Raw genomic sequence first — 121,906 nt, 5'->3', positions numbered from 1 at the left:
CATCCTGTGAGCTGTTAGGTGAGAGATCCCCCTGATGGATCCACCTGGGGCGCAGCCCTATGGAACACCTATTCTGATGGGGGAGTCTAGGAAACAAATATACTGTATATGCAGTCACAGTATATTTGATACGCATTAAATTGTGATACGCATTAATGGGGAGGTGGTGGTTACTTGGAAAGAGGGCAAACAAATCCTGAATAGCAATCAAGCCTAACCAACAGTCACTACCTGACACCTGTTAGTGTCCGCATTAGTCAGTGAACAAGGATGTCTGTTTATTGCCTGGAACGATCTGAAAACCACGCCCCATTGCACCTGGGCGAAAAGCACGTTTTTATTTCTGTAGTTAGTGGCCACTAATGGGTAATGCAAATTGTGACCCCTGATTAGCCAATTGAATTGTATCTCATTTGCTTTTATGAACATTTGGGCTTGGAAAAATGCCTGCATTCTGTGCCAACGGACCATCATAGTGCCTTGGGGATCCCAATCCTGCAGTATCAGAACCATTTACTTGCACTGCCTGCCTCTCGTTTTTTTAATCCTCACCTGAGGATATGTTTTTACTGAATTCTTAGAGAAGGGAGAGAGACACATTGATGTGAGAAACATTGATCTGTTACTCCCTCCCACCCCTCCCCTGTAGGAGCTCTGACCTAGGGATCCAACCTGCAATCTAGGTATGTACCCTAGCTGGGAATCAAACCCACAACCATTTGGTTACAAGTTGACAATCCAACCAACGGAACACCCAACCAGGGTGCCTGCCTCTCACTTTTGATTGCTCCTCCCATCTCCATCTGGATCTTGAAAGATGGCTTTTGCAATATATCCTCTGCTTAGGATAGAGATGTAAATGCAGGAAAATCCAGAGAACACTAGAATATTTGAGCACTGCTAAATAAATCCTGGTCGGGAAGCATTATTGCACAATGCAGCCCATCCTATATAATGAAAGGCTAATATGCAAATCGGCTGAACCGCAGAATGACCAGTCACTGTAACAGGCACTGACCACCAGGGGCAGATGCTCAACACAGGAGCTGCCTTCTGGTAGTCAGTGCGCCAGAAGCTGGGCTCATGGCTGGCGAGTGCAATGGCGGTGAGGGGAGCCTCTCCTGCCTCCACGGCGCTAAGGATGCCCATGGGGAGCAGGCCTAAGCCATCAGTTGGACATCCCCCAAGGGCTCCCAGACTGGGAGAGGGCACAGGCCAGGCTGAGGGACCCCCCCCCAAGAGTGCACAAATTTTGTGCACCAGGCCTCTAGTTTTTTGTTTTTTTTTTAAATATATTTTATTGATTTTTTACAGAGAGGAAGGAAGAGGGATAGAGCGTTAGAAACATCGATGAGAGAGAAACATCGATCAGCTGCCTCTTGCACACGTCCTACTGGGGATGTGCCCGCAACCAAGTTACGTGCCCTTGGCCGGAATCGAACCTGGGACCTTTCAGTCCGCAGGCTGACGCTCTATCCACTGAGCCAAACCGGTTTTGGCAGGCCTCTAGTTTTCTTATAAGAAACATTCTTCACATAAATTACTTATAACTTTTTCTCCTTATGTGGAGGAATTTGACTTATCTGAATTTCATCTTTGGCATTTATATTTAAATATATAAGCCAGATTTCACCTCTGCAACATCTCAGGAAAAAAAAAATATTGTGGGACCTAGCTGGTTTGGTTCAGTGGATAGAGCATTGGCCTGCAGACTGAAAGGTCCTGGGTTCAATTCCAATCAAGGGCACATGCCCAGGTTGTGGGCTCAATCCCCAGTAGGTGGTGTGTAGGAGGCAGCCAATCAATTATTCCCATCATTGATGTTTCTATCTCTCCCTCTCCCTTCCTCTCTGAAATCAATAAAAATATATTTTTAAAAATATTGTGGTAAATCTGGGTTTCTCAAAACTTGCTGTATATTAGGGTCACTTGGGGAGCTCTGGAAAATCTGACAGAGATCCACCCCAGTATCAGTGGTTTTTAATGTCTAACATTCAGCAGAATTTGAGAGCCACTGTTAAAAACTGTAAGTCATGGCCACCAATAAACCATGTTTCCTGGTGCTCAGGCCTTTGAGTAGTTCCCTCCCAAACTGGGTGACATGACTTTTGTCCAGTGAAGTAGCCTACATGGAGAGAAATCTCGAGGATAAGATGCCACCTTTGACTTTGTGGCTCCAGCCAAGTCAACAGTTATACAAGGGAACTAAACTACACCACATGGAGCAGAAGAACCACCCAGCTGAGCTCAACAAATCAACAGAATCGGGAGAAATCCTGTGGTTTTAAGCCACTCATTTTTGGAGCAGTTTGTTAGGCAGGGAGAATTGGAATGTTTATCTTCCACATACTGACTTTTCACAGCACAACATGCCGACTCCAACCACTGGCTCGTGGATAAAAAAGTATCTGCAAGTGCCTTTCCATCAGGTAATAAGGGAGGCTGCCCAATGGAGCCAGTGGTATGACAGAATGTCACCTCTTTGGTGGGTTGTGAGCCACAGGTGAGAACACATCATCTAATTTTATCCAAATTGAGGGCAAATAGTTATTTGGCAGCACACATCCTGTGTGTGCAACAAATCCAAGACAGAGTTTGTAGTGACAAACAACTTATAATTAAAACACTCAGACTTATATTTAATAACTGGTTTTGCTTTATTCTGCAGTTCACATATGACAGCCCCAAACCCAACACTTAGATTTTTTTCTTCTGAATTTGTTGTTTTTTCAGATGTATATCAACAGAGACCATTTCTTCCAGTAGCATATGCAGTCTGATCCTCATGTGGGGGGAACATGCAGGCCCTCAAAGACTCTGGCTCTGCAGCACTGGAACCTGGGTCCTCCCCTGGGACTGCACCCATGTCTGCCTGTGTGGGTCACTGCCCGGGTCCCATTACCCTGAGGCGTCCTTAGGCCGGGAATGCCAAACAGTTCCATGAATGTGCCAACTCTGAGCAAACATTGGGGGCTGCCTGGAGCTCAGCGGTGAAGGTAGTGAGGTAGGAGGCAGTGTCTGGGTTCCATTACAAAGAACGTGGTACTTGACTGGCAATGTGTGCCATGACAACACCCACCTGACATGTCTGGAATGGGAACAGGCTGCATGCCAGCCACTAGCTCAGCTCAGAAAGGGGCAAGGCGTTCATTCCATCCTTGCCTTGGGCAGTTATTCTCCCTGGCCAGCTGGGCTGAGGAGGCAGTCTGAAGGCTACAGCTGCAAATGGCTTCCCCAGGCCCTGGATGGAAGAGCATAAGCCCCAAGCTAGAGGAAACCGGGAAGGGCAGCACAGGCAGGGCCCCATGAGGGTCTGCACTTGCAGCTTCTCCTCTGGGGGCAGTTTCTTCCAGGCAGAGACAGCTGGTGAACTATCAACATGAGTTAGATGCAACTTGGGTGTAAAAACACTTCCACAAAAATCACCTTAATCTCTGGGTAAACTCTCAATAATTTCCAGTCCGAACTAAAAAGTTTCATCTTCAATGTGCTACTGAGAAACTAAAATAGAGTAAAAGGATAGTCTTACTTTAATCAAGTTCCAGAATGAGGGCACACTGCTTTGAAAAGCACTGTCTCAGCAGAAGATGCAGGGTGTATGTAAGTGTGTTCTAGAAAATACCAAAGGCACCAAACATAACCCCAACCTGGCCTTCTGTTTCCCCTCGGTGCCAACCCATACTCTGGGTGGGGAGGCTACTTCGTCCAGCTGACTTTGGGAATGTCATAGTGCTCTGTGAGTGTATCCAGGTGTCTGTTGAAGTCCTGGGGAAGCGGAGGAAAAAGCCCATGTCATCACAGCACCAAGCAGGGTTACTAGGGACACATGGCACTATCCACCCCCACTTTATCCTGTCTCCCCCAAGTGAGCCCCCTTCTCTTAAAGCCACCGTGCCAGGCCTTAACCCTGGCCTCTTCCTTCAATGACCCCAGGGAGGTTGGGTAAACCCGCTCCCCACTGACACTCCAGTGACTCCTCTGCCTGGCTCCAAGCCTCTGGGCCCAGTTGGGACCTACATGACTCAGCCTCCCCCTACGGACACATGACTTACCTCTACTCTTTGCTTGTGGGTTTTGGAGGCTTTCTTCAGGATCCTTTCCATTTGCTGCAGAGAGGAGAGAATGCAGGTGAGACATAGCCCAGGCTAGCACAGAATGGAAGATTGGAGCCCCAGCTGGCCTGGCTCTCATACTAGAACAGCTGGAGGTCTCAGGTCCCTCAAATCCACTCAGGCTGGTCTGACAGGGACACCTGGCTACAACACATCCCAGTAGAAACTCAGGTTAGCTGCCCTTTGGTCTGAGTGGCAGGAAATATACTAGCACAACTACTACTGGGAGCTGTACAAGTGCTTCCTTGGGCAATTGGCAGAATTCCCATTTTTCAGAAAAAGAAAGTCCCCGATGGGGTTTGAGGAAGGATGAGAAATGAGCAAAGAGCCTGACACATAGTAGGCTTGAGTGACAGTATCCATCTAATGTTCACAGTGCCAGGAGGGCTCCAAGATACAGATCACCTTCATGAGTTATTCTAGCTTATGTATCCAGCACAACCATGGCCTGCTCAGCATTCATTCCCAATACCCAATGGTACCTGGTAAAAGTGTGAGATGCAGAGCCAGAGAGACCTGGGGCTGCACCCTACACTACACTTACCAGCTAGGTGACTGTGGCCAACTCACATTGGTGGCCCATCCCTCCTCATACATCCAGAAACTGCTGCCTGGTATTCCTGGTCTTGTGCAGTTGTCTGACTACGCTGACTCTGGACTGGCCCCATGACTCAGTTTACCTCACAGAACGTAGTGTCAGGACTAGCCAGAAGCCATAAGAAGACCCAACATCATTTGCTTTGTGCCCTTGGGAGCCAGCAATCCTGCAGGAAGTCTGATGACCTCCCTGGAAAGAAAGGATCCGGCAGATGAAATGACATGTGGGGAGAGAGGCCACAGAAGGAGCACTGAGGCTCTGGACATGTGATAGCAAAGCCCTCTTGGATGTTCCAGCCCAGCTGGGCCTCCAGCCCCAGCTGCCGTCTGACTGTACCAAACTCTAAGCAAGGTCAGCAGAACCACCTAGATGAGCCAGTCAATCCACAGACCCAGAAGGTAATACTGTCAGCTCCCACCTGGCTGTTGCTCCCTGTCCCTCCTGTTGTCATTTGCTGCTTCATCTCCCTCTGCATTGTCAGTTCCCAAATGAATGACCCTCCCTCTGAATTGTCTGCCCTGTCCACCCCTGCCTCTCTTCCTACTGCTGTGAGCCCACGTGAGATCCATATGTCCTCACAAGAAGCCGAACTGCCTTGAGCAGCTGTCACCAATGCCAGGCCCTTTGCGAGACTCTGCCTTCTCTCTCCCAACTCCATGCACCAAGTTCACAGGTGTCTTGAGAGCTGTCACCATCTCCATTTCACACAGAGAAAATAAGGATCAGAGTGTACAGTGGGTGACGGGCCTGAAGATATCAAGCCCTGACCCCTTCCAATAGGCAGGGGCCCACCCAGGAGCCAGGAGCTGTCCGGCCTTCTTGCTCCCTGTGCCCAATCAAACACCTTCCACAAAACACAAGGGAATCTGCATTGCCCAACTGTGCCTAGCTTTGCCCACACCTCTTTTCTTTCTCATCCACCTCACCTCTCTCTCTCCTGGGTCAAACAAAACTGACAACAGTACTTCTGGTTTTAAATGCCAACAACAGGCCCATTTTTCTGTTCCCCTTAACAGTAAATCTCCCAAGAGCCATTTCTATTCCTCATCTCCACCTCTGCCTTTCCCACCTTCTCTTGGATCCACTCTGATCTGCCTTTCTTTTTAAACTTATTTTTAATTATAGTTGACATACAATATTTAATTAGTCTTTCTTCCTCCTCATTCTAAATGCCAACTAAGGGCTCTCAATGCTCACCCCACAAGACCTCTTGGCTGCATAAGACACAGCTTATCACTTCCTCCTCGTCAAAACTCTTTCTCCACTCATCTCAAAAATACACTCTCTCCTGTTATTCTTCCTTCCCATGCTCCTTTGCAATTTCTTCTCTGCCACCCTCTAATCACCAGAGGAAAGACCTTACACCTCTTCTCAGGCGCTGTCTCTCTCCAGAGGAGTTCATCCAGTTGCATGGCAATTTCCAATGTCTATCTGGGGCCCACCTTTCCCCAAACTGCAGATTCAGATGTCAAACTGTCCACAATAATTCTCCACTTGGATTTCTAACAGTCACCTCAAATTTGACTTTTCTAAAACCAAGGTCTTAATACCTTTCTTTAGAAACCTATTTTACCTGCAGCCCTTCCTATTTCAGTAACCAGTACCTTCATTTACCCTGCTTCTCCTGCCAAAAATCTTGGTCATCCTTGATTCTCCTTTCCCAGCCCACATCCAATCCATCAGCTGATCCTGTTCTTCATTCAAAATCTACCCCAAACCCGATACCTTCCACTGTTTCTGCCCGACCTTATAGGTTACATTAACTTCTCCCTACCCCACCTCTGCTCTAGGAGTAACATTCCAGCCCTGCCTCTGACTATAACCTTAGGCAGGGACTTACATGCATTCACTTGTTAAAATCCTCACCACAAACCAATGAGGTAGGGACTTCAACCCCACTTTACAGATGAAGAAACTGAGGTGTGGGGGATTAGCCAAATTGTCCAGAGTTACACCACCAACCAACAGTAGAGACAGAGTGGAACCCAGGTCTGTCTTGCCAAAGCCAGTGCATCTCACGTTTTTTTTTTTTTTTTTTTAATGACTGAATTAGGCCTAGGAGCAAAGAGTAAACTTTTCCCTAATGTCACTGGACCAAATCACTCAGACCCCGGTTAGTTTCTCAGCCTGGACACTACTGATATTTTGGGCCAGATCAGTCTTTCCTGTAGGGGGCACTGTCTCAAGCACTGTAGGATGTCAGCAGCATCCCTGGCCTCCACCCCACTAGATGCCAGGAGCACCCAGCCTGAGTTATGACCAACAAAAATGTCTCCAAACATTGCCCATTGACTTCTTGGAGATGTAAGTAGGGGGTGCAAAATGGCCCTCAGTTGAGAACTACTGACCTAGACCTATTTTTCCTTCCTCCCAGCATAAGGGCCAAGCTTATCTATTTAAGGCTGATCCCTCCTATCCCCCGTTGCACACATTTATTAAGTGTTTAATATGAAAATAACAGACATTTGAATCTGCCAACAATGTTGTCATGGAAACAGACTGTGGTGACTGATAGCAGGGAGCATGACCATTTAATATCAACAGCTAACATCAACTGAGCATTGACTTTATACCAGACCTAATGACAAATGCAATATACTTGCATTTCAAAGGTCCCATCCATCTTAAGAAAAGGAGTCTATCCTGACTCCAACAGGTTAGAAAAATGAGGCAAGGTAGAAGATGAGTTACTGGCCCAGTGTCACGGGACCAATAAGAGACAGCACTGGAATTCAAACTCGGGTCTCCGGCTCTAGCTCCTTTCAACGCCACCTGTAGCTCTACCTTCTGCCGTCCACTAGGGCCTGAGCGGCTTCCCAAGTAGTGGGCTCTTCCTCTCACAAAGCATCTTCTCCCCGGAATTAAGGTCCTCCCTGACCGCTCGCCATCCCTCAAGCGTCCGAGTTTCGAGTCTCCCGGCCCGTCCTACGCATCCACTCCGGGAGACCCGTGCCCACGGAGCGGGGCATCCCCAGCCTGCCCCACCCCCACCCCGCCTCACCCGCTTTTCTTGCATCTTCTCGAAGGCCGCCTGGGCCGGGGTCCGCTTGTCCAGGCCGCGCCGCTTCTCCTCCTCGTTCTTTTTGCTCGTTCCCATGGCTTCCAGGAGTTTCGCCTTGTCTTTGTCCTTCTTTTTCTTCTTCCTGAAAGGGGAGACGGGCGGTGATGGTGGGGAATATGGGGTAAGATCAGATCAGAGAGCAAGAGGTCGGAGTGTCGGGAAGTGGCTACGGGCAGAAGACGGGGTTCCCGCAGGCTCTTGGGACTCACCGCTTGGTCACGCCGAGCTCTGCGACGCCTTTCAGCTTCAAGGGCCCCTTTTGGACCTGCTCGTAGGCCGCCATGGCGCCTGCCCGCAGTTCAGTACTAAACTGCCACATTTCCTGTTTAGGAACATCATATCCGGCCGAAATCCCGCCTCACTTAGTTTTCATTGGCCGAGCTAGGCGGTGCTCATGCGCCTTTGGAACACTTCTGGGCTTGTGGGCGGGGCGGAGAGTCAGGCTCTACCGCCTCCTCCGACACATTTCCGGCTTTTGGCACACGCTTCTGGTTTCTCTGCTCTTGCCCCCCTCCCTCGCAGTGAAGCCAATTTGACAAATTCCATTTCTTAAAACCCATTGTCTTTTTGAGTGTTTTGCGTACATTTGGATGTCGTTTTCTTTTATTGCCATATTTTGAGGGTTCAATGGGTAATTTTAGTTTGTACTGCTGTTGCCCAAATTGTTGAGGCTGGGGCGGGGGGCGGGGGGGTGCCTGGAAATAGGGGTCGGGGGAGAAGCATTCCCAAATATAGACGACTTGGGACAGTCTCAGTGCTTGCATTTCCCAGTTCTACCTGCAGGAGGCAGCAAACGACCGCCCAATTCTCTAGCCAAGGCTCACGCTTGGGCATTCCAGAATTGGATGAGTGCCCAAAGAGAAGGATGCGGGCTGCCAGCCTGCGCCAGTTTCCACTTGGGACCATGCGTGACAGAACCGACTCCTCAGAGAGGGACAGGAAAGACTCACCTGGAGAAATGTGTTCTCCCCCAGCCAACCCAGCAGCTGTGGAGCTGGTCTCTGGCGCTCCCAAGGCTTTTGTACCCTAGAGCAAGTGTCTTCATGTCTCTGACCTGCCCTTTCCTCATTAAATGGCGATGATTATAACAACAACTAATACTTTATATGAATCATCTCATTTACTTTCACAGTCACCTTATTACATAAACCATACTCATTTTGTAGGTAGGGAAACGGAGGCACAACTGTAATCCAACCTATGCTGAGTGTTCCATCCTTGCTTTTGTCACTACCCATTGTAAGTGGATGTAAATACCTTTAAGACAATATTTCTCAACCTTTTTCTCATTATCATCCCCTTTGAAAAAAACAACTTTAATGAGAGAAGTTAAATACTGATGAATAAGATTTTGTCAGGGAAGGTGAAGCTTTGGAGGGCCACAAACCATTGAAATATCTTTGGGGTGGGACCAAGACTTTTTGGTCCCACCCCAAACCACCTTTTGTCCTTTTGGGGTTAATATTGCCCCCATTGATAACTTAGAGTCTCTTCTTAAATCCTCCCCCAAGGATATTTTTTCCATTGATTTTTAGAGAAAGTGGAAGGGAGGGAGGAGGGAGAAAGAGAGAGAGAGAGAGAGAGAGAGAGAGAGAGAGAGAGAGAGAGAGAGAAACATTGACCTGAGAGAGACACATCAATTGGTTGCCTCCCCAGTGGGGCCAGGGATTGAACTTGTAATCGAGGTATGTGCCCTTGACTGGGAATCAAGCCTGCTATACTCTAACCACTGAGAAACCTTGCCAGGGCAATAACTTAAATTTTAAGTGGAAAGGACATATGGGTGTTTCCCATTTGGGGCTGTTACAGGTTTTTGTGTGAACATACATTTTCATTTATCTGGGCCTGCCCAAGAGTGCAAGTGCTGGATCACATGATAGTTGCATGTTTTTATTTTTTTTTTTGTGGTAAGAACACGTAACATGAGATCTATCCTCTTAAGAAATTTTTTCATATGTTTTTTAAATTGATTTTTGGAAAGGGAGAGGGAAAAGGGAGAGAGAGATAGAAACATCAATGAGAGAGAAACATCAATCAGCTGCCTCCTGTATGCCCCCTACTGGGGAACAAGCCTGAAACCCGGGCATGTGCCCTGACTGGAACCCAACCAGCGACCTCTTGGTACATGGGACAATGCTCAACCACTGAGCCACACCGGCCGGGCTTAAGACATTTTTAAGTGTACAGTACATTAATGTTGACTATAGGTGCAATTTTGTGCAGCAGATCTTAGAGCTTGCTCATCTTGTCTGGCTGTTTTAGTTGCATTAATGACCACTAGATCTTCAGAATTCTATGGGGTAGGTATTAAAGTAATTTCCACCTTATAAAACAAGGCTCAGAGAGGTCAGGTGACGGGCCTGAGGCTGCACAGCTAGTGGTTGGAGAACTGGTATTTGCATTGGGGTCTGCTTGCAGGCCCTTCCCCCCCCCCCCCCCCCCCCGCCACACACACACACACCACCACGCTGCCTGTCTCTGGAAGGTATCCCCTGCTCGCAGGCTCACCCGGTGGTGGCAGATGTGGTCTGAGGTTCTGTGACCTCCCACAGCCCTTCTCCTTGCCCTGGTGGCCATGGACATACTCAGGCTGTTGTCCAAAGAGCTGGGCTGTAACTTGAGTCTCCCCCAGGCTGGGGGTGATGGGGCGGGTGGGCGGGTGACAGCCAGGGCAGGGAGATTTTTCTCAGACACTGGTGTGTGGCAGCCTGGCAACTGGGTGGCATTGAGGAGACTGGGGGCTTCTGGAGCCTGTTCTTGGCAGTGGCCTTCACCATGGGCAACAAGCAAACAGTCTTCACTCATGAGCAGTTGGAAGAATATCAGGTAGGAGTGATGAGCGGGGTCCTCAGTGGGTTTGTCAGCCTTGGATTCCTGGCCTGAGGAACGGGGACAGCATCCCTTGCTCCTGGGTGTGCAGGCACAAGGGTTCCTGTGTGCGGCATCGGCAGAAATGAGAATGGAGTGGTGGAGGAGGAAGGAGGCCCCCCGGGTAGGGTCTGGGCCAAGCCAACATCTCTCTCCGCAGGACTGCACCTTCTTCACAAGGAAGGAAATCATGAGGTCAGTCTGGGGATGAAGACCTGGAAACAACTTTCTATACGTTGCTGCTGGAGGAGGTTTGCAATTTGACAAGACTCAATGCTTCACGGGAGAGTGATAATTAATGTTCTGAGGGAGGCAGAGATAGGGAGGCTGAGAAGTCACCTCTTGTCACATTGTCACGCCTCTAGGCTGACAAGCTTAGGCTTTCTCCCAAGGGTGGCAGGGAGCCATGGAGAGGGTGTGAGCAGGGGAGAGACAGATCAGCATGTTAGAAGGCCCCCCTGAGGCCAATGCAAAGAGGCTGGGACTGGAGGCTGGGAGCCCAGAGGCAGAGTCCACAGCCAGCTCTGGGCTTTGAAGTTGGCATCAAGGGGAGGGTGCGGGAGGCACCCTGAGGCTGCTGCAAGCCCCTGGTGTGAGCGAGACAGGTATAGATGGGTACCCCACATCACCGCTTGGCCCATGGTGCCATTGTCCAGAGGCTCTGACCCAGGACTTGGAGCTGTGAAACCCAAGCTTCCCAGGGTTTGGCTGCAGAGTGATCGAGGCCAAGGGTCCAATTATGTGGGCATAGGGCATCCATTATTGATGGGCACACCTTTCATGAGTGAGTCCCATTGTCTGGGTGAGGACAATTATCAGGGTCAACCTGGCCATCATTATCGAATTACTGATGGGAAACTGAGGCTGGAACAGGGGCGGCTGACCCTGGATTTGCAGATGGGCCAAGTCCCAAGGAGTTTGAGGGCTGACATGTTGTCTGTCCCCAGCTTCTCATGTGTTAGACAGACTAACTGAAGCTCAGAGGATTAGAGGGACTTGCTCAAGTCCATACAGAAACCCAAACTCAGGTTGTTCCCTGAGGGGACCCAAATAAGGAACTGGGTGGTCATGACTGAATTCCAGATACTCCCTCCTTGAGTGCCTAGTCGTCATTTGACCCAGGGACTCCTGTCCCCTTCTGAGACATTCCTTAGAAGCTTGGGGACCTCTAACTCATCAAGGATGGTCTCTACAAGGCTGCTGCTCAGCATGCTCCTCCAATGAAGGTATGGCATCACCAGGTGAGGTCATCAGCGTGGAGAGCTGGCCTCCCAGGCTAGGCAGTGTGTATGTCATTTGGTGTTTTCCAAAGCGCACTTCAGTCACCCTTTCAAAGACCTGAATTTTAGCCTTTGTCTTTGCTCTGTCCCATTGAGGGAACCCTGCTTCTCATTATGGAGGGAGAAAACCAAAGTGTGAGGATGGGAATCTTTAGAGGCATGAACTTGCCAATAATGTGATGATGTCCAGGGTTTCATAGGTTGGCTTAGATTCTCTAAATGCTTATTGTGCAATGACCTTAAGCACTTTCCCTTCTGCCCACCCAATCTATGTGGTGAGCTCCTATTCATGCTTCAAAGCCCAGCACCAATGCCTCCTCCTTCAGGAAGTCCTTCCTCCTCCATGGCTTGCATTCCCCATTCAGGTCTCCCTGAGCTCTAGGGCCCTCTTTCTTTTTTGTGTGTTGGTGGAGAGGGTTAAACAATTCTTTACTGTTGAAAGTATTACATATGTCTCCTATTTTCCCCCATTGACCACCTCCAGCCCACCCCTGCCCCTCCCCCAGGCCCTCACCATCCCATTGTCTGTGGCCATGGGCCTTGTATATATGCATACAAGGTTCTTGGTTGATTACTTCCCACCCATCCACCTTCCCCGCACCCCATAGGGCCCTCTTTCTACCTTGTCTGTGACCCCAGGGAGATAGAGGTGGCTGTCTCTATCTCTGGGTCTCTATCCCCCCCCGGGTCAAGGGCTGATGGCTCTTAGGAACCCAGCATCTTTCAGCATAGAGTGAGCAGCTGCAAGTGAGAGAGGAGGGTCAAGTCCTCTTCCTCCCATCATCTCCCAACCTTGCCCGGTGTTTCCATCCCTACACCAGGCTCTTCTATCGCTACCAGGACCTGGCCCCCCAGCTTGTCCCCCTCGACTATACCAGCTGCCCTGACGTGAAGGTGCCATACGAGCTCATCGGCACCATGCCCGAGCTGAAGGTATGCTTAGGCAATGGGGCAGGCAGGGAAAAATAGTAGCGATGTCCTTTGCTGCATTCCTGTGAGGTGAGTGCTGCAATTATTCCCATTTTATGGATGAGAAAACCGAAGTTCAGAGAGTTTAAGACACTTGTTCATGGCCACACAGCCAGGAAGTGACATAGATAGGATTCAAACCCTGGGTTGTTGGGAGGATGAGATAGGATAATGCAGGTATAGGGCTTAGTACAAGGCCTGTTGCATGGCGAGTACTCAGGGAACATTAGTTATGTTCATGGTAAGGAACCACTACATGCAAGTTCTTCTCAGCTGGATATTCAACACATGGTTTGTGTCTCTAAAAGGGACTTGTGGAATGAGTGACTGTGCATAGAGGTTATTGTATCATAAGGGAACAGAATGGGTTCCATAACATGAGTAAAAAATCCATCCATACAGCTGGAACCAGGGTCTCTGAGGATGGGCTCAGGAATCTTCTTCTGTCTCTCAGCTCCCCCAAGAAGAGGCTTCAGTCTCAATCAGCCCTTCCTCTTGAGGTAGTGAAGGGAATGCCTAGTGCCCAGATTTCCTCCTGTCAGCTCTGCAACCAGCAGAAAGCAGGTCCTTTCATCCCAACTTTTCAGAAAACATCCCAGGGCAGCTTCTGGTTGGCCAGTTTAAGTCACATGCCTATCCCAGAGTCAATCATGGTTACTAGGTGAATGGAAATCTCTGATAGTCCTTAGCAGGGTCATGTGGCTGCCTCTGTAGCTGGGAGTAGGGGCAGAGAGTGGAAGTGCCTGAAGTCCTTTCCAGGGACCCTGATAGGGAGGGAGTCTTGATGGGGGGTACTTGGAGGTTCCCAAGAAGGTGGGTACCGAGAGGGAGACCACATGGAGCCTGAGAGCCTAATCAGTGATGGCTTCCCCGCTTCCTGTTCCCAGGACAACCCGTTCCGCCAGAGGATTGCCCAGGTCTTCTCCGAGGATGGGGATGGCCACATGACCTTGGATAACTTCCTGGACATGTTTTCTGTGATGAGTGAAATGGCTCCCCGTGACCTCAAAGCCTACTATGCTTTCAAAATCTATGGTGTGTGCAGGGCCGGCGGTAAGGGCTGCACAGTGGGGAGTGGAAACAAGACCAAGCCCACGGCCAGAGGCTGCCCTGCTGTCACAGTGTCTCCCCAAGGGCTTCAAAGGCCAACTTGGTCCTGTCTTCCACCCACCCCATACCTCCTGACCTCACCTCCTTGCTCCCTCAATTCCAGCCACACCAGCCTCGCTCTTTCTCCAACACGCCCAACTCTTTCTGCCTCCAGCCTTTGCCTCTGCTCTATCCTCTGCCCAGAACACCTTTCTCCTGGCTCCTTCTTATCTTAAAGTCTTGGTCAAAAGTAGCCCCCACCCCCCAGTTTTTCTCCAACCCACATTTTTATTTCTCTCCTAGGATGGAATAATGCTGCTTAATTTCTTGTTCATTGATCTGTTCACTTCTTATTGACTTTCTCTCTGAGGAGACCCAGGGCAGCAACAGTATCCATTTAGTTCACCATCTGTTTCCTGTGCCTGGCACATAGTAGGCATTACATAAAGACTTGCTGAGTGAGTGAATGAATGAAAAAACAGTTATCATGGTGCCTGGTACATAAGTGCTCAATAAATACTTGAATGAATGAATGAAAATTTACCACAGTGCCTGCCACAAAATAGGTGCTCAATAAATACTTGCTGAGTGATGAATGAATGAAAAAGGTATCATATTACCTGGCACATCATACGTGCTCAACAAGTATTTGTTGAATGTACGAATGAATGAACTTGTCCCTGCCCAATTCAAAGCAAGACCCAGTTTATCTCTGAGGGCCTGGGGTTCCCTCCAGAGCCTCAGTTTCCTCCTCTGTAATATGGAGATGAGATATGCCCCTGCTGGCCTAGCCTGCCTGCCACCCGCTGTCTGCCTACCCCACGTCTCCATGCATTCTACTCTGCAGACTTTAACAATGATGACTACATCTGTATGTGGGACTTGGAGCAGACGGTGACCAAGCTGACCCGGGGGGAGCTGAGCGCTGAGGAGGTGAGCCTGGTGTGCGAGAAGGTGCTGGATGAGGCCGATGGGGACCATGATGGGCGGCTGTCCCTGGAAGACTTCCAAAACATGATCCTGCGGGCGCCCGACTTCCTCAGGTGACCCTTCTTGTCACCCCACACAATCCACTTCCACATGTGAGAAAGGATCTTATGGAACTAGTTCATAGACTCCATTTGTGAAAGTTCCTTCATTCATTCATTTGTGAACTTTCCCAACCTCCCTGGCCTCAGTCCCTGCACCTTTAAGCCAGGGATAATTAGGAACCCCAGGGCACCTCCTGTGGGTGGTCAGGCCTACTTGCTTGAACACCTTGCAGTGAACAGTCTGTACAACTGTATTTGGCAGCCCTGGGAGAATCAGACCCCCCACTGTAGGGTGGATAGTAAGGGTTGCATGAGTTCGTGCAGGAGGTGACCCACCAGTTTTTTGTATCTCCAATGAGCTAAGAATCATTTTTAAATTGCATTTTTAAATGGTTGGGGGTGGGTGGCAGGAATCAAAAAATAATAAGACTCCATGACACACGAAAGTGACATGAAATTGAAATGTCCAGGTCATTCAATAGTTTTACTGGCACACAGCCATGCCCTTTTGTGTACAGATTGTCTATGGCTGCTTTCAAGTTATAAGGCAGAGTTTAGTCATTGGGCATTTCAACTATTTGGTCCTTTCCAGAAAAAAAGTTGGCTGACCCCTGAGTTAGTCCATGGAACAAATTTAGAGCAGTGCCTGGCACACAGTAGGTGCTCAATAACTGTGCTGTGGTTGCTGGTGTGGCTGTTCTTATTGGTGGTGTCTTTACATGCACAGAGGGCTTCCTTTCTCTGTCATGGATAAGCAAGGGTGGTCTCCTGGCAGATGGAGACACCTACTGTGTGTCACGCTCTCAGCCCTCAATACAACCCTATGAAGGGGAGACAGCTATTATTCTCACTTCACAGGGGAGCAAACTGAGGCCCCTACAGGGGTAGCCATTCACTCAGAGTCCTACAGCAAATCTGAATGTGAACTGATTCAGAGATCTGATCCCAACCCCAGGGGGAAAGGGTCAGGAGAGCCACAGCCTAGGGCTTCTGGAGGAGGAGGTCCATCTTCCCATGTGACTTCTGGCGGCCTGGGGGACTCCCAGTGGGAGTGCTGGGGAGGAAGATGCAGGAGGGCAGCCCTCTGCCTGATGACACTGATCCTTTCCTCTCTGCACACAGCACCTTCCACATCCGCATCTGAGGACCATGGAGGAGCCGGGCCAGAGGAGGGCAGGGTGACCCCTCATCTCACTGTAGAATCTGGACTCTGGGAATAAACACATCACTGAGCCACACCTACCTTAAACCTGGTGGATGGGAAGGAAGAGATCTGGGAGCTCACCTCTGCTCTCCCTGTGTGACCCTGGGTGTGGCTGCACCCTCTCTGGGCTACCAACTCCCTGATTGAAAAAGGAAGAGTCTGACTTCTAGATCTTTCCCCCACTGTGAAGGCTGGGGGTGCTTTGCTGTGCGTTTGGTGAGCAGAGACGAGGTGTGCAGATGAGGCATGCTGTCCCACCCCAGGGCCCCCCAAGGCCAAACCCTAGTCCCCTTTTTCCTCAATCCCTGAATTCTTCAAAGGAACTGAAGGTTTAACTCCTTATTTATTTAATATATTTTTTATTGATTTCAGAGAGGAAGAGAGATAGAGATAGAGATATATATATATATATTAATGATGAGAGAGAATCATTGATTAGCTGTCTCCTGCACACCCCACATTGGGGACTGAGCCCACAACCTGGGCATGTGTCCTGACTGGGAATCGAACCATGACCTCCTGGTTCATAGATCAATGCTCAACCACTGCGCCACGCCCGCCAGGCAAGTCCTTGCTTATTTATTCAAGCTGCCAGGGGAGGCCTCTGCGGGGGTGCCAGGCGTGCCACTCACTGAGACAGGCACAGTACTTCAACGTTTATGAAGCACCCGCCCCTCTGCCATCTCATTGGATCCCAGCAGGGCTGGCCGAGAACCAGTCACACTTCATTCAGAGAGAACAGAATGACTTGCCCAAGACCACACCTCAAGTCTCTACAGAGGAGGACTTGACCCCCTGGCCCAGCTCACTCCAGATCCCAGACCTCTACACTCTGTGGATTTGGGAAGCCCCTCACCCACTCTACCAGCGGCCACCCCAGGGGCCCTAGTCAGTCCAAACAGTGGTCATTTTGAGTGGGGCAACCGAGAGCAGCCCCAGGGACCTTCCAGACACTCCCACTGGGTAGCGTTTCTAGAGAGCCCACTCCCACCCTAAACTCCTCCTGTGCACCAAAAGCACCTACTATGCACCAAAGCCCTAGGATTTACATACATCCTACTGCTTCGTCCTGAACAAGAGGACAGTCCTACTCTTCTCCCCATTTTCCAGGTGAGGAAATAGGCCCCGGGAGACCTAGTGACTCCCCAAAGGCCACCCAGCCATGCAACCCATGATTCCCCCTGCAGAGTCCACCTCAACCACAGTCCCGGGCTGCCTCTCCCTTTTTAAAGCAAAGGACACATTTGCTTCTCCTAAAGCTGACGTTGGTGTGCACCAAGCCCTCCACAAGTCTCATCTCTTTCTTTTGCATGAGAACCCGGGAGGGAGGCGTGTCCAGAAGGGAGAGCTGAGCCTGGGTGCAGGGGATGTGGGGGAAAGGACTCCGAATGGCATGACTTCCAACCCTGGCACTGACACGCAGTAGACTGTGACCATGGTGACTTTGACCATGCCTCGCCTCCTCTCGGAACCTGGCTCTTTGAAATGTGCAGGAGGTGCCTACCCGATGGGTCTGCTCAGAGGCAGGAGTAAAAGAAATCATGGACACGGAGAGTGTCGGTATGGGACTGGCACACAGTAGGTGTCGCAGGTTCTTGCTGTAACTTATTAACTGATCCTTCTTCTTCACATAACCAGGCCACCCTGGCAATTGCAGAACCAGACCTAAGTATCGTCTTTATTACATTTCTCAGGTCCCAGAGGGCTGGTGGGCAGAAGGCAAGGGGTCCAGGTGTGAGCAGCCCCTGGCACCAAGGGTCCCAGAGCCAGGGCGAACCTCTTTGCTAGCAGTACCCAGGGGCAAAGGGTGGCGGTGGGCGGTACTCCTCGGGGACCCAGTCCTCCTGGGGTTCTGCCAAGCCCCTCAGCTCCAATTTGGACACCTGTGAGGACAGGGCCCTCCCTATTGCTTGGTGCCAACCCCTGGTCTTCGGGGTCACCTCGCTCCAGCTGACTGACCTCGAGGCCTTCCTGGAAGAGTTCTCGCTGTCTTTCCGAGCCCGAGGCTGTGAGGGGCTTGCGGGTGACGTGGCCACAAAGGGGTCCGTGTAGATGTTACCGTCCCAGACCGCATCATCCGCTCCTGTCGCTGAGCCGTGAGTCACCTCCGATCGCTCGGGGTCCCGGAGTGATGACAAGCTCACGGTGGCCAGGTGGGATTTCAGCTGCTGATGGACCTTCTTGCCCGTCTGAGGGAGTGTCTTGAGGTTCCTCCAGAGTTTCTGGCAGGCCTCCTCCAGAGGGGCTTTTGGGGGGCAGGAGGAAGCAGCTGCCTCCGCGGGCACTCTGTCCAGCGCTGCGGACGGCGTCCTTTCCTTCTGCCCGTGGAGCACGACTGGCTTTGCGGAGGCCTGAAACCGAGAGCCGGTGAGACCTGGGCCAGCACCCCCCAGCACTCCAACTCTGCCCCAGAAACTGGGATCTGGGCTCCACCCAGATGTCCTAGCTCCGAGAAACGTCCCCGTGTGAACCCCCAAACCTAATCTCGGGCCCCATCCTTTCCATTTCTGTAACCGGCTTCACTCCCTCCCCAGGAGTCAGCAAACCTTTTCTGTAAAGGGCCCGGGAGCAAACAGCTTCCGCTCTGCAGGCCCTCCCGTCTGTCTCACTGCTCAGCTCTCTGTTGTCACGCGAGTGGGCCCGGGTTCCAATAAAACTTTTGGACATGGACATCTGAGTTTCATCTAATTTTCACGAGCCGTGAACTAGTAATTGCCTCAACCATTCAAGAACATAACTGTCCCTCCCATCGCAGCTTCCAACGGCCTGGGCCTCGAAGGCCACACAGAGGCAGGCAGGTGGCCCTCAGGTGGTAGTGTGCTGACCCCTGGGCTCCCCCGTTCAGGCCAAGTGCCTGGCACGTGTGGCAGATGCTGTTGATGGCCCACCCATATCCTCTTTTTATTTTTTAATATGTTTTTATTGATTTCAGAGAGGAAGAGAGAGGGAGAAGAGAGATAGAAACACCAATGATGAGAGAGAATCATGGATCAGCTGCCTCCTGCACGCCCCCTACTGGGGATCAAGCCCGCAACCCAGGCCTGTGCCCCTGACTGGGAATCGAACCGTGACTTCCTGGTTCACAGGTCGGTGCTCATCCACTGAGCCACGCCAGCCGGGCCCTATCCTTTTTTTGTTTGCTTGTTTTGTTTTTGTTAATGCTCACCTGAGGATATTTTGCCCTTGATTTCTTTTAAAAAAAGAGAATGGAAGGAAGAGGGAGAAACAGAAAGAGAGAACCATTGATATGAGAGAGGCACATCGATTGGTTGCCTTCCGTACATGCCCTGACCAGGGCTGGCGATGGAGCCCGCAACCAAGGTACGTGCCCTTGATTGGAATTGAACCTGAGACCCTTCAGTTCGTAGGCCGATGTCCTATCCACTGGGCCAAACTGGCCAGCCCCCACCCATATCCTCTTTGCTCCCAGCTCCACTCCCAAATGCCAACGGCAGGGACTCTGGCCACCAGTGCCCACTGCGTCCACATGGCAGACCAGAAGTGCCAGAGAATCAAATCTCCCAGGAATAGTATTTGACCAATGACTGAGGGAATTTGGAGGATAAATACCCCAGCTCCCTCACCCCTAAGTGGTGATAACGGAGCGGGTAGGCAGATAGGAAACATGAAAACCTGTAAGTAAACAAGACTTCAAATTTCGAGGAGTGCTCTGTTGCAAATAAATAGGGTGATGTGTTGGAGAAGGTGATGGAGGGAGGACCTTAGGTCTGGAGATGGGAGGGAGACACTTGAAGAACTGATGGGAGAAGCCAGTCCTGGGAAATTTGGAGCAGGGCATACAGCACAGCACATGCAAAGGCCCTGACGTTGCTTGAAGCTGGGCTGGTGATGGGCAGAAGGAGGAACTGAGACTGCAGTCAGGATTTTAACCTTGGTGCCTTGGGAAATCACTGGAAGGTTTTAAGCTCGGAGCTACAGGATCTTATCTTCATTCTGAAGGCCCCTGGCAGCTGTTGGCCACCTCTGCTCCTGCTCTTCCCCTGCCCCCGGTTGGAGGTACCAGCTTTCTGTCACATACCTCCTTGGGGGCAGCTACTGGATGGAAAGGTTTCTGATGTTCCCCGGGACCAGGGGCGGGGCTGGCAGCTTCCTCAGCCAGTGCGTTGTAGTGAAGGAAGAGATCCTCGTAATCCACGTTTGCTGGATCCTTCTGCGGACAGAGGGGACCTGCAGCTCAGCTCCAAGGAGGGGGACAGGGACGGGGCTGGGGTCCCCAGACCCTGGGAGTTGGAGCTCAGGAGCTATTCCCACCCACAAATCTGTAACAAAGCATGCTCCACTGAGCGCATTGTGGGCCTAGGCCCTGCCCATAGACCCTTATAAGGAGGTCTGCCCCTCCCACAGCAGCTTCTGAGGGCACAGGTCCACCCACTGAAGATTATGCTAGTCCTACAGATCAGCTAGGGTTACACCTAGCACGTGAAACCTTGTAAAACATCAGACTGAGGGGAAACTAGGACCAGAAGGAGTGGGACCTTGGGGGGCCAGGGACAGAATCACAAGAGAATGAAGGGGACTAAAATGAGTCTGGAGGGCTTAGCCCCTGGAAAGACAACTACTGCCCACCCAGGTCCCAACCCTCACCTGCGGACAGGGCTGCTTCAGCAGCTCCCCATGTGGCCTCATCGGCTGCTGCTGGTGAAAGGTGATCAGGGCGTCCAGCGAGACGTGGGCCTTCTCCTCCCCAGGGATTACCACGCTCCCATCGTCTAGCAGCTTCACCATAAAGTGGCGGCAGCAGTTTTGGGCTCTGCGGAGACACTGCCAGGGTTGGGACATCCTGCTCCCTCATTTCAACCCCCACCCCGCCCCCAAGTCCTTGAACTGGCAGCATCAGGGCTGCAGCCTGACCTCACAGGTTCCTATGTAAGCTTCTCTACTCGTTAGCCATGTGACATTTGGTAGGTGCCTAACAGCACGGTGCCTCAGTTTCCCCATCTATAACATGGGGCTACGAAGACTGACCTCAGCAGTTCTTGTGAAGATGAAACAAGGAACTGCAGGAAAAGCTTAGCTCGGTGCCTGGCTAGGGGTAAATGATCAATAGAAATGATCATGAAAATCTGATCAGGCTTCAGCCGGAGGCTCGGTGCCTGGCACTCTGCTCCGTTAATGAATGGGTGCATTTATGAATGGCCTACTATGCACTTACTATATGTGTTAATCCTCACATCAAGACAATTAATTTTAGCATCCTGTGTTAGAGATGAGGACTCTGAGGGAGGGACAGAAAGGCTGAGGAACTTGTCCAAGGTCACAGTGTGTAAGGAGCAGAACCGAGCCTTGTGCTGTTTGACTCAGGTCCTAAGGTTTTCCCGCTAATGGAACCGTTGGTTTTTTGTTTGTTTCGTTTTTCATTCCTTTGGCCTGGAATTCTTTCAAAAAGTAGTTTGTTCTGCTGAATCCTCTCACTGGGATGCCAGATCAGGCTTTGAAGCCTCAAGTAGCTGGACTGCCCTGAGTTTCCAACACATTCTCCTTAGCGGAGTCAGAGCGCTGCCAAGCAGATGGCAGAAGGGAGGTGGATGGTTAGGGAAAGGGCCGTGGCCAGTCTCAGGCCTCTAGCAGCTCCTGTTCTCAGACACACAGTCTTCGTTACCACAGACCCCAGTCTGCTGGATACAGCCAGGCCTGCAGCTGCTCACTCTTCAGCCAGATCAGTCCAGAACTTCATACCAGTTGCTTTTGAAACCTGTGATATGAAGCTCCCCTTGCCCCTCCAAGGAAGCCCGGAGCCCGCCGTTCCCAAGCCCAGGCCTTACTTGTAGGAGAGTGTGTAGCCCACATGACTGTGACTGACTCTGATGAGAAAGGATCCCAGTGGCTGCGACTCCAGCAAATTCTCTGCGTCCCTGGAAAGGCACACACAGGTGGGAGAGGCTGAGGTCTAGCCGCCCCGTGTACTGCCCAGACCCTTCCAGGACTGAGCAACAACCTAAAACACATTTTTTTCTTGGTTGTTTCAGACTTTGGAATATTCAGGTGGTCCCCCAGAGGTGGTAAAGGCCTCTGATGACCTTGACCCCAGAGCCCACAGCCCCTGCCTGCCTTCCAATGCCTGGAATCCACTCAGGAAGGCACCTTTGCGTGGATCTGAGTATGACAGGTAACAAAGCAAGAGCTGTTTCCAGATGCATTTGAGATAAAAACCCAGCTCTGCTGTTCATTCACGGTGTGACCCCTGGTAAGGACAGTCCCTTTCTGACCTCAGCTTCCTCAAGGGGACAGAAAACCCTCACTCCCAGGGCCAATGTGAGGACAGACAAAATGCGTGCAGCGTGAGAACTTCCGCATGGTGTGTGCTTTCAAAATGTTCACTGTTAGCACACTTGACCCTTGAACTGACCTGCCAGGTCCAAGCAGATTTTTTCCCAATAAATATACAAATTGGCCCTCTGTATAGTATTTTTGGTCCGAGGTTGGGAATCCATGGATGTGGAGGGCTGACTGTATGCCTTAACCTACACCATTTTACGGAGGGGACTTGAGCATCTGCAGATTTTGGTATCCATGGGGGGGAGGGGTCCTGGAACCAATCCCCAGGGATATTGGGGAATGACTGTAGTTGTTTTTGAGGAGTCAAAAGTTATATAAAGGACTCAGAGTTGGCACCCCTAAACTGTATTACTATCATTATTACTATTTCCTGGTGTGCACAGAGAATGGCTTTCTATGGGGAGCCTTTGGACCCGTGTTGTCCAGTACAGGGGCCGTTGTCCACATGTGGCTACTGAGTGCTTAAAATGTAGCTGGTCTTGCCCTAGCCAGGTTTCTCAGTGGTTAGAGCATCAGCCCATGGACTGAGGGGCTCAATCCCTGGTCCCGGTGTGTCTCACGACACATCAATGTTTCTCTTTTCTCTCTCTCTCCCCCTCCCTTTCACTCTCTCTAAAATCAATGGAAAAAATATCCTTGGGTGAGGATTAACAACAACAAAAAAATGTGGCTGGTCTGAATCAAGATGTGCTTTTAGCATACAATACACACCAGATTTTAAAGACTTAGCCCACAGCATAGGAAATACAGTAAAAAATATTGTAATAACTATACAGTATATGGTGTCACATGGTTACTAGACTCATCATAAGTTATATAAATGTCTAATCCCTATGTTGTACACCTGAAACTAATGTAATATGGTATGTCAATTGCAATTTAAACATTTTTTAATTATAAAAAATAAAAAATAAAGGCAGTACAAATAAAGAAATATGTATTCTGTCTCATGAGTGATTTATTTAGTATTAATTACTTGTTGAAATGATAATATCATGGATATACTGGGTCAAACAAAAGATGTGATTAAAATTAACTGCTTCTGCTTCTTTTAATATAGCTACTAGAATTTTTAAAATTACAATGTATGGCTCATATTATATCTTACTGGCACGCCCCAGAACTCAGAAACCATGTCGAGTCCTGTCTCTCTTGGCTTTTGCAATGTTCTCTCAATTTCCTAAATGTCAGGGGTGGCGAGAAATGTTCCTTTCTCCATTTATTTAGAGCGGGGCCCTGGGGTGACCAAGTATGTGACCTTGTTCATCTCCTCAGAGCTCCGTCTAATGTAGAAAGTGCATGTTAGCCATATACCCGATAGACTGAGAGGAGCTCAGTCCTTAAGAAGGATCCTGAGGCTGCGTCCTGCCGTCATTGATCGGTGATTCCTGGCCTAGGGAGGGGTCTAGGGGGGCGGGTAAGGAGGGGGTTCTGTCCTGTGGCCACTTGTATAGAGAAAGCCAAGGTCCAGAGAGGGAAAATAACTTGCCGAAGGGCACACAGCAAGTCCAGAGGAGACAAGATTCAAGCCCGAAACTCTAAAGCCCTTTTCATCCTCTTAACACACACGTAGGTGAGCCGAGCGCAGAATTCCACAGTGAAAGCCTGCCCAGGTGGGGGCAGACAAAGAGGGTGGAAGGCAGGGTGGGAAGTGCGGGTGTGTCCTCACTGTCTGGAGATGGCACCGTGGAACCACAAAGGGACTCCTCCTTGGGCCAGCTGGCCCACCTGTGTCTGCACGAACCAGTCCAGTCGTGGGGGCAGCGGCGGGGGCAGCTTTCTGGCCTCTGTCATGGCTTCCTGAGGGGGAAGGTGGCACCTGGGGGCAGAAAGGAGGAGAGAGAGTCAGGCCTGGTCCACTTCCCATCTTTATCTGATTCTTGCAGCTCATGGTGCCTCCTCTTTGGAGAAGTCCTCTAGGCTGGACAGAGCAACAGGCTTGAAACTGGCTTGTGTTTCTTGAGCACCTACTATGTGCTGGCACTTTATGCATGTTCACTTATCGATTTTCTTCCAAAAATCCTCCAAGGATAACAAGAATAAAAGAACAAAAGGAAAGCCCTGGCCGGCGTTGCTCAGTGAATAAAGCGTAGGCCCACGCACAGAGTGTCTTGAGTTGGATTCCCTGTCTAGGGCACCTACCTGGGTTGCAGGTTCTATTCCAGCCCTGGTCAGGATGCATACAGGAGGCCACCAATTGATATGCCTCTCTCACATCGATGTATTCTCTCTCTCTCCCTCCCTCCCTCCCTCTCCCACACTCCCTCCCTCCTTCTCTCTCTAAAAATCAATGAAAAAAATATCTATAGGTGAGCATTAACTAAACAAAAAAGAATAAAAGGAAATAATAAGAATACAATGAGGTCAGAGTAAAAAAAATGAAATCATGAGAACAGAAGGGACTAATAAGAATATTATTATTTCATTACTGCAAGTGTTGGAAAATTCTCTTTATAGATACATGTATTTAAGTTTAGAACTGAATTTATTTAAATACTAAGTAACTACCAATGTCCCTGGTGGGATGTGGAGATGTCCAAATGAGGAGTGAATGCATAAAATAGCGGTCACTCGGTAGGTGCCATAAAGGGTTGCCATGGTGGCATTAAACACCACAGAGATGTGACCCAAACAGTTGCTTCTGTCACCAGTGTCACCAGGCGTGGTGGCCATAAATGGCACACCCAGAATGTGTCAGGTGCATGGTTAATTCACACCCATTCTCAATAACTGTAAGCTCAGGTACCACTGGACTTGGTCAGCTAACGACACAGAACTGGAAAACAGAGAAAAAACAGCACTCAATTCGCAAAACAGTCTCAAGTTAGTGTAAAGCCAGCAAAAGGGCTGTGCCCTGCTGGGTGAACCCTCACACTCACCCTAACTTTGTCCCCAAACTGGCCCCACCCCCCACACTGACCAAATCTAATTTTTCAACCCCGTGGAAGGTCATTGTTACCAGGCCGTTTCCACAGAGAGGGGCCCTGTTGACCAACCCAGTCAATACTGACTTCCTCCTGCCAGAAGGCCCATGGCAAACACACCCTCGGGGAGCGACCCAAAGGAATTCTGGGGCAAGTGAAATGGAATCTATCAAGCCATGTGTAATAAGGTAGGGTTACAAAGTGGTTAAGAGCCTGCAATCGGAGCCTGGGTTCAAACCCTCGGCCCCCCTCACCCCCCCCCCCCCCCGACTTAGCTGCTGTGTGATCTTGGGCCTTTCTGTGCCTGTATTTTCAACTGCGATTTGGGGATAATGATGACATTTACCTAGTGCTGTGTAAGCCCTGACAGTGTGTGTGGGTTTTTTCTTTCTTTTTTCTTTTTTTGTAACGCGAGTGCCTGACTTAAGCTTTGATTGCTGAGGCATCCATTTCAGCGATGGCAATCTCCGGTAAACATTGCCAGCCACACTCCGGAAGAGCCAGGCTGCCTTCTCTCACGGAGGCTCCTTTGTTCTAGAGATCTTGGTTGATTTCAGTAATTGACCATTTGGGCTGCTTGCCTGTATGCACGCTTGCTCTACCTCTGATCTCGCTGAGTGATCCCAGGTGTGCTGTATAATGTCCAGGTCCTTAAGTAATAAATGAACCTTTTATTTTTTTAAAAAAGTTTCCTGATGACTATTGCTTGAAGGGCATCTTGAAATCATAATAAGAGCCGCAAGGGCTGATCCAATCACAACATTGGTATTGATTGGTAGAGACCAGCACAAAACACCTGTATATATAACAAATGTCCATGAGTCCAGTAGTGACCCAGCACGGGGTAATGTTTATAGGCTAGTTCTTTCTTCTATCTGGGAGACCACCTTCTTACCCCTCAAGACCCAGCAAAAATAACCCCTCCTCCATGCAGCTTTCCTGCCTTTTCCCCTAGACAAAACCCTGGCACCCTTCTATGTCCCCCACCTTCCCCACAATTCTTGCCTCTGGCCTAGCCTTGCCTAAGGGAGCTGTCTGGTTCTGTCTCCCCCATATTAGGGGTGCCCAGGGTCTAGGTCCGGGCTAGATCCTTTTGGATTTTTCTGGGTCCTCAGCTTCAGCACAGTGGAGGGTGCGGATGTGTGCTGATGAATAGATGGTTTAGTGATGAGTGAGGCCACACTAAGTTTCAAATTCCCGGCCCTGGCATTAGAGCCTTCCCACCGCCTCATCCCTAACAGCATCTCTGTTCTACTCCAAAGTGATCAAATTCTCTCTTTTTTTAAAATATATTTTTATTCATTCAGAGAGGAAGGGAGAGGGAGAGATAGAAACAGCAATGATGAGAGAGAATCATTGATTGGCTGCCTCTTGCATGCCCTCTACTGAGGATCCAGCCCCAACCCAGGCATGTGCCCTTGACTGGAATCCAACCCAGGACCCTTCAGTCCACAGGCCAACGCTCTATCCACTGGCCCAAACCAACTAGGCCCGATCAAGTTCTCTTTCCCCTCCACACGGTTGCTATTCTTTGTCAGAAATGCTCTTTCCCCAACTCCAGCTCCATTTTCCAATGGTCACCGCTGGTGCCTCCAGAAAATGCTCTTGCTCCTCTGGTCCTACCAGCCCCATCACTCCCTCTGGCCCAGCCTGGACCCCGTGCTCTGTCTTCTAGGACTGGGTTGGGGCTGAGACTCTCAGGGGCCCAGCCTCACCCAGCATAGGTGGGCATGTGGTTAACTGAGGAGTCCCCACCCAGGGAACATACCTGGGAGACCCCTGGGCGGCCGAGGCCCTCGCTCTGGCTGTGCCCGTGCTGCCTGTAGGTGCCTGAGTTTCAGTTCAGGGTCCACACGTCATCAGGGCAGGGCCCCAGGCGGTTCCTGTTTCCTTAAGCAGGTGAGCCCGGGGCGGGACTAGGACAACCCCTCTGTCCACACTCCAACAAAGCCGCTGAGCTGCAGGTGGAGGGACACCCTTGCTCCACTCAGATCTGGACAAACCTTTATTGAGCATCTGTTGTGTACCAGATCCTGAGGGGACAGAGAGGAGACCCCAAGACAGACACAAGCCCCACCCTCCCAGTATCTACAATCTAGCGAGCAATGAAGAGAGTAAGAAATTGTCAATGTTGTTTCAAAGCAAACAGCAGGCCAGGAAGCAGGAACCGAGGTTGCAAGAACCCCCGGAGGGGGCCTAACTGATCTGGAGGAAGGGGCACCTGGGGGCAGGTAGGAGCCACTTGACTGGGGGGGCGGGGGTGTGCAGAAAGAATGCATTAGGTAGAGGGAGCCGCCCAAAGGGCCTGAGGCAGGATGGAGCCTGAATAGTCTGAGTCTCACTGTGCACACAGGGCCACATTTTGACTTATGTAAAAAAAAAAACCCACAAAAAACTAAACTAAAAAAAAACCCCAGCCCTGAATGATGTGGCTAAATGGTTAGAGTGTCAGCCCATGTACCAGAGGATCATAGGTTCACTTCCTGATTAAAAGCAGGTGCCTGGGTTGCAGGTTCATCTCTGCCTGCCACCCCCCAACCCACAACCCCTTGGGGCACCTGTGGGAGCAATCAATTGATGTGTCTCTGTCACATCAATGTTTCTCCCTCTCTCTCTCTCTCCCTCTCCCTCTCCCTCTCCCTCTACCCTTCTCCCTCTCCCTCTCCCTCTCCCTCTCCCTCTCCCTCTCCCTCTCCCTCTCCCTCTCCCTCCCCCCCCTTCCACTATCTCTAAAAATCAATGGAAAAATATTCTCGAACTCAGCTGGGGTGGAACAGTGGTTGAGAGTCGACCTATGAACCATGAGGTCATGGTTCGATTCCCAGTCAGGGCACAGGTCTGGATTGCAGGCTCAATCCCCAGTGTGGGGCATGTAGGAGGCAGCTGATCAATGATTCTCTCTCATCATTGTTGTTTCCATCTCTCTCTCCTTTTCCCTTCCTCTCTAAAATAAATAAAAATGTATTTTTAAAAAAATCCTTGGGTGAGGATTAACAACTACAACAAAAATCCAAACCATTTGAAATTATATTTTATTACTGCATTGGCATCATTATTATATATTCATTATTATTGTATTTTTTTGTTTTGTTATTTACTGATTTTAGAAAACTAAAACTACGCACATGCACATAGTGGGCCCTGAGTATGAGAACCTGTGCCTAACTAATCAGCCAGCCCCAGATATATGCTGCCCCCCCGCCCCCCGCCCCCTGCCCACTTTCCTGTCCTAGGAAACGGGCTAAACCACTTCCTCCTCTTTCAGGCAGAAATGGCACAGATCTTCATGGCTGAGCTTGGGGGGCGGGGGGGGGGGGTGGGGGGGCGGGGCGGAGGGGGGACCAGAGGCCCTGTGGGCCTATCGCCCTGGCCCAGCTGGTTTAGATAGCCTCGTGGCAGGCTCAAGCTGGGTGCCAGACCACTCCCTGCTCTATGGGGGAGGGGGTTGCCTGCAGTCTGTGGTTCAACAGCCCCAAGCAGAAAACACGAGGAACCCATTTCTCACTCACCCACTGTGTGGCCTTGGGTGAGTTGCTCAACCAGCCTCTCTGGGTCTGCTTCTTCATCTGTGAAGTCACATGACACTAGCCCTCCTCAGATAGAGACAACCTTCAGGTAGGCAGCAGGGGGCTCAGTTAACAGTAATGATACCAGGACTCTTCACTGTGACTTAACCTGATGCCTTTGTGTGTGGCTGGGGGAGATGCAGGCTTAGGCTCCAGACCTCCCAGGCTGGGCAACCTTGGGCAACTCACTTCACCACTCTGATTCTTCATGCCCTGCATAGCCCGGTGAGCCGGTTCCTAGCCTCAATGATGAGGGGAGGGGATCAGAAGTGCCCAGTGAACCTTGTCAGTTAGAAAGCCTGACCACTGGGGTATCATTTGCATGGCGTTCAGCCTACAGGAATGTGGGCCTTATCAGTCCACCTCCAGCCCAGCCCCGAGGCCCCACCACAGAGGACTGCAGCCTGAGTCCCCCAACCTGCTTGGCAGATGTGGTCTCCCACAAACTAACATCCTCCCCTGAGAATGTCACATCAGAATCCCCACCCCCTAGCCCTCAGTGACGACTGGAAACTGAATGGACAAGTGGTCCCCAGAGGACCTTCTGGAAGGGGACCAGCAGGGAGATCTGGGCTGGGACTCCGAAGCCCCTTCCCCTCAACACCAGGTCTGGACTTTTCACTGGCAGCCTCAGCTGGTGATTGGGATTGCCATGGCTCCTGTACGGTGGGTGGCCCTCCAGGGAAGTGACCACAATGCCACTTTGCCACAGATATCAGGGTGGGCAAGTCAGGCTGGTGGAGCTTCCATGATGGGGGGAGACAAGTTGGCCGTGAGCTGTGAATTCCCACAGATGCTCTGATGATGAGGTGGGAGGAGGGAGGCTGTCTTGGATGGTCAGGATGGGCACAAGTGGGCTGTGCAGATGTTAGAGGACTGCCAGGCCAAGGGTGCAGCAGGTGCAAAGGCACCAGGACAGTGGTGAGCACGGGGTGAAGCGGGAGAGTAAGGCACACAGGGGCTGGGGTGAGGTGAGCCAGGGGAGGATGGCAGAGAAAAGGGAAGAGGTGGGCAGGGCCACCGCATGCAGGGGCTCATGGTCCATGGTGCAGTGTGAGTTATATGGGGTCTGGAGCTCAGACTGGTGTCTGGGATGGATGCACAGAGAAGTCACCGGCACGTCTGAAGGCTGGCCATTGGCTGGCATGCAGGAACTTGGCTGGTAGAGTTCCCAATGCTGAAATAAAACCTTCTCACAACCATGCTTAAATGTTTGTACAATGTGGTTTATGCTGAATGCCTTTCTCTCCAGGCTGCTGCAATTTTGGTACATGCCTCGCCGCGGAGGGGCCTCCATGACCAGCCCCAATAAAACCCTGGGTGCTGAGTCTCCAAGGAGTGCCCTGGCAGCTAACACTTCACACTTGTCACAGCTTGGCGATGGAGAAGTGTGACCCCACGCCGAGAGGACGCTTGGAAGCTTGTGCCTCGTTTCCTCTGGATGTGGCTCCACGCGCCTCTTCCTGAGCCCATTTTCCTGTAATGCATTAGCTTTATGCCGAGTCCCAGGGAACCAGTGACCTGGGGGTTTTGGGGACCCCAACAGAGAAGAAACCCACAGGGGCCAGTCTAGAGAATTGGCAAATGGTGGCCATGTGCCAGAAGCCAGGGGAAGCAGGATTGCAGGAATGGGGGAGGATGCTCCCGAGGTGAGAAAGGGGTCTCAGAGCTGAGTGTGCAACTTGGCAGATGGATGCCAAGAGACCAGACGAGAGAATCTGGTGACATTGTGGAGGCTAATGTTGACAAGCAGGTTCAGCATGGGACGTGGAAGCCCAAGTGGTGCAGAGAATAGGGTCTCCTGTTTTCCTATGGGGTGGGGGTAGGAAGCTTTATTTCCCACGTCAGCCTTTGGAGAATGGTGTCATCCCAGGGCCTGGGGCACACACCACCTCCACTTGGATCCAGTCCGGACCTGAGGCCCCTGCTGGCCTGGGCTGTGTTTTACATAACAGGCCTTCTGCGAACCTACCACCCAACGCCTGGCCACATCTGTCTACCCACAGAGAACTGTGGATATAAAATCTGAGAACTTTAAAATGAGCTTTAACTTGTTTTCCTTAAGTGTGTTTATTGATGTAAACAGCATGTTAAGAGATTCCAAAAACAGACTATGGCTGGTACATTGGTTTTAATTAAAAAAAGACATTTCAATGCCAGTGGCTTGGGTGGAGAGCAGCCAGGGTGAAGTGTAAGAAAAATAGAAAGGCTCCCTTGTGACACCCCTCGGACCTGGTGACCTGGTCTCAAATGCACCCTCTATGGGAAGGCAGAGCTGTCAAAACAGAACCAACAACAGCAGTTAAAAACCATCGTCTGGGATGCTTCATGCTCTCGACCACAGATGCATCCGTGTCCCTGGTCACCTGGGTCTGCCGCTGGAAATCAAAGACGGAATCACTTCATGGCACTACAGATCTGGAAAAATAAAAATCTCAGCTAGAAAGAACGTCCGGTTCAGAGACTGTGGGAGTGGGGGCTGTTTGGGGGCCGAGAGGCCAACGCCTTAATTGCGGGTGATCAGTGTGTGGTTGCATTTTTGGGGTCACCCGTAGGATGCATGGTGTCCCCTCGGTGATCAGACAGGGACTGCCGAGGCCCACTGACCATGCCCGAGGCCTGACTGAATTACAGACCAAAACCTGGTTGTGGACAGGCAAGGCCCTCCCCTCCTCCTTCCTTCTGAACACTTTACACAGGATTTCCTTAATTTGTGCTTCCCTTTGGTTTGAGAGTCAAAAAGAAGAGGGAGGGGAGAAAAGAAACATAACGGTTTTTGTCACTTGTCCAAAACAGAGAGAAAAGGTGGAAGTGGGAGTCAGATGTGTCGGCGATGCCTCCTGGGCCGGATGGGGTCACTGCACTGAGGGTGCGAAGCTCAGCACTCCTGGAACCATCACTGGCCTTTGGGAGCCGTGCTTCTGCGCCAGGATGTAGACAGGCTTTGCAGTGGAATTTTCGTTGTCATGTCCCAGAGATGGAGGCCCACCATCTCTGGTCACGGTTGCTGGTCATGTCATGTCCATCTTTCTCTCCAGATACACGATGCATGGGCCAGTTTGGTGGACATCACAGGAAAAATAGCAAATTCTTAACTTATTCCATCTCCAAAGTTGAAAAAGATCAGAGTTACTAAAATAAACAATTTCTCAATTGTGTTCTGGTGGCCCTGGGCCCGGTGGCCGTGGCAGGGGCATTGGAGGGGGGCCCCAGCTGAGTGAGGGGCTCACTCAGGACAGGCACAGTCAGCTCGGCTGAGCAAGGCTCAGAGTAAGGCGGCGTTCCTCACAGAAGAACACATCGGAAAAAGCTGGTCTTCTTCTGCTGGTCCGGTGTGATTTTGACTCCCTGGTTGCTCCCCTGGGGGCTGTTGCCTTCCTGAAGTCACAAGAAGTTTTCTGAGGTTATGACTGAGCATAAGCACTATGTCTCTTAACCAACCAGCCATCTAACCAAGGAACCATCTAATCACCCAACTGCAAGTCAACCCATCCCCTCCCGTCCACCATCATCCATCCATTCACCCCCTTCCACCTAACCATCCAACTGCAAGTCAACCCATCCCCTCCCGTCCACCGTCTTCCATCCATCCATCGCCTTCTATCCAACTGCAAGTCTACCCGTGCCCTCCCGTCCACCATCTTCCATCCATCCATTCATCGCCTTCCATCCAACCTCGTCTACCCGTGCCCTCCCGTCCACCATCTTCCATCCATCCATTCGCCTTCTATCCAACCATCCAACTGCAAGTCTACCCATCCGCCCCCACCCTGGCCCCGTCCATCATCATCCATCCATCCCCTTCCATCCAACCATCGAACCATCCAACTGCAAGGCTATCTATTTCCTCCTATCCATCACCCATCTACCCAATCATCCATCACCTTCAACGATTAATGGATTCATCCCCTTCCAACCATCATCAATCTATCCCCTTCCAACCAACCAAACATCCATCTATCCACCCTCTTTCTTCCTTCCCCTTCAAACTAACCATCCACCTGTCTATTCTCTTCCTTCTATTCATTCATCCCCTTCTTATAAATCATACATCTGTCCATTCCCTTCCATCCATCCAATTATCACTTCCAACTGACAATTCATCTTACACAAACCCAGAGATAATTTTTTCTATTACCCACCAACCCTTCCAACCATCATTCATTCTTTCAATTTATTCACCTATTCATTCACCCCTTTCTCCCCTCAACACCTTTCCATTTATTCTCCCTCTCACTCTTTTCCCTATTTCCTTCTCTCCATTCACCCACCCTTCCCTCTTTCTTTCTACCCCTACTAGTGAGGCAGTCAAGGGGCAGCCAAATGTCCCTTGGAATTTAGGGGTTGGGGGTGCTGAATTCAAGGTCCCAATTCCACTCACACCTGGATGGTCTCCATGTCTCTGTGCTAAGGCTCTGACTTACCACTTCTCCCCTGGTCCACCTTTCATTCTACTGTGGGTGGTATAAACCAGAAACCTTAACCTTGCCCACTCAAGCCTTACTGAAAACACACCAGTGCCCCACACTGCTTTCAGAGGACTACGCCTTCTGTCAAATCTGTCACCCAGTATCTAGAGCCTCTGCCAGTTCTGGGAATGTAAATCTTATTTTCTCCCAGGTCACCCTGTTTGGAAAGGGTCAGCCACCTTTTCTTTGACGAATTCTTTCTCATCTTTCAGCTCTTAGGTAAAAAAACCCTGAATTTACTTAACAATAACTCTTGAATGCCTATGCTGTGTCAGGCACTTTTGTGGGTACTGGGCATGCAGTGGTGAACCCCCTGCCTTGCGAAGCTCACCCTGGGGACGGAAATTATGTGGTAAACAAAAAAGCAGTGATTTCCCACCACGGGAGGAATGAGAGAAAAGGCAGGGCAAGAGGTGGAGGTGTGCTTTAATGGTGATGTCAGAGACCTCATGAAGTAAGTCAGTGAGACCTGGTACAGTCCAGGTGTGTGGTCAGCAAAGTAATGGCCCCCAATGATGTGTGCACCCTAATCCCTGAAACATATGAGTATGGCACCTGCTATGGCAAGAGGGACTTTGCAAATGTGATTAAGGTCAGATGGGGAGAGCATGCTGGATCATCCGGGTGAGCCCTATTGAATCCTGTGAATCCTCAAAGGCAGAGAAACCTTCTCAGCTGTGGTCCAAGAAAGAGAGGTGATGGCAGCAGGGTCCAAGATGGCGGAAGTGGTTCTAAGGCTTGCGATGCAGTGCCCTCTAGAAGCTGACAGGCAAGAAAATGGATTCCCCCCTGGAGCCTCCAGAAATGAATTCAGCCCTGCTGACACTTTGATCTGAGCCTGGTGAGACCCATTTCAGAATCCTGACCGCCAGGACATTAAGATAACGAATGTGTGTGGTGCAAGCTGGAAAGTTTGTTACGGGAATTTGTTAGGGCAGCCCTAGGGAACTAATGGGGAGGGGAGAGGCACCTCAGGTGGAGGGAAAGGAAACCCAAATAAACACGGGGTGCTTCAAGAACAAGAAAAGGCCAGGATGGCTGGAGCACAGGGGGTGACACGGAAACAGTAGCGTGACAAGGTGAAGCAGGTGGCAGCAGCCAGTGCATGAAGCGCAGGTGGCCTGGCACGGTGTGTGGAGTCTGCTCCCAGTGCAGTGGGAAACGCTGGGTTGTGCTGAGAGGGAAAATGCCAGAGGTCTGGGAGTGAGGTGGGCATCAGCAGAGCCCGCCCTTCTGTGACACTTTCAAGAGAGAAGAAAGGGTGGGCAGAGATGGTTGTCAGTGATGATAAAGATAAACATGAACTTGTACTGGTAAGATAAACAAGTCCCAGGGAATCTAATGAAGAGCACTGTAATCAGAGTCAACAATATTATAAACTTCAAAGTTGCTAGGAGACTAGATCTTAACTGTTCTCAAGACAAAAAAGAAATAATAATCATGTGACTGCTATAGAGGTGTCAGCTAATGCTACCATGGTAATCATATTGCAACATATTAATGTATCATGCTAACATTGTACACCTCAAACTTACACAATGTTGTATATCAGATATATTTCAATTTAAAAAAAGACATAAAATAGTAGGGGGCTGCAATGCTAAATACAAACAGAAAGATGGTAGGAAACGGGTGATTTGCAATTCTGTTAAAAAAAAAAAAAAGAGAGAGAGAGAAATCGTAAGGATTAGGGCTGTGTACCAGTGCTTCGTGATCTGAGCCCTAATAAATATGGCACATTCTGGAGGCAATCAACAGGCCAGTATCAAAAATATGGGCCAAGTGTCACTTTGATGTTCAGCGTAAGTGCAGTGGGCAAAAGTGAGTCAGAAGGACCATTAAGAATAAAAAATTTACCATTAAACTCAAGAGAAAAGCAAGTCCGTTGTAAGAAAATTTCTGTAAGAAAAGTACACTGTGCCCGGCTGACATGGCTCAGTGGCTGAATGTCGACCTATGAAGCAGGTTTGATTGCCGGTCAGGGCATACGTCTGGGTTATGGGCTTGATCCCCAGTGGGGGACGTGCAGGAGGCACCCAATCAATGATTCTCTCTCATCATTGATGTTTCTATCTCTCTTCTTCTCTGAAATAAATAAAAACATATATATAAAAAAAAGAATAGAAAAATAAAAGTACACTGGTTTACATGGACTGTTTCCTGTTTTGGCCAAAGAGCTGCTATTAAATCCATCTTGTGCTTCACGATTTAATTCATGGTATCTTAGAATTATAAAAATACATGTATTTTTAAATCAGGTGTGACCTACTTGAACGGCTGTGCTGTGTGTGCACTCTGTGTAATGAGACCTAAATGAGCCACAAGTAGAGCGCTGGAGAGCGTCACTGGCTGGGAAAGAGTGACCACTAAATGAGGCTCCCAGGCAACACTCACAACAGCATTTAGGCGCTGAACATGCCCGAAGTACAGCCGAGATTTCAGACTCGACCAAGTAAGTATAATTATGCTGAGTATTAAGGACCATGAAATGCTTGTGTGGTGAGCAAAAAAGCCAGAAATGAATGAAAGGGTGGATAAGAGGGATTCAAGTAGGACCTCCTGGAGGCCTCAGAGCCCTGGACCTACTATTAAAGGTCACAGAGCCACCACAACCTGCCAAATTTGGGGCTGGTGGGGGAAAAAGGCTATCACCTGCCAGACATGTCAGGACAGGTGCTGCTGGGGGCTGTCATCTGCAGAGTGGATTGGGAAAGGCCATGTGTCCCTTGCTAGCCAGTGCACTCAGCAGGCAGGGCCTTGTCTGCCTGGACACAGCCTGGAGCTGAGCAGCTCTGAGCCACAGAGAGAACAAAGTAGATGAGCATGTCTGGGAGCCGATGCCCCAACCCCAACTGCTACCTCTTCCCCCTTCCTAGCCATCTCAACTGGGTCTGGCTGGGCCCTGATGCAAGATGCCTGGGCTGAATCACACCACTGAGGTGGAAAATGGCAGGCGCCAATAGAGAACCATTCAGGGATGAGGAAGGACACACACTCACCAATTTTTTGTCCATTTTTGCTTTGATGTCTCTGGCGAGAGTGAAAAATGCCTGTGAAATAAGCACGTTGTTAGTACCCCAGCAGCAGGAAGCAGATGGGGGCTTCCTGGTTCCCGGGTGCCAATATGGAATGGGGACGGTGGGACAGCGAGGTGGGGGTCTCAACTGTCCAGCCCCATCTCCTACCCCCACCCGCCAAGACTAGCACTTCCCTGAGCCAATGACTGTGGGAGGTGAATCAGCCTCGACTGGTCAGGGAGAAAACTGAGGCTCAAAAGGACAAAGTGACTTGTCCCAAGGCATCTAAAGGTTAACTGACCAATCTGGAAGGATCCAGGAGGAGAACCCATCCTTGACTCCTGTGCGCTGCCTACCTGCTTTGCCCCTTTTCTAATGGTCAGGGGCAGGGTAGAAAGACAAGCAGCTCTTTGGCCAAACAAGCTTCATTTTGGGTCCTTGCCTGGCAGAGAGGAAGGGCTGGGATGGGGTAAAGGGTTGTCTTCTAGGGATGGCTTGACCAGAGGCTGCTGCCTCTGTTGCGGTCTCCTAACCCTTTTCTCCCTTCCCTCGTCTGCTCTTTCGAAGAACACTACAAACCACACCCCTAGCCCCTGGGCCTCACACAGAGACTTGGCCTCAGCACTTGCACCTAAGGGGCTACTTGTTTGGTGGGAGGAGTGGAGTCTCAGCAAACACCTATGTGATGTGCAGAGTTCTGTCATGGAGCAGGGATGGGGGTGCTGGGGACTCAAAGTGGTAGACTTAAGGGTCTAGGGATGGTGGAGACTTCCTTGGGGAAAGGCCACTTGGGCCAGGCCCTGATGGAAAAGGGGGTGTGAGGGAAGGGACCGTAACCAAAGGCTTGGAGGTGGCCTGGGATGAAAAGCGGTCGGCGAGGCCTGATCTTTGGGCTGCACACACAGCTGGCGCGGGCCTTCTAAGCCAGGTGTAGGGGGCTGAAGTTGGGAGTGACATGGATGGTCCGTTTTGGAAAGATCACTGGGGTGGTGGGGTGAAGAGGAAGGTAGGTCAGCTACAAGGCTGGCGTCACGTGTGGAGAGGAGAGGGTGGCCTGGGCCAAGGCTAGGCCAAGGCTCCCTACTTCGTCTGGGCTTGTGACCATGACGTCTATGTGGGTGGCGTGGCCCAGAGCACCTATCTGGAGACTCTCAGTTTCCCCATCTTTGAAACCCTGCCTATTTCCCAAGGCTCCCTAAGAGCCAGTGAGAAAATATCCTAGGTGCCCAGCTGGGGCCTGCACCTGCTAACATCAGAACATGGGGTGGGGAAGAGGCAGGGTGAGAGGGGGTAATACCCGGGGCCAGCTGGGCAGCTCAAGGAGCCTGGCAAATGGCCCTGCCAAAGAAGTGCCTCTTGGACAGATGGCCAACAGGACAGCCCATAGCCTATGACCAGACCCTGTGGCAGAGCCTTCTCAGAGGGTATAGACCAACCCTCAGCCTGAAGGGGCTAGGACTGTGGGCCTGGGACTCACGTTCTCCACATTGATGTTGGCCTTGGCACTGGTCTCCATGAACTTGATTCCATAGTCCAGGGCCAGCTGTGAGGGAGGGAGACATATATGCACACACGTCAGTTGCCAGGTGCACCTGACCCCCAGGAAGCACCCTAAATTGGAACAGTGATGGGGTGTTCCCAGATGAGCTGGGTCCTGTGGATTTGCTCCCTGGAGTCACCAGTGGACAGCAGGTGACTATTCATGGCAGGACCATGGCTCCAATCTCTGCTCGCGGTGGCCTCGATGGGTTCCCATGAGACACCATGCAGGAATATGCACAGCACAGCTTAGGAGCCTTCACTGCTCACAGTCTTTAGCCTGAAGCCTGGCTGGGCATGTTTTTCCCACTCTCTCTTCCCTTGGCATGTGCCCCACTTGGGCGACCGACTCATCCCTTTTTGCTCAGCAAAGTCCTGCATTTTGGGACCCCGTCTCGGATAAGCTGAGATGGTAGGTCATCCTATGCTCATGCAGATTCTGAGGGGTTTAGCAAGCGATCAAGGAACCTTGGGGGGCATGAAAGGGCTGGCCTCCAAGCAGAGAACCCTAAAACCCTGAAGTCCCTCTGCCCTGAGGTGCCTGGCAATACCAGGCCCAAGCGGGCCACCACGCCCACCTTCTCTCCCCGTTCCTTGGAGACTTGTCTCTTGTCGTTCACGTCACACTTGTTCCCAAGTATCATCTTTTCAACATCTGCAGAGGCATGCTGAGGGAGAGGACAGACAGAGGTGAAAGGTGAGTTAGGCGGGCTCACAGGCCAACTTGTGGCCTGACCCCTGAAATCAGAGTGGTAGGGTCAGGATTGCCAGGCACACCCTTGTGCATATGACAAGCTGAAGTTCAGAGAGGTTGAATAACCTGTCCCATGTCACACAGCCAATGCCAGGGCCAAGTCTAGGGTTCTGGCTGCTTCTCTGACCAAGTGCATGCTTTCTACCTGCTGAGGATGGCTTCTCTATGGGCTGCAATTACCAGGCTCCTGTGTGTGTCCCTGGGAACCCAGTGGGGTCTATGGGAGGTACCCCTGCCAGGCTCCTCTGCGGGGGCGTGGGGGGGAAGGGGGAGGGAAGGCAGCTGCTATCCTGAGAGCTTCTACCCTACTCCAGCTTACTCTCTTTGGGCTCCAGAAATGGGCCATGCCTGGGGTGGTGGCAGCTTCGCCGTCACCTGGAATTCCCTTAACTCTGTCCCACCCGCCCCTCCTCCGTGCAGTGGCCCTGCTTCCTGAAGACCCGAGGCACTGGATAGGACCTTCTTGCTGCAGCTCAGACCTGATCTCACCAAAATGCCCTGCATGGTTCCCCGCCTAACTTCCTGCCAACTGGAAGGCCCTCTCACTTGCTGGCCAGAAACGCAGCTTCCACAAAGACCACTGTGAGTGTGGGCAGTTCCTCCTCCTCAGCCAGGCACAGCCTACTGACAGCAAATGCGAGTTGCTGGGGAGGAGGCCCAGTGCAACTGCTTACGTATAACCGTCGGATCAGCAGTGAGTGACCTTCTGCTGTGGCAGTCCAGGAGGGGAAAGTCCTCTGGCCACACCTCACACCCAATGCCCCACCTAGTGAGTCATCAAAAGCTGCAAGCGCCTCAGTCCAGGAAGGCTTTGGGGTGAGATAAGCTCTTTGGGGAGCAGAAAGGTGAGGACACTGGCTTTGGAATGGGGAGTTGGGGCTGGCCACCTTCTCCTCCCTTCATGGTTCAAGGTCTCTCTTTGAGCCAGCTGTGGTCTGTGTGCTGCTGAACACGGGGAGCTCACACCAACTCAGACCCCACTCTGCTGTGGCTCAAAGTCACCTGATACAGCTTCTCACCACACCCTCCAAAGACAAAGGTCATGCCAATTCTAGGACCTTTCTTTTCTAGAAAGCACCAAATGCTCACGGTGACTGAGAGTTTGGGTATCACTTCTTCTCATTACCAAGACATCACCAAACCCAACAGCCCAGATGGGGAAATGGGCTCTCAGAGTCACTCTGTGACCAGGCTAGGGCAGCATGGTCTCTAGGGTTGACTGCCTGCCTGGGTTCCAACCCCTGCTTGGGCTACATCACTAGCTATGGGTCTCTGGACAAGTTCCTGTGGGTGGCTCTGTGCCTAGTGATCTCACCTGTAAACCAGGGGGCTCCAGGGTGAGAACTGAGGAGAAGCAAGGAAGTTTCCTTTAAGCCTTACCTCCTCAATGTTCCGAATCCAGTTCCGGATGTTGTCAAAGGACTTCTCGTTAGTGATGTCATAGACCAGCATGATGCCCTGAGCAAGGGGAGACAGGGATGCGTTCTAGAAAAGCTGTGAGCTGAGGGGGAGACCCAGCGAGACAGGGCAGCAGGGACTCTGACATGACACCTCTCCCTATAACTCCCTACTCTCCATCACTGGGGCTCTTCCTCTGCTGGGCTCCAGCAACAGCCTATCCCTGGTCTCTCAGGCTCTAGTCCTGCCCCCTCAGCCACCAAGGTGACCCTTCACCCCTAGACCAGATCCCACCATACCCAAGCTCATAAACGGCCTTGCTGGCTCCTCACAGCAGGATAAGTACAGCCCATGTGCCCCGGCAGCCCCTGAGATCCTGCTGACCTCTCAACTTCACATCCTGCAGCTCCCTACCCTCTACAGTGTTCCACAGCCCTGTACCGCCCCCCATGCCAACCTTCACTGTGCTTGGCTTCCTCCAAATCCTCACTCATCCCCCTGCCCTGGCCCAAGTCACCTCCTGGGTTCAGCCAATGCCACTTCCTCTGGGTGCTTCCTATGTGCCAGACACTGCAGTGAGGTCTCCATAAAGCCTCACAGGCCTGGGTCAAGTGGTCCCACTATCCTCCCCACTCTGCAGATGGGAAACCTGAGGCTGTGGGATGACAGGGTTAGGTCCCTGTCTCTGGCCCCACGAGACAGTAAAGGGCACAACTGGGTTCTAAACCCTGGGCAGCCTGATCCTGACATCCCTGTGCCTCCCAGCGAACCCACCAGAGTGGGGGCTGGCTTCAAGCACAGGCCGGCAGCACTGAGGCCCAGTAGTTCCATAACCAATGTGTGAGTGCCTAGGTACAGTCCATGGGTCCCCAAAGAGCCAGAGAGTGACCTTGCCTCCACCTGAGCCTATGATTTCACCATCATGTGAGGGGCAAATATCCCTGTTAGAGGGGAAACTAAAGCACAGAGGGGAGTGACTTTTAAGGTTTAAGCCCAAATGGGGCTAACCCTGAAGGAGCTGACACTGGCTCCTGTGAGGGACCTCTCTGAGCCATCCTCAGCACCAAGCGACACCCAGGCCATCCTTGGTTGTTCCAGACATCTTGAAGGGTATCCACAGCAAACCAGCCTGCAGCGCATTTCAATTCCCCTGTGCAGCCCAGCATCTGGGCTCAAGCTGTCCTGCTCAGGTCCAGCTTGCTCCATTCCCTCACACTACCTGTTCCCAGGGCCCAGCACTGCGTCCACAACCTCTGGTGTGGCTAAGACCTTGTCTCTGAGGAAGCCTGAGTTTGCAGAGTAAGAAAACGAGCCATATGCACTGGGTGGAGAACCTCGGGGGTGAGGGTCACCATGGAGACAGGACAAGAAAGCCACGGCACTTCCAAATCCCCACCGTGACCTTAAGGATACCCACAGTGGCCTTACAGCCTGCCACAGCCATGGTCATGACCTCTCAAAAATACCATCTGGGTCCTCATTCTGGGGTCTCCTGAGGAACTGAACAGACTGCTGATAGGAGGCCTCAGAGATTTTAGAGAACGTGATGTCTGCCTCCCCACAAGGCCAGCATGAGTAGAAGATGCTGGTGGGCAGACTCTGAATCGAGCATAGAAGGGGGTCTCTGCTCAGAAGCTGCACTCCTGCCATCAGGGGCAGTAAGGACTTTTCACCCCTTTATCCCATGGCCTAGGATTCTCACTGCCACCAAGAAGTTGGCACCACAGGCCAAGATTCCAAGGTCCTGGATTTTTACCTATAGTGTGTGTGGGGAGGGGAGGGGGTAGTGAAGAGGGCAGCGGATAGAGCTCTCTATCAGGAAACAGTATCAGTACCTGGAAAACACGATGTCACCCTATTCCAGGTCCTCCCTAAAACTCCCCTTGGGGCTCCTAGTGATCATTTTCCTGGCCCCCATCTGGGCACAGTTCCCCGTAGCTGTTTGCAGGCTCACAACAGGACACCAGACATCCAGTGTTCCCATTTTTAAGACCCCATGGTCTAGTACAGTGGTCGGCAAACTCATTAGTCAACAGAGCCAAATACCAACAGTACAACGATTGAAATTTCTTTTGAGAGCCAAATTTTTAAAACTTAAACTTCTTCTAATGCCACTTCTTCAAAATAGACTCGCCCAGGCCGTGGTATTTTGTGGAAGAGCCACACTCAAGGGGCCAAAGAGCCACATGTGGCTCGCGAGCCGCGGCTTGCCGACCACTGGTCTAGTACCTCATGGACAGAGAGGGTGATGGGGAGCAGTAGTGGCAATGTTCTCTGCACTGTCCTGTGAAGTTTCTGCTTGGCCACATTCGGCTCTGGAGCCCCTGAAATGTGGCCAGTGAGACGGTGGAGCTGGAGTCCTATTTTAACCGATTAAAATTCAAAGAGCCACATGTGGCCAGTGGCTTCTGCATGGTTAGTGCAGGTCTAGGAGGATCACAAGCCACCATTGTCTTGGAGCTGGACAGTGCCTTACAGATGGCTCAGTCCAGCTGGCCAGGGGTGGGCTGAGGGTGTGGGAGCTGAAGAGCCTGCTAGAACCGGCCCAGCCATGTACTCTCTGCATAAACTTAAGTCAGGCATGCAATGGCGCCAAGCCTCAGCGTCCTCATCTGTGTAACGGGGATAACGTGGCACCCACACTCAGGGGAGACAGGGAATTATGGCCACGACCTGGAAGGACAGGGACTACTTGAGACCACACAGGTCCCCCAGAGACCTGAGGGCTCCGCCCCACCAGAACACAGCAAGGTGAGGGGAAAATTAGTAAATTAATTTTAATGAGGAGAGCTAAGGTTGCAATCTTTGTGATTGAGTTTCTATTATGTTTCAGATGTTGTGTGGGACACGCTAAATACTTAATGCCTCCATTCATTTTTGCAGTCCACCACATTTCCTGAGCTCCCAATGCATACTCAGCACAGTCCCAGGCACAGGGCATATGGCAATGACTATGAAAAGGGCAGGGTGTGGCAGGATCTTGAAATGGAGAGATGGCCACCTATCCTCCTGGCTGTCTGGGACATAGTCTTATTCTCTGTTCCACTTTGCAAGTAGGGAGATGAAACTCAGAGGGTGACCCAGGGTGCTGAGCCAGGTCCCGGGGGTCTGTGTCTGCTCCTGTTGGCCCCTGAGTGCCCATCTGTACATACCTCACACATGCATGACCTGCTCAGAGCCCCCATGGGTCTCCCCCTGCATCCAGTTCAAGCCTGGCCTGGAGAAGGCACTCGGTAGAAATATTTGAGGGATGAACCAATCTTCTGATCACGTCACCCTGCCTCAGCTGCAGCCAAGAGCCCAGAACAAGTCAGCTCCTGGACCATCTTCAAGTTTTCAGTAGCAAATTCCATAGAGACTAGCACGGGCTGAGTGAACGCTCCTAAGTGTTGGGACATGCCACCTCCGATTTCACTGACTTCACCTGGAAGAACCGGCTTCCTGTGTCTTCCTTCATTCCCAAAGAATTAGGTTTCCTTAAACCCTGCATTGTCTCTGAAGCCACAAGGGATGTATGTGTACGAGGGAGGGGCACACAGCCTTTTCCTAAAACTAACCCAGGACTAAGGACCCCCGAGGAGCCAGATCATGGGGCCCCTCAGAAACAGCCAGGTTTTGATATCTAAGCAGTGACTTGCACTTTTACTTAAACAAGCAAACAAACAAAAACACCAATCCATACCATTGCGCCCCTATAATAAGCTGTTGTGATCGTCCGAAACCGTTCCTGGCCAGCTGTGTCCCTAAAGACGAGAAGAAGGGATATTAGCGATAGTGAGGATGAGGGGCATTTAACAGGGGTGGATGCCTGGCTTTCTGCGGGCCAACTCTGATTCACTGTCCTGCAGTGGGCAGCACCCCTTATTCTCCCTATTCTTACAGAGAAGGAACTGTGACTCAGACAGGTTAGGAACCTGCTGATGCCTCCCAGCTGGGGACACAACACAGCCACCTCTGCTTCCTGGGAATTCACCCTGTAGTTTCTGGGTCACAGAAGAGCCATGGTTTGATGTTACTATTTGTGCAAATCTGGGACAAGTGTGGAAGGGGCTCCTCATGTGGCATGGGTGACGTCAGTGAGGACTGAGGAGGCACTTTCACACCATCTCCGTGGAGGCCAGGGAGAAAGTCCTTCCTCACTGACAGGCCTGTGCCCAGCCCAGCTCCTGGCATGGACGGTATTCAGTGCTGGGCTTTAACAGATTGGTGCAGAACCAGGGTCATGTTTTTTGTCTCTGGACCCAGGGTTCCTCCTACAACTCTGTACCCCCTCAACCTCCAATCTCAGGAGGGATCTGCATGCCTAGTCATGTGGGGCTAAGCTGACTTTCTGATGCCAATAGGGGTGACATTTGTGCTTAATCATTTTATTCTCAATCATGGCCTGGTCTAGAAGTTTTAAGAAAGTCACCAACCCCACTGGGATTGCTAAGAGCAGAAGCAAGAAGACAAGAGGAAAGGAAAGTGAAACTCTGCTTGCTGATACAGTGTCACTTTGGACTTGGGCACCAAGGCTGCTGGGGAACACAAGTTGGAAGTGGAGGAACTTGTATGGCTTACAAAGTGATAACTTACAAGGTGGCCAGAGCTGAAGGCTAGGAGCTCTGTAGGATGGGCAAGGCTTTAGGCCTCATCCCTCTGGTTCTGAAATCAGATTCAGAGGTGAATACCATTGAAGCTGAGAGGGACTATGAAGCAAGCTGGGGTGATGCTCAGGCTCTGAGATTTGAGGATAGGCAGGATCAAGATGTGGGGGGAGGGGGTCAAGTTGTGGGGGGAAGAGGGCAGCTTTATAGCCTATCTCATGGCACTCCCTCCCACCCAAAGGCGCTCTCATGGACTGAAGGGATGGTGCCACCTTACAAAAAATTACTTTTCTTTATTTTGGTCAGGGCTCATGCTGCCCCCTGCCCCAAGTGATGTGGCTGCAAGACAGGGCTCCCCTACATCTAGCCATATGAGCTCAGACCGAGCTCCCAGGGCTGTGGGCTGCAGACCAGCATCAGTGTCAGGGACTCACACTTCTCTAATTTTATGTGGCATATAAGCCAGCCCCAGGTGAGGCCTGGCCTCAGATTATTTTTGGTTCTGGGGTTTCAGATCTGCCTAATAGGAAATGAGGCTTGGGTTGCCCTGGGAAAGAAAAGAGGAAGCAACGTAGGCCTTGCTCAGTGAGCTGACAGGCTCAGAAGGAAATGCCGGCCGGGGTATTTTGTCCTCCTGGCAGCTTCTACCACTTCCAGGCACAGAGGGCTCTCTCCAAGTTCAATTGGGAGCAGGCCACTCTGAAGCCCAGACCCAGGCTGTGCCCATATGGAAACACTGAGCTAATAGGGGCTTGTAGCTATGTCCCCAGAAGGTGCTGACATAAGATTGTAGCCCCAGCAGCCAACAGAGAACAGTTAATGAAGCTTCTGAAGAAAGTATCTAGGCTGGGCACAAAGAGATGGAGTCCATGGTCCCAAGGAGTGGGAGGGGACACCAGGGGCTTCTGCTTGAAGTGTTCTCTGGGTGAAGACGGTAATGACTCTTACCATATCTGTAGTTTAATTCTCTTGCCATCGAGCTCTATGGTCCTAATTTTAAAGTCAATTCCTGAAAGAAAAGGGGAAAAAAAAAAAAGGCACATCACTGTCAGCCCATTTCCCAAGCTGCATCTGAGGTGTGCACCTCCAACCTGTGCAGGTAACAGCTGCCATGGCTAGTGCAGGGCACACAAGATCTTGGAACACTCAAAACTGCCTGGCAGCTGGCAAAGATGGTAGGCAAACTAGGTAACTCAGGTGCCAAAGCTTTGTTCTCTTCTCTCTGCCATCAGGAAGCTTTAAGGAGTGGGCCCAGCAGAGTCCTTTGCAGGCCAGAGACCCACACTTCCAACCACCCCGCCCCTGGGCCTCCAAGCACCCAGGGCAATAGGCCCCAAGATGCCCCTGATAAAGGTAGGCTCAAGCTTTTGCACATACTGTCCCTTCTCTGTGGTGGTCCCACCTATCAGCTTGGCAAACTTCTCTCTCCTTTAAAAGCCATTTTAATGTCACCTCCCAAGAAGCCTTTCTGACCCTGCCCTCCTCTCTCCCATCTACCTCTCTCCCCAGGACCAGGGCCTCTCAACTTCCTCAGCTGCTCTCCAGGCTCCCACCATTGCTCCCTCAGTCCCTTCCCTAGCTTTTAAAAACACAAACACATCACAAAGCTAACCTCTGCTCCAAACCTTCCAGTGGGTTTACCAATAGATGAATGGATAAACAAAATGTGGTCTATGCATATAATAGAATATTACTCAGCCATGAAAAGGAACAAAGCACTGACACGCTACAACAGAGATAAACCTTGAAAACATCATGCTGAGTGGAAGAAGTTAGACACAAAAGGCCACAAAGTATATGATCACATTTATATGAAACTAGAGACCTGGTGCACGAAATTCATGCTGGAGGAGGGGGGGAGTCCCTCAGCCAGGCCTACACTCTCTCACAATTGGGGACCGCTTGCCTGCCTGCCTGCCTTATTGCCCCTATCCCCTCTGTCTGCCTGATCGCCCCTAACCACTCTGCCTGCCTGCCTCCTTGCCCCTAATCCCTCTGCCTGCCTGCCTCATTGCCCCTAATCCCTCTGCCTGCCTGCCTCATTGCCCCTAACCCCTCTGCCTGCCTGCCTGATCGCCCCTAACCACTCTGCCTGCCTGCCTGATCACCCTTAACTGCCTCTGCCTGGGCTCCCACTGCCATGGCTTCGTCCAGAAGGATGTCTGGAATGACATCGGAAGGTCGTTCAGCTGTCTGGTCTAATTAGCATATTATGCTTTTATTATTATAGATGTTTAGAACAGGCAATTCCATAGAGACAGAAAGGAGATTAGCGGTTACCAGGGGCTGTGAGAGGAATGTGGAGATGGGGTCCCATTGGTAGCGGGTAGGTTGTTATTGTGACCAAGGGGTTTGGAGTCTCTTTTTGGCATAATAGAAGTGTTCTAGAGTCAATGGTGATGGTTCCACAACTCTGTGAAAGCCACTAAATTGTACACTTTAAATGGATAAGGTGTATGGATTGTAAATTATATCTCAATAAAACTGTTACAAAAACCCAAAACACCTTCTCAGCCCCAGAATAAAGGAAAAACAGTTGCCTGTCTAACCTGTGCACCTCTCAGCAGTCACAGTTCATGCGCTCCTCTCCAGCCACCTTGGCCACGCTGCCCACCTGGCTGTTTCCTAACCCTAAGTATACTCTAGCCTCAGGCTTTCACTCTTGCTCTTCCCTCCCTTAGAATGGTCTTTCCTTCCACGGTCACCTGGCTTCCTCCCTCCCCCTCACTCAGGTTCTGTTCAGGTCACCTCCTCTGGGGAGCCTTCCTGACCGTCCTTATTCTCTCTCCCCTACCTGCTTTTTCTTTTTTCATGTGCTTATCCCTGACATTGTCTTATTTGGTTATTTGCTCCATGAAAATTAGCAGCAAAACCTGCTGATTTGAATGGCCTGTGTGAGGGGAAACAGCCAAACCTAGCCTCTGCCTCTGTGAGTTTGTTCTTAATCTCTGCCTGTGAAGCCTTGAGGCTCAGGCCCGACTTGAACCCTCAGAATCCATTAGGACAATGCTAATTCCATCCCTGCTCGCCTCAGGATCTGTCCTGGGGACCACATAGAATATAAGCCTGCGCTTAAAGTGTGTCCAATAGACTATAAGCTCCAGGAGAGCAGAGACTCAAACGTTTTATGACTGCATATCCAGTGACAGTGTGGCAGGGGCTGAATATGTATTTTCTAGAAGCCAACTGCCCAGTCCAGTACACACACCTTAACTATAGACTTTGTTACAGTGCTGCCTCCCTCTGATTCATTCATCTCTCCAGCCCCCACACGGAGGTGGGTGCCTGACATGCAGCAGACATCAGGGAAAGATGACTGAATGAAAGAATTAAGAGCAATGGGATCTATGTGATGCTCCATAGTTTACACAGCACTTTCCCCTATGTCATCTGTCTCCTTGAATACATGGGTGAATAGGGTCTGGAGGAGGTGGTGGGGTGAGCCGGGCTAGGGAGAACCAATTCTGGTAGCCACAGGGCCTAGTTCACACCACAATCGATGGAGCTTATGAGACCAGGCTTTGGCAAAACATAATCTGCAGAAAATGAACAGCCACTTCATCTCTGATATACAAAGAAAACCCAGAGGTACACTCACTGCCAGCAGAGAATCCCCATTATGCATTAGGTTGCATTTCAGGAGTTGCATTTCAGGACTAAGCATCCCAGTGACATCCCTTCCTAACACCCCCACCCCCATCGCAGATGCACTGGGACCTACGAAGTCAAGAATCACCATCCAATTGGCAGAGTACCGTATCACTGTCCTATTCTTCTCCTGGGTTTTATTAACACACCAAACTTAATTAGGAAGTGTAAACTTTACAAGGCCTAAGAATTATGAGGCTATAACTTCCAGGTCAGAATTAAATGAAACTTTCCTAGAAGACACAGACCTGCAGGAAGGCTACATGTGCCATGAGGGAAAAACAGTGGGAGGGAGAGATCCTGGTTCAAGTGCCTCCTCTACTCTCCTAGGTGACCTTGCCCAAATCATGGTCTCTTCTGCAAGTGGAGGCCTGTCTCCTCAGAGCCTTAAGTGCCAGCCTGGATTTTCTGGTCACGAATCGGAAATCAAATAAAAAACACACCCCTAAACTGATCTTACTAGTGCTTGTGCTGAACCGGAGGTTTCTGATACTGGGGAACTGAGATCAGAGTTGAGAGTGACCCACAGCTTGCCAGGTGTTAGCATCACTTCCTGATTGATGGGGGCACAGGGGTTATACCAAAGTTTGACTTTGGAGTGGGAGAGGGGAAGGAATCAGAAACACTTGTTCCCTGGGGAAGAATGCTGTCCACCAGGCAATGGGGACAATCTCCTATTCATGGTATAGTCCTGATCACAAGGCAGAGAGCATCACTCCTACACAGGGCTCAGAAAGGTGAAGTGATGGTTCAAGAATGAACAACAGCTGGAAATCAGGCATGAAGATTTCCGCTACTTTGCACCTGGCACCTAATTTTGCCAAGTGCAGCTCCTGGAGGAGGGCACTCAGCAGCTCACTGTGGGGTTCAAGAGATAACTTGACTGGGTTTAAGTCACACAGAGGTAGGGCAGAGCCTGTTTTCTCCATTCAGAAACAATTCCTGGGCTTGGCAACTGTTCTTCCACTTCCCCACTGCCGAGCAAGGCTGCACAGATCCGTGTTACTCCCAGGTCAAAACTTCTCACGTGGGCAATAGCTGTTTTATGGTGTGGGGAGAAGTCAGCTCCACTTTTGTGGCTATCAGAACTGAAAAGCAACAAGTCAGTTCCGTTCAGCCACAATGTGGGCTGGCCTTGCAGGAAATGCTATTCTGCAAAGTGACAACCGGTGTCCTGGGCCTAGCGATAGGGAGTCAGGCTGTCAGTGGCAATGGCTGATTTTGAGACTTTTATCTAGCATCTCTTTGGGGATGACAGGTCCCAGGGAAGGCAGCTGTCACTTGCCATTGCTGTGACCCGTAAGTGGGATAGAAGGCAGGGCAGAGAAAGGCTCTGAACTCCCTCTCTAGAAGAAATTCACCCATGGGGGGAGAAGGGTCTTAACCCCTGAAGGGGTAAGAGCAGAGGGTAGAGCAGAAGAGATCTGGGTTAGAGTTCTGGCTCCAAGGTGGATCAGCTGTGCCTGTCTCGTGCGCTCACTCTCTGGGATGCTTGAGCTTTGAGTTCTGGGGTCAGACACACATGGATTCAAATCCCATCTCTGCCAGCTGCAGACTATGACCTTGGGCGAGTCCCACACCTCCCTGAGCCTCAAATTCCTCATCTGTGAGAGGGGCTCATAACAGACCTACCACAAGGATTGTAGAATGTGGTAATGAACATATAGCGCCTGGCACACAGTAAATTCTTAATAAGGTTAGATGTCACGGGCCTTTCCCCACGGCAATTCCTTATGCCTCAATTTCACTTCTGCAAGATGGGAACGCTTCTTGCAGAAGAGCTTCTTTAAAGAACAGCTTCAAAGACTGCTGTGAGGACCGAACGAGATGACAGGCGCCAAGACCCTAGCCTAGGACATATATTCCCCGAAAAGCAGGCTGAGGGTTGGGCCTCAGGCTTCGCATCTGCAAAATGGGCACTTGATCCCCTTCATGGCCCAGGAACCCCCGAACGGCGGCGAAGGCGACTGCTCTTCTCCCCTCCGAACCCCTCGACCCTCTCAGATGCCTGTGTCCGTCCGGCCCCGCCGCTCCCTCAGCCAGAGCCTCTCAGGGGCGCGCCCAATCCAGGCCTCTGGCGACCCCGTCCGCTCCCCTGCCCCATTACCTATGGTGGAGATGAAAGTGGAGTTGAAGGCGTCCTCGGAGAAGCGGAACAGGACACAGGTCTTCCCCACCCCCGAGTCCCCGATCAGCAGCAGCTTGAACAGGTAATCGTAGGTCTTCGCCATATTACACTCTCTCCCCGACGGGAAGTGCGGCCAGTGCCTCGCCACTGGCTGCTGTTCCCGTCCATCAATGCCCAGTTCGCCTCCCATTGGCTCCCAGCCTTTGGCGCGTCACCGCAGCCTACGCCCGCCCCTGCGCCCCGCCCGTCGCGGAGAGACTTGGGGAAGGGGCGAGCGGGGCGCGGAGCCGGAAGCGGCCCCAGAGGGCCGCTCATTGGCCAACGCTCGAGACAGGGCGGGTTGCGATTGGCCAGCGGTGAGGAGTCTAGGGGCTTCAAAAGAAGACCAGGACAAGGGGCGTGGTCTCTCGTGTCCCAGCTTTCTTTCCCGGACTCTGTGGAGGCCCCGCCTTGCGCCCCCCTCACCGCCCCGAGCAAGGCGGGGAGCGCGCTGGGATCAACGCCAACGGCTCCGCGCCCCCGCAGCCCGGGGAGGGGCCTGGGGAGCTTGCGCACGCGCGCCAGGGAAGCCGTTAGGTGCCAGCAGAGGGCGCACGCGCATGGGGTCTCTGGCTCCCGCCTTCTCGGCCCGCGCAGGCTCAGTAGGCTCCGGGAAGAGCGCGGGAAGGCTCCTTGACTTAGGTGGTGTCGTCTGGAGGCCTCCGCTTCAGGCAGGCAGTAAGCAGGCTAGGGAAATCCGAAGAGGAAAGGAGAGTAGGGGGGCTCGTCACAGTCTAAACGAGCCTCTCCCCCTTATCCCCGCCCCTTCCCAAGTATACTCCGGGATTTAGGCACTGGCCAGGGGACCGATTTAAAGCTACCCAGGCCATCGCCAGCTGAGCTTGTGGGGACAATTCAGGATGGCCCTTGGATCTAATTAGAGGTTGTCCAGGACATTCTCTGCCTTCAGTTTTACCCTGTGTTAGAGTTGCTGAAGGAGGAACGCATGAGGCCAAAAGGAGTGGAGAATTACAAATTTACTAGAGGCCTGGTGCACGAATTCGTGCATGGGTGGGGTCCAGCAGGCCAGCCCTGATCGTGGTGAGGACAGTTGGCCAATGGCCCTGCCTCCTGGTCAAACTCCTGGTTGAGGGGACAATTTGCATATTAGCCTTTTATTATATAGGATTAGGTCATCTGGATACCCAGATGGGCTGAGCCCCCAAAATGGCACCAGCACCCAAAGACAGGGAGTCAGAGGTTTTTAAAGGGCTCTAGGCTGGCTTTTTCTGGGCGGAGAATTCTCTGTGCAGGTCTGGATTCGGGAAACTCCGCAGGGGAGAGGAGAGATAATGGTCTTAGCAAGTGGAATGTGGCCTAAGCAAGTGGAATGACCACTGTGAAGTGGCCTAAAGGTCAGTTCCCAGAGGAGGGGGTATCGATTTGATTCTTTGATCAGACCTAACACCCTGGCGCTTCCCTGCCCAAACCTAGTCAGCCCTCTGGAGCTCAGAACCCGCCCAGTAGGTTAGGATAGTGAGAATTACAGTTAGTATTTAGGAACGTTGGTTTTGTGCCCGCCAGTGTTTGTGGAAACAGTTATAAAAGAAAACCATATAAAACGTTTAATCCCCACAGCAACCCACTGAGGTAGGTACTACTGTTTAACCACGTTTTGTTTGTTTTTAAATCCTCACTGGAGAATATTTTTACCATTGATTTTTAGAGAGTGGAAGGGAGGGAGAAGGTGAGAAACAGCCACGTGAGAGAGACACACATCAATTGGTAGCCTCCTACAAAAGCCCCCACCAAGCTGGGGATCAAACCTGTGACACTGAGCCCAAACAGCCAGGGCTGATTAACCACATTTTATGGTGAGAAAACAGGCCAGAGGGCCTAAGTGACTTGCCCATGCCCCAAAGTGGGAAGTTGGATTATGAATTCAGACCCAAAAGCTGCAGAGGCCAAAGTCTTGATCACTAGGGTTTCCTGCTTCTCAAAGATGGGCCATATTCCATGTGTGGCCTGTGACTTGGTGTCACTCTTGGGCATCAGAGTGGTTTCCAAGAGATGGTCTCGGGCTCTCCTCCCTTGCACTTCAGCCCATTCTGTTCATCTTGTTTAGGAAAAGCTTCAACCAGAGTCATAGACCACTTTGTAGGTTTCAGTCCCCATGGTATTTGATGCTATTGACCACCTTACTCTGGCAGTTACTTTTCTTGGCACTTTTCCCATTTTGCCTGTTTCTTCACCTGCCACCTACAACTCCCCTTCTCTGGGTGCTGCTTGTCAGATTCCTTTGCAGTCTTTGGGGGTGGGGGTGGAGGGGAGGTCTATACTTGTCCCCTAGATGTCCATGTGCCTCATGCTTCCCTTCCTATCTGTTTGCACTTTCTAGGTGGTCCTCCCCACCCCCGTGGCTTCTAGTATCTCTCCACACTGGTGATTCTCACTTCTTAGAGAATCTAGTGCCCAGCTATCACTCTATGTCCAACTGCTTTCTCAGCATCTGCCTTTGGATTTGTCAAAGATCCTTCAAATTCAGCATGTCCACAACCGACCTCATCATCTACTCACATTAGCTTGTCCTGAATTGCCTTCTATCTGAAACCTAAGTTGTCTTTGAGACTTTTCTTCATCCCTCACATTCTGGTTCTCAGGGACATTCTAAGTAGCTCTTGAATCTTGCTCTTCTGTTTCCATCACCCCTCAGATCATCACATTTCCCACTGGTCTCCCTGATCATTCTCTAATCCAGATTCCATCCTGCAGTGTGTGCTCATTCTATCTATGGGCAAGATAAAGTCCTCACAACCTGGTCCTAACCTCACCTTGTGTTCCACTCACACTGCATGGGACTGGGAATTCCCCAAGAGCTGAGACAGTTCAGTTTAATAAACATTAAACACTTGTGTTAAGTGTTCAGGCATAGGACTAAAACAGTATCCTGAGATTAGATTATAGCCCAAGGAGGTGGGAAGGAGGGAGAAGGAACTTCAATCTAGTAATGGTAGGGCATTTAGAGGAGATACTATTGTATTGACATTCTCTTCTACCATCTAAATGATCTCAGTGTCAGCTAAATGTTGAATAGCAGGAAATGTTATCAATTGTACTGGGTAACAAAACATTGTTTGCATGCTGCATCAGTGTTTTAAAGCCTTTCATTTCTCTTTTTGATTCCCTTCCCCAAGATGAGATCTTGAGGCAAATACCAAAAACAATTCAGGTAGTTAAACTGCAGTCTGCTAAATCTTAACATTACTTCTTCCTTCCTATTCCATGACAAGTACTACCCTGGATTAATTGAAACATTGAATGATAAGTCGAGTTTTCTAATGTCAATGGCTCTCCACTTCTGACCAAATTATGTTCAGGCTCTCATCAAGGTGGACCAGCCTACCTTCCAGTTTTCCTATATTTTTCCTTTATGCAATGTATAGAAAACCTTTTCCAGGCAGGCCTGTGCTTTCTTAGCTAAAGCAACAGGGACCATCTTTCCTACTCCTATTCATCTATTAATATCCTACTCATTCTTCACAGTCCGGCTCATGATTGGGACTAACAAAGGACAGGAGCTTTTGAGTTACTGAGGCAAAGCGCTCTCACTGTAATAAAGAAATCATAATCCTTATATCATGAAGCCATGGTATAAAGCTAATAAATAAAATTTGTTCAATTCATGGCACAATTATCTCTCCATCCCATTTAACATTCGTTGAACCAAAATGCCTTATATGTTACCACACATTCTAAAATTCACACAAATTATAGTTTATGTAAAAATTTATTTGACCAAAATGTAGAAAAAGTGATACTATTACATATGATACAGTTGCAAGAATCTAAATGAAAAGTGTGGGTTTTATTCAATTGCACAATTTGCTAGTGTATCTCCTGGGTAGTGTGATGCATAATAAATAGGAGCGAGGGGCAGAGGAGTCCAAAAAGCTAGAATCAGGGTGATTTTTAGGCAGAACTGTAAACTTGAGTTACCCCCCTCACTGCTGGGGAATATGGAATGTTTCAGCTGAGATGTTAACCAACAAAGCAAAAATATAACAAAGCCAAAATGTGCAGCCCTGTCTACAAAATACTCCATATCCAGTTGAATCAGGAGTTTCCTGGTCTTGTATTAACTTGGTCCTGACGAAGGAATTAAAGCCCTAAATAAGTGAATCTTCAATTTACCATTCCCAAAGTACAGAGGAGATAAGTTAGGCCGATCACATTATCTCTTCGGCCAGGGAGGACCCTTCTGCCCAACAGTTAATAGAAAAATGCTCTTGCTCAATTATTGAAGGCTAGCAGTCTTTTTGATGGCTTCCTGAACAGGACTGAATTCATTCCTGCTGAGTGGATGGCCTCAAATAAGACTAAATGTTATATTTCCCAAGCATTCTCATACTGTTTGCTCAAAGGATGTTCTGCACAGTAGAGTGTGGAAAAGAGCCAGAATGATTAATCTATCTATGGTTTATGACTTCCCACAATAGCCTCTTCCCCAACTTTTGTTTTGCTCTGGATGGAAAATCCCCACCCATTTTAATGTGATGGTCCCTGGCCTCCTATAGTGTGTCCAACGGTGGCCCAGTGGTTTTATTCTTCAACCTTTTAAATTGGCCAGTGACTAGATACTAGAATCTGTGTTCTGGAAGTGTGGGGTTGTTTAATCTCCCAGAAACCATATGCCCTCAGTCTTAAGAGACTAATGTTCAATAGGAAACACCCTGACTAGCTTAGGAATAAATGCAATTTAAGGATAAAAATAGAGCTAAAAAAATCTGGTGCCATTTGGGGAAGAGGAGAAGGAATTAGATTTAACTGATGCTCAAAGCTTCTCTGATACAAAATATTTGGTCACATACTCATAATTTGCGTAGATGCAGTAACAAAAGAAACTTCTTACAAGAGAAGAGAAAGAAACGGAGGTCTGGAGCTTCTGTTGGAACAAGACTCTTCTGTTGTGGTTATATACAGTTAAGTTCATTTAGTGTCTGATCCAGTGTCTGATGTAAGCCCACGTTCTCTTCTTTGGCTTGAGCAAGTTTTTCTGGTGAGGATTAAGAGTGGAAGAAAAATAAATTAATAAGCATCTTTTTAAAGAGGGGTGAGGATGGGGGAGGTTTCCTAAAATCCATACTGCCAGAGTATAAGTCATAACAGAGAAAGTATTTTGCATTTTAATTATAATAGAACACCATGGAATAACAGAAATGAAGTACCAAATTTAGGAGTCAGATCAGATTGCAGGATAAAATACAGGGCGTTCAGTTGAATTTGAATTTCAGGTACACAAACTTTTTAGTATAAGTATATGCCAAATATTGCATGAGATATACATATACCAAAAAATTATTCATTGCCTATCTGAAATTCAAATTTAACTGGGCGTTCTGTACTTTAATCTGCTACATCTGGCAATCCTAAAGTCAGAATACCTGGATTTAAGTCCCAGCTGACGAAGGAATTAAAGTCCTAAATAAGTGAATCTTCAATTTACCATTCCCAAAGTACAGAGGAGATAAGTTAGGCCGTTTACATTATTGTTAGGGGATAACAATACTACTGTGTGGTATGGGGGTTATTATGAGAAAGAATGAAAAATGCTTCAGAAGTTATGAAGTGCTATACAAACATAAGATTTTAATTCCAGGTGACTTAATACATCTCCCCCCTAAATGCCAGTTAATTAGTCCTGTAACCTGTCTTTCTTTTGGAGCTTCTGGGAATGGCTGTTGAAATTCCACCCATAATTGTGTTATTGTGTCTATGTGTCCATAGCAATGTAGTCAAACCCAAGCAAATGCAACATGATTGAAATTTAAGCCAAACTATGGTTATGCTATTAAGTGATTGAGCTGATGACACAAATTTTTTTTTTTTAAGAAAGTAAGATGCCATTTAGAGCTATGCATGACAGAACACGAGGGAGAACTGGTTTGCCGTGAGTGATGGCTGATAAGGGACTAGGCCAAGACTCATTAAAATACTGAAGGGAAGCAAAATGTCTCCTAAAAGGTGATAGGATCAGCTTGGAAATTTTCAGAAAGGAAAAAAGTGCACAAGATGGCAGTCTTTCAAATACAACTGCGAAACTTTTCATTTGACCAGGCACTTAAAAAAAAACCAAGCTACTCTGATCTCAGAAGATTCCATCAGAACAGTGACCCAGACCTATCCAGTCTGGAAGGATACATGTAATTGAGTGCCTACTGTGTGAGCTAATTTCTCCATTATCTCATTTAATTCTCACAGTAACTAAGATACCACCTTTATTTTGCAGAAAAGCTAAATAGCTTGTTCAAGGTCACACAGCTAATGTGGTAGAGCTAGAATCAAAACTCCGACATCCCAACTACAAATCCTGATCTCACTTCACCTTGCCACTGGATTCCTGACCTCTACTTTGTTATTGGGTCTGAGATAAAATAACTTTCCCTGTTAATTGCCCTTGAGAATCATGACAGTCCCATAGACAGGTAGTAGTAGATCACCATAGCCTCAATCCCTGTCAATGAAGTTCCACTTCATTGGCATATACTTATACTAAAAAGTTTGTGCTTAGGAAGAGTAACTGGAGAGGCAGAGCTGCAGCTGTTTCAAAGGGTGGAGGCTACAAATGTCTGGGAAAATCCCAGGAACAAATACACACAGAGAACAAACAGAATACACCCACCTCCACACAGTCTGTAACTTTTCCAGGGGTGGATGTATGACAATATGTGAGGGGTGTGGTTTATACAAAAGTTCCTAGTGGATGGCAGTTAGAAACAGGGAGATGCTGGGGGTGGAAGGGTGTGGGTTGTTTAGGGGAGATGTATTTTGGAGCAATGACTATAAAGAAAAATCAGGACAGAGGTTCTCACTTGAATCAAACAGGATGAGGAATAACAAGTCATAGGAACCCCACATTGATGCTAACTGGAGATTTTCATGCCATTGTCAGGTTCGAGGCGAAGTCTGGAAGATGTGGCTTGGACATCAACATGTCAGAGTTACTGAGACAATCTGAGGTAGTGGTGGTAGAGTGCAGGGGAGGCCTGAATGGACTTGCAAAGGTTCCTGGTTCTACTTAACTCACGTATGAGGGGAAATAGAGATTAGCATCTCAGGCAACTTTATTTGAAACTCAGAAAAGGATCACCTTACTTCCTTTCTTTGGCATTCCAGCAGCTTCCACTCTTTCCCTGCTAATGGGATGCTCTTTAGTTCTTTGTAGGGTAGTTTTTCTACAGACAAGGTATAGAGATGAAGTTCATGGGTGAACTTCTTCCCAGGACCGGGAGCTGGATAGATGTTCCATGAACAATGAAAACATAGGGAACCCCAGGCACTTTATACTCTATTTCTCAGAGTATAAAGAGAAACAAATGCAAAAAGGCGTAGAGACCAAAATGCCGTTGCCACTGTTTGAGTCCGTAGAGCAAACCCCATTCAAGCGTAACCTCTTTTTAGACACAAGCCTGCTGGTTTCTGCAAGTTCTGCTGACTCTATGAAGCTGCTTAAGAGGGTGGATGAATCTCCACTCAAAACAATTTCTGTTTAAGGAAAAACAGTTACTGGTAGATACAGAGTCTGAGAGCTCAGGCCAAATTGGCTTTTGTTTTCATGTCATCAGAAAATAATCACATGGACATAATTTTCTTTCTGAAATGAGCTCTTCATTTGAACCACTCACATCAAGGGCACCACAACTACTACAGCTCAAGAGCGGCAAGTGGAAACAATGAAAATAAGAGGGCATGAAGATGAGGACTGCCTGTCTTTATTTCGGTCACACAGTCACAGTCACAGTCACAGCAGATGGCGGCTTGAAGGATCAAACCAGGAGGCAGGAAATGGGAACGTAGGTACCACAGTGAGAAGGCAGACTTCAGTTTTGCTAGGACAGAGGACAGCACCCTGCTGCCTCTCAGAGAGAGGTCATGTCGTTGAGAGCATGGTCCAGCTCCTCGCTGATAGCCTTGTACTTGAGCTTCTGAGCGTATAGCTCGTCTAGAGGGTGGATGTCCCCAGAGAGAGAGTTCAGAAGAGGTACAGGGGACAGAATGCGAGGGTCGGAATGGCGTGCCACAGATGAGCAATAAAAGGGAGAAAAAAAGTGAGAAAACAAAGCATGAACTAGGAGGAAGTTGTGTCTTATGGAAAACAAACAAGAAAACAAAAGATGGACAGAGTGATTTCTAAGCATTTTGAAGTTCTACTGGGGATTAGTCATAATCTTTAAAAAGAATGGTAACTACAAATGCACAGGTCACTAGTCTCCTGCCCTGGGTTATTTCTGACTTTCAATGATGTCACCTGGTTAAAGGTCATACTTGGGAAGGAGGGCAATTCTCCTTATATGGAAGCCTCACTTCCCAAACCAAACTCGGGACACATGGTCTGAGGAATAAGTTTTGTACTTTTTCTAGGTGAAAGAGGCAGCTTGGGAGATTCTGTCTGAACCCCAAGATCTGGAATTCCAGAATTATTTCATGAAGAACAGGACAGGACAGAATTTTTTAAAAAGTTGGAACTCTACAAGAAATTTGGAATCTGTGGGGGCACCAGGCTTGCAGACTGGAGTCTTTATTTAGTCCCTACGTTCTCTATATTTCTGTTGTCTCATATAGTGATAAGCTCAGCTCTCTGGGAGAGAGCTTCTGTAAAAATGCAAGGCATCTGAAAAATGGAAGGCATCTTTCAGAAATGAGGAAATGGAAGAAAATTCTAAAGACAATTTTAAAAAATCAGCCATATTTGGGTCTTTGTACTCACACGTGGAGCTAATTAACCAAAGATACTTTATTTCTCAAAAAATGGCAACCTGAGTCTGAATTTGATTTGCACTATCTGATTCCAATGCTCCAGACTTCCAGATGTGACATCACTTTGCACTTACTATCCTAAACTGAACATAGCCCAACTTAGTCCCTGCACAGATTTTCCCCAACACTCTATGGATGTGTCAGGTAGGGGGAGACAGAGCAAACAAAATTAGATGGTAATTTCATACCTTCCAGGTCATCAATAGATTTTTCCAGTTTTGCAACTGTTCTCTCTGCAAATTCAGCACGGGTCTCGGCCTAAAGGAAAAGACGAGAGTTACTATGATTGCTTCAAGACCAGTGCCAGGAGAAACTTGACCAGTTGGGTGTGATCACTCACCTCTTTCAGTTTGTCAGACAGAAGTTTAATTTCTTCTTCATATTTATCCTCCTTTTCAGAATACTGTGGGAGAAACCAAAATACTGCTTTTAAAAAAAGGAGAGAAAAAGGCATTCAGAATGCTGGTTCCCTGCTCCTTAGAATAAAGTGTGCTTGAACATGCCTAAGAAGTAAAGTAGAGGCAGGCACCTTTCCAGGCAGAAGAAATGTGTGCAAAACTCAGAGAATCTGTGGGAGACTCCTCTGGGATGGTACTGAGCTGGTAACTTGAGCTAAAAGTGTGATGAAGGTGAGGCCAATGACTGAATGGAAATGCATGCTATTCAAGGCCCTTCACATTTATATTTCCCACCAACTTCCTCAAGGTGCTATATACTTCCTCAACAAATTTTGTGTACTTTCTGGTCTCCCAGCTCTGTCTATCATGGGGACCTGGGGACAGAATGTTCCTTTCCTAATTACCACCTGTTAGAAATCATGTGTCTTTCAAGGCTCAATTCAGATGAATATTAGTTAATATTTACCAACTGCTTGCAACGTTGCTAGATAGCCTCAATCCCATTTTACAGATGAGTAAAGAGGTCATTTGTCTAGGGTCACATGGCTATCAAATGACCAAGCCATGAGACTGGAATCCGACCCTGGAATTTGAGCTCTCGGCCATCATTATTTTCTGCAGCCTTTTTAAAGGTCACCTCCTCATAACACCTTCCCAACTTTCCAAGGTCCCTCAATTTTTGTTGAAATTCCAAAGCACATTGTTATCATGTTAGTCTCTTCCACTCAATTTGACTCTGAGCTCTCACAGAAGCAGAGCCCACATTGAGCTCTCACAGAAGAAGCCAGATTGTCATGTATGCCTGGATTGTATGTATTCCCCAAGTATCCGTATCAAATATATGCCAAGCACAAAACTAGGACTAATGATATAGCTCTAAACAAGTCAGCTATGGGACCCAATCCTTAAAGTTTACAATCTAGAAAGGAAGGCATGTAATTGAGTAATTATGATGGATGAGATCAATCATCATGATAGGAAAAGATATAGGTGGGGCTATGAAGCCAAGAGATGAGCAATCAGGGCAGGCTTCTCAGCAGAAGTGCTGTTTAAGCAAAGGCCTGAAGGATGGATAGGTTATCAAGCAAAGAGAAAAGGAAAGGTTGCTTCCAACAGCAGACTTAAAGAACTGGCAGTGATGAGAGAACATGGAATGTTTGTGAAACTGAAGTTCAGTGCTACTGGAGGATAGTAGGAGGAGGGTGAAAAAGCGACGAGGATGGGGAATTCAGCGGGGTAAGCCAAGGAAGACTACACATTGCTCCTAATGTGATTCTATCCTATAGTGAGCACTCTGGATGCTGTTTCAGCCTAAAAGGCCCTATCCCATTTTTGATATCTGCTGTTCAATCTTCAATAAGGTATTTCTGGAAGAATCAAGGGATCCAAGTGAGAGTGGGGCTAATTTATAGGATTATGCTCAGATCTCCCCAGGAAAAGGCTGACCAGGCATTAATCTCACATTCCATCTCCACCCTCATAAGAATTAGAGATAAAAGATGGTGCTAAGACCCCATGAAAGAGGGAAATCCAGCCACCAGACACCTCTTTCTGTGGGGAGAAAAACCCAGCAGCTGGGCACTAAAGCTGCTGTTAGCAAATACAGATCCATGTTGCCCTGGCATGCTCCTGTGTACCTCTGGGGAAGAAAAAGTCCAGCCAATCACCCTCTAACTAAAGCCAACCAACCTTTTCAGAGGCAGCCTCCAGCGATTTCAGGTTGTTAGTGACATTCTTGAGTTCTTCTTCCAGGTCACCACATTTACTGCACAAAGACAAAGGATTTTTATGTCTTATCTTCCCTTACCGCAGGCAATTCCCCTAACAGCAGTCTTCCAAGGGAGGAATCCACACTGCCTGGAGCCCCCCACAAGGAATGCGGGGAAAAGGTTAATGGCCTTTTCTGAGCTGGAGCACTGTGTACTTATCAAAACCCTATCATGCCAGGCAAAGGCGCGGCAGGCAGGCTGAGGAGTATTTGGAAGGTTTATAGAGTGCTCCTGGGCTCCTGCCAAGGCTGAGGCAACAGGGACTTGTGGAATCTATGATTGATGAGGCTGACTCCGGAAGGTGTAAGAATGAGATGGAGAGCAGGAGGCTGGGAGACAGCAGTCTACACCGGACATTATAGGAAGCAAGCCCAGAATGGATTTGCAAAACCAGACCCCTTTCAGCACTGTGGGATGCTCTGTGGAGCTGGAGGGCCCAGGGGAGGGGAATTTTTATATTTTGGAGCTTTCTGGATTCTGGTCAAGCTTCTTACCCCTTCCCCCGCCTGTTGGGGTTAATGTGTCATGGCCAAATAATGACTTCAGAAGCAAAGTATTTAAACACTGGGTGGGAGGAGGGGAGTGCTGCCTTCTATAGGTCAGCTTTCTGTTAAGAAGGCACGCCTACTGAGATAGTCTCTCTGGAAGAATGAGACTTCTCTGCTACCAGCTGTCTCACTCCTACTTCCTAATACATTTGTGGTTAGAGTCAAGACGTGAACAGCAAGGACAAACAGTTGCCACCTCTGTCAGCCACCGAAGCAAAGAGGAGCTACAGAGCAATGAGTCCAGTTGCCCATTCACTTGACCAGAGGCCCTGGTTGGTGTAAACCAACTCCCTCCAGCTCTGACCCAAAAGTTGAGCTGGGCTCCACTCAGTTCTCTGCCACTCACAGTTCAGACACCTCGGCACGCTCCTCTGCTCTCTCCAGCTCGCCCTCCAGAATGACCAACTTACGAGCTACCTGCAGAGAGAGACGGAAAGGATTGTCGGAGACTGACACCCCCCACCACACACACACACCTGCCCAACAGCCACATCTAATAGGATGCCCTCCCAGTGCAGACAGTGAGGCCTCACCCAGACTATGCCAGGGGCTCACTGCTGCTGCTTTAACTCAGTCTGGAAAACATCCACATTCTCTCCCTTGGGTCCCAAGAGTGAGGCAGACAGGAGGGGAAGGAAGAGCTGAGACCATGGATGCAGGCAGAAGGGGGACTGAAGATCCATGACCAGGGACCATGATTCCCAATTTTAGCCAAACTGTGCTGAAATATCCAGCTGTGGGACAAAGAGTGATCTGGTCAGCTGATTTCCCCACCAAGTCAGACAAGCGTCACAGAATTCCCCAGGACCTTTTGGCATTGTGGAAGATACAGTTCCCAGCCAAGTGGTGTCTCTGAAAAAACAGATGTGGATACAGATAGACAGCTGACCTAACAGAGGGCTTCCTTTGGGCAGCCCCAGGATCTCCCTATCACACATCCATTTCCTCCCTACTTCCTGCTGCTGCCGCCATCTGCCAGCCCCACTCACCTCCTCGTATTTGCGGTCAGCCTCCTCTGCAATGTGCTTGGCCTCTTTGAGCTGCAACTCCTGGATCTCCATCTTCTCCTCATCTTTCATGGCCCGGTTTTCTATCACCTTCATTCCTCTGCAAGGACAACCTTGTCATTACCAACACAAACACAGTACCACCTCACCACACACCTCCACGGACCCGCTCATCTAAGCACTTGTCAGACATCTGCCAAGAACCAGACTCCAAAGAGGAAATTATGGAGCTGCTCACATGTACTTTTCACCCTTACCGAACGCTGGGTACTGCTTTAAATGCCTTAAACTTCAAAACCACCCCATGAAGTGGTAGGTACATTGTCCCCATTTCACAGAAGAAGAAACCAAGGCACAGAGAGGCGAAGTGACTAGTAAGTGCAGAGCTGGAACTCAAACATGGTGGTCTGACTCTGGAGTATATGTTCCCATTCTAAATAACCTCTGATCAGTAACAGGATGTATTTGTACTCTGTTACTACAATGTGATTAGAGATCTGGGCCTGGTTGGCTAAGGAGAGATGAATTCTGTTGCAGTGGGGGAGGTGTCACAGAAGTCGTTCCAGAAGAGAGTCCACAAGTGAACAAGGGAGGGAGTTATTCTTCAGTGAGGGAGCCGCACAAGAAAGCCCCAGAGAAATGTCACAACACAGCAGGAGGTCAGGGTGACTGGACTGTAAGGTGGGTGGCACTCGACAGTTTCAAAAACAAGTGAGTGGAAACCAGAACAATGAATGGATTGTAGTGGGAAGCCCAGGTAAGAGTGGGGTACCAACAAGGTGAGGGGTGAGGAGAGCCTGAAGTGGATACCTCCTGGGGACAGCTGGAAGTCTCCCATGATTCAGTTGGCTGACCATGAAATGAACTCACTCTGGCCTGTACTGCTTGGAGTGATCCAGGTAAGATCAGCACCTCCAAAAAGGCTGACCCAGGATAACAAAGCAATGTGTGCCGTGCCCACCCAGAGCAAAGGAGCACATATTTCTGCTGTCTAATAAATACTTCCATATGGGCTGTCACTACCATTCTCAGCTGACTGTCACAACACCATGCACACCTGTACAAGGCCTCAAGATCAGCAGGTGAGCAAGCTTGAAAAACCCTCTATAGTCCTGGCGAGATCAAAGTGGCCAGCCCTAGGCCATGTAACAAGTGGCAGCAGGACTTGAACCTAGATTCTCCAGCTTCTGAGTGTAAAATTCCTTTCACCAAAAGACGTCAGTCACCAACAACAGCGTCACCAAAAACTTCTGGTGATACAAGTGAGAAGCAATCCTAGGTTTTCCGGGTTTGCCCTGGGGACATCCTAAAAAATGAGACATCCAGCCAGGCTGGTCTGACAGTGTACACAACAGCTAACCCAGGCCCCAGGCTCAGCCATGAGCACCTTGTGACAGGATCCTTCATATTTCCCATGGCATCCCTTTCCTCCCCCACTCTAAGTGGCTAAAGCAGAGCCTGCCCTGGGGTTTACACCCTCATTTCGGCTGTTCCACTGCACGGGAAGAAATTTCCTGCTTGGGCAACTCCCAGAGTCGATCTCCAAGTTCCCCAGCCTCCCACCCACCCATTGGTTTTTAATCTCCAGTTGATGAGAATTCTGGTGGGATCATGGTTGACACACAATGACCACCAGCCTGGCCTACACCGTTGCCACCCAAGGAACCCATTTACACCACAGAGACAGATACTCTGTGAATCCCACAATCTGATGGAATTGTGCCAGAAAACTGTCTCCAGAAGACGGAGCACCCTGCTGGACGCCAATGCAGTGCTCATGCCTCAGAGGTGAGGAGCACTGTCAGCTCCAGTTTGTGCATGTCCCTGACATGTTTTAGCTATCCAGTAGCCCAAAGCCTGACCAACAGCATTGTTAACAATCGTGTATGCATGGCCTGTTCCAAGTTTTTACCTGCCCCCTTCTCACATGACCCCGGAAATTGATGTCTTGAGAACAGATGAGTTGCACAATGGCGTTCAGACTCTGCAAACATCAGCATTACAGTCATACTTGCAGTTACAGCTGCCCTTTTTTTTACCTTTCTCTGCCTGGTGTGAGTTTTTCTCCATCACCACCACCACGACAAACAGCTCTATACACAGTGTGAAGGTTTTCAAGTCGCTGTCGTGCATTGTACATATGTGCGCATGTTCACATCATGTGATTACACTCACTCTCACCCCAGGTCTATGAGGTCAGCCATCCATTCAGATCTCCATTTCCCAGAAGCCGTCACCAATGCCACTGGGTTCAAAGCATCCTTACCTCTCGCTCTCATCAGCAGCCTTTTCTGCTTCTTCTAGCTTCTGCAGGGCCGTGGCCAGTCGTTCTTGAGCCCTGTCTAACTCCTCTTCAACAAGCTGGATGCGTCGATTGAGAGCTGCCACATCTCCTTCAGCCTGGGAGGTCAGAGGTGCAGCCAGGTTAGGAGGTAACAGGTCAGCAGTGGGAAGCCCTCACAGTAGCCTTCCCTCAGCTAACATGATTCCCTCTACCAGAGCCCGTCCAGGAATCCACCCTTTTCTGGAGAATGTGAATTTTCTGTGTGATCTTCCCTGAAAACATGAGGGTGGTAAAGTCAACACAGAAGAGAAATAAGTATACCATATGCTGTGAGAGCACAGTGCTGGCCTCTCCATGCTTGTGATTCCTAGAGAACAAGGCCACCAGGAACCTGGCTCACCCAGTCACAGAATCAGGTCTGCTCCCAGTCACCTCGATGGCAAGATAAATGCAAGAACATGGAGCCCTCAGTTAAATCCTGGCCATACACTGGGGGGAAGAAGGCAGCCAAGATGGCATACCACCCTTAACTAAGTCTGACTGAGAGATGACAGGATAAAATATAGAAGAAATCTTGGTTACAAACATGGAAGAGATGTCTGAATAGAGTCATTGGTTTTTCAAGGTGTTTTCCCCCACAAGGAAGATAACGTGGTGGAGTGTGCATAAAAGCAAGAACTCCAGGATCAAAAAGTGTTGGCTCGCTTTGCCAGTTTGAGCCATGTGGCATTAGGCTGGTTGCTTCACGGCTTTAAGCCTCCCTATCCTCTCCCTCCCTGTCTTGTTTCCTCACACTGGTGTGAAGACTGTCATTGGAGGGCAAGGTGTTGTACCTGGCCTGTGGTTAAGTCCCACCGAAGGGCAACTTTACGGCCAGGATTTCACCTCATTTAATCCTTGAGTATCCCACCCATTTTACAGATGGAAAAACAGGCCAGGCTAGGTGACGTAGTTCTGGTTAATGTCACAGAATTGGGAAGGAATGGCCTCTTGGGCACCAGTCCAGGGTTCTTCCCTTGCTCCCTGAACCTTGAAGTCCTGGTGCAATGGAGGCCAGCCACACTCAGGAAGGGATATTGAGAATGTTTGAAAACAGGGCTGAACCAAGGGGAGACGTGAAGGCCCAGGTAAAAGCCACACTGGCATCTTCATATCAAGAAAAATAAACCTCTGAATTGGGGTAGGCTGTAAAAATGAGTGGGAAACCACTCCCCTTTTCCTTTAAACAGCAAAAATATGGAGTAATAGAACGAGGCCAGAGTTGCTCCAAAACAGAGAACCAGGCATCTTTTCTCAGCTCCAGAGTTCTAGCAGCAAATGGCGGGGAAACTCCCACAAGTGTTTCTGATGGCAGCCTCCTCTGAAACACCAGTTTGGAGAATCTATTAAAAATCACTGATGAATTATTTTAAGAAATGTCACTCACTCCTTCCAATGAGTGCTTTTTATTCTTTTTAAATTAGGTGAATCTTAACTCCTTCAGCAACTGGGGCAGTTGAATTTCCCCCACTGTCATAAAATTGCGCAACCAACACCACTACTTCCAGAATATTTTCGGCACCCCAACAAGAAATCCCATACCAATTAGCAGTTAGGAATTGATGTTTAAGCTCATACAGAGTGCTTGATTTAGAAGCAGTCCTTTTTAAAAAAGCGGCTCCTTATGTTGGGGATTCTGAATCCTGACAACCAGGCTTTGGGCACATTTTCAACTATCTGGAATCAAAAGATTTCTGAGATGCACTCATCTCTATTGACACAAATATATATATATATATATATATTTTTTTTTTTTTTTGGAAAAACTGCTAGTCACTGCTAGTCATTTGGGGCTCCACCCCTTCCTGCAATCAAAGCTTCTACACTCTACAAAGGATTTCCCTTATAAGGTAAAAGAGGCTTGCTCTAGATACATGTGGCCAAGGAACAGGAAGATGTCGGTTAATCACACAAAAATCTAAATGAAACCAGCTGTTGGAGGCAGCCCCAGAAGTCTGCCACACGCCGGTTCTTGGCTTACTCTACAGGCGGCTGAGAAAGTTTTTCCCCGCTCTGGGCCCCATTCCTCTGCCCAAGAACCTTCTTCAGGCTTTCCCGCTCCTGACCAAGAGAAGCATGCTTTGAAAAGCTAACTTTTTAAGATGTCTGCAACTTTCCAAAAACATCTCTCCTCCCAAATGGATATCCCACTCCTGTCTTGGCTCGCCGGCTGAGGGCCATTTCTAAGCAGAAGTAATTGTCCTCCAGTGAGATGACTTGGGATGAGATCAGAGGGAGGATTACGCTGGTTCCGTGTGCGAAAGAGGCCAAACCAGCTACTGTTGGAGGCTTACAGGATTAAAGGCTGCAACTCAGGCCAACCCTGAAGCAGTCTGGGGCACAATACCCATGGCAATTCCACCTGGCCGAGCGTCTTCTCCACTTCTGGGGTCCCCACTCTTGAGTCCCAATATTCCAACTTTTCAGGGTCCCTTGGTTTTCACGCACCCCCCCCCCCAACTTTTGAGTCTTTATACAATCAGGTGTCCTGTCCCAGAAAATTCTGAATTTTCTGCTCAGCCTCCATTTTGAAAATCCACTGGATGGCCTCTTCCCTACTATGCTCCCACAACAGAACTGAGACCCCTGGAATGCAAATCAGTTTTGTGTGTCTGTCCCCCTTACCCACTCCGCATTAGACTGTGAGCTCTTCTGGGGATAGAGGGAGGGGAGAAAAGAAAACAAAAAAGGAACCCAGCACCTACTATGTGCCAGATGCACCCAGGGAGGTTTTACTCCTGGGACCTCCCAACTACCCTAGAGAGTCGCCATTATCATCAACCCTACATTACAGATGGGGAGACTCCTAGGGTTACGTATCTAGGAGTAGGAGATGGAATTAGAATCCAGATCTCTCACCAACCCCAGGGGTTGCCACCATCTGTACCATCCATCCCGAGGGACAGTCAGGGGATGGAGAGAGGGCGGCAACCCCCTCTCATTCAGCCCCATTATCTGCCGCCTCTGGCCGCGTGACATGCAAGAGACCGATCGCCCGTGCTAACATTCCAAGGGTCCTCTGGAGAAGGAGCCCTGGTTACTGCAGGGACCAGCTGGGAAGCGAAAGGCCGACGGCTCAATGCTAACCGGCCCTTGCGGGGAGCAGACTCGTCGCCGCCGCGCCTCTGGGAACAGCTGGGAAAGTTCAGCGGGAGCAGGGAAGCCTCAGAAGAGGCGAGAGAGTGCGACGCAACCTCCCCCCACCCCAGTCCAACCCCAGACAATGGAAGCTCGTTTCCACTCTCACTTCCCGCTCCTAGGTGCAGCCACGGAGCCGGAAGGCTGCACCTCGGAGGTGCAGGAAACCCAAGGCTGCTCCTTGGCCTCCCCCTCGCCCCCACCTCCGGATCCCGGCACCAGCCGGAGTTCTATGGCTGCTCGGTGCCCCTACCCCACACCGGGATCGCATTAGCCCTCGGCCCCATCCCCCCCCATTTCCCGCTCGGCCGGCCCCTCCCAACTCGGCTTCGGCGCTCCCTGCCCAGTCCCAGGCCGGGGAAGGCGGAAGGCTGCGGAGGAAGGGGGGGGTCTCAGCAACCAACCCTGGGCGGGGATGGGGTGGGGGTGGGGGTCGTTTGCGGGTCCCGGATCGGGAGCTGCAGGGCCAGAGGGCGCGAAGGCGGGCTAATGCGAGGGCCAGGGGGGTGGCCAGCAGCTGCGGCGGCGGGCGGGCGGGAACGCGGGAAGGGAGAGGCGCCGGGAGAAGGGAAGAAAAGAGGGCTCGCGGGGCGAGGCCGGGGAGCGCGGGATTCCGGAGTACGCCTTGCCGGGGAAAACCGGAGCGCGGGGCCGGGGCCGGGGCCGGGGCCGGGGCGCGGGCGGGGGGCAGCTCTCACTTTCTCGCGCCGCTCGCGCTCGCCGTCCAGCTCCCGCTGCAGGCCCTGCGCGCGGTCCTCCGCCTCGTCCGCCTGCTGCTGCAGCGCCTGGATCTTGCGTTTCACCGCCTCCAGGGAGTTGAGGCCGGCCATGGCAAGGAGGCGCGGGGGCGCACGCAGCGGGCGCTCGACTTGGCTAGAATCGGCTTTGGTGAAGCTGCAGCAGCCGCGCCCCAGCCCCCGAGCCTCTGCCTGCTCCGGTGCCGCCCCCGCTCCTCCCTGCCCCAGGCCCGGCCGCCGTCGGGGCGATGAGGTCACCCGGCCCGGCCGCCGACGTCAGCACCGCTGGGGGAGGGCCTGACGTCGGCACCGCTGGCTGCAGCTGCTGGAAAGTGCCCCTTTTCGGGACTTATTTGGAGAAAGCGCAGGGAGGCGCCGCCTTCCCTTCCTCCTCCTCCTCTTGCTCCTCTTCCTCCCTGCCCCCGGCTCCTGCCCAGCCCAGCCGCATTCCTGCGAACGTACGTCCGAGGCCTTCTTCTCTGTCAGCTCCAGCTTCTCTTGTGCGTCCTTCAGGTTCTCCGAGTACTTGTCCAGCTCGTCCTCGGTCCCCTTCAATTTCTTCTGGAGATGGGTCAGCTCCTCCTCCACCTGGGGACAGAGTGGGGAACGCGTCATTCTGGGGCCATGTCCCCGTGGCGCGGGATCTCCCCCCACATTCACAAAAGTCCTCTATCTGGGCCTGTTTCCTCCTCTGTAAAACGGGATAGCAATGCCATGCACCACTCCATAAATGATACCTGTGAATTTGATTTTCACATCCTTTCCTTGTCCTGGGACCAGCTGTGCTTGTCTTTTTTAGGGTTCCCCAATACTCTTGGGGAATCGAGGACAGCTTTGGAGAAACTTGAGTCCTGACACAATTTCCCAGAAATACACATTCAGTTTTGCATCCCCATTTCAGGGGTTAAAGTAAAAGGAGAAGTCTTGCCCTAGCCGGTTTGGCTCAGTGGATAGAGCATCACCCAGCAGACTCAAGGGTTCCAGTTTTGATTCCCGTCAAGGGCACATGCCCAGGTTTTGGGCTCAATCTCCAGTAGGGGGCGTGCAGGAGACAGCCCATCAATGGTTCCCTCTCACCATTGATGTTTCTCTCTCTCTCTCCCTCTTCCTTCCTCTCTGAAAGCAATAAAAATAATATATTTAAAAAGGGGGGGGGAGTCTTATGGACCATCCCTACTTCCAGCTGACCCCCCTCTAGTTCTGCACCACCACCTCAAGCCAGAGAACCTTTCTAAGTATATGTTTGTCCTCCCCCTGCCTAGAACCTATCATGGCTCCCCATTGCCCAAGAGAGTGATTTTCACACTATCTCACAAAAATACCATGAAAGTTTGCAGCCTTGGGCAAACTACGGCCCGCGGGCCGGATCCGGCTGTTCTATCCGGTTCTCTTGTTCTCCCCTCCGCTCCTTTACTTTGAATTTATATTAGTTCACACAAACACTCCATCCATGCTTTTGTTCCGGCCCTCTGGTCCAGTTTAAGAACCCATTGTGGCCCTCGAGTCAAAAAGTTTGCCCACCCCTGGTTTAAGGGCCCCATTCCTGGACTTTGGAGGCTTGGCTAGAAGAGAGCTACCCTTCAGAAACCACTTTCTTCTGAGGCTCAGATTAAATATTTTGAATTCTTGCACATGTGGCTTTAATTTTAATAAAAACGTTCCCTACATTTCCCAAATTTTGAGTCATCTTTGTTTATCCTAAGAGTCTTGGCCCCCTCCCTACACCCGGTTTGAGAAGCTCAGGTCTGTGGCAGACAAACCACACACCCTTCACCTCTCCATTCCTATTACCCCCAGCCCATCGGAGAGGGTCAGCTCAGGAACACCCCAGGTTGCCCCTAATTCTGGGCTGAGGTGGTTAGTTCAAGTCATGCTTGGATCAGGCTTGTGACTTGGGTAGTTTGACTTCTGATCCTGTCCATGCTCCCAGCAGCCCTCTGGGGCTCCCTTCATCCTCCTGCTTCCTCTTCACAGCAGGAAGCCCAAAGTCGTAGAGTAACTTTCCCGGGGTCACACAGCACAGGAACTGAATCCCCTCTAAACGGGTCCTTACACCAGGCCTGCTTTCCTGCATCCCTCTCTGACTTCCTTCTCCTCCTTCCGGAAGAGGGTATGTTACAAGCTGCTGTTCCTGCAGCTTTTAGATCAAGCTGGGAATCTGATCTGGGTTACATGTTCACTAGTGAGATATGCAAAGTATGGGAATGTGTGTGTGTGTGTGTGTGTGTGTGTGTGTGTGTGTGTGTGCTCGCGCTCAAGTTCTTAAAAGAGCCGTCCCAAGGTGATATCACCTAGCCTCCCATCCTGGAAACCCCTAAGCTGGAAATGGTGAAGGGGTTAGAGCTGTGGTCGGCAAACTGCAGCTCGCGAGCCACATGCAGCTCTTTGGCCCCTTGAGTGTGGCTCTTCCACAAAATACCACGGCCTGGGCGAGTCTGTTTTGAAGAATTGGCATTAGAAGTTTAAGTTTAAACAATTTGGCTCTCCAAAGAAATTTCAATCGTTGTACTGTTGATATTTGGCTCTGTTGACTAATGAGTTTGCCGACCACTGGGTTAGAGGATTGGAGGAGGGGGAGGGTGGCAGCAGCTCAGGCCTAAATCAGGGTCTATGGGCCTTGATCTTGACCTCCAGGCAAGAAGCCTGACTCCAAGCCCCAGCTGTATCCCCCCTGTCCCCTTTTCTAACCTCAGTTTCTTCTGCAAAATGGAAGCCTTGACATGGTGGTCTCCGAGTGCCCATCCAGCTACAAAGATGATTGGGGTTTGATGACCTTTTCTGGCAAAATGTGTACAACGGGTGGGGACTGGGATAAAGTGGGCAGAGGGCTATGAAGCAATTAGAATGTGCCCATGTAATAGAAGGGTAAACTGAGACCCCAAATGAGGAAGGGACTTGCCCCAGGCCATACAGATGGGGGATTTGAAGCCTTGTCTAACTGACTCCAAGTTGGTTTGATTGACCACTAGGTTATGCTTTGCCCACTGTCCAGCACACCCTTCTCCCACTGACCTTCCATACCCAGCGCCAAAGCCCACTCTGCTGGGGGGTTTGCCTTGCTGTTCTGGACAGAGCCCTTGTCACCCCTTTGGCCCCTCCAGTCCCTGTCCCTCCCTGGTCTAGCCCTACCTTGGAGTCAGGGAACCTCTCTCTGTGTTTGGCTCCATCTCCCCCAGCCTGGGGCTCCTTGGGAGTCAGGCCTGGGGCTAAGGTCACTCTGGGCCCCAGCATCACCCAGCATGGGCTGGGCACTCACCACCGACCCCTGGAGGAAGTTCTCAGAATGAATCAATGACACAACCCCAACGCCTAAATGGTTGGAGTTGGTGTGAAAAATAAGACTGACACTAATCAGTTCCTTTCCCTCTGAATTCCTCACATAAAGCATGTGCAGGTGTGGCACCTTGCTGGTGGGCGGAGCCTTGCCCTGGCTCTGGGAGGTCGCGGGTAAGTCACTTCCTCCTCAGGTTCCCTGTCTGTAAATCAGCTGGGAGGGTCGTGGACTACACACCTTAGTCCCCATAATTGGGGGCTTCGGACAGGGCTGAGGCAGGATGTGGGGTCAAAGGCCAGTTGTGGCGGATGTCACTGCCCTGGGAGAGAAGTGGGCAGGAAGCAGGCGGGCAGGACCTCTTGGTCCCATTCCCACACTTAGCAGTCGGGGTGGGGGTGGGGTTAGAGAGGCCTGGAATCTGGACTTTGCTGCAGGGTCCTCAGGGCTTCCTCTGAAGCATGCGGCACTCTGGGTAAGTTGAGTCCCTTGTCGGCTCCCTGCCTCTGTTCCCAGGCAGGACTGCCCATTGGCCCCATGGGTCTCTGGCTTTCGCTTTGGACCTCTGGGGTCTTAGGTTTCATGCCGGGCCATCGGAAGCATCATTTGCCCCCATTTCTCAGATGAAAACACGGAGGGCTCAGAGGAGGTCAGCAATGTGCCCTGAGTCACAAAGCTAGATGATCTGGTCTGGATTTGAGCACAGGCCACCCGAGTGGGAGGCTTTGTGGGGGTGGGGGTCGGGGAAAACAGAATGAAAATCTAGCTGGAGGCCAGAGAACCTGTCCCTGCCGCCTTGGCCACACAGCTGCCTGGAGACTTTGAGGAGCCTTCCCTTTTGAACTTGTGTCTGCCTTGGTAGAGTATACTATATCAGTCACTCACACCTTAGTGAAAATTAGAGCCATCGAGTTGCTTTTCTTTGCTAAGCTCCTCATGGTGAGGGCTGCATGATCTATGGAAGCAGGCAGCGCAGGGTCAGCACAGGATGGGCGGCTGTGTTTGTCAAGGAGGGGGAGGGGCCCAGGGTGGGAGGAGGGGCGTTGGTGGCAGGGAGGGCTGAGGTGGAGCTGCCCTACACAGATGTGTCACAGCCCCAGGAAGCAGGGAGGGGCAGGAAACAACCTTGCATTTATTGAGCGCTTACTTTGTGCCAGGAGCAGTGCCAGGGACTCTACTTGCATAGTTACCTCTAATCCTCTCACGGCTACGAGGGAGGTGCCACTGTCACTTCCCCATTTCACACTTGAGGCCACTAAGGCACAGAAAAAGGTAAAGGCATTGCTCCAGGTGCTCAGTGACCAAGCTTCCACAGGGCCAGTCTGGCTCAGAGCCCGTGCTTTTACCTGCCAAGCTGGCCTTGCGCCCGGGCTGGGCTGGGCACTTGGTGTCACTGTCCTGGGCAGTTTTGGGGGCTCATTTGAGACCCTGATGCTCCCGAGGACTTGGCCATCGACTCAGGGGTTGTGCATGAGCCCTGTGGGAGGAGGGCAGGGCACTATTGAAGGGGCAGGACCCCCGCCCTCCTCTCACTGGCTGCTCTGGCCACCTAGACCCGACGACTGATTTCTGCTCTGGACTGCCCAGCCCAGCCTCTGCCGTTGCTCCTCTGTTAGCTTCCTGATGTTCCCTCATTGCCGGAGCCCCCTGGGACTCTTGTCCCCGAAGCCCTGCCTTGCCCTGCCAAGTCCACAGCAGGGACAACAGGGCACCCCGATAAGCAGAGCCTCATGGAGAGTCTCAGATCTCCACGCACCCCGGTCTCCAGACCTTCCCCACCTCACATGGGGAAAGTGACTTCTGGGGACTTGGGTTCCTGCCCAGCCATCGGAAGGCACCCTGGGCCTCACCAGCCGCCCCTGCAGCCAGGCACAGCTAACCTCACCACACACCACATGTGGCCACCCTCCCAGGGTAGTCACCAACGTGGACCCACAGGCCCACAGTCACAGGGACACAGGTCACCCCTCCTCCACAGCTTTGCATTGCCCCCCTCACCTCCACAGGCGCATGCGCATGCGTGCGCGCGCGCGCACGCGCGCGCGCACACACACACACACACACACACAGTAGCCCTGGCAAGCACACACAGGTCAGCCCCAATAGAGTCACCTCAACACACACACTCGCTCTGACACTCGCACATTCCATTAGTCGGGCCACCTTTTGCACAAGTGCACGCGCAGCCAGCCTCTCCCCCATACATACCACCCCACACTGATACCAGCATTCACACACATCCACACTCTTTCACACCCACTTTCCAACAGCCACACGCTCATACCTCACTGCACACCCTCATTTTCACAGCTACCATCATCCCTCAACACTCTCTCCAGTGGAAACACACACACACACACACACACACACACACACACAGAAATGCTCAAACACACACAAATACACTTACACACAGCGTCCCCCTATATCTCTTTGTCTCTCTCCTTCTATTTCTTCAGGTTCCTCACTCTCTCTCTCTCTCTCCACCCTATCCAGTACATATACACCCACCTGACACACTCACCCCAACACACCTACACTCACTCACACGTTTGCACACACACATCCAGTACAAACAGACACCCCTGCTTACTTGCTTGGCTCCGGCTGGTCCTGTTTGGGTGGGTCCTGTCACCTCTCTCTCCCTGACCAGGGACCCCCCCCTCCAGGGAAGACAATGATCCCCTCACTCTTCCTTGGCTGGGGCATCACCCCTCATCCCCTTCCTAACCTCCAGGTACCAAGGTTTCTGGGATCCCCACCCTCAGCCCAGAGCTTCGCCAGCTCAGAGAGGGCACTGGGCCGCCTGGTGCAGCCCAGCGGCCGGGCCCTCACCTGCTTGCACTTCTCCTCCGCAGCTTTCTTATCTGACTCGGCCTGCTCAGCTCGGTCGATGGCATTCTCCTTGTCCAGTTTCAGCATCTGCATCTTCTTCTTGATGGCCTCCATGGCTGGGTGGAGAGGGGCGCAGGTGGTGGGTCTGTGGCGGGACCTGTGGCTGGGCTCAGTGAACAGCAGGGTGGAGTGGAAGCCCTTATAGCCTCCCCAGGGTGTGCCGCCCTGCTGGGGCGAGTCTTGGAGGAGGCCCAAGCCCAGGCTGGCCGGGCCAGCCGCCACTCGCTCGCTCAGGAGAACTTGGCCAGCTCACCAGGCACCCGCAGCCCGTGCCTTATTTGGGCCTAGGATTTTCTCAAAGGAAAAAAAAGGCCGAACCCATTTCCATTTTTAACTTGGTGACACTGGTCCCACCTGAACCTGGGGGCACAGTGCTGGCCCAGGAGGATCCCCTGTGGCCTGCTGGTCGGCCTCAATTTCCACATCTGTGGTTGGGAGGGCTGAAGAGAATGTGGGTGGGTACAGAGTGGGCCAGGGAAGCTCCTGTCCTCCCTCCTCCTCCCCTCCTGGTACTGCCTCCAGGAACTGGGGTCAGGCCCCCATCCCATCTCCTGCTACCACCCCAGGGGGTCCTCCCACCTCTTCCTGGAGGGTCTTTGTCTCATCATCTTCTCTCTCTGTCTCTGCTTTGGTGACTGTCTCTGTTTCTCGTCATGTCTCTGTCTCTGTCTCTCCTTTGATCTGTGTCTCTCTCCATCTCTCTGTCTCTGTCTCTCTGTCTCTCTCATGTTGTCACTGTGTCTTTCTCCAGGTCTCTGTGTCTGTCTCCATTTCCCTCCCTCTGTCTCCCTATCTCTGATTCTCTCTGTAACTCTTTGTCTCTCTCCCTCTATTTCTTCAGGCTCCTCTCTCGTCCCCCTCTCTGTCTGTCTCCTTTGTCTCCCTCTCCCTCTGTCATCTCCCTGCCCCCATGGATCCGGCTCACCTGGGTGAGATTGACCTGGGCTGTCTTTCTCTCAGAAACTTGGAGGCGCCGGCAGGCCCAGGCCTGACCCTGATGCCCTCCCTGCTCAGCTCAGAATCCTGCTGTGGCTCTGCAGTCCCCCCAGGAACAGGAGGCCTAGCCCCTCAGCCTCTCACTCAAGACTCCTGCCCACCCCCACCCACCCCTACCTATACCCAGCTCTCCCAGCTCAGTGCTCAGAGCTCCCCGGCAGGGCTGCCATTTCCTCCTTCCAGCCTCTGCACCTGTGGTCCCCGCTGCCCACTGTGCCTTCCCTCTCTCCTCCATCACTGGGGCAGGATTCGCTGCCTTTATTTCATTTTATTTAAATATATTTTTATTGATTTCAGAGAGGAAGGGAGAGAGAGTTAGAAACCTCATTGCTGAGAAGAAATCATTGATTGGCTGCCTCCTGCATGCCCCCCACTGGGATTGAGCCTGTAACCTGGGGATGTGCCCTGAAATGGAATGGAACCATGACCTTCTAGTTCATAGGTCAATGCTCAACCACCGGCTGGGCAGATTCGCTGCCTTTAGAAAGATTTGTTTGCTCATTCATTCAATTGACAAACACAGAGTGCCTCTCACAGGTCGAGGCCTAGCAGCACATACTAAGAATGTGGGAGCTGTTACTATTATTTCATCATCACTTTCAGACTGAGCTGCTTTGGGGCAGGCCTGTGCCTTGGTCTTATCTGGGGGCTCCTGAGTGCCTGGGACCCAGATGATCCTTATTAATTAAAATGAGCAATCCCCTCTCTACACTCACACTCTCTCTCACACACAGTTCTTTAACCAGGAAACTTCTATTCATCCTTCAAAACCCAGATCAAATGGCTCTTCCACCAGGAAGCCTTCCTGAACAGAGCCCTGAACCAACACTTCCATGTGGTATGGAGGCTTCTGTGTTTCCTGCCCAAGGCCACAGAGGGAGTGGGATAACGAGAGAGACTGGGCAGTAGTCAGCACCACTGGGGAGGCTGGGGGGAGAGGCGGCAGGCCAAAATCCAGAGTTCTTGGCTTCCCTTTGCCCCATCCTGATTCCTTCACTGCCCCTTAAGCTATTAGTCCTTCTCTTTGTCATGGTTAGAACTCCCCACTCAAAGGTATTGGGGCCATAATAGCAGCAAACAGAACATTCTGGAACCTCTTTTATGCTCTGAGGATATTGGTTTATCCCCCCCCCACACACACACATTCTGTTCCCCCCTTTTCCCGGCAGTGCAGAGTACAGAGTAGACTATGGAATACGGTTCACTGAGAGCCCACCGTGTGCCAAACAGGGTTCTGAGCACTCGATCGGCAGCATCTCACTTCGGCCTCCCTGAGCCCTGAGCAGGGGGCTGTTTTTATTCTCATTTTACAGAGGAGGAAGCTGAGGTCCAGGGTGCCCACCCCGCCAGGGTCACCTAGCTTGCTAGTGGCAGAGCTGGACCCTGACCTAGCTGTCCCTAGAACAGAGCTGGAGAGGGGTCCTAACCTGCCCCCCAATTCCCTGACTATCTCAAGCTGAGTCATTGGAAGTCAGCTGCCTCCCCCCCGCCCCCGTGCTGGTCCTGGGAGACCCCGAGACTGGCCTCACCGCAGGTGGGGTGGCTAATTCCAGGTCTGACACCACCAGCTTGAAAAGGGATCTCTCCCCCAGGAGGTGCCTGCTCGCTCCATGGCCTTTTAGGGCAGACCCTGGTCCTGTCCTGGCCTCTTGCTCAGGGAGCTCCCAGAGGTGGAATCTGATGCCTGGGAGGGGAGAGGGGACCTAGGCATGCCGTAGAGCCCAGCGGTGCCATCCCTCTCCTGCCCTGCAGCCTTGGGACTGGAGTTACGTCCTCTCCATGTACCTGCCTCATGGACATCCCAGGAGCCCTGGCCAGACCTGAAGGGTCATCTGGGGTTCCTGGCCCCTGGGGGCTCTGGCCCAGCTGTCCAGGCTGTGTGGCCTGGGGCACCAGGCAGTGGAGGCTGCCGTTTATAGCTGGGGAGGAGTAAGCTTCCCTCCTGCATGTAACTCTCCAACTGGGGGCTTCTGAGGACCTGAGTGGGGCCAGAGCTCCCTGATACCACCTGGCCCCCAGAGCTGGGAGACTTGGGGTCATTTATTGAGCATCTACTACATGCCAGGCACTGGGCAGGCTTTGAAGACACAAGGGTAGACATAACTCAGGCCAGTGGGGAGAGACGCCGAATGCCTGCAAACAATTATGACCTTCATAGGGATTAGGGTGAACTGCTATCTGAGCTTGGGCTCCCCCAGAAGCCGACCCGGAGACAAGAATTCTGGGGCAAGTAATTTATTTGGGAGGTAGCCCAAGGAGACACAGATGGTGGGCGAAGGGCGGGAGGGAGACAGAGAAGGGAAGGCGCCAGTAACTGCAGTAATGAAACCAGCTGTTACCAGTCTGGACAACTGGGGCGCAGTGCAGCCGGGACCTCTGGGAGGTAGCAGAGAGCACCCTCTTCGGAGTAGGCAGAGCTGAGGGCATGGGAGCTGGGCTATTTATCCACCAATCCCCATCCTCGTTCCTTAAAGGCTACTCCCTAGTTGGGTGGCCCGGGAAGGGAAGGTTGCTGATTCGCTAGCACTTCTGGCCAGCCTTGGCTTGGGCCACGCCAGCTTCAGCAGCTGGCGAAAGACCAGCACTTCAAAACATGCAGTTGCTGGAAGAAGGAATCCCTGGGTAGGAGTGGGGTGGGGTGGGGAGAGTGGGAGAGTGTCCAATAAAAATGTTAATGGAGCCTGGCCGGTGTTGCTCAGCGGTTAGAGCCTCGGCCCACGCACTGAAGGCCGAGGGTTTGATTCCTGATCAAGAGCATGTACCTGGGTTGTAGGTTTGACCCCAGATCCGGTTGGGGTGTGTGCAGGAGGCAACCAATAGATGTGTCTCTCTCATCTCTCTCTCTCTCTTCTTTCTCCCCGCTCCCTCCCTTCTACTCTCTAAAAATCAATGGGAAAAGTACCCTTGGATGAGGATTAATAGCAACAAAAAAAGTTAATGGAATATCTAACAGGGAGACCTGATGAGCCTTGGGGGGAAGTCAGGGAGGTCTTCCCTGAGGAGGTAGCCATTGAGGTGAGGTCTGGAGGAGGACTGAAAGGTGAGATGGGGCGGTGGACATGGGTGTTGCATATTCGAAGACCACAGGTGGGAGGGCTGGGTGTACCTTGGATGAGACGACAGAGGACAGTATGGGGGTGCCCCCCAATGTCCCTCCTGGAGTTTGGGGCATGCAGAGAGACTGTGGGGCCAGAGTGAATGCACTGAGTACTGGTGGTAAAAGAGCCAAGATGTTCTCAGCTTGCACCTACGGAGTCTTGCTCATTGAAGAATAATATGACGATGATAATCAAAATGGCACTGGCAAAGGATGGCCCAGAGTGTGTGCTGGACAGGTCACTTGGGGCGAGTGTGGGTGAGGAGTGGGGGGAGGGGTCACTCCCCCTTCACCCAGACCTAGTGCAGTAAGTACTTAGAGGTCCCCAGCTGGGAAGCTGCTCGCCAAGGTCACACAGCTGACACGTGGCAAAGGCAGGATTTGAACCTGAGTCTGTTTGATTCCTTGGAACCTGAAACCCAGCTCCGGCACTGCAGCCCCGTTTCTAGAGTCAGTGTGGGGAGCAGGGAGCAGAGAGCCCTGGTGCCCTTCCCGAGTTCTCCGAGGCGGATTCCAAGGGAGCTGCGGGGGTTACACAGCTTGCCCACAAATGTGGGAGAGCAGGCATGACCACAAGCTCTGCAGCATCGTCATGATAATTAATGATAATTATAGTTAGCACTGACATGGCCCTCCACCTGCCTGTGCTGTTCGAAGTTTCTTGCATGTATAAGCCCATATATTAATTTTCACAATAACCCTATGGTTACTGGAGCTATTGTTCTTTTTAAAAATACATATATTTTGATTGATTTCAGAGAGGAGGGGAGAGGGAGATAGAGATAGAAACATCAGTGATGAGAGAGAATCATTGATCGGCTGCCTCCTGCATGTCCTTGACCAGAATCGAACCCGGGACCCTTCAGTCCGCAGGGCGATGCTCTAGCCACTGAGCAAAATCAGCTAGGGCAGTGGTCGGCAAACTCATTAGTCAACAGAGCCAAGTATCAACAGTACAATGATTGAAATTTTTTTGAGAGCCAAATTTTTTAAACTTAAACTTCTTCTAACGCCACTTCTTCAAAATAGACTCGCCCAGGCCGTGGTATTTTGTGGAAGAGTCACACTCAAGGGGCCAAAGAGCCGCATGTGGCTCGCGAGCCGCAGTTTGCCGACCACGGAGCTAGGGCATGTTGTTCTCATTTTACAGGAGAAACTGAAGCAGAGAAGTCAAGGTCACACAGTTAAAAGTGGCAGAACCAGGACTTGAACCCAGGCTGTCTGACTCCACAATCTACACACTGAACCACTACACTGTACCTTGAACAGCCTCATATGCTTGGCTTCCAGCCCAAATTACCCTCACAGATGCCTGCCACAGCCCATTGAATGCCAGTGCTACCACTATTGGGAGACACTTCTTCCTGAGTTTCTGGTATTTTCATATAACTCACAAGCAGGGGCGTGAGCAGCTTTTTGTTCTGCTGTATTTTCAAGGATGTTTGGATAGCAAACAGCCTTAGAAGGCAGAGAGTTCTTCTGTGGAGCAGCGGGCAGGTTTGTTTGCTGTCCATATAATAAAGATGAATGCCTCTGAGATAAAGGCAGAGTGGGTTTGTCTGCAGTCTACTTGAAAAGACTGGGGTTTCTGCCCGACTGGTGTGGCTCAGTGGCTGAGCATTGACCCATGAACAAGGAGGTCACGGTTCAATTCCCCGTCAGGGCACATGCCCAGGTTGTGGGCTTGATCCCCATTAGGGGGCATTCAGGAGGCAGCTGATCAATGATTCTCTCTCATCATTAATGTTTCTATCTTTCCTTCTCCCTTCCTCTCTGAAATCAGTCTCTCTATATAAAAGGCTAATATGCAAAGTGTCCCCTCGGGAGTCTGACCGGGAGAATGGGAGTTCAATCGCTCGCTATGACATGCGCTGACCACCAGGGGGTGGTGCGGAACGTGGTAGGCGACCAGCGGCAGCAGTGGGGCACTGAGGGAGTGAGGGAAGGAGGAGGCGGGGACATGGGAGGTGGGGACCCCGATTGGCCCTGATTGCCAGCCAGGCCTAGGGACCCTATTCATGCACAAATTTCATGCACCGTCCCTCTAGTAAAAATATATTTAACAAAAGAAAAGATTGGGGATTCTAAGCTTGGAGTTCCTCAGCTGTGATGCAAATCCACTGTCCATCCAATGCCAATCTGGGTTCACCTGCATTGTCCCCGTGGGACCTGGGAGGAGCAGGCAAACCCACGGTTCAGGCCGCCCGCCCTGCTGGGCGTGGTTATGACTTTTGTCTCCGACCCTGGAGTGTTGCATTTTCTGCCAGCATCAGTGAAACCATGATGGATTAAATTAACAGTTTGGAAGTAGGGAAACTTCCAGACCCCTTATAGTTCTTGGTACCCACTTGCTCTCTCTGTGATGCCACCTGTCACCGAGGTGTCACTCTTGGGATTCTGGATTCAGCCTGTTTAGGATTCACCTCAGCTGCTACCTTTCTGACCTGGTGCAGATTTGGGTGGTGAAGAGATACACTGCTGCCTGAGGAACACATCGTGGTCGGGAGGAAGTGCTCTGGAAACCAGACCCAGGATTCAAGCCCCACTTTGGAGTAAGGTTCAGGTTAAGCTCTTATAACAAAAAAAATACCTAAAGTGCAAAGGCTCAAAAGTCATATGATTTTGCAAACAGACCTCATTATTTGCTTAGCAATACACTTCCTTGGAAAAACTTAGTCGGCTTCGGATCTAGGTGCTTCTAGTTGGTTTCCTTGCTAGGAACCACACCCGATGCTCTTTCCTAGCCCACGTTCTTGTGTCCATTTCATTTGCAGCATTTGCTTCCTTAAACGACGTAGCTCTTTGCCACTCTCAGTGAATGGGCATCTGAAACAGTAGCCTTGGGCAAGAGGCAATATTTTTATGTATACTCTTTTGGGGGACAGGAAGCTGAGGGCTCTTTTAGTCTTGTGATGTTTCTGAGTCTGAAACATGGCCAATTCTTGTCTAAGATCATCGCATTCTTGCAATTCTTTGCAACAAATGGCAAGGAGCAGCCAACACACAGTGACATGCTAGCTCTTTCCAAGCACTTTTGGAAACACAGGCTCCAGAGACATCGGATCTACCTCTCAGGTTATCACAGTGATGGTATTACCAAGTGTTGTTCTTTGGCAGAACAACGGTCAGCAGCCTTCCAGCCTGCAATATACACTGAGTGGCCAGATTATTATGATCTCTGAATGCATAATAATCTGGCCACTCAGTGTATCTACCTAATAAAAGAGTAACATGCTAATTGACCGTACCTTCATGACATCCACCAGCCAATCAGGAGTGAGTATGCAAATTAACCCAACAAAGATGGAAGGTTAATTTGCATACATGGGCGCCGTGTGGCCGGGGGCGGGGCGGGATGGGACGCAGGCATTCTGCACCACCCCAGCCGCTCTGGGCCTCTGGGCAGCGTGGGAAGGCAGAAAGGTGGCTCCGGGCTGGAGCCAAGGAGGTGCCAGCAGTCAGGGGAAGGAAGGCCCATTCTTGTACAAATCTTTGTGCACCAGGCCTCTAGTGTGTGTGTGTGTGTGTGTGTGTGTGTGTGTGTGTGTGTGTGTATGTATTTATTTATTTATTAGAGGGCTAGTGCATGAATTCGTGCATGGGTGGGGTCCAGCCAGCCTGGCCAGGGGGAGGGGACATGGGCGGTTGGCCAGCCTGCCTGCTGGTTGAACTCCTGGTCAAGGGGACAATTTGCATATTAGCCTTTTATTATATAGGATATACACTGAGTGGCCAGATTATTATGTGTTCAGAGATCATAATAATCTGGCCACTCAGTGTATGTGTCCTTACCACCAGACCACCAATTGATTTTTCATTTTTGTGATGACTCCAATTTCTGTGCTAGGATTAATAGCTTACTTGCTGTAGTAGTTTTCTAGGGCTTCTCTAACAAACTACCACAAACTGCTTGGCTTAAATAATGACCATTATTCTCTCACAGTGCTGGGGACCAGAAGTCTGAAATCAAGGTGCTGGCTCATTGGTTCTTTCTGAGACTGTTGGTTCCTACTGAGGCAAGGATTTTGTTTGTTTCCTGCTCTACCCTCAACCCGTAAAAGCATGCCTATGCTGTAACAGATGCTCACTAAGTAGCTGTTGGAAGGATGAAGTAGTAAAGAAATGAACCAAGACGATATGAAGGAAATATCTAAGATTGGGACCAGGCAGGGGAATTCAGGACAGACGGGCACCCTGTGTGGACACTCAGGTGGGCATCCCAATGCCGTGGTCACTAAATAAAAACTGGCTTCCTGCTGACGAGGCCCCCAAGGTGCCCTTCATGTTGCTGTTGCGTAGGCTGCAGATGAGGGGTTCAGCATGGGCGTGACCACAGTGTACGTCCCTGCAGCAGCCGTGTCCTTCTGGGCCGTGTGGGAGAAATAAACCCCAATGAGCACCCCATAGAGCAGTGACACCACAGAGAGGTGAGAGCCACCAGTGGAGAAAGCCCTCTGCTTGCCTCTCATGGACGGGACCCTCAGGAAGGCTGCAAAGTTGAATATGTAGGAGACCGATATGCCCACCAAGGGGGTGATGATGATGATGGGCAGGGCGCCCACGGTGTACATCATTACATTATGGGGGAAAGTGTCGGAGCAGGCCAGCTTCAGAAAAGGGCTAGGTTGCAGAAGAAGTGGGGGGCGAGGGGGGGATTCAGTTGTGGGTGCAGAATGACAGGTGGGTTAGTAATACCACGTGGGTCAGGACATTTCTGAAGGCTGTGGTCCAGGATGCCACCGCCAGGAGCCACAGAGCTGTGGTGTTCCAGATGTGGTATAGTGCAGCGGGTGGCAGATGGCCACATGGCGGCTGTAGGCCACGGCAGTCAGCAGGAAGCTGTCAATGCCAGCAAACCAGATGAAGAACATTTGGGTCAAGCAGCCAGAGGAAGGAATCTCTTTGTGTCCTGACACATGGTTGGCCAGCATATTGGGTATGATGGTGGAAGTGAAGCATGTCCACACGGCCAGGTAGGCAAGGAAGAAGTACCTGGGCGTGTGGAGCCGGCGACAGTGGCGATGGCCAGGATGGTGAGTAGGTTCCCCAGCCCCATAACAAGGTACAGGTTCAGGGACAGTATAAGCAGCAGCTGCTGTGGCTTGGGGTCTTCTGAGAGGCCCAGGAGAAGGAACTCAGAGACCCAGGTGAGGTTTGCCCTTCCACCTGGGTCTCTGGAGCAATGAGAGCGGAAATGAGGAGCTGTCCGTGGTCCTGGCCAAGGCCAACTCCTCCATTGCACCCTGGACTTCATCCTGTCGTTAGTTCAGACATTCATCAATTCTCCCCACTTTCCCCTGCAACAGGACGACCCCCCCATCTGCTGCATTATTTCCATCAGTGGACACACCACTCTGCTCACAGCCTGCCTGCGGATGTCACCGGCAGCTTGGTGCATGGCTCCCAGGTGCACTGACCATGTCTCACCTCCACTACCTGTCTCTCTATGTCCACAGGAACGGGCTAAGTTCCCACATGGGGTAACAAGGAAGTGCTGGGAGTTGACACCCCCAGGAGTGACCTTTGGACAGCAAAGAACCGGGCATATTGGCTGAAGTCCTCGTTTCATCACTCCTGAGTGAGGCAGTTCTGGGGTGTGTTCTACAATCTCTCAGAGACCCCTAGAAGGATCACCCCTCAACTGACCAGAGCAGGAACCTGCTCATTCACACCTTTCTTTCCCAAATTCTCATTGGGTCTCGGGAGAACACAAACTAAGACACAGGATTCCAGAATGTCTTCCATCTGTGAAAGAATCCCTTCTTCATACCACATGCCCCTCTAGCCACCCCCCTTGCTTTTCTCCATTGAACCCCAACACTCCTCAAAACATTGCCTGCCCTTGCTCTCTCTCCCTCTCTCTCTCTCTCAAATCAATGAAAAATATCCTCGGGTGAGGATTAAAACAACAGCAGCAACAACAACAGCATTGCCTGTCCTTGCCTGTCAAGAGCAACCATGACCTTCTATTGTTAATCCAAGGCTACAGTAGAGACAGTATGCACCGGTACAATTGTTCCATCGCTAAAATCCGGGGAAATTTGGCACCGTCTAGAAAATACCCTTACATTTCTCCCAAAGGATAGTAGAATTAATGTAAATGCAAGATTTCAAGCTAATTGTTGTTGAATGTTGCAATGAATTTTGATACACTGGTGACATCTGAGAAACATTTGCAAAACTTTGCCAATTTGACTGTTGTCACTGTGAGCAGCGTGGTTGTACGTGTATTAATTGCTCTGGCTTATAGGAGACGTACCAGTTTATCATTACCCTCAAATTTCCAGGTTGGTTCTAGTTTCATATAGCTAAGACTTACTTTGGTTTTTATTCTTGGTGTATTGTAATTTTTGTGTAAGTAGCAAATGTGCAATGGTCTCATAATTATAAAATGAAAAGCATAGGATAAAACATTGAAAGAAAGCATCCAGAAAGTCAACAAAGCTTGAGCAAGCTTTGTAGTGTTCCTATTAAAGTATCAGGAACAACGTTTTGCTGTACCTGTGGGAAGAGAGAGAAGAAATGATGTTTACAGTGAGTTGCAGCCCTGGAACCTCCAAAACTTGCAGAAGTCAGAGCAGCCTGGAGCGGTTTTGCTACTGTGTAAGACTCTCTGTAAAATATAACAATTAATTTATATTTGGGGCATAAAAAACAAATAAGAAAAAACCCACAAAATATGGGTAGTTTATGGTAACAGGATGTAAACGTTGGATGCAAATGCTGTTCATTCATGTTGGAAAGGCTGATGCTTAAATATTTCACCTGAACGGCAACCATGTTTTGTTTATTATAGCTTCAATAAAGAAAATTTGTTAATAGTCAATAAGGAAAAAGGAAAAGGACGTTGTTATTCAGTACCACACTAAAAAGCATTTGGGTAATAAAAAAAGTTCCAGAAAAAATTTGTTTTATATGAAAGAATATTTGTAAAGCAGATGAAAAGCATTTAGAAAGTAATATAAGACTTTTAAAACACTATAATGTATGGCTAAAAGTAATTGAGACTTTTCAGATATGAAATCATAGAATTTCATAAACATAATATTGATATGGGCATGACATTGCCATGCAGACTCACAGATCTGCTAGATGCGAAACTGACAAGACCACACCGTTCTGCAGAAAACTACCCAAGTCAGCAAAATTTCAAACGTGATCAATGAAGCTTCAACACTGTCACTAAAATTGTTTCTGTAATTTATTTTAAAGGTGAAATTCAAGGCTTTGAAGGTAGTTTAAGGTTTGCTGTTAACCATACGAGGCTGTGATCTGTTTCAGAATATCTGAAATAAAATATGAAAAAAGTAAAAAAAAAAAAAAACAACGAATTACATTTACTGAATCTAAACCATGATCAAATGATTCTTGTGATGTTCTGGTGGTGGTTTAGAAATGTCATTTCAATGAAAAATATTTACATAAAGACTTTCCTGGACATTGTATAGATATAACTTAATTCCGAGTTTCAGGCAAAATTTGCAAAACATTCTGATGTTTTAATTTGGTATTATTTAACTCTCTTTGTTAGGTTATCTTCACCTGATTTAAAAAATATATAATTCAGAAAGAGAAACCAAGATGGCGGCATAGGTAAGCACCTAAACTGCTGCCTCACACAACAATTTCAAAACTACAACTAAAAGACAGAACGGACACCATCCAGAACCACAGGAAAGCTGGCTGAGTGAAAATTATACAACTAGAAGGAAAGAGAAAAGCTCACAGAGAATTGGAGGTACGGCAAAGGGTCTTTGTGCGCACAGAGAGGAAGGGCGGCTGAGAGCCTGGCTGACTTTCTCTGGCGGAAGGGGGAAGGAAGCTCCCGACCGCACTGAACCCCAGTTCTGACTGCACTGAACCCCAGTTCCAGGCGAGCCCCTGGGGACCCACGCTCTTGTGGGGGGAGTCTGGACTCTCGGGCGGAGACTCGGGAGCCGGGGAAGGCGGAGGACTGAAAGTGCGCATGCGCCAGTGCGCACAAAGGCTGCGGAGGTTGCCACAGGCTTTCCCTAGTGGAAGGGAGTCAGAGGCTCCTGAATGCACTGAGCCCCAGTTCTGACTGCAGTGAACCCCAGTTCCAGGCGAGCCCCTGGGGACCCACGCTCTTGTGGGGGGAGTCTGGACTCTCGGGCGGAGACTCCGGAGCCGGGGAAGGCGGAGGACTGAAAGCACGCGCGCACACGCCAGTGCGCACAAAGGCTGCGGAGGTTGCCACAGGCTTTCCCTAGTGGAAGGGAGTCGGAGATTCCTGACTCCACTGGGCCCCAGTTCTGACTGCACTGAACCCCGGTTCCAGGCGAGCCCCTGGGGACCCACGCTCTTGTGGGGGGAGTCTGGACTCTCGGGCGGAGACTCCGGAGCCGGGGAAGGCGGAGGACTGAAAGCACGCGCGCACACGCCAGTGCGCACAAAGGCTGCGGAGGTTGCCACAGGCTTTCCCTAGTGGAAGGGAGTCGGAGGTTCCTGACTGCACTGAACCCCGGTTCCAGGCGAGCCCCTGGGGACCCACGCTCTTGTGGGGGGAATCTGGACTCTCGGGCAGAGACTCAGGAGCCAGGGAAGGTGGAGGTCTGAAGGCGCGCACGTGCGCGCAAGGGTAAGGCTGACAGGAAGCCAAGACTGAGACTCCACCCCATCCAAGCTGAGCACAGAGGCTATTGCAATTTGGCAAGTCTAATCCTATAAGGCTGTCTCCAGCACCGAACTTCTCCCAGCATAGACACAGCTGATCCTTACAGCCAACTGGCCTGGAGGTCAATTCTTCCCAGTGATACCAACAACAATCAAGACTTAATTACAACAAGGCTGTACACACAGTCCACAAAGGGGTGCACCAAGAGTGTCCACCTCAGGTTAACTGGGGAGGCAGACCCACTGGGCCATATTGGAAACCTAGCACACAAATCTACCTTACCAACTCAGGGAAGCAGTGAAAATGCGGCGTCCAAGAATCAGATCACAAACGAAAGAAATGGAGGAAAACAAACGACTGGATATAGAATTCAAAACCACGGTTATAAGGCTTTTTAAGAATATCCTAGAAAAGGCCGATAAATATAACGAGACCCTCGAAGATATGAAAAAGGACCAACTAGAAATTAAACATACACTGACTGAAATAAAAAATATTATACAGAGACCCAAAAACAGTCAAGAGGAACACAAAAATCAAGTCAAAGAATTGAAATACAAAGAAGCAAAAAACACTCAACCGAAAAAGCAAAAAGCAAAAAAAAAAAAATCCAAAAAGTTGAAGATAGTGTAAGAAGACTCTGGGACAACTTCAAGCGTACCAACATCAGAATTATGGGGGTGCCAGAAGAAGAGAGAGAGCAAGATACTGAAAACCTATTTGAAGAAATAATGACCAAAAACTTCCCCCACCTGGTGAAAGAAATAGACTTACAAGTCCAGGAAGCACACAGAACCCCAAACAAAAGGAATCCAAAGAGGACCACACCAAGACACATTATAATTAAAATGCCAAGAGCAAAAGACAAAGAGAGAATATTAAAAGCAGCAAGAGAAAAACAGTTAATTACCTACAAGAGAGCACCCATACGACTGTCAGCTGATTTCTCAACAGAAACTATGCAGGCCAGACGGGAGTGGCAAGAAATTTTCAATGTGATGAATAGCAAGAACCTACAACCAAGATTACTCTACCCAGCAAAGCTATCATTCAGAATTGAAGGGCAGATAAAGAGCTTCACAGATAAGAAAAAGCTGAAGGAGTTCATCACCACCAAACCAGTATTATATGAAATGCTGAAAGGTATTCTTAAAGAAGAGGAAGAAGAAAAAAGTAAAGAGAAAAATTATGAACAACAAATACATATCTATCAACAAGTGAACCTAAAAATCAAGTGAATTAAAAACCTGAGGAACAGAATAATCTGGTGAATATAATAGAATCAGGGGCATAGAAAGGGAGTGGACTGATAATTCTCAGGGGGAAAGGGGTATGGGGGGGGTTCATGAAGTGACTGGACAAAAATCATACACCTATGGATGAGGACAGTGGGGGGGAGGTAAGGGCAGAAGGTGGGGTGGGAACTGGGTGGAGGGGAGCTATGGGGGGAAAAAGGAGAAATAATTGTAATAATCTGAATAAAGATTTATTAAAAAAAATAAAAAATAAAAAAATAAAATAATAAAAAATATATAATTCAAATGAAACATTTTAAACATTTTTCTCAAAACTTTATACGCACCACTATGCATTCAATAAACAGGATCTTGAAGGGATATCTTTACCCCCTTGTTTACTGCAGCATTATTCACAATAGCCAAGACATAGAAACAACCTAGGCGACCATCAGTGGATGAATGGATCAAGGAAATGTGGCTTAGCCCGGACGGTGTGGCTCAGTGGTTGAACAGTGACCCATATGAATCAGGAGGTCATGGTTTGATCCCTAGTCAAGGCACATGCCTGGTGTTTTGGTCTCCGTCCCCAGTAGGAGGCATGCAGGAAGCAGCTGATCAATGATTCGCTCTCATCATTGATGTTTCTATTTGTCTCTCCCTCTCCCTTCCTCTCTGAAAAAAAAAAAGATATATTTTTTAAAAATAAAAATACAATATATATGCTAGTACACCATGGAATATCATTCAGCCATGAAAAAGAAGGAAAGCCTACCGTGTGTAACAACATGGGTGGACCTTGAGGGCCTTACGCTGAGAGAGGTAAGTCAGAGGAAGCACTGCATGGTATCACGTACACGTGGAATATTTTTTAAAAAGTGAAAACAAAATAACAATCAGAATCTTGCAAAGTCTGGTTCCCTGCTCATCTCCTCAGTCTCCACACTCACATCACTGTCCCCCAGCCACACAGGTCTCTTGGTCCAAGACCGGGCCTGCCTCTGGGCCTTCGCACCTGATGGCTCATCTGCCTCTAATGCTCTTCCTTTGGGACCTCTCTTCACTTTTCAAGACCCACCTCAACATTTTCCCTCTCCTGTAGCTCGGCCCACAGTGGCCACTCGATTCTCTGTCCTCATATAACTGTGCTCTCTGGGCCTGGAGCGGAGCCTTCTCCCTGGTCCCCTGCCCAGGAAGTCTGCACACCCTGTCTCACTCCCTTGTTGGTTTGTTGACCACTTACAGAGCATCTTCAGAGATGCATTGCCCAAGCTGAGGACAGGCAATCCGCCACAGTGACAGAGACAGGGCCCCTCTCCTGACCCAGACATCCCACCACAGAGCCCTTCTCTTGAAGACGCATGGTGAGGCACGTTCGAGGACGTTTGGAAAGAGCAGTATCACACTAGGGTGCACCCGTCAAATGTGATCCTCCCACTCTGGGCGTCTCTAGTCATAGAAATGGAGGAAATGTGGAACTGCTCACACCAAACTGGGTGAATCTTAAAAGCATTGTGCTGGGCAGAAGAAAAACAATCATTGAAGGAGGTACACAGAATAATGCCACTTATGTACACTTCAAAAACATGCAACACAATTTTGTATGTTGTTTATGGAGACATCCCATGTAGAAAGGTGGAAAATGTTCATGAGAGTGATAAACACTTGATGTAGGGTGTTGATTATCTCAGAGAGAGGAAAGGGAGAGAGAGAAAAAGAGGGAGAGAGAGGGGAGAGAGAGAAGAGGAGGGAGGACGGGAGATAGAGAGAGAAGAGAAAATGAGAGTAGGGAGATGTGCATGGATGTTTTACTCTTTTTTTGTTTGTTTGTTAAACCTCACCCGAGGGTATTTTTCCCATTGTTTTTTAGAAAGAGAGAGGGGAAGAGACACACAGAGAGAAACATTGATGTGAGAGGGACATATTGATAGGTTGCCTCCTACACTCATCCCAACTGCGGCCGGGGATAGAGCCTGCAACTGAGGTACATGCCCCTGACCGGAAATGAACCTGCGACTCTTCAGTCCATAGGCCGATGCTCTAACAATTGAGCCAAACTGACTAGGGTGGATATTTAGTACATTTTAAGCTGGGTGAATACAAGTTGTATTCCAGCTTAATTATGATCTGTGCACAACACACACACACACACACACACACACACACACATCATGGTCCCCATCTACCTTCACGGAACTCACTAGGAGAGCACCAGATGGATGGGCAAGTAAATCATGGATTCCACACCCATTCCCTGGTCAAGGTCACTGTGTCCCTGGAGCTCTCAGCCCGAAGGTCACACCTCTTGGGTGTCCCACCGTGTCCCACCTTTGCTGAAATTGCCCAGCCCCACAGACCGCGTGTCTAACCCATTTCAGCATTTACCTCAATCCTGTCCTTCATCCGTAGGCGAACTTAGCGCTGGCGCTGCTGATTACCCAGCCACCTAGGCCAGAGACGCGGGCAGCAGCCAGGCCTTCGCCCCGCTCACTGCATCCTGGCCTCTATCTTCTCTCCGGCCCCTCCTCTCCTTCCCAGCACCCCACCTGACTCTGAACTTGGTGCTCTGAGACTTCCTACCTGTCCTTTCCTGGTCTCTCTGGGCTCCGCTTGCTCTTCTAGTTCACCCTTCACAGTGGCCACCACCCGGTGAAACCACCTGCCTCTTCTGCTCTGGCTCCCCACGCTGCTGCTCACAGCGAACACTTCTTCTGTGCTTCCGGGCACGGGCCACCATGACAGGGAGCTGGACATGCTTCGTTACTTAACCTTCTACGGCAGGCGCTCTTACTTCCATTTACAGGGTGAAGAGGCGAGAACAATCAGCCACCCAGAATCTCACAGTCTCTCTTGTTCCGAAGCTCTTAAAACTCTTTGATGAAAGACCCAGATCTAGAACCTCTTAACAGGGCTTACACACACGGGCATTTCCCATTTTATTTTGTTTTCATTATAAAGACAAATGAACCGAGGCCCAGGGAGGCAAAACCGCTTCCCGGCAGTCACACAGCAAGCTTGCTGATGCCTTTCCCTGCCTCCCTCTGTCCCCACTCACCTGTGGGAGGTGTCCCTTCTGGCTGTGGAATGTCTGGCAGGATGTGAGCCAGCTCTTGCTGGGAGAACGTCCTGGGCCATGGAGGAGGTCTGGGCCCGCGCAGGAGGGAGCACATGGACCTGGCAGAGCCCAGTTGACCCTCCATCCTTGTAACTCGGGTTCAGGCCCTTGTGTCTTGTTAGGGTCTCTGCTACTTGTCCACTCCACACTCCGTCCCGCTGGGCCTGCGTCTTTGGGGAGGAGGTGACTGCAGCTTGTTCTGGGCTCTTCCCTCTACTCCTGAGCCAGAGGTGGTGGGGGCTCCAGGTCTCTTTGTGGGGACCCCCATGTGGGGCCTGGGCCCGGCGGAATTCCCCCGGCTCTACTGGTCCTGCCAGCCACTGGGATATGTCTGTGGCTCCTCACTGCTGGAACAACGGCCTCCTGATGTTCATTTTTTTAAATTGAGGTGAGATTCACACACCATCAATGAACCATTTTAAAGTAAGCAAGTTAGTGGCATTTAGCACATTTAAATGATGTGCAACCATCACCTCTATCTAGTTCCAGAACATTTTCACCCCAAAATAAAACTGTCCCCATATCAGTCACTCCCCATTTCCCCTACCTCTGGCAGCTACCAGACTGCTTTCTGTCTCTGTGGATTTGCCTGTTCTGGACATTTCATGTAAATGGAGTCATTCACAGTGTGTAACCTTTGGTGTCTGACTTCTTTCACTCAATGTAAGGTTTTCAAGATTCATCCACATTGTAGCCTATGTCAGAACTTCATTCCTTTCCATGGTGAATATTAATTTTGTTTATTCATTCAGTCTTTGATGGACTTGGGTTGTTTCCACCTTTGGGTGGTCATGAATAGTGCTGCTATGAATATGTTGCTGCTCTGGACAAGTTTCTGTTTGAGTCCCTGTTTCTAGTTCTTTTGGGTCTATCTCTCGGAGCAGAATTGCTGGATCATGTAGCAATCCTATGTTTAGCTTTTTGAGGAACCGCTAAGCTGTTTCCCACAGTGGCTGCACCATTTTATATTCCCAACAGCAGGGCACAAGGGTTTCAATTTCTCCACATCCTCATCAACACTTGTTATTGTTTATCTTTTTCTATTATAGCCACCCTAGTGGGTGTGAAGAGGCATCTCACTGGGTGTGTGTTTTTCACATTTTAAAATTGTGTTTTTTACCCTCTTTACTATTTCTAAGTGGACAGTTCAGTGGCATTTCGTACCCTCATATTGCTGTGTAGCCTCACCCCCACCCATCGCCAGAACACCTTTCATCCTGTAGAACTGGAGCTCTGTCCCCATTGAACACGAGCTCCCATTATCCCTCCCCCCGCCCTGGCAGCCTCATTTCACTTGCTGTCTTTGTGATTTTGACTACTCTACGTACCTGATGTAAGTGGAATCACACAGTGCTTGTCCTTCGTGACTGGCTTATTTCACTCCGCATAATGTCCTCAAGCTTCGTCCATGTGGTAGCATGTGTCGGAATGTCCTTCCTTTTTAAGGCCGAATAATATTTTATCGTACATGTACATCACATTTTGCTTACCCATTCATAACACTTGGGTTGCTTCCATGGTTTAGCTATTGTAAATAATGCTGTTAGGAACAAATATCTCTTGGAGACCCAGCTTTCAATACTTTTGGGGATCTACCCAGAAATGAAAGGTCCTTCTATTTTTTAAAATCCTCACCCAATGACATGTTTTTATTGATTTGAGAGAGAGAGAGAGAGAGAAAGAGAGAGAGAGATATGTGAGAGAGAAACATTAACCGGTTGCCTCCTGTACGCACAGGCCAGGGATTGAACCATAACCTACATACACTGAGTGGCCAGATTATTATGATCTCTGAACACATAATAATCTGGCCACTCAGTGTATATCCTATATAATAAAAGGCTAATATGCAAATTGTCCCCTCGACCAGGAGTTCGACCAACAGGCAGGCCGGCCAACTGCCCATGTCCCCTCCCCCTGGCCAGGCTGGCCCCCACCTATGCACGAATTTATGCATGGGGCCTCTAATACACACACACACACACACACACACACTGAGTGGCCAGATTATTATGCGTTCAGAGATCATAATAATCTGGCCACTCAGTGTATGTGCCCTGACTGGGGAATCAAACCCGCAACCTTCTTGGTGTATAGGATGATGCTCCAACCAACTGAGCAGCTTGATACTGTAGGCTCATTTTGGATGATGGGCTGAGAAAAAAATGGACAATACAATGAGTAAATCTACTTGTCTTGACACATGGAAACTGCGTCACACACATCAAAATAGGCTGGAAGCTAAAGAGTCAACCTAGCAAAACAGAAAATGTTAGTAAAGTACACGTTCTTTTTATTTTTTAAAACCTGTTTAATTTTGAAACAATTTTAGACCCACAAAGAAGTTGCAAACACAGTACGGAGAAGTCCCATGTGTCCTTCACTCAGCCTCCCCCAATAAAAACATCTTACAATTATGTAATTACATATAAGATATATAATTATGTATTATATAACATATCCATATATAATTATATATTTATATATAATGATCATATATAATTATATATTTATAGTATAATTATAAAAACCAGCACAGTGACTCTGGTACAACACTGTTAACTGAAGACCTTTTTTGGAGTTCACCAACTTTTCTATGTACTCAATTGCTTTGAAACGCTCTATGAACTTTTGTTACTTGTGTAGATTCATGTAACCGGCACCACAGTCAGAAAACAGAACTGTTCCATCACCCAAAGACACTCCCTTCTGCTGCCCCTTTGTAGTCATTCCCCTTCCCTAACCCCTGGTGACCTTAATCTGATCAACATAACCCCCGTGATTTGTCATTTCGAGAGTGTTACATAAATCATATTCTATGGTGTACTACCTTTTGAGATTGGCTTCTTAAACTCAGAATAACACTCTTGAGAACCACTCAGGTTGTCTGTGTCAATAGTTCATTCCTTTTCACTGCTGAGTATTATTCCATTGTGTGGGTGGACCACTGTTTCTTTAGACGTTTTGTAGTTGAAGGAATTTAAGTTGTTTCTAGGTTTTGGCTGGAAACATGTTTCCATTTCTCCAGGGTGAATACCCGGGAGTGAGACAGTTGGTTCATATGAAGTGTAAGTTAACTTATAAGAAACGGTCACGTTGTTTTCCAGAGTGGCCACACCATTTTGCAGCCCCACCACTAACGCATGAGAGTCCTGCTCGCGCTGCACCCTTGACAGCACTTGGTATTGGCAGTGTTTTATTTTAGTCATCCTAATAGGTGTGTCATGATACTGCATCACGGCTTTCATTCCCTAATGGCCAATGATGTCGAACATCTTTTCATTTGCTTCTTCGTCATCTGTATGATCCAGGGGTCCTCAAACTATGGCCCGTGGGCCACATGCGGCCCGCCGAGGACATTTATCCGGCCGGCTGGGTGTCACTGCCTGTCCTGCTTAGCAGCCGACTCGTCCCGGGCCCGCAGTGCGCATAGGAATTTGTTCATAGTTTTTTTTTTAAACTATAGTCTGGCCCTCCAACGGTCTGAGGGACAGTGAACTGGCCCCCCGTTTAAAAAGTTTGAGGACCCCTGGTTGGCGCGGTGTTCAAATGTTCAAGTCTTTTGTCCATTCTCTATTATTACTTGAAAAGTTTTTGGAAGATGAAAATGAACTTGAATGTAAGTGCTTCAATTTTCTCCCTACATAAAGTGCCACTGTATGGCATGATTCCATATGATTCTATATGTGCGTGTGCGTGTGTGTGCGTGTGTGTGTGTGTGTGTGTGTGTGTGTGTGTGTGTGTAAGCACCCTTCTCATTGCAGTCTATGAATGGCGCCCTCTTGAGGTTAGTGCACGACCTGCTCCACTGTTTTCCTAGCAGCCAGTCTGATTCTCATTGGAACAACTTGCCTGCCCTCGCTGCCCTACCTCCAGAACAGCTGATGCTGCTCTGTTCTCTTGCCGTGGGATGTAGCCCAACCTCACCTGCTTGGCATCAGGGTATTTACAACATGGCTTCAGCTGACCTTGCCAGTCCCCTGTATAGTTAGTTCCCACACTCTCTCTGTCGTAAAACCATGCTTTCTCAAGCCTCGGGACCTTCGTACACGCAGTCCGTCTGCTAGGAGTGCTCCCATCCCTCCAGACTAACGATTCCTCACACTCTGTTCTCCAGGCCAAGTGCCAGACTCTTCTTTTCTCTGAGACATTTTCCCTCTTCTGCTCACCAGCCCTGGGACCCGCGTTTTGGCCCATCCCTAAACATTTGGGCCGGGAGTGTCTGTGTCCAGCCCTGTGCTCCCACCCCAACTGGCACTTCCAAGGGCAGAGCCTTGAATGGTGCTTTCTCTGCTTTCCTGACAACTGCTCAGCCTGGGGCTGGGCACAGAGGGTGGCAGGAGGACAGGCATTGTTGTTGAAACAATAAGCATGAGTTTCAAAGAGGACCGCGTGAGCCAGTATTCACATTTTTGTAATGACATCATATGAATTTTTCATTAGGTGGAAAGACTACAAGAACAGGTCTACATGCTCATTTATCTGTTTGTTCGGTCATTCATTCATTCATTCATTTCATTGTTACTGAATGACTACTATGTGCCAAGCCCTGGTCCAGGTGAAGAAAGCATTCGCCCCTCACCCAGCTCACAGTTGAGTGGAGAAGAAAGACAAAAATCCAGATTTTCACAAATCATAAATTTGTGGTTATAATGTGACATGGGCTATGAAGCATGTGATGCTAAGAGACAGGGTAATGGGGGCCCAACTTGTGGTCAGAGAAAAGCCGAAGAGGTGACACTGGGATGAGACATGGAAAATGAATGGGAGTTTAGTTGGCCAAAGTGGGAAGAGACATGATTCAGGCCAAAGAAACAGTATTTGCGAAGGCAGGAGGCTAGGTGGGGCATCCCTGGGCACCTGCACTCTTGGGCATCCTGCCCTGCCTCATAGCAACCATACTAAAAAACACCCACTTTTTATCTATTTCTTCCTCTGCGTAAAAAAAGTAGAAAGTACGGTTATACCCTTTCTTTTGAAATTATTTAGGTGCCATGAAAAATTCATTTACTCATTGTGCATCTACAGGAAGTATTGCAAATGGAGAACACCTAATCCACAGATAACTTTTCAATGTAATGACATTTCGGGTAAATGTTAAAGCCAACAATGAATAAAGTTGACATCAGGTTAGCTTAAGAAGAGATTTCATTGAAACATTTGATTTTGATTTATCAGCCTTGTTTCTATATTTTCAAACATCAGACTGTGGTTTTAAATTGTTTTCCTGTTCTCGAACAATTTCAGAAACTATTTACTGGAAAACCTACTGGTGTGGTGATTTACCAGCGCCTCTCAGCGTCCTAACTGGAACGCAACTCGGGGCTGCAGGAGAATCAACTTAAGCCACTGATGGCCTCCCAACTCCCCCTCCTCTTCTCTCATAGTTGTCCCATCTCCACAAAACTCAAATTCCAATTAGGATGAAGTGTCCTTCTCCCTCAACACAGCATCCCTTTCCCACACTTCTCCGACTTTGCACCCAAAGTTCCCTCTCCATGCTTTTATTTATTTTGCCATTACTCCTATTCTTTAAAGGAAGACTTTGAGGCACAGAAAGGTCAAATTGCTCAGATATTTTTGGTTCCAAAGCCCACTCTATTAAACATCACGATATTGGAGCCAGCATAGCTTACATAGATGAAGACTTTCTGGTCCCATTTATACAACATGAAGACTAGTCAGGGCTCTGAGAGGCAAAGTCTCTTGCCCAAGGTCACACAGCAGGTTTGGTTGATTCCAGAACGCCTGCTCCTTCTTTCTGCTTCCACCTGTTTACCTCTCCCCCCACATATCTGGCAGGCACACTAAATCTAGGGTGGCCCATATAATTCTGTTTTCTGGATCTGGAGATATCTGCTGAGTGGTGAGCTGGGTGGCCTGGAGAACGGAGTCTGGGGCTCTGAGTGATAGGAAGGTAGGCCTGCAGTGCCTCAGAAATGAACTTTAGTGCTCATATCCCAATCCCTGTGCCCTGGGTGAGCCCTGAGTGCCTTGTTAGCGATCCAGATGCCAAGTAAGTGTGTGCCCTCGATGGAACCACTGCCAAATGTGGCCTCTTGAGGAAAGCAAGCAACACTCATCAGTTCTTTTTTTTTTCCTTTTTTATTCTTTTCATCAATTCTTTCTTTTTTCTTTTCCTCCATTTCTGCTGTTCCTGGGTTGGTGAGAGACCCTGATCTCTGAGGCACTTATCCTGGGAAGAACTTTCCCCAAGAGCCCTAGAAATAGCAGAAATCCTAGTTGTGAAATAGGCCTCTCTGGAGAATCTTGGGACCAACCTACTTGATTTTGAAACGCTGGCGCCCCCTAGTGATTGGTTTGGAATACACAGCATGGAAGAGTCAGATTAACGTGAATGGGATTGAGGAATAAATTAATCTACAGCATTTATATTTATATCTTCGTGATGAATTTAGCTTTTTATCATTATGAAATGTTCTTCTTTATCTCTAATAATTAGCTTTGCTTTTGAGTGTGTTTTGTGTGATGTTAATACAGAGTAGTCCCCTTTGTCCACAGTTTCCTTTTCTGTGGTTTTAGTTACCTTCGGTTAACCACGGTCAGAAAATAGTAAATGGAAAATTCCAGAAAGAAACAATTCATAAATTTAAAATTATGCGCCATCCAGAGCAGCTTGGGTGATGAAATCTTGCACCATCCGGCTCCATCCCTCTCAGGACATGAATCATCCCTCTGTCCAGTGCATCTACCCTGTATACACTACACCCTTTTTAAGATGAGTATTTCATGATTTGCTCTCCATACTTTTACAAAAAGTCCACAGTCAAGGAAACTTGAATGTCCATGAAACCTATAAAAAGATGTGTGTCCTCACTAGAAATCAGGGATATATTAAAAGTAATACAACCAAGAAATATAATTTTCCTCCAGGACACTGGCAAAAATGTGAACTTTTATCATTCAAAATGTTGATGACATATTTGGGGAAGCCAACACTCTCATCCATGGGTGGCGATTTTTGCTGCGACTATCTATATATATAAAAGCCTAGACAACCGTTACGACCAGTCACTATGATGCGCACTGACCACCAGGAGGCAGACGCTCGACTCAGGAGCTGCCCCCTGGTGGTCAGTGCACTCCCACAATCCCTCCCCCTGGCTGGTCCTTCTCCCTGCTGCGCCACCCCCCGGCCAGACAGCTCTGATCTGCCCTGATCAGGGCTGGCCAACTTCCTGTGGTCCCTCCCCCCTGTCCCTCCCTCTGGCTGGCAGGCCCTGATCAGCCCAGCCCGGACTGGCCCGGCCCCGATTGGGATTGGGCGAGATGGCCCCGATTGGTCCTGATCGCCCGCCAGGCCTAGGGACCCCACCCGTGCATGAATTTGTGCACCAGGCCTCTAGTCTATTAAAATATAATAAAAACTGTGCACTTTGTGATGAAGCAGTTCATCGTTTAGAGATTTCAATTGTGCATGAGAAAGAAGAAGAAGAAGAGAGGGGAAGAGTTGAGAGACCCAGTATTTCTGACAAGGTCAGTGATGTAGATGAAGGATGAGGAAGAGCCAGAACCAGGCTTTTCATTTTCCCCACTGAACATGGCGTAAAGCCTTTCACTCTTCCTGCAATGTCCATGAAATGTCTAAGAAGTAAAACCAATCCGCCCTTCCTCTTATCCACGTTCCCTTCACTGCATCCAACACAATGGAATATTTCTAAAAAGTATTTTAAGTTTGGGGAGGAATATACACATCTCCAGTTTATTTTTTAATTTCAAGTTTATTTCTTCTAACTTCAGTGAAGTTATACTGGATTTGGGAAGAGCAGGGGGAGAAACCCACAGGAAGGGCGATAGAGGTCCTTCCGGCTTAATCTTGCTGGTTTGGAAAACTGCATAAAACATCCCCTCCCCGCCCCACTCACTTGCTCAATCCTTAGAGCAGCAAGACCACGATGAGGGCTTCCAGTTTTTCCTTGACCTTCACCTATCCACTTATGGCCTCAGAGTGACCAGCCCAACTGGAGGCAGGAGAATTCTTGCCACAATAATGTATCGCCTCGCTTTGATTTACTTCCTGTAGAGTCTTCAAGAGTCACAGCTGGAAGCATTGTGAATTATGGACTCGGGCAGCCTGAGTTTGAATCCCAGCTCCCCAATTTCCTAACTGGGGGACCTTGGACATGTTACCTAAACTCACAGTGCTTCAGTTTCTCTGTTTGTAAATAAGACAATAATAGTATGTACTCATAGTGTTGTTGGGGTATATGCTGTGATAGCAGAAAACCCTGGTGGCTTTACAAATAAAAGCTCATTTATCACCCACATACATTCTAACATATGCCATCCCTGATATAGTACAGTATTGTAAGGATTTTATACTGTAGTAAAGTTACAATATTCTTTAAAATTTTTTAAATATATTTTTATTGCCCTAGCTGGCTTGGCTCAGTGTATAGAGCATCAGCCTGCGGACTGAAGGGTCCCAGGTTCGATTCTGGTCAAGGGTACATGCCTGGGCTGTGGGCTTGATCCCCAATAGGGGGCGTGGGGGGGCAGCCAATTAATGATTCTCTCTCATCATTGATGTTTCTATCTCTCTTTCCTGCTCCCTTCCTCTCTGAAATCAATAAAGATACATTTTTTTAAAATAAAAAATATTTTATTGATTTTAGAGAAGAAAAGAGAGGGAGAGTAATCATGGTAATCATGAAAGAGAATCATTGATTGGCTGCCTCCTGCACACCCCTTACTGGGGATGGAGCCTGCAACCCGGGCATGTGCCATGACTAGGAATCAAACCAGGACCTCCTGGATCATAAGTTGACGCTCAACCACTGAGCCACGCCGGCTGGGCAGTATTTTAAAATTTTTAAATCACATTTATTGGGATGACATTGGTTAATAAAATTATATAGGTTTCAAGTGTATAATTCTATAATACATCATCTGTAGATTGTATTGTGTGTTCATTACCCAAAGTCAAGTCTCCTCCCAAAATCATTTATTCTGCCTTTACCCTCTTATACCGCCCCCCACCCCTTTTCCCTTTGGTAATCACCATACTGTTGTCTGTGTCTAGAGGTGTTTTTGTTTTGTTTTGTTTTGGTTTTTTTGCTTAATTCCTTCACCTTTTCCACCCAGCCCCCCAACCCCACTCCCCTTTGACAGTTGTCAATTGTTCTCTGTATCTATGAGTCTGCTTCTATTTCATTTGCTTGTTTATTTTGTTCATTAGAGTCCACATTAAGGGAAATCATGTGGTATTTGTCTTAAGTTATATTATACACTGTAGGATAGTATACTACAGATAGCATTCCTGATGCCTATATTGTCTGGTACCAGCCAACTTTGAAAATAAGGTTTGAGCTTGAGTGTGGGCTTGATGGCACAGTTCAAACGTTTAAAAGTTCCCACTCAACAATCCCTTTCTTCAACACACACAACACCCCACTCATAGTTGGCACCTGCCATTCAAAATGTTTAGGCCCTGGCTGGTTTGGCTCAGTGGATAGAGCATCGGCCTGCGAACTGAAGGGTCTCGGGTTTGATTTTGGTCAAAGGCATGTACCTAGGTTGCAGGCTCCATCTCCATTTGGGGCGCGTGCAGGAGGCAACCAATCGATGTGTATTACTCGAATCAGTGTTTTCCTCTCTCTGTCTCTCCCCTTCCCTTCCTCTCTCTCTAAAACTCAAGGAGAAATACCCTCAGGTGAGGATTAACAAAAAACAAAAACAAAATGCTGAGGATGCCATGCCAACTCAGCCTTTGTCTGCATAGACATGGCTCTTATTCCAACGATACATTAGAGAAACATCTCTGCAAAGAGAGGACCAGGAATATACCATTCCCTGGGAATCCTTAACTGAGTAATCTTAATTCTTGTCCCTTTTGGTGGAATAAGAAGTTTAAAAATGGCAGCATCCAATCTTACATCACCCTGACGTTCATTCAAGAGTGAGCTTCACCATCTTGCATCTCTGCTCTATAATAACTGAGACAGCAAAAGTCACGTATGCTTGCCCTGGCTGGTGTGGATCAGTTAGTTGGGCATCGTCCTATGCACCAAAAGGTTGATGGTTCGATTCTCAGTCAGGGCATATGCCCTGGTTGCAGACTCGATCTCCAGTAGCGGGTGTGCAGGAGGCAACCGATTGATGTTCCACTCTCACATCGATGTTTCTCTCTCTCTCTCTTCCTCTGTCTCAATAAACCAATGAAAAATACTTTTAGAAGAAGTAACATATGATTGGATTGCCCAACCAGGGTCCTCTTGGGGACAGTCTTCCACTTCTATAAAACCTAAACTCGACTCAGACAAAGACACTGCTAAGAACCAACACAGGCAGGACTGTCCGAGCATCCCTGTCAGAGCACCAGCACCTGAATCCCCTTTCTTGCTTGGATTTTAAGGGTTGTATCTTAGACCCTTCACTCACTGTGCAGAAAAGTACATTAATAGGTGGCCAAAATATCCACGAGCTGGGGTCCATATCTGATGCTGGGCTGTCATTCTTATAGTAAATATTTCCTTCTGTTTAAAACTAAATAATCCAACTCCTCCTCTTGTCTAAGTGATTGAGGTCATTATGTTTGTTTTATACAAATCCACAAGAGAAAAAAAGTGAGTCTGGGAGGAAGAAGGGGGCTGGCCACAGTAAGCCTTGCACCACATGGACTACAAATGAAAAAAAGATCTTAGATGTAAGGGAGGGACACTTCAGCACCCCCCACGAGTTCTTCTGTTTGATCTGAAACCAGCTCTGCCAAGGACCTTGACCAAAGCCACTTGAACTTCTTGATTCCTCAGGCTATAGATGATGGGGTTGAGTGTGGGGGTGACAAGACTGTAGAAGAGAGAGACCACGTTGTCCTGCTGTGGGCTGTGGTATGTTCCTGGCACCATGTACATAAACACAGCTGCCCCATAAAAAAGCCCCACCACAATGATGTGCGAGGAACAGGTGGTGAAGGCCTTGTGTCTGGCTTCAGCTGAGCGCATGCGGAGAACAGCCCCCAATACGTGGCTGTAAGAGGTGGCAATGAGGGACAGGGGCAGCAGCAAGATCAGCACCCCCGAGATGGACAGCACCAACTCATACACAGAGGTGTCTGCACAAGAGAGCTTCAGTAGAGCGGGCAGCTCACAGAAGAAGTGGTCCACAGCGCGGGAGGCACAGTAAGGGAATTGCAGGGTGATGGAGGTCTGTATGGAGGCCACCAGCACACCTGACAACCAGGAAGTGCCCACCATGAGCAGGCAGACCTGACGTCTCATGAGCATAGGATAATGCAAGGGGTGGCACACGGCAACATAGCGGTCATAAGACATAAGGGATAGCAGAACACCCTCAGAGACACCCAGCAGCATCAGGAAGAACATCTGAGCTGCACAACCTCCAAAGGAGATGGAACTTTCTCCCTGGCGCAAGTCAGCTGCCATCTTGGGGATGGTGACCAGTGGAAAGCCAACATCCAACAGGGAGAGTTGGCTGAGCAGAAAGTACATGGGTGTGTGGAGCCTAGAGTTTGTGTGGATCAGGAAGATGAGGATGGCATTGCCCAGAAGGCCGATGGTGAATATGATGGCCACAAGGGAGAACAGAACCAGATGCGGCCCTGAGTGGCTGAAGAGCCCCATGAGAGTGAAGTCTGAGGTCACTGATTGATTTGATTCCCCCATCCTCTGGGAGGAATCATTCTTCAGCAGAAAGAACTGGATATTTGGCAAGAAGTCTCAGTGGGGGTAGTTTCACCTTCCAAACCAGCTGTAATTGTTTGATAGTGGCTGCTGGAGTCTTTTGAGAAGGATGATGAGTACATTCAGTGTCAGTAGGAAAAAAAATACCATGATTAATTATGTCTGATATAATCAGGAGATTGAGAATAGCAAAATGATTCCCTGCTCTTGCCATTTCTTTGTAAAAGTCTTGCCTTCACCCTCCAGGCAAGTACTACTCACCAACTCTTGTAGTTAAACTGTCTGTTCTCAAGGGAGAGAATACGAATCAGCCCCAGTGGAATACACCCCATTCCAGATACCCTGGGGATGAAGCAAAGGTGGGATTCTGAATAGACTAGATTCTAGTCACTAGAACATGAAGGAGGGAGAACTTGTCCAAATGGCAGGGGGTGATGAGGACGGATCAAAAATTAAATCCAAACTATAAGGAAATTCTCATTTCCAAATTCATTGGAAGGGCTGCTGGAGGCAAAGACCAACAGTAATTAGCATAATAAATGCGAGAGTTCCTCAGAAGGCTGACTTACTTTGATATTCAGCAGGCCTGAGGATCTGCATATTATTACCTGCTGCTGGCTGAATAGCTAAAGGCAATTCCCCTAACCTCATAATCCTTTATTGTTTACCAAACCTCACCATTGATGTCTGTTTGCTTTGCTAAAGGGCAAAATGTATATTCTAGTGAATAATAAGCCATGGGTCTGGAGATTCAGGAGCTTCTCCATTAGACGAAAGTGATCTGCCTGGTTTTTCCCCATGCCTTCCAAATTTATATTTCTTGCCTAGTGTATCCATTCATGTGCAGCCCCGTCTCCAGATTCCTGAACCCTTGCTGCAAAAAGGTTGTGGCAGAGGGCCAGTGTCTGGAAGGAGTCATAAATGAGATGACATTCAGAATATGGACCCAAGGCATCTGCACTGTAAAGGGACATATGCGTGATGGAGGTTGGAACCAAATGGTCTGGAGTGGTGAGTGAAAAGTTGTCCGGAATATCAGACATCATTTTGAGGCTAAATTTCATAGGGTAGGAGTGGAGAATATTGGGCTCTGTGTATTAAGTACCCAACAAAAATCTGCTGAATGAATGCAGTAGGCAAGGCAGATAAAGGATCAGGAGAGCCTGGCCCCCCCCCCACCCACCCACTTGACCTTACCTTCAATGTCACTTTGCAGGGAAATGCAGATCATCCTGGAATATTGTTCAGACACATCACCTCCAACACTGAGAATGTCTGGGCCAAAGTGGCATCTGTTGCCATCATCAATGGGAAAGAACAGAGATGTGTATAGAGAAGTATAGTGGAGCCAGCATTTTAAGACCAGGAGGGTTCAACCTTGCATAGATCCTTGCAGAGGTCTGCTTTACCAGATGTCCAAAGGCGGTGAGCTGCTTTGAGACCAAGAAGGGTCAGTATTGGGTAGGTGTCTACTCAAGACCCTCTGGTGCCCACATCATTGATTATACTTACCTTAGACAGCTTTCATCTTTTCTGACTTGATTCCTTCTAATCATGAAACTCAGTCAAAGTTTTTTCCCTTGCCCAACTGCTGACTGTCCCCTTCTCTCCAACTCGCTCTCTGTTTTGCCCATGTCAATGCCACACTAAAGCTGGCACTTAAGCCCTTCTCAAATCACTGCCTAGTCTAATCTTCCATCACACAAAGGCCCTATATTATCCTGTCCCCAACTATTTGTTCATTCATTCATTCAATGAAAATTAATTCGGCTACTCCTAAGTGTCAATCACGGAAGGAGTCATAAACTACACAGTGGTGAAAAAGATGGACAAGTCCCTGCTCTCATGAGAGACATAAGAAACAAAGAAACAAGTAATCCATGTACTTTGAAATAAAAATAAATATGAAAATATAAACAGAGTGATCCTTTAGTAAGTAACTTACCAGAGAAAACATCTTTGGACAATGTGGTTGAGAGCAACTGCTCTGGACAGGAGAGAGCTGCCCTCAAAATCTAACTGTTATAAGAAGGAGAGGGAAGACCCAACTATCTGTTTCTACCTGTGGGTGGAAACCAGACAGGCCCATTATGGAGCTGACTAACAAGAAATATTCCTAAATTGAATGGAGGGCTTCATGAGGTGGTGTCTGTCTTATTCAATACATGATGAATGAACTGGAGATACAAAGACCTCTTAGCACTGCCCTCAGAGAACGTAGAGTTTGACAGGAGGTGCAAGCAGGTAAGCAAATCACTTTAGGACAGTATGAAAAAGAAGGCAACAAAGATGTATATATTGTGCTGTAAGGGTCTATGCCCAACTCTGCTTGTAGGGTGTCCGAAAATGCTTTTCCAGAGGTCTATGCCCAACTCTGCTTGTAGGGTGTCAGAAAATGCTTTGCAGAAGGACGGACCTTTGCACTGATTTTTGACAGTTGGGTAGGGTTCTTTTCTAGGGAGATAGAGAAAGGTAGATCATTTCAAGGAGAAGGAATGAGGTGCGTGTGGGTTGTATGTCATATAATTAAGAGAATACACTGTGGGCTTAGAACAAAATTTGAATACCACCTCAGCTTCATCATGGCTTTGTGACTGTGACCTTCGGCAAGTTATTTAACCTTTCTGGAACTCAGTTTCCCCATCTGTCTATGGGGAGAAATGAGACCTTTGTAGGAATAGACATTGGTACTAAATGAGACAATGAAAGCTCTGGCTGGTAGCTCAGTCGGTTAGAATATTGTCCCAATACACCAAGGTTGTGGGTTTGACCCCTGGTCAGGGCACATGCAAGAAGCAACAAATGAATGCATAAATAAGTGGAACAACAAATTGACATTTCCCTCTCTCTCCCTTCCTCTATCTAAAATCAATCAATTAATAAACATTTTTTAAATGACACAGTGAATTAAAGAGCTTAGCACATGGTAATTTCTTGACTTAAGTTCACAACTATTATTCATATTGTAGAGGAAATATAGACATTAAAAAAGATCAATTGGCTGGGTGACTTCTGAAACCCCTTCATATGGTAGGACAATGTATGCCTGGTGCTTAGCTCACTGTCTGGAATATAATAAGACTGTTCAATGCACATTATATTTTTTGTTGACATTATTCAACATTATAACCCTTGTCCAGTTGCCTGGCAAAAATTTATCAGTTCAAGTTCATTCTCAGTAATGTTCTTCTGAAAGGACAAGTCCCCTGTTATTCATTTAACTCAGTGGGTCTCAACTAGAGGTGATTTTGTCTTCTCCCCAACCCAGGAGATATTGTGGGTTGTCACAGTTGGAGGTGTTACTGGCATTTAGTGAGCAGAGGCCAGGGATGCTGCCGAACAACCTCCAATGTACAAGACAGCCCCCACCACAAAGAGTTATCTAGCCCCAAATTTCAATAGTGCCGAGGCTGAGAAATCTTTTAACTGAAATCCAACACCTTTCTCTGACCTTAACTGGAACCTCTGGGAGGTCTCTTGAGTCCACTGACGTGCCTGTTCAACTTCATGTCCCATACGTGCCTAGAGATTAATCTGTGAAGTTGAATTTCCAGGGACATTTAAAAGCAAATATAAATAAAACTAGTCTCAACCTAAGTCCCTGGACAGTTGCATTGTCTCCATGTCTATGTATAGAGAAGGGTTTGTTCTTGAATCAGATCCTTTCAGGCCAATTCATAGCTAAACAGTCCCACTGGACTTTGTCAAGGGATTTTCAAGTGGACACTGTTCTTGTTTCTTTTTACCCATATCTCCACCCCACCCCCTCTTAAAGGAAAGAAAAGGGAGCTGATTTCTATTAAGCATTTGCTATGTACCGGGCACCATGCTAATAGTAAGATCAAAGAATAGCTGATGGGTTTCAATAGACAGGTTTCTCAAACTTGGCATTATTGACACTTTGGGTGAGATAATTTGATATATTCTATAGGCTTTTTTCCATTTGATTCTTATCAGTAGGTGTTATTATCTGTCTGTATAAAAGATGGAACAGAGATTCAAAGAAGTGTAGTAACTCACTATACTGGATTAATGAATAATGATGTCTCCAGTTTCACATCCACTTGGTACCTGTGTCTGTGACCTTATTTGGAAAGAGAGTCTTTGCAGATGTACTTAGTTAAGGATCTTGAACTGAAATAATTCTGGATTTAGGGTGTTCCCTAAATTCAATGACTAGTGTCCTTATGAGAAGAATAGATGACACACATAGAAACAGAGAAGATGGTCATGTGAAAACAGAGGTAGAGATTGAAGTCACCTAGCTACAAGCCAGGGGCACCAAGGATGTCAAGAGCCACCAGACTCAGGAGAAACCAAGATGGCAGCATAGGTAAGCACCTAAACTGCTGCCTCGCACAACAATTTCAAAACTACAACTAAAAGACAGAACGGACACCATCCAGAACCACAGGAAAGCTGGCTGAGTGAAAATTCTACAACTAGAAGGAAAGAGAAAAGCTCACAGAGAATTGGAGGTATGGCAAAGGGTCTTTGTGCGCGCAGAGAGAAAGGGTGGCTGAGAGCCTGGCTGACTTTCTCTGGCGGAAGGGGGAAGGAAGCCCCCGACTGCACTGAACCCCAGTTCTGACTGCACTGAACCCCAGTCCCGGGCGAAACCCCGTGGACCCAGGCTCATACAGGGGGAGTCTGGACTGTCAGGTAGAGAGAAAGGTACCCGGAGACTCGGAGACCCGGGGGAGACCCGGGGGAGCCCCAGCAGGCAGGGTTCTGGAGGCGCGCGCGCCAGTGTGCACAAAGGCTGCGGAGGTTGCCATAGGCTTTCCCTAGCAGAAGGGAGTCGGAAGCTCCTGACTGCACTGAACCCCAGTTCTGACTGCACTGAACCCCAGTTCCAGGCGAGCCCCTGGGGACCCATGCTCTTACGGGGGGAAATCTGGACTCGGGAGCCGGGGAAGGCAGAGGTCTGGAGGCGCGCGCGCACAAGGGCAAGGCTGACGGGAAGCCAAGACTGTCTGCTCCACCCTGAGACTCCACCCCATCCAAGCTGAGCACAGAGGCTTTTGCAATTTGGCAAGTCTAATCCTATAAGGTTGTCTCCAGCACTGAACTTCTCCCAGCATAGACACAGCTGATCCTCACATCCAACTGGCCTGGAGGTCAATTCCTCCCAGTGATACCAACAACAATCAAGACTTAACTACAACAAGGCTGTACACACAGTCCACAAAGGGGTGCACCAAGAGTATCCACCTCAGGTTAACTGGGGAGGCCGACCCACTGGACCATATAGGAAACCTAGCACACAAATCTACCTTACCAACTCAGGGAAGCAATGAAAATGTGGAGACAAAGAAACAGATCACAAATGAAAGAAACGGAGGAAAACAAACGAATGGATATAGAATTCAAAACCACGGTTATAAGGCTTTTCAAGAAAATCCTAGAAAAGGCCGATAAATATAACGAGACCCTTGAAGATATGAAAAAGGACCAACTAGAAATTAAACATACACTGACTGAAATAAAAAATATTATACAGAGACCCAACAACAAGGGAACACAAGAATCAAGTCAAAGAATTGAAATACAAAGAAGCAAAAAACACTCAACCAAAAAAGCAAAAAGAAAAAAAATCCAAAAAGTTGAAGATAGTGTAAGAAGCCTCTGGAACAACTTCAAGCATACCAACATCAGAATTATGGGGGTGCCAGAAGAAGAGAGAGAGCAAGATACTGAAAACCTATTTGAAGAAATAATGACTGAAAACTTCCCCCACCTGGTGAAAGAAATAGACTTACAAGTCCAGGAAGCACACAGAACCCCAAACAAAAGGAATCCAAAGAAGACCACACCAAGACACATCATAATTAAAATGCCAAGAGCAAAAGACAAAGAGAGAATATTAAAAGCAGCAAGAGAAAAACAGTTAATTACCTACAAGGGAGCACCCATACGATTGTCAGCTGATTTCTCAACAGAAACTATGCAGGCCAGACGGGAGTAGCAAGAAATTTTCAAAGTGATGAATAGCAAGAACCTACAACCAAGATTACTCTACCCAGCAAAGCTATCATTCAGAATTGAAGGACAGATAAAGAGCTTCACAGATAAGAAAAAGCTAAAGGAGTTCATCACCACCAAACCAGTATTATATGAAATGCTGAAAGGTATTCTTAAAGAAGAGGAAGAAGAAAAAGGTAAAGATAAAAATTATGAACAACAAATACATATCTATCAACAAGTGAACCTAAAAATCAAGTGAATTAAAAACCTGAGGAACAGAATAATCTGGTGAATATAATAGAATCAGGGGCATAGAAAGGGAGTGGACTGATAATTCTCAGGGGGAAAGGGGTATGGGGGGTTCAGGAAGAGACTGGACAAAAATCATACACCTATGGATGAGGACAGTGTGGGGGAGGTAAGGGCAGAAGGTGGGGTGGGAACTGGGTGGAGGGGAGCTATGGGGGGAAAAAGGAGAAACAATTGTAATAATCTGAATAAAGATTTATTTAAAAAAATAATAAATAAATAAATAAATAAAAAGAAAAGAAAAGAAAAAAAAAAAAAAAAAGAGCCACCAGACTCTAGGAGAGAGGCATTGGACAGATTCTCCCTCAGAGCCTCCAGGAGAAATTGATTTCATTAACACCTTGATTTTGAACTTTTGGCCTTCAGAACAGTGAGAGAATAGATTTCTATTTTTCTATTCCAGTTTGTGGCACTTTGTTACAGTGGCCACAGGAAACTCATACATTAACCCAAGATCACCCAGCAAACAAGTGGTAGGATCAATTTTTAAACAAATGCTCATATAACTTCAGAGTTCCCTGCATTTCCCTTCAAATCTTACAGAGAAACATCGATCAGACCATTAAACCTCAGAGGGAAGGTAGGGGAGGGTGGGGGTAAGGGGGAGAGATCAACCAAATGACTTGTATGCATGCATATAAGCCTAACCAATGGATACAGACAACAGGGGGGTGGGGGCATGAGGGGCGGTAGGGGGGGTAATGGGGGAATCAGGACACATATGTAACACCGTACTCAATAAAAAAGTTAAAAAAAAAGGTAATGGGTTATTTAGTTCCCGCTTCCCCAAGCAAACCCTTGGCTTTCCTGCCCCAATTATCTTCTGTTTACTTCCTCAATTTGATTATTGTCTTATTGCCTGGTCTGGGGCAGAAGCCACTTCACCAGCTCTGGGGTCCAGGGTTCTCTTGGATGTCCCTACCATGGCACTCCCTGGTCACTCACCCAGCTCTGGCCTGGTGGTCATTGCTGCTGATTGGTCAATGGCCATTCAGCCTCCGCTTTGAAAAATACTATGTAGGTCAACTCTGGTTTACCTCAAAGAAGTGCTGATTGGTCTGGAAGATGATATGAACTCAATGCCATGGACTCTGGTACTTCAGATCTCTACTTCTGAGGACTATGTGGCATCTCTCCAATGTCTTACCCATAGAAGGCCCCCTTCTTCCCTCACACACTCAATGCTGTGTTCCCCTAACCTCATCTTCCCTTCCAGAATTACCAGGCGGTCCCTTTGGTAATGATGAATCCACAGACCAGCGCATTCCCTGCCCTGGCTTTTGGGATCCCTGTAAGCAGCTTTTTCAGTGGGATTGTGACCCCCTTGTCATGGTTTGCCTTGGGCTTTGCACACATTCTTCCTTCAGGATATTTTTAGGGAAAAGATGGTTCCCTCCACTAAACCCAGCTTCCCCACGCAGGTAGGCAGGACTGGACCGAGAAAAGCCTTGGCTTAGAGTTTGTTATCTCCTTGTCCTAAATCAGCTCCTTCACACCTTAGGCTGAAGAACTCCTCCAGCCATTCTTCTTAGTTGACTTTTAAAATCTTACCTTTTCACGTTTTTCTCATTGCTGCTTGCATTTCAGATCTGATTTCCTTTGCTGAGAATGAGAGATGCAAGAAGAGGCATTGGAGTTAGCTGGCTTCCTGTTGCTAATAAAACCTTCCCAGCATCTCACCTATGAGGCAGCATGAATGAGCCCTTTCTCCATCAGACATAGAAAGTCCATAAAAATGTTTTGACTTCTTTTAAATTCAGAAGAAAAAAAGATGACTCTATCCAACATGGAGTACAAGTGTCTTTGTACCAACAACAAGCTGTAAAACGTAATTTTTAATGTGTTTTTTTTTATGGAGGAAGAAGTTTACAGAAGCAAAAGTGCCTCTGGCCCATCAGAGGTACATGGCAGCCCTGCCTTCCCCTCGCTTGACTAGTTTGGTAATCAAATAACGAGGGGCTTGAGAGCCCTGTTCACAAAACAGTTTGCTTTCGTTGTCTGTTTGACCCCGACTCACACAGCACACCAGTCACATAGCGAGTGCTTCCTCAGCATGTTCTGAATGAATAAAGCCTGCGAGGAAAATACTTAGTGTGATGCTGTGTTTAAGTTGATAAAGGGATCGACTGGCAGAGTTGGGAACCCATTTGACCAGTTCCAAGACACGTGTTCTCTCTCCTCTGATGGTTCAACAGAGGCTTGGCGCTTTCTGCTCTGGCTCTCCAAGCTAGTCTGGCTTTCTCTGGAGACCTTCAGCGTGTCCGCGTTTTAAACTGTCCCTGGAAGGGAGCTGAAGGTATCTCCGGGCTGTGCCAGGGAGCATTTCCTAAGTCCAATCTCTTAGCAGTGATCAAGAGCTACAGGTCTTCCCAGCTTCTATGCAAGTTCAAGTATGGACCTGAAAATAGATGACCTCCCCTGGCATGCTCAGCCTCATGGCAGTGCTATCGCCTGAGGTAAAACAAATGGTCGAATGCCCACCTGCAAGCTGGAAAGGATTAAGATCAATGTACCATTCCCCTCCCTCCAAATGCATATAGTCCAACAGTGCAATTATAAAAATTACTTATAAAGCCACCAGTCCCTGGGGTTTTCTTGCCCACAAGCAGTGGGGTTCTAGATTCTCACCTTCTTTTGCCAGGGTCTGAGAGAACCCCTCTTAGCCCCAACACACACTTCAATTCTTATCCTGGGACATCTTCCTGATTAAACCTCCCTGGAATCCAGCACCTTCGGTGAATGGATCTCGCCTGGGTCTGTGGAGTGATGACAAAATTGTCTGAAGATAGAGGCTCTGGGGGACAGTGTTACATCAGAAAGCTTCTTCTTCTTCTTTTTTTTTTTTCTTGCCGAAGAGAAAATTAATAATCATGGGAGCTAGGGTCTTGAGATTGGAATTACCCCAGGAGACCCACTTTTCAACTCTCAATAACAGGAAAGTGGGAAGCACTGTGGTGGATAATTGAAGTTTCCAGAGAATCTAAAGTCAAAACAATTGGCAGGCAATTCAAATTCCTTCTTTCTCCTCTTATGGGAAAAGGGGATGTGAAATCTTTTGTTCATCCAAGGATATGTTTTACTGATTTTTGAGAGAGAGAGAGAGAGAGAGAGAGAGAGAGAGAGAGAGAGAGAAAGAGAGAGAGAGAGAGACATCAACCGGTTTCCTCCTGTACTCACCCCCACGGGGATCAAATCCACAGGCAACCTTTTGGTGATGGGATGACGCTCCAACCAACTGAGCCACAACGGCCAGGGCAGATCCTTTTATTTAATGGCTTTTAAAGTCTGCATGGATAGGTGAACCATATTGTCTTTTCTTATAAACATGCTACCTGGTTTTAGAATCAAGATTGCATTGACCCAGTGATTTTTAACCTTTTTTCATCTTATGGCACACATACACTAATTACTAAAATTTTGCGGCACATCAAAAAAAAGTATATTGTATTTTTGCTGCTCTGACAGCCCCACCCCCCCAAAAAAGCTATAATTTTATTTCATTCACACCAGATGGCTATTGTTGTGTTGGCTCTTGTCATTTTTAAATTTGACAATCTAAGGGAAAAGAGGTCAGTGCCCCTGACTAAATAGGTATTACATTTTTTACAAATAATTTTTAAAACATATTTTATTGATTTTTACAGAGAGGGAGGGATAGGGATAGAGAGTTAGAAACATTGATCAGCTGCCTCCTGTACGCCCCCTACTGGGGATCGAGCCCACAACCAAGGTACATGCCCTTGACCAGAATCGAACCCAGGACCCTTCAGTCCACAGGCCAGCGCTCTATCCACTGAGCCAAACCAGTTAGGGTGGTATTGCATATTTAAAAAATTCTTGTGGCACATGGGTTGAAAGTCACTGCATTAACCTGATGAAAGGAGCTGAGCCGCTCACGCCCGCTAATGGTGCCAAGTGATCAGGACCAGCGCTGGGCACCGGCAGCAGGTGCGAGCGGAGGCTCCAGCTCCAGCATCGGCTGCGGGTGCGATCGGGGCCCAGTGCTGGCAGCAGGTGTGAGCGCGGGGCGGGACTGCTGCAAGTGGGAGCAAAGAATTTTCAGTAACCACCAAAGGCTCACCCAATGACAGCGACCCGCGCCCTGCCTTGGTCTGGGGCCCTCCTCACCTGCTCCACCATCCCGCCGTGGCCGCCGCCCACCATGTTCCGCGCACGCCCCCTGGTGGTCAGCGCACGTCATAGAGACAGGTTGTTCGGTTGTTCTGATTGTTCCACTGTTCGGTCTATTTGCATGTTAGTCTTTTATCATATAGGATAGATAACTAATTATTCACTCATACCATAATCAAAGTTTTCTCTGTTGCCTTACATGTATTTTATAGCTGGTTTTTCTAAATCAGCACCCAATCTACTACCCTATATTGCACCTGGTTGTTATGTCCCTTGAATTTATCTCCATTCTTTTCATGACCCTGCCATTGAGACCAGACCAATTGTTCTGTGGAATGTCCTACCTTCTGCACTTGTCTGAGTGCTTTCTCGTGGCATCATTTAGCTTATTTCTCCTTACAGTGATCATCGATGATCAGCTTTGACCAATGAGCACGTTTTATTCTTGTTCCTGCACCCTTTTAACACTAACCATCACCCAGTAAGTTTCATTTCACAGTGGCAGAGACATCCTGGGCTGGCTTTCATGGCTCAACCATGTTCCCAGGAACCCCGGTTCTTGTTAGTGGCTTATGGTAATAGAGACATTATGGTTAGTATTTCCTTAAATTACATTTTGTTTGTTTTCAAGATTGCTGCCTTTGTTTTCATTCAATACATATGAGTCTGGCAAATATTTGTCCACCCAATTATTTCCTTTTGTTTATTTATTGATTTTTATTTTTTAATTACAGTTGACATATATTATTATATTAGTTTCAGGTGTGCATCCCAGTGATTAGATATTACATAACTTACTAAGTGACATTCCTAACAAATCTCTCACCCATCTGACACCATATGTAGTTATTAGAATATTATTGACTATATTCCCTATGCTGTACTTAACATCCCCATGACTATTCTGTAACAACCAATTTGTATTTCTTAATCCCTTCTCCTTTTTCACTCATCCTCCCATCTGGAAACTGTCAAAATTTTCCCTGTATCTATGAGCCTGTTTCTGTTCTGATTATTCATTTTGTTTTTTTCAGATTCAGTTGTTGATAGATATGTATTTATTGACATTTTTTGTTCATATTTTTTTATCTTTTTTTTCTTCTTCTTAAAGAAGACCCTTTAACATTTCATATAATACTGATTTGGTGGTGATGAACTCCTTTAGCTTTTTCTTGTCTGGGAAGCTCTTTATCTGTCCTTCCATTCTAAATGATCATTTTGCTGGGTAGAGTAATCTAGGTTGTAGGTCCTTGCTTTTCATCACTTTAAATATTTCTTGCCAATCTCTTCTGCAAAGTTTCTGTTGAGAAATCATCTGACAGTCTTATAGGAGCTCCCTTGTAGATAACTAACGGCTTTTTTTTTTTTTTTTTTTTTGCTGCTTTTAAGATTCTCTCTTTGTCTTTAACTTTTGGCATTTTAATTATGAGGTGTCTTGGTGTGGACCTCTTCGGGTTCATCTTTTAATTTATTTATTTTTGTTAATCCTCACCTGACAATATTTTTCCCATTGCTTTTCAGAGAAAGTGGTAGAGAGGGGTAAGAGGGAGAGAGATAAAGAGAGGAAGAGAAAGAGAGAGAGGGAGAGAGAGAGAGAGAGAGAGAGAGAGAGAGAGAGAGAGAGAGAGAGAGAGAGAGAAACATCTATGTAAGAGAGACACATTGATCTGTTGCCTCCTGCACATGCCCCAACCAGGGCCAGGGATCAAACTGCAACCCAGGACATGCCCTTGACTGAGAATCAAAACTGTGACCCTTCGGTGCATGGGTTGACACTCTAACCACCGAGCAACACAGGCCAGGACTCTTTGGGTTCATCTTGTTTGGAAATCTCTGTGCTTCCTGGACTTGTATGTCTACTTCCTTCACCAAGTTAGGGAAGTTTCCTGTCATTATTTTTCAAATAGGTTTTAAATTTCTTGCTCTCTCGTTTCTGGCACTCTCATGATGTGAATGTTGGAATGCTTGAAGTGGTCCCAGAGGCTCCTTACACTATCCTTATTTATTTGGATTATTTTTTCTTTTTGTTGTTCTGATTGGATGTTTTCTGTTTCCTTATCTTCCCAATTTTTTATTTGATCCTCTGCTTCATCTACTCCACTGTTGATTCCCTGTAATATATTCTTCATTTCAATTAATGTAGTCTTCACTTCTGATTGGTTCCTTTTTATGTTTTCTAGTTCTGCTTTTATGTTTCCTATCTCTTTGTTGAAGTTCTCACATCTACTCTTCCCCTGTGTTCATTGAGCATCCTTATAACAAGTGTTCTGAACTCTGCATCTAGCAGATTGCTTGTTTCCATCTTGTTTAGTTCTTTTTCTGGAATTTTGTTCTGTTCTTTCATTTGGGACATGTTTCTTTGTCTCCTCATTTTGGCAGCCTCCCTGTGTGTGTTTCTGTGTGTTAAGTAGAACTGCTACAACTTGCAGGCTTGGTAGAGTGGTCTTTTGTAGTAGGTGTTCTGCAGGGTCCAGTGGCACAGCCTCCCTGATCACCCAAGCTGGGCACTCAAGGTGCACCCCCTGTATGGGCTGTGTACACCCACCTCTTGCAGTTGAGCCTTGATTGCTGTTTGCATGTCAATGGGAGAGATTTTCTCCAAGCAGATTTGCAAAAAGGACTGGCTGTGGCCACTGACCTCTGACCACTATGGAGGATCAGCTGTGCAGGGGCCCACCCCACAGAGCAGGACTTATTTCAGTGGAGCTCTGGTGCCCGCTGAGTTTGCCCCTTGAGTGTGTCACTTGGAGGTGGTGGTGCTTTGACATGGTATGAAGCTGTCCACTGGGTGTGCTGGCTCTGGAGCCTCAGGGAGGTGCAGCCTGTGTTCTGCCTGGGACCTCCTGGCATGAGCTACAAACAAATCTGCAGATGGCTACTACTTGTGCTGGGCTTGGAGTTGCCCATGTGAGGCCAAGCTGTAAACCAAGGCCGTCTGCTGCTAGTGCCAGGCTGGGGGCCACTGAGTGAGAGGTGAGGCTTGCTTAGACCAGATGCTGCTTGTTTGAGGGATTTTAGGAAAATCTGAAGCATGAGCCAAGACAGGCCATTTGTATGGAAAAGCTACTGGAAATAACTTGGGTAGGCTTGAAAGTTGGGTGGGGCGGGCCTCAGGGAATCACCAGGGCAAAGAGTGTGAGCCCAATCGATAGAGTCTCAAATATGGCACCCGTCTGCCAGCTCTGTGGGAGGAGGGCCCAGAAAAGGAGCAATGGCTTCTGTCAGCACTTCCGTATGGGATAAAGTTGTTCCCCCAGATCTTGCCCTGATACCAGACTCTGCATATGTCTCTGGTGACTTTTGAGCTGCTACCCCAGTGCTGGAGCTCAGAGGGAGTGAGTTTGAGCATAGGTCCTCTAAGAGTAACTCCCTGGGACTCCAGCAAACCTCCTTCTCACTCAGCCTCAATCCCCACTGGTTTTTACAACCAGAAGTTATGGGGACTTCTCTTTCTGGCACTGGAACCTGGACTGGGGGGGCCTGGTATGGAGCTAAGATCCCTCACTTCTCAGGAGGGACCTGCACAGCTGATTTTTATCTGCCACATGTGGTATGGGACCTGCCTGTTCTGCATCTCCACCCCTCCGACCAGTCTTTTTTTTTAAATATATTATATTGATTTTTTTTTTTACAGAGAGGAAGGGAGAGGGATAGATAGTTAGAAACATCAATGAGAGAGAAATACTGATCAGCTGCCTCCTGCACACTTCCTACTGGGGATGTGCCTGCAACCCATGTACATGCCCTTGACCAGAATTGAACCTGGGACCTTTCAGTCCGCAGGCCGATGCTCTATCCACTGAGCCAAACCGGTTAGGGCCCTCCTACCACTCTTGATGTGGTTTTTTTTCTTTATATACTTAGTTGTAGGACTTTCACTCAACCAAATTTCAGGCAATTCTGAATGATGGTTGTTCTGTAGTTTAGTTGTCATTTTGATATGGGAGGAGGTGAGTATCATATTTACCTGCGCTGCCATCTTGACCAGACACCCAATTATTTTCATACTTTCAGTTCCTTTATCATAGTAAATTCAAAATATGGAGTAAGATGGCAGAAATGAGTACAGTTAAAACAGTATTAAATAAGTGTGAATGGGTTTTAAAACATCAATGGAAAGATAAAGACTCTCAGAGTTAAAATAAAAAATAAACCGCAAGATTCAACTATATGCATGTTTTCTAGAACAGGCACACTATTCAAGAGAATATAACCTTGACCATTGATGTCTTTAACTGTTACAACCTGGATATTTTCTGTATTTATCAATATTAATAAAAGCCAGCAAGCAAAGAAGTATTATAATTTAATTCATCTTACTGATGAGGATTATGAGAGCCAGAAAATTTAAGCACATTTTTCAATTATATAGAGCTCTCCCCCGGCCCCCCACCCCCGGATTAATAACTGTTTATTAGGATTCAAGGTTCTGAACAAGGTAGGAAGCAGTGGCAAGAGGGGTCAGGTAGGGGGATGAGGAGGGAATACCAGGCTTGGCTAGCTGGGCCACTGCTACAAGTCAAATGGGAAGCCTGGCCGGGAAGGGCTCTGAAGAAGGGGGGCTTGGGGTCAGTGAATGGTGTATCGGACGTAGGGGACCTCGACATCCCCGCCCGCTCTGTCGTTGCAGCACAGCTCAAGCACCAGTGCCCGAACATGGCGGCCCAGCTTTCGCGTCAACACACGGCTTAAGATCTCTGTCATTGGTTGATCCAATCATTCCTTGAGCTTGGCGGCTGGCATGAAGAAGGAGTAGAGCATAGACATGCCCTGGGACAGCCTGGTGATCTCCAATTTATGCTCTGTCTTGAAGTAGTCAAGGAACTGTTTGAGAGTCATCTCCTCAGCATTAGGCTGCAGCCTCTGTACCTCAAAGCAATCCCACAACGTCCATTCCCAGGTACAGTACTGGTGACAGGGTGCGGGAAGGGGTTCAGAGAAGGCGAAGAAAGGCAGGGCCTAGTTGAGGAAACCATTCTTGTAGGAGTCAAGTCTTCGGTGCCCCTGAACCACCTTGTGTAGCTCCAGGCACACAAGGCCCACCACAGCTGCGGTGGCTGTGGCGACGGCTGGGATGATGTTCCCTGCAATCAGCTTGCTCTTGTGCTGGTCTGCAGGAGGAATGTCATAGCTCTCTGCCCGGAGGCTGGATGCAGCCACAATGAAATCAATATGGAAGTTGGTGTCATCATCCTTCTCAAATTCAGTGGGGTACATCGTGAACTCAGGAAGCTTTTCTGGACTAGGCAGTGTGCCCTTGACCTCCTCTAGGTGGCTTTCATCAACAGAGGCACCGGCGCTCTGCAGCTCCTGGTCAGAGACGTGGATCTTGACGCCAGGCTTGGGTGTGAACTTGGGGATCTGAACAGACTGTAAGAGTGTGGCCAAGGCAGCTTGGTCCTGAGAGCCTGCCAGCCCATAGGTCACTCTGGGCAAACAGGTTAGCGCCAGCCATCACGTAGTCCAGATGCAGGGGATTGTTGACGGCAAATGTGAGTGGGTGTGGACATTGTTTGGGTCGAGACCAGAAGGGAGCTCCTGAGCTTGTGAGCTGGTCAGGAGGGAGGTTGTGTAGCAGCTGCCGGATGTTGTTAGAATACGGGCTGTGCCAGTGGTGGCAGGCCCCGCTCACACAGTCAGCCGGGTCTGTGGCCGCTGCAGCAACAGGCTGCGCTGCAAGGCCTCCAGCACCTCCAAGGGTTGGGTGCCGCCAGCAGCAGGGTCCACTCCACAGACTTGGGGTCTGTGATATATAGAGCTCTTAAACTGCCATTTAATCTATGTTAGAGCCTATGTTTTTTTAAAAAACTATGTTTTTATTGATTTTAGAGAGAGAGGAAGAAGAGAGAGAGAGAGAGAGAGAGAGAGAGAGAGAGAGAGAGATCAATTTGCTGTCTCCTGCATGCTCCCTACTGAGGATTGAGCCTGTAGCCCGGGCATGCGCCCTGACCCAGAATCAAACCAGTGACCTCTCGGTGCATGGAACAGTGCTCAACCAACTGAGCCACACTAGCCAGGGCTAAAAACTATGTTTATTTAAAAAATATTTTTTATTGATTTCATATAGCAAGGGAGAAGAAGAGAAGAAACATCAATGATAAGAGAGAATCATTGATTGGCTGCCCCCTACTAGGAATCAAGCCCACAATTTAGGCATGTGCCCTGACTGGGTTGATGCTCAACCAACTGAGCCACACTGGCTGGGGCTACCCCCAATTTTTTAAGCCCCTTCTTGCTTAGTCTCAAGTAATGATGGTCTCTGGTTTATGACCCTGTGTAATGAATTCATTTCATCATCTGTGCCTTAGAATGTGTTACCTGTCTGCGGGCAGGTGGGGAGCATCACATTGATGTCTCTGGGCACGAATGCATCACATCTTCTTGAACAGACAAGCAAGCAAAGACTTCCCCCTCAAATATAAAAATAAAAAAGAGAAACGTAAAGATAATAATAAATACCACCAAGCACTGGACATGCTCTGTGTATCAATTACTGTGTCCAGTATTTTATAATTATTATCTTTTTAATTATAACAAACGTACAAAAGAAAAACTGTCTCACAGAATATGGTTTACTACTGGGTGTCCCCCAAAAATGTATACATACTTTAACAGCTGATAGCTCAATTTTGAAAATGAAATGTTTTTTTTTAATAAACATTAAATTCTATATAATTATAAGTATTCACAGTGTGTGTATACATTTTTTCCGGACACTTCCTTTGAGAGGGATAGACTCTAAGGGAGGTTTTCTATGTTGAGCTGAGTTGAGTGAAGAATGTTGGAATGTGAAGTGGAGAGGGGCGTGCTAATAGGAATGGAGTCCTTTAAATGGATCTGAACATTCAATTGGATAAAAAAGAATATGGGGCAAAATCTGGGAAAGGGAGGAATAAAGAAAAAAAGGTGGTAACAGGACAATTTGCACATGAGGAAGGAGAAAAGAAAAGAAGATGAGAGAGGGAGGGAGAGAGGGAGGGAGGGAGGGAGGGGAAGAGAGATCGAGAGAAAAAGGAAGAAAAGAGAGAAAGGGAAGGAGGATCAGAGCCTGGGTAAGAACATAAAGCATGTTAAAAGGGTGTTGCTATCTGCCTTCTTATGGAAATCCTTTTCTCTTTTTCCCCATATACTTTTAGTAAGACATCAATTCTCATTACTGTGCTTAAGTTGTATCTTTTGGGAGATGTGTCGAATGGCAGAGTGCTAACTCAAGACTGTAGAAATGGGTACCCTCAGTATGCAGATGAGAAAATTGGGTGGAGGTCACACAGCATGGAAATGAAGGGAGATACGTGGAACTTTAGGTCTGTCTATTCACTTGCTGGTGTTTGGGAATACCAT

The 121,906-nt window shown here is 48.9% G+C and overlaps 6 protein-coding genes and 1 pseudogene across 11 annotated transcripts; 1 reads left to right on the top strand and 6 right to left on the bottom strand.

The window, feature by feature from the left end:
* Nucleotides 1-2,599: 2,599 nt before the first annotated feature.
* FAM32A (family with sequence similarity 32 member A) lies at nucleotides 2,600-8,139 on the bottom strand. The gene is made up of 4 exons (XM_080673833.1): nucleotides 7,981-8,139; nucleotides 7,712-7,853; nucleotides 4,053-4,106; nucleotides 2,600-3,765 (listed from the first exon to the last, which is right to left on the bottom strand). Exons 1-4 carry the CDS (start codon nucleotides 8,088-8,090, stop codon nucleotides 3,697-3,699), a joined length of 375 nt encoding a protein of 124 aa, XP_080529959.1. The 5' UTR covers nucleotides 8,091-8,139; the 3' UTR covers nucleotides 2,600-3,696.
* A 2,407-nt stretch (nucleotides 8,140-10,546) lies between these two features.
* On the top strand, nucleotides 10,547-16,152 carry CIB3 (calcium and integrin binding family member 3; the record flags this gene model as incomplete). Of its 2 annotated transcripts, XM_080674332.1 has the most annotated exons (6): nucleotides 10,547-10,597; nucleotides 10,800-10,834; nucleotides 12,741-12,852; nucleotides 13,776-13,923; nucleotides 14,825-15,020; nucleotides 16,131-16,152. In XM_080674332.1, the coding sequence occupies 6 exons, from the start codon at nucleotides 10,547-10,549 to the stop codon at nucleotides 16,150-16,152; spliced, it is 564 nt and encodes a 187-aa protein (XP_080530458.1). The 2 variants fall into 2 exon arrangements, with proteins under 2 accessions (XP_080530458.1, XP_080530459.1); XM_080674333.1 differs by lacking the exons at nucleotides 10,800-10,834; nucleotides 12,741-12,852.
* Nucleotides 16,153-17,996: 1,844 nt separating this feature from the next.
* HSH2D (hematopoietic SH2 domain containing) lies at nucleotides 17,997-24,303 on the bottom strand (the record flags this gene model as incomplete). The annotated part of the gene is made up of 5 exons (XM_080674451.1): nucleotides 17,997-18,563; nucleotides 20,252-20,383; nucleotides 20,818-20,983; nucleotides 21,996-22,085; nucleotides 24,179-24,303. 5 exons carry the CDS (start codon nucleotides 24,301-24,303, stop codon nucleotides 17,997-17,999), a joined length of 1,080 nt encoding a protein of 359 aa, XP_080530577.1.
* Nucleotides 24,304-31,115: 6,812 nt separating this feature from the next.
* RAB8A (RAB8A, member RAS oncogene family) lies at nucleotides 31,116-50,656 on the bottom strand. Its single transcript, XM_080676111.1, has 8 exons — nucleotides 50,518-50,656; nucleotides 45,711-45,771; nucleotides 43,859-43,919; nucleotides 40,159-40,236; nucleotides 38,603-38,692; nucleotides 37,963-38,028; nucleotides 36,468-36,518; nucleotides 31,116-32,377 (listed from the first exon to the last, which is right to left on the bottom strand). Exons 1-8 carry the CDS (start codon nucleotides 50,639-50,641, stop codon nucleotides 32,285-32,287), a joined length of 624 nt encoding a protein of 207 aa, XP_080532237.1. The 5' UTR covers nucleotides 50,642-50,656; the 3' UTR covers nucleotides 31,116-32,284.
* A 3,444-nt stretch (nucleotides 50,657-54,100) lies between these two features.
* TPM4 (tropomyosin 4) lies at nucleotides 54,101-75,525 on the bottom strand. Of its 4 annotated transcripts, none has more exons than XM_080676587.1 (9): nucleotides 75,358-75,525; nucleotides 69,714-69,839; nucleotides 65,320-65,453; nucleotides 63,036-63,153; nucleotides 62,393-62,463; nucleotides 61,419-61,494; nucleotides 59,672-59,734; nucleotides 59,520-59,589; nucleotides 54,287-55,570 (listed from the first exon to the last, which is right to left on the bottom strand). In XM_080676587.1, exons 1-9 carry the CDS (start codon nucleotides 75,469-75,471, stop codon nucleotides 55,488-55,490), a joined length of 855 nt encoding a protein of 284 aa, XP_080532713.1. In that variant the 5' UTR covers nucleotides 75,472-75,525; the 3' UTR covers nucleotides 54,287-55,487. The 4 variants fall into 4 exon arrangements, with proteins under 4 accessions (XP_080532710.1, XP_080532713.1, XP_080532711.1 ...); XM_080676586.1 differs by lacking the exon at nucleotides 54,287-55,570 and adding an exon at nucleotides 58,266-58,516; XM_080676584.1 differs by lacking the exons at nucleotides 69,714-69,839; nucleotides 75,358-75,525 and adding an exon at nucleotides 69,213-69,669 and having other exon boundaries at nucleotides 54,101-55,570.
* An 8,219-nt stretch (nucleotides 75,526-83,744) lies between these two features.
* Nucleotides 83,745-84,908, bottom strand: LOC308251771 (olfactory receptor 1f45-like; annotated as a pseudogene). Its single transcript has 2 exons — nucleotides 84,880-84,908; nucleotides 83,745-84,684 (listed from the first exon to the last, which is right to left on the bottom strand). The product of its transcript is annotated as an olfactory receptor 1f45-like (transcript).
* Nucleotides 84,909-103,177: 18,269 nt separating this feature from the next.
* On the bottom strand, nucleotides 103,178-104,140 carry LOC308251770 (olfactory receptor 2Z1-like; the record flags this gene model as incomplete). The annotated part of the gene is made up of 1 exon (XM_080675472.1): nucleotides 103,178-104,140. One exon carries the CDS (start codon nucleotides 104,138-104,140, stop codon nucleotides 103,178-103,180), a length of 963 nt encoding a protein of 320 aa, XP_080531598.1.
* Nucleotides 104,141-121,906: the final 17,766 nt, after the last annotated feature.

This window comes from Plecotus auritus (assembly GCF_963455305.1).
Source record: "Plecotus auritus genome assembly, chromosome: 6".
Taxonomy (NCBI): domain Eukaryota; kingdom Metazoa; phylum Chordata; class Mammalia; order Chiroptera; family Vespertilionidae; genus Plecotus; species Plecotus auritus.
This window is presented reverse-complemented; position numbering and strand designations above follow the sequence as displayed.

Bases quoted from the DNA above. Each gene is read 5' to 3' on its own strand.
- FAM32A (XM_080673833.1), bottom strand. From the start codon at position 8,090: ATGTGGCAGTTTAGTACTGAACTGCGGGCAGGCGCCATGGCGGCCTAC. The intron at 7,854-7,980 runs GTGAGTCCCAAG...CTCCCCTTTCAG, and splicing joins GAGCTCGGCGTGACCAAGCG to GAAGAAGAAAAAGAAGGACA. The intron at 3,766-4,052 runs GTAAGTCATGTG...CCGCTTCCCCAG, and splicing joins CCCACAAGCAAAGAGTAGAG to GACTTCAACAGACACCTGGA.
- RAB8A (XM_080676111.1), bottom strand. From the start codon at position 50,641: ATGGCGAAGACCTACGATTACCTGTTCAAGCTGCTGCTGATCGGGGAC. The intron at 38,693-40,158 runs GTAAGGCTTAAA...CCTCTCCCTCAG, and splicing joins GGATTCGGAACATTGAGGAG to CATGCCTCTGCAGATGTTGA. The intron at 36,519-37,962 runs GTGAGTCCCAGG...CTTATTTCACAG, and splicing joins CCAACATCAATGTGGAGAAC to GCATTTTTCACTCTCGCCAG.
- TPM4 (XM_080676587.1), bottom strand. From the start codon at position 75,471: ATGGAGGCCATCAAGAAGAAGATGCAGATGCTGAAACTGGACAAGGAG. The intron at 65,454-69,713 runs GTACGTTCGCAG...CTGACCTCCCAG, and splicing joins CAGAGAAGAAGGCCTCGGAC to GCTGAAGGAGATGTGGCAGC. The intron at 61,495-62,392 runs GTGAGTGGCAGA...GTCTTTGTGCAG, and splicing joins CGTGCCGAGGTGTCTGAACT to TAAATGTGGTGACCTGGAAG.